General features: G+C 50.6%; 5 protein-coding genes and 1 non-coding gene across 14 annotated transcripts; 5 read left to right on the top strand and 1 right to left on the bottom strand.

Annotated features, from left to right (window-relative positions):
- The first annotated feature begins 6895 nt into the window (after positions 1-6895).
- Positions 6896-12428, top strand: LOC129208844 (uncharacterized). 2 transcript variants are annotated; one of them, XM_054832218.1, is made up of 8 exons: positions 6896-7023; positions 8241-8312; positions 8516-8587; positions 8679-8780; positions 9664-9771; positions 10332-10394; positions 11088-11232; positions 12193-12425. In XM_054832218.1, exons 1-8 carry the CDS (start codon positions 6915-6917, stop codon positions 12212-12214), a joined length of 693 nt encoding a protein of 230 aa, XP_054688193.1. In that variant the 5' UTR covers positions 6896-6914; the 3' UTR covers positions 12215-12425. The 2 variants fall into 2 exon arrangements, with proteins under 2 accessions (XP_054688193.1, XP_054688195.1); XM_054832220.1 differs by lacking the exon at positions 11088-11232 and having other exon boundaries at positions 12193-12428.
- Positions 12429-33362: 20934 nt separating this feature from the next.
- On the top strand, positions 33363-50303 carry CWF19L1 (CWF19 like cell cycle control factor 1). Of its 3 annotated transcripts, XM_054832194.1 has the most exons (14): positions 33363-33452; positions 33617-33701; positions 34202-34280; positions 36443-36544; positions 37351-37565; positions 39199-39317; positions 39891-39975; positions 40857-40997; positions 45080-45191; positions 46829-46908; positions 47823-48032; positions 48797-48916; positions 49855-49952; positions 50067-50303. In XM_054832194.1, exons 1-14 carry the CDS (start codon positions 33430-33432, stop codon positions 50209-50211), a joined length of 1614 nt encoding a protein of 537 aa, XP_054688169.1. In that variant the 5' UTR covers positions 33363-33429; the 3' UTR covers positions 50212-50303. The 3 variants fall into 3 exon arrangements, with proteins under 3 accessions (XP_054688169.1, XP_054688170.1, XP_054688171.1); XM_054832195.1 differs by lacking the exon at positions 36443-36544; XM_054832196.1 differs by lacking the exon at positions 33363-33452 and having other exon boundaries at positions 33643-33775.
- LOC129209079 (small nucleolar RNA SNORA12) lies at positions 48484-48625 on the top strand. The gene has a single exon (XR_008577977.1). It is a non-coding gene; the product is annotated as a small nucleolar RNA SNORA12 (small nucleolar RNA).
- CHUK (component of inhibitor of nuclear factor kappa B kinase complex) lies at positions 50248-82396 on the top strand. Of its 4 annotated transcripts, none has more exons than XM_054832190.1 (21): positions 50248-50478; positions 50563-50657; positions 52189-52303; positions 55212-55281; positions 59432-59520; positions 60215-60304; positions 60914-61038; positions 62594-62701; positions 64257-64392; positions 65434-65628; positions 65854-65956; positions 68267-68390; positions 69641-69792; positions 70827-70888; positions 73433-73542; positions 75650-75699; positions 76439-76535; positions 77400-77547; positions 78392-78528; positions 80035-80131; positions 81911-82396. In XM_054832190.1, exons 1-21 carry the CDS (start codon positions 50320-50322, stop codon positions 81935-81937), a joined length of 2289 nt encoding a protein of 762 aa, XP_054688165.1. In that variant the 5' UTR covers positions 50248-50319; the 3' UTR covers positions 81938-82396. The 4 variants fall into 4 exon arrangements, with proteins under 4 accessions (XP_054688165.1, XP_054688166.1, XP_054688168.1 ...); XM_054832191.1 differs by having other exon boundaries at positions 50321-50452; XM_054832193.1 differs by lacking the exons at positions 50248-50478; positions 50563-50657 and adding an exon at positions 50698-50716.
- Positions 82397-82516: 120 nt separating this feature from the next.
- On the top strand, positions 82517-104903 carry ERLIN1 (ER lipid raft associated 1). 3 transcript variants are annotated; one of them, XM_054832197.1, is made up of 12 exons: positions 82517-82618; positions 83365-83488; positions 84703-84784; positions 85304-85350; positions 91118-91179; positions 92095-92220; positions 93298-93371; positions 98859-98917; positions 99960-100051; positions 100470-100559; positions 100877-100956; positions 101154-104903. In XM_054832197.1, exons 2-12 carry the CDS (start codon positions 83376-83378, stop codon positions 101370-101372), a joined length of 1044 nt encoding a protein of 347 aa, XP_054688172.1. In that variant the 5' UTR covers positions 82517-82618; positions 83365-83375; the 3' UTR covers positions 101373-104903. The 3 variants fall into 3 exon arrangements, with proteins under 3 accessions (XP_054688172.1, XP_054688173.1, XP_054688174.1); XM_054832199.1 differs by lacking the exon at positions 82517-82618 and adding an exon at positions 82739-83108; XM_054832198.1 differs by lacking the exon at positions 92095-92220.
- A 708-nt stretch (positions 104904-105611) lies between these two features.
- Positions 105612-121421, bottom strand: ADAM8 (ADAM metallopeptidase domain 8). The gene is made up of 21 exons (XM_054832189.1): positions 121287-121421; positions 119927-120036; positions 116077-116153; positions 115715-115793; positions 115544-115620; positions 113232-113418; positions 112683-112748; positions 112511-112579; positions 111707-111876; positions 111538-111619; positions 110700-110848; positions 110270-110447; positions 109419-109508; positions 108462-108657; positions 108141-108240; positions 107823-108006; positions 107643-107720; positions 107453-107537; positions 107163-107277; positions 106881-107058; positions 105612-106496 (listed from the first exon to the last, which is right to left on the bottom strand). Exons 1-21 carry the CDS (start codon positions 121342-121344, stop codon positions 106323-106325), a joined length of 2502 nt encoding a protein of 833 aa, XP_054688164.1. The 5' UTR covers positions 121345-121421; the 3' UTR covers positions 105612-106322.
- Between the last annotated feature and the right edge of the window lie 3211 nt (positions 121422-124632).

Raw genomic sequence — 124632 nt, 5'->3', positions numbered from 1 at the left:
CCTACTAACCCTGGAGCTGCACGCTCCTTAAGGCATCCAAAAACTCCAACATGCGTCTTAGCTGCTCTCTAGCCATTTTCGAGATTCAAGCCTCGAAACTGCAAACGTCCGGGCCCTGGTCCCAGGCGAAACCTCCCAGCCCCGAATGCTCTGTCTTTCCTGAAACCTCTACCATGGCCCCATTCACAGCCCTACTAACCCTGGAGCTGCACGCTCCTTTAGGTATCCAAAAACTGCGACGTGCGTCTTAGCTGCTCTCTAGCCATTTTTCGAGATTCAAGCCTCAAAACTGCAAACGTCCGGGCCCAGCTCCCAGGCGAAACCTGCCAGCCCCAAATACTCTGTCTTTCCTGAAACCTCTCCCATGGCCCCATTCACAGCCCTACTAACCCTGGAGCTGCAGCCTCCTTTAGGCATCCAAAAACTGGGACGTGCGACGGAGCGGCTCTCTGTCCGTCACCCGCCTTCGGCCATCAAAATTGAAAACTTCCAAGCTCTGCACCCAAGCAAAACCTGTCAGCCCCGAATGCTGTGTCTTTCCTGAAACCTCTACCATGGCCCCATTCACAGCCCTACCAACCCTGGAGCTGCACGCTCCTTTAGGCATCCAAAAACTCCGACACGAGTCTTAGCAGCTCTCTAGCCATTTTCGAGATTCAAGCCTCAAAACTGCAAATGTCCGGGCCCTGCTGCCAGGCAAAACCTGCCAGCCCCGAATGCTCTGTCTTTCCTAAAACCTCTACCATGGCCCCATTCACAGCCCTACTAACCCTCGAGCTGCAGGCTCCTTTAGGGATCCATAAACTGCGACATGCGACGGAGCGGTTCGCTGTCGGTCACCCGCCTTCGCCCGTCAAAATTGAAAACGTCCCGGACCTGCGCCCAGGCGAAACCTGCCAGCCCTGAATGGTTATTCTTTCCTGAAACCTCTACCATGGCCCCATTCACAGCCCTACTATCCCTGGAGCTGCAGGCTCCTTTATGTATCCATAAACTGCGACATGAGACTGAGAGGCTCGTTGTCCGTCACCCATCTCTGGGCGTCAAAATTGAAAAAGTCCCGGCCCTGCGCCCAGGCGAAACCTCCCAGCTCCAAATGCTGTGTCTTTCCTGAAATCTCTACCATGGCCCCATTCACAGCCCTACTAACCCTGGAGCTGCATGCTCCTTTAGGCATCCAAAATCTCCACCATGCGACTTAGTAGCTCTCTAGCCATTTTCGAGATTCAAGCCTCAAAACTGCAGATGTCCGGGCCCTGCTCCCAGGCGAAACCTGCCAGCCCCGAATGCTGTGTCTTTCCTGGAACCTCTACCATGGCCCCATTCACAGCCCTACTAACCCTGGAGCTGCAGGCTCCTTTAGGCATCTAAAAACTCCGACATGCGACTCAGCATCCCCTTTCACCACGCCCGGCTTTGGCCATCAATATTGAAAACGTCTGGGCCCTGCTCTCAGGCCAAAGGTCCCACCTTCCCCTATGGCCCCAATGTCCCCAGCTTGACCACATCCCTCAACAAGCTCCCCCACCTCTTGGACTATAGGGCAGAGGGCAGCTGCAACAAGGAGCAAGTGGCGATGCTGGTGGACAGCGAAAACATCCTCGTCGATGGCCCCGACAGCCTTGCCAGCGCTGCCTCCTTCAACGATGTCCCCAACTTCTTGCAGGACGGGGAGGACGGCGACTGCACCGTGGACCATCTGGCGGTGCCGATGCTGGGGGACGCCAACCCCTTCTGGGGGGTGACGGCCTCTCCCTTGCAGGACCCCAAGGGGAAGGAGAGTGGGCTGACAACTGACCTCCCCGCCTGGCTGCCGCTGAGTCCCTTGGAGACTTCTGAGGAGGGGTCTCCGGAGAGTTCAGAGGAGACATCAGAGGACAGCCCTCTGCAGAGTCCCCGCAAGGATTCCCTCAAGGGTCCCCAGGAGAGTCCCCTACTGAGCCCCCTGCGCATTGCGCTCCTGAGTCCCCTGCCCAGCCCCCTGGCCCCCCCCCCAGCGCATGCCCAAGTGGTGGAGGAGGCTCTGCGGAGGCAGCCCCGGGTCCGTTTGACCTGCTTGCCGCTGCCGCCAGGCGTCGTCTCGGGCCGTGTGGTGCCCAGATCGGGAGAGGCAGGTGGCAAGAAGGCCAAGCGCCCCGCACCAGCCGGCACCCCCACGACGCAGGAGACCTCCCCGCAGGACAACATGCCACCCAGGAAGAGCAAGAAGATGGTGGCACACCGGGTGGCCAAACATCCGTAAACCCTGTGCGAGGCGTAGCTGGACGTCAACGGATGGAAGCGGACAGCACGCAGGAAGCAGCAAGCCGAGAGCATCCAACAGCAGCAATGGGCCTGCCGAGCACCTAGAACCCAGGGGGACGCCAGCAGGCAAGGGTCCCTCGCACAGCCGGAGGGAACAGGTTTCACACGGCCGCTCAACCCAAACCCCGCAGAACACAGGCCTGCAACCGCTGGCCCGGCAGTTAAACTCCCCGGCCTAGGACCCTCACCCACTCCGCCCACCTGGCCCCCCACACTTCAAGCTACGGCTCCCCGCTGCCCGGGGGCTGCGATATGGTCAAGGGAACAGGCGCCACCGCGCTGCCAGCCGCCGCCGCCACCGCTGCCAGGGCCCGGCCTGGCCCCACGGCTCCCGGCGCCACTGGGCCACGTGCCACTGCAAGCGCCCGCAAGGTCCCGGCTCTGGGAGGAAGCTGCACAGCAGTGGGCACAGGGGCGAGGCAGGGCAGACGCACTCACCGCTCTGCTACGAGGGAGCCCTCTCTGCCCTCCATCACGCACCCGCACCCGCCCCCTGCCACCTCCGCTGCTGCAGCCTGTGCCCCCGACGGCCCCGCCCCCGGAGAACAGGCCACGCCCCCTGCCGCGCAGAGGCTGCAGCCACGGCGCCACCTGGTGGTTACTACTCAAAGGAACAACCGCCCCGCAACCAGCATCCCCACCCCGGCCTGGCACCAACACCCCCGCTTACCGCCACCTCTACCCCAGCCTGCTACTGACAGCCCCGCCACCGCCATCCCCACCTCCGCCTGGAACCGGCGGCCCCAGCAACAGCAGCAGGCAGAGGCCTGCACCCACCCGCTCCAGCCCCGGCCCTCTCCCACATCCCTTTTCCTTGCTTCACTCATTAAAAGACTTGGGTCTTCGCTTTGCAGTCCCTCTCTGCCTGTGGTCATTTGCGCAGTGGGGGCTTAACGCAGGGGTTGGCTGAGCTGGGCTGGGGATGGCCACCAAGAGCGTGGGAAGACAGGGCATTGCGCTGGGTGGCAGGCACCCATGGGAGAAACCACGCTCATTAGCATCAACGCCAGGAGGATGGAGGCCACTGTCACTGCCCCAGCACCACCACCACCGCTGGTGAGCTGGATCCTGCGCTGGGAAGGAGCCGCAGCCGCCCTGGAGGCCAGAGCTGAGCACAGAAAACAGCTCGCATCTGGCTGGGGCTCGCAGGCATCGCTGGCCGGGGCTCGCATGCTGACATCCGGGAGCTGGCGCTGCACCGGCTGCCCAACTTGCTCTACCCCCTCTGTGGCCTTTGTCTGGCACTGCCTGGGCCTCATCTGGCAACCCCCCCCCCCCACGCCCACAGCTGAGCCCTGAGTCCATGTCACAAAAACTTCGCAACCGGCCCGTGCCGACCGAGGCAGGAGGCTAGGTTGCAAAGTATAGAACTACAGGGCAAATATTTTTCCCTGCACATGCCATCTCCCAGCCCAACTGGAGCACCCTGAATGTGCCGTCACACAGGGCTCTGATAGCCTTCAATCCAACGACTGAAGGTACACGCCAACAGGAACAGCACCATCTTCTCCCACACCTCTCTCCATGCTCGGGAGGAGCTGTTTGCACACCCCGGCAGCCGGCCTTGCTGCCTGAAAATCCTTGTAGGGATGAGAAGTACCCAGTAGTTCAGCTCCCTTGCATTTTTGAAGACAAGGCTTTTGGCTAGAACACAGCCAAATACATTTTCAACCAGAACTAACCTACACGCCCTCCTCTTTCTCTCTCAGTTCTTTGCATTTCTTTAGCTCCTGGGGAGTACTGATCAAGGTTTTCCTGTTGAAAGAAACAAGAGAAGCAGTCACAAAAATGCCGAGAACCTGCCAGTCACATACACGGTGCCCACGCAGTAGCATTATCAAGGCCCCACACAGACACCACAGATTCAGTTAATGCACCAGTGAGGAGAGAGCAGGAACAGCGCTCTGGCACCCACCACTGGGAACAAGGAGGGCCCCAGGAAGGGGCCTGCATGATTGAGGAGAGCTGCTGTTCTTTTGCTTCCTGTTTTTCCTCCTCCTGTTCTTCCTCCCCCCAATCTTCCTTTTCCTCCTCCTCCTCCTCCCCCTTCCCTCTTTTCCAGTTTATTCTTCTCCTGTTCTTCCTCATCATCTTTTTTCTCATCCTCCTCCTCTTCTTCCTTTCCCTCCTCCTCATCCCCCACTAAATCTAGTTTAAAGCTCTCCGTATAAGTCTGGCCAGCCTGTAGCCTAAGTAGCATTTACATACAAGAAGTAATCTGGATTTTTTTTTCCCCCTCCCCTCAGCCCAGAGGATCCCACATTGTTGTCCTCAGATTCAAAGGCAGACAGAAATCCACAGAAAAGCGGTGGCCAAACAGTGAGCGCAGAGGCAGCGCAGCCAAAAGCATCTGAGCCCAAGGGGGGCAGGGAGTGTGCTGATGTGCAGACAGGTAGGATGCTGAAGGGGTTTTCAGTTCATCTAAACCCAAAAACTCATGGATCCAGCCGCACCTACTACACTCTATTCCTGATGCAGTTGGGAACACCACCTCGGGTTAAGGTTCTCGAATCCTTGCCATTAGAACACCCTTGAATTTGCTGCTTTTAACACTAACAAATTAGGCTAAGGAGGGTGACCTTTTTCCAGAGGGTCAGTGACCTTTCCTCAGGTTTCAGCGCACACTCTGGGAAACAAGCCAGGGCTGCTTTCTTTACTCTTGCCAGAGGCTCGTCAGACGTGGCCTGAGGTTTGTGAACATTCCCACAGCTCGGGCCCCGCTGAGCCTGCTGCACTGCTGCCCAGCCACGCAGAGGCTTTTCTCCGCTGAGATACCATTTGACCTGGTCTGGTGGGGAAGTTTTGGTCTCGTGCCCTTCCCACTGACGAGTGTAGATCATCTGGTGTACTGAAGAGCCCTTATTTTATGATTCTCTGATTTTCTAAGGAAGGTTTCTTAGCTCTGCTGTAGGAGACGGGTACAATTCCCATCAAGTAGACACGTTTCAGGTGTGCTGTTTCCTCAAGGGCTTTTCTGGCAGGGGTAGGAAGAGAACATGCTTGTCCTGACCCAGTCGATTGTGTTTTCCCTTTTCTGCCTTTTCCTCTCAGGAAGATCAGGTGATGAAGAGATAAACATGTTTTCAACATAGACGGTTAGCAGATGGGCTGTCAGTGTCCTTCTATTGCATTTGCCTTGCCACTACTCAACTACAGACTCAACCAAGAACCATTTGTTCTTCTTCATGGTGGTCTGACTTCTTCTGTGCCACAAGGTGTTTTAGGAATCCTTCTCAAGGAGGGCTCAGGGGCTGCAGAGCACACGGCATCAGAGAGCTGACGGAGATCTAGTTTGCCCTACTGAGTCATGAGGTGTAGATGTGACTTTTAAAGCTCAGCTGACCCCAATGCACCTCATTCCTCATGCTTTTGCTTTCCAGAGCTGCACTCAGAAGAGCCTGCTGACCATGGAATAGAGGTGGCTGTGGCATGCCAGACAGATGTGCCTCCTGAAAGACCCCTGCTTTGCTCGCCACCATGGCAGAGCCAGAAGCAGCCATGGCCAGCAAGCAGGAAGAGAGGTATGAGGCAAAGCCAGGCTCACAAACCCTGTTGCAAGGCCTCTCATAAGCAAAATCAGTTTTTTGACCTAATGGTCCCTTCTCTCTCTCACGCTCGCCAGAGCATACCTCCAAAATTCAAAACGTACAACATCTGTTCAGGACGGAATGAGCCAGGATGGAAAGCTCAATTTTCCCTTGAAACGCCCCACCAACACTGGGGATCTGTGCTATCCTAACCACCTGACGGTCCCAGCACTCTCTCTGACTCTAGCCAGACTCCAGCTCCAAAATGGAAAATATACAGCATCTGCTCCCACACAGAATGTGCTGGGACAGAAAGCTGTTGCTGGTCTGCACCTTCCCTAAAGCTGGGGTGGTTTTTTAAAACCTGCTGTCTTGTGACCCATTTGACAAAACAGTCCCACGCCTTGCAAAGAGATGCAGCAAAGACTCTTTCTCATGCGAGTGCTTTGGCCAGAATCCCCTCCAAGCCACAAAGCAGTGTTTTCCACTGAACTGCATCAGGATTAGCCTGGGTTGGTCAGTTTTGCTGCGCCGTGACTCAGCTGGCGGCACAGCTGCTCCTCACACCCTGCCCCTCAGTCCCCGGGGCAGCGTGCTGCCGCGGTGCTCCCACACAGGGCAGCTCCCAAGAGAAGCCCCACGGTGCAGGCCAGCCTGGGTGCAGCCCCTCAGCACCTGCCTGCACCAGGAAACACGGAACCGGCATTTGAGCGAGCTGCTCCTGGCCGTGCTGGCCACCCCAGTGCTGTGGAGAGCCGGCCGTGACGTGACGCCCGGGACAGGGCCACGAGGTGAGGGGCCTCCACTGCACAGGCCCCGGCCGGAGGGGGGGCAGGAAGGGGCAGGCTCAGTGTCCCTCTCCTCCAGGAGCCGGCCCTCCCGAGGTGAAATGTGGGGGTGGGGTGGGGAGGCCAAGCTGTGAGGTCATAGAGCCCTGCTGTGCCGTGCTGTGCCATGATATACAGTGCTGTGCCGTGGGCACACCCCAGCAGTGCTAGCAGTGCCAGCAGCGGCGGCAGCAGCAGCAGCGGCGGCATTGGCAGCAGCGGCATTGGCAGCAGCAGCAACAGCAGCAGCAGCAGTATGGTTCAGGCGCGGGGGGCCGTGGCCCCCGCCTGCCTCCTTATCCTCCTCCTGGTGGCCCTGCAAGCCCAGGGCGTCGGGGCTGCTCCGTGGCGAGCGCGGGAATTAGGTAGGCAGGCAGGTGAGGGCCAGCACCCAGCCCTGGCAGCATAGCGCGGCACCCACTGCCCCTTGGTTGGGCTGACAGCGGGGCTGTGGTCGTGGTGGGGCAGGGCTGGGAGAGCAGCGGGGCCGGGCTGGGCTGGGTGAGCCATGGCCAGCTCCACAGGTAAGAGGAGGCAGACGCCCTGTGGGGAGACGCAGGGGTCGCGGCTGCTGCGGGGGCATTTTCCAGGTGAAGGCTGGAGCCCGGAGCGGTGAGAAACCATCCCTAGAGCTGGCCCTGTGCCACCCTGCCCCGGGGCAGCCTTTCCCCCAGCCTGTGTGCCAGGGCCCGAGCAGCACCACAGGGGCCAGGCAATAGCCCGCGGGAGTGCTTCTCAAACCCCTGGGCTTGTCACAGCTGTGCCCAGGGCCGTGGCTCTGCTGCTCCCTGGCTGGGTCCCAGCTTTCAGCCTCAGAGACGTCTGTCCTCAGGAGACGTCTGCTGAGGAAAACAGCAGCATTCCAGCTCTAGCCCGGCAGCATTCTTCTTGGGCAAACCCAGGTCCCCATGGGACACCCAGCCCCAGCCCACAGCCCCAGGGAACAGATGGGACAGCGCTGGTGCAGCCTCTCCCTGGCCAGCGGGCTCTTCTCCATGAGACATGTGAACAATCATTTTTTTCCACCAGTGCTTTCATGTGGGCTTCTGTTGTGCACAGATGAGATCTCCCAGTAAGGGGCTGTATGTTTGTCCATCCGGCCCTTGAGGGGTGTTACACATGGCCTGGAAACACTCGCATGAGTGAGCACTTAGCTTTTAATATTCTGTTCATATGAAATTTAACTTAATATTTTCTTGGTGGATGCTCAAACATGCAGAAGAGCAGAGAGGGAATGGGTCAGGCTCAGTGATGCGCCCCAGGGAGCTCTGCCTTGCAAAGTGTTCTAGCGTTCTTTCCCAGCCTTTCCAGTGCCTGCTGCAAAGCCAGCGGGCTTGTTGGGGTTGAGTTTAGAGCTGGTGTGAGCTCCAGGGAGTCCTTTCTCCCAACAGCCCCGTGCACGGTTTGTTTCAGACCGGCATGGTCCAGGCACCCGGTAACTGTCTGCACAATGCTCCTGAGCGGAAGGGAGAGATGAGCGACATGAAGCAATCCTGCGTTTCAACTGCATTCACTGCTGTTCAGATCTGAAGAAGTACATTTAAAGATTTCACGAGAGCTTCTCTGTTTGGTTTGTTTACAGACATGGCTGGAGGTAATGGACATCCAGCTTCCCGGCTGGGTTCCAGGGCTGATGCACAGGGAGATCTCATGGGTACGTCACAGCTTTTTACTTCCTTTGAGATGTGCCAGCTCAAAGCCCCAAACGTGAGTGAGGCATCTCTTGCAGCAGGTGTGAGAATATAGACCTGCATCGTGTGTGCCCTGTTGCTACGTGATCCCTTTATATGTTGTGCTATTCAGTTATGACAGTATCACAGTGTATGATGGAAGCTTCTCGTGGGTGTTTGGTTGTAGATATGGGTAGAGGGAGAGCTCTTCCAGCTCCTCGGCTGGATCCTGCACTGGACCTCACCTGGCATCCCAGGGGTGAGTAGTCAGTCTTGACTGACTTCACAGACTAACCACTCCTTTTCAGTATTTTAGTCGTGAGAAATTTAACTTTACGCTTTCCATTAAGGTCCTCAAAGAGCAAAGTATAAAGCTGAAACAGGAAAGCGTTCCCAGCAATCATCAGAAGACCTAAAGGAAATCCTGAAGGAATTGGACAAAGCAGCACGTGGTAGGTATCTATCACTCTGAACCAGAAGATGTGGGCAGCTGAGGTTTTAGACGTATGTACGGACAAGCAGGATGCGCAGGCAGCTTGGGGTCGCTGAGACTGGCAGACTTTGCCTGGGCTGCAGGCATGCCCTGGCCAGGATTGGAGCAGCCCCAGCTTCACAGCCTGGTCCAGCCTCGTTGTTCCCCTCGAGGTCTGAGGTCTGTTGGTGACACCTCAGGGTCAGGGACAGGTGGAAGCTGGACACCCAGCTTGAGGCCGCACACCTAACTTGAAGGCAGCTAAAGCGAAGGGCTGTTCATTCAGTCTTGGGTGGGTTAGCTGTCTGTTTCTGGTTGTGTTTCAGATAACTTGGTTGTGGTTTTCCTTTTGTTTTGGGGGACTGTGGGCTCTTCACTGCCGCTTGTGAAAGTGCCCAGAATATGGTTGCAAGAGCTTGCAGTTCAGTCCACCACACGTGCCTGTCACCCTGACCATGTGATGGAGTTGGCATGATGGCAAGTGCTGCTCAGAAGGGCTCTTTCCCCAGCTGAACTGGCTACAGCGTCTTCCCGTCCTCTCTGAAGGAAGCAATTTACCATCCTTTTGCAGTTTGCCAAAAATGCACTAAGTGGAATGCAAACAAGACGATCACATGCAATCCCCTAGTCTCTCAGCAGGTCAGGATTTGCTGTCTACTGGTAAACTGGAAAGTGCCTAGCGCTTAATTTTTTCTCCATGAATGACTCGTCGTTTGAACCAGCGACTAGGTGCACCGCCAAATGCCCAGGCTTTCTTTCTAAGCGTTATTAATGTATTTGGAGAAGTATTGCCTCCTGAAGATACTCTGTTCCTGACAAGGAACGGTTGCATCTAATGAAACTGACCCACTTTCTTTCTAAAGAGCTGGACCGTGAGACTGTGGAGGAGGAGGCGCTTCAGGAAGGAGGCAGCCAGGCAGTGCCAGTCTCTGATGAAAAAAAGGGGGCAATTCAATCAACAGGCGTGCCAGGTAATTGCTGTCCTTCGGTCAGCCAGCGTCATAAATCAAAATCACCGTGTGCCTGCAGGCTCGTGCCCTGGTGCCCGCTACTGCACACCGTGTCAGCAGCCAAACTATTAGTCCAGAGCGAGTGTTCTGAAAGAAGCCGGGAGTGGCTCTCTGTGGATGACTGTCCTCTCTGGGGTGCGGAGGTTATTGCCATCAGGGTGCCAGAGAGAGACACTCGTAACCCTCTGTGGATGCAGCGAGATGCTCACCGCTCACCACACCCAGTTCACAGGAGTTTCAGAACTTTGCCATTTTGGGAACGAGACCACCTGAACCATGCTCAGCACATGATGGGAAATAGGACTCTTAATCGAAGGTGCCTCCCGCAATACCTGCATCCCAGAGCTTGCCGTGAGTTGTTGTAGGCACCACAGAGCCGGGGAGGCTTCCTCCTGTGAGCTGAGGTCCAAAGGGATGCGCTGACAGATCGGGCACGGCCTTAGAGGGGAACCTGCACCATCCTCCGGCATCCTCTGTGCCTGAGCCACGCTGAGGCTTTACCTTTCTCTGATTCTTGGCAGCGCTCTCCAACCCCGGGGAAGCCCACCACACCGGCATCTATGAATTTTTTCGAACGAATACAGGTACTGAGCAGTCTGGCAGGGGGCCATAAGTGGGAGCAAGTCCTGGAAACTGGGGGCATGCAGGCGGTGCCCATACTGGAGAAAAGGCAGAGGGAGAGCGCGGTTCAGGTGTCTTCCCCAGAGGGCCTGACTCCATTCCCTCAGGGGGTGGGTGCTGGGCTGGGGAGGGAGACCTGGGGGTGGCACTCCCTGACGCAGGGATGGTTTTGGTCTGTCTGTCTCAAAGGGGCAATTGGTCAAACAGCCGCGCTCCCCCGCGGGCTCTCCATCTGGCCTCATGAGTTCTGTTCAGTGGGACAACTTGTCCCAAAGGGTCAGAGAGAGCCTCCAGGCAGCAGCACTAGTGCGCCTCGGAGAGCGAAGGTGGGTGAGCGCAAAAGAAATTGTGTGCAAATGTGAAGGCTCACCAAGAAGGGGTAGCAAAGCCATGACACTGGGAAAACTGGATTATGCCACCCCAGAGCGTAAGCAAAGCTGAGAGGAGAAAGAGAGGCTCCAGAGTGCATTGATTTGCAATGGCTTTGGGAGTTTCCTTTGCTTCTACTGAAACCAAGGAAACGTTGCAGCCCCAGGATGTCCACTGCTTCAGGGATCCTAAGAAAGTGAGAAAGAACATTTCCTGGCAACATCGGGCCTCCTGTGAGATTACCGGGGGTGTGCAGGACACACTAACGTACAGAATGGTTCCTCCAGGTGTGGATGGCAAGAGAAATGCAAATGCTATGGATCCAAATGATTTCCAGAAGTACTGCATAGAAGGCGCCGCGGCAATCCTGGGCTCCATGCTGCTTGGGATGCTATTGTGTTGTGGCATCTATGTGTGGAGGAAGAGGAGACAGTGAGTTGTTGGGGGGAGAGGGGGGCTGCCAAACTTCTGTATTAGATGGCTGCTATTAGCCATGAAGCATTTGGAGGTAGGGTATTCTGGAGTGCCGCGTTAGTTACTGGCCAAACTCTACTGAGACTGCTGGTGTAAGATACTTGAACTGGCCTCTCAATACACACGCACTCTTTTCAGAAACCCCTTCTTACTGTTGCAAGTGTTAGTTAAAAGTGACCCTGCCTCAACAAGAGCAGGCCAGCGACAGACGTAGGCAGAGCAAGGTCAGGAAGAACAACAACAAGGGATGACATTGCCATAGAAAGTGAGAAGCGCAACAGTGATGTCTCCCTACCAGTGAACCTACCAGCAGCAATCCCCCTGTTAGGCGATGCCATAAATTCCAGATGTTTGCCTCGGCCAAGGTGTCCCAGCAGCTCAGACCATGGTCAAAAGCCTTCCCAGCTACTGGCCTTGCTTTGGAGAAAGAGAGGAGTCAGGCTGTCCCAGCTGCACCCCAACACTGCCAGCGTGCGTGTTCTCAGCACAGGCAGCGGTTTTTGTCTGCGCAGGCGTCTGTATCTCTTTGGATACGTATTCCAAAGAGAGGATGGAGAGCATCTCACTGGGCCAAGGCTGTCCCCTCATCTGGTCAGGGAAGCCGAGTGCTGCTCTCTGCCGGGCACGCTGAGAAAGGAGCTGTGCCCAGCTTTGGTCTGTTGGGGTCAGGTCTCCTTCCAGCACGTGCAGTGCAGGCAGGTCAGGACGGTCAGGGCTGAGAGGAGACGAGCCACAGGCAGGCGAGCAGAGCCCAGGCCGAGGGGTGCAGGGCGCCCCGTTTTCTGCACAGAGCTCTCTGTGCCCACAACTCCCACATGCAGCCAAGTGCCCGCACCCCACAGCATGCTCAGCGCTGCCCCACACCCTCGCGCCCGCCCAGCACCACAGCAGGGCCTCAGCAGCCTCCTGTCTCCGCAGGCGCCTCGCTGCAGCTTCGTGAGCCCGGCCCAACACCAGCAGCTACCCCTCACACCTAGACAGCCGGACCACCCCCCTCAGCAACCCTGAGAGCCAGACCCGACACCAGCAGCCATCGCCTGTGCCTGGAGAAGCGGCCCGCCAGCCACGGAGCATCGGGGGGGGGCGACCGGCCCCCACCAGCCCAGACACCCACCCGGTCTGCCCGCCTCCACCCCGGCCTCCGTAGCTGTCCAACTCAGCCAACCGGCTGTTGCAGGACCAGCCCAGCACCCTCCAGCCCCCGGAGGAACTCAAACCAACCCCTGCCCCCCCAAGCCCATTGCCCCAGCCCTCCTGCAAGGGCCTGAGGCGGCCCAACGGGGTACGGGTTTGGGGTGCGATGACAGACTCCCAGGCAACAGCTTCAGGGGTTGACCATTTATTTCTGAGCAATGGCATGACAATAAATACAGACCCGTAGCACAATTGTCTGGGTTGTATCGGCAGCAAACCCAGGAGTTCACCAGTTCTGGGCCAAACGGCATCTTGGGGCACGCAGGGACGTGGATGCCCACGGTGTCAGCAGTCACGGAGCTGGGCATGGGACCCGCCGACGGCCAGGGCGTGGGACCAGCCTGCTAAATTTTGAGCCACAGAGGCACTGGTGGGGCTCCTTAACAATTCATCACCCCCACCTCTGCTCCCTGTGCCAGCTCTGTCCCAGGGTGCACAGGACAGGGATATCATGGAGGGCAATACCAGCCCCAGCCCCTGCACTGTGTGCACACCAAATATACCACATAAGGCAAAGCCACAAATTAAACACACAAAGCTGCTGTCAGGCTATAATGGTGACATCGTCTGTTCTGGTTTTGGCTGGGCTGGAGTTAATTTTCTTCCTAGCAGCCCATATGTTGCCGAGTTTTGGATTTGTGACCAAACCAGCGTTGGCAGCACACCCAGGTTTTAGCTATTGCTCAACATTGCTTGCGTGGCACCAAGGCACGAGCAAGCTGCGGTTGTGCTGGTGGATGAAAAACTGGATGGGAGCTGCCAGCGTGCGCTGCAGCTCAGAAAGCCAACTGTACCCTGGGCTGCATTCAAAGAAGCGTGGCCAGCACGTTGAGGGAAGGGATTCTCCCCCTCTACTCCATTCTCCTGAGATCCCACCTGGAGCACTGCATCCAGCTCCGGGGTCCCCAGTGCAAGACACGGACCTGTTAGAGCGGGTCCAGAGGAGAATCCCAGGGCTGGAACACCTCTCCTGTGCAGAAACGCTGAGAGAGTTGGGGGTGTTCAGCCTGGAGAGCAGAAGGCTCCAGAAAGACCTTGCTGTGGCCTTTCGGTATATAAAGGGGGCTTACAAGAAAGGCGCGGAGAGACTTTTTACCAGTGACAGGAGAAGGGGCAAGGGTTTTAAACTGAAAGAGGGTAGGTTTAAATTGCACATAAGGAATAAACATTTTACGCTGAGAGCGGTGACACACTGGCACAGGTTGCCCAGAGAACTTGTGGATGCCCCATCACTGGAAGTGTTCAAGGCCAGGTTGGGGGGGGCTTTGAGCAACCTGATCTAGTGGAGGGTGTCCCTGCCCACAGCAGGGTGTTGGACTAGGTGATCTTTGAAGTTCCTTTCCAACCCAAACCATTCTATGCTTCTATCATTTTTGCTCCCTACTGAGGGAGGACAAATGGGGGAGACACTGCAGGAGATGCCTGGGAGGAGTCCCAGGAAGGTACTGGGCATTGACCTGCCTCCAACATACACAAAACTGCTCAGGTAGCTTCCTTGGAGGAGTTCGGGGCTGATGAGTTTTTTTCCCTCTTGCGGCAAACACAAGACAATAGGTTTATGTTCCCTGAGTTCCTCTGCGGACGTGGACTGCTGTCAGGACACCCTCCACGGGACAGCCAGCAGCTCTATGCGAGCACTACCCCTCAGCTCGGCCCTGGCCCCCCATTCAGTGAGGTCCCCAGCCCCATGCTCTCCCAGCACCATGTCACACAGCACTACTACTCTTAAGCAAGGAAAACCCCAACGCTTCTTTCCCATCTTATTTCCCCATAGCATTCAATTTTGAGTTCTCAAACAATTTCACATGTCGACAACAGTGAAGTCAGAACATTTCTGAACACTCCGTTTGTATCATGCAACAGATGTACTTCCTAATCATTTGCCAATCTAAGAGACCTTTTACTGAAGCTGATTTAAAAGAGCCAAAAAGCCCACACAGAGATGCGCTCTGAGGGCCGCACAGTGATGAACTCCAATAACAGCCAGGGAATGGAGCCCTCCAGAAGATCTAAATGTGAAGAGCTCCTCCAGGGCCACAGGGCATCGCAGCATTCCAGAAAATAGCAAAACTGCAAAGGGCGCCAAAAACAAAACAGTGAAGCGCTCCAAGCAGCCCCAGGGTGCAGAGCTCCCAAACAGACCCAGGGTAGAGTATTCCCCAAAACCCCAAGCGATGGAGGCCGCTGAAAAAGCCCTGGCATGGAGCACTCTTAAAAAGCACCAAAGTGCTCCAAAATACCCAAACAGTGAAGGGTTGCCAAAAATGTCCCGGGGCTGGCGAGCTCCAAAATATCCAAACCATGAAGTGCTCAAGAAAAAACCAAACCCCAAACCCCAAAACACCAAACCTCAGGACAGAGAGCTCAAAAACACCCAGGAGACGGAGGGCTCCAATAAAGGTCTGGGGTGGAGATCTGCCAAAAAAACCCCAAACAGACAAATGGTGACAACTCCAAAAAAACAACATGGTAAACAGCTCCCAAAGAAACCAAACAGGAAAAAGAAACACCAAAAATATCGAGTGTTGTAGTATTCCATACAAAAACTGTAAAGGCCTCCAAAACACCAATATGGTGAAGAGCTCCAACAAAGCCTCAGGCTGGAGACTTCCCTAAAAAAGCCAAGGATCGAGGGCTGACAAAAAGCTCCAGGGTGCAGAGCTCCCAAAAAGCCCTGTGATACAGAGCTTAAAAACACCCAGGAGATGGAGAGCTTCAAGAAAATACCCAGGGTGGCAAACAGCCAAAAATCCAAACAGTGACAACTCCCAAAAAGCAACACGGAGAACGGCACAAAACACCAAAGAGGAATGCACTCCTCCAGGGCAGCACAGCGGCGACACGCTCCTCCGGGGTCACAGTACACAGTTCCCAAAAAACCAAACGGTGCTACATTTCTCCAGGGCAGTGCTGCGATCCTTTTTCAAAAAAGCCAAGTGCTGTAGTATTCCATACTACAGTAAAACCATAAAGGGCTTACAAAAAACCAAGAGTGAAGCACTCCTCCAGGGCCGAGTGGCGATGCATTACAAAAGCACCAGGTGTTGTAGTGTTCCATAAAAAAGACACACTGTAAAGGCGCCAAAAAACCAGAATGCTGAAGAGCTCCATAAAAAGTTCCAGTATGGAGACCTCCGGGACAGCGGCAGGCGGAGACCTCAAACACACACAGGAGATGGAGGGCTCCTACAAAGACCCAGACTGGAGACCTGCCAAAAAAACCCAAATGCAGATGACTGCAAAAGAACAACACAGTGAACGGCACAAAAAAACCCAAGTGGTGATGCGGTAGTCTAAGCAGCTAGTGAAGCTATCAAAGACTGCTATAGACTTCCAGAAAATACAAAATCAATAAAGTGCAACAACAAAGCCCAGGGCCAGGCCACGCCTCGAGGGGGGCTCCCAAAAGAGCCCCGGGCCAGGCCGCGCCTCGGGGAAGATTGAGGACTCCAAAAAAAAAATCCCTGGTTGTTAAGCTAAAAAAAAAAAATAAAATAAAACAAAGAAAGCGAAAAATCAGGGATGACTCAAAAAAAAAAGTCTTCCAAAAACCAGAACAGTGATATACTCTTCCAGGGCCATTCGTTGAAGCATTCCTCCACTGCAGTGCTCCGTCTTCCTGGGCTGCGAGGTGATATACTCCTCCAGGACGCTGTTGTAAATAATTAAAAAAACTGCTGGGTGTTGTCCTGTTCCATAAAACACTACAACAATACAGGATGCCCAAAAACCAAAATGGTGAAACTCTCCCAAGTAACAGAGCAGCGCTCCCAAACAGTCCCCATGTATAGTGATCCCCAAAACCCCTGCGTTGGCTAGCTCCAAAACACTCAAGTGATGGAGGCCTCTGAAAAAGCCCCGGCATGGAGCACTCTTAAAATCACCAAGGCGAAGCACTCCAAAATATCTTGGTGGTGAAGAGCTCAAAAAAACCACCCCAGACTGGAGTGCTTTTAAAAAGCCCCAGGACAGAGCGCTGAAGAACACCCAGGAGATGGAGGGCACAAAAAACCAAGGGTGGAGGGCTCCTCTAGGGCTGCGTTGTGTAGCACTCCAAAAAATGCTGGGTAGTGACACACTCCAATAAGAACGGGGCATTTTAGCCATCCAAAAATAAAAGCCAATGAAAAACCTCCAGAAAAGCCAAGCGATGAAGTGCTCTAAAACAGCTGGGCAGTGAAGTGGTCCTCCAGGGCCAGACGGTGATGCACTTCAAAACTATTGCACGGGGATTAGTCAACTCTGCGCCAGCCCCTCTTCATGCTTCCCAGAGAGCTTTCATCCTCCACAGGTGGCCCTTGCGCAGGGGCACAACCCACTCCTCTGCCTTTCAGGAAACCTGCCACTCACAGAAGGCCCTTTCTGGCCAAGATACAAGGTGGCCCCCAAACATTCCCCTTAGCCCCTTCAAATGACCACCTGCAGAGCTCCCATTTCACCCGGGAGCCACTTCTCCGCTCCCCTGGTCATTCTCACTTCGCCCTTGCTGTTCGCCTGCTACCCAAGAGACACACAAGCAGCACAAAGCCCACATCTGCGTCAATGCACAAGACTCAGCTGAGCTCCCCAGGCTCAAGCTACAAGACACTCAGGCACCAGAGACTAGGTGGACGGACAAAAGGATTTGCACCGTGTCCCTGCTTTCCATCTATAGGCTGAAGAGAACTTGACGGTATGTTTACTGCCTACACTTGGAAGAGTCTGGCTGAGCTTGTAGCATCTGTGAACAGGGCATAAACAAGAGAGTATGTAGTTTACATGGAAACAAAAAAGCCTCACCTTGCCTAGCTGAGTCTTGCTTCATTTCAATTTACACTATCTGTAGGTTGTTATATTAGCTGTTCTACAGACAGAACAAGGCCTGCATTGCTTGAGTGAGGCAATTGCTGTTCGGATATAAAGCACGCGCAGCTAGCACACCGTCTAGATATCTTTATATGCACAGAATATATACAGAAAACATGCAACAAGCATAAACAGAATATCTATGGATAGATGGAGACACATGTCAACAGAAGTCTTTGGAGTATATAGATACACACCCCCCCACGCACGGTCTATACAGAACATCCACAGACACTATATACTCCATCGCCAGGAAGAGAAGCCTCAGCCGATCTCGTCTCCCTGAGGCTTTATTCCTCTCCCTATTCAGAAGCTACATTATCTACACATAGAAAAGTATACAGGAAGCACCACCACAGTCTTACCTCCATAGATGCACTCTCTACACAGAGCACAGACATAGAACATACCAAACAGACACACAATTTGTCAATTCCTACCCAAAAGAGGCAGCCAGGTGAGGGGAAGCTACACTTTATCTTGACTATGGATGTCGAAGTCTTTATGTTGAATAGATATTGTCTCTACATGGAAGATAGACACTTTCAAGGCCATGGGAGGAAGGGCATTTCTCTCTGCGCATGGAATGTATGCTGCCCTGACACGTGCACATGAATACGCATACTTTACATGCAGACATACACAGAGAGAGAGGGAGGCAAGGCATGGGGGTTTTCTTCCTGTCTGTAAAGAGCTCATATACTGCCAGTATACAGAATATGTACTATCTGTATGTACAGTAGATACAAAGAGATGAAGCAGAAGATAGCCTCTTTCCACGGAAGCCTACAGAAGGCCCTTACAGGCATGCTGTTCTGTCTGTACACACAAGAGATCCTGAAGAGAGGATTCGGTTTCTCTCTGTAAAATACATTTGATAGGAGAGGAAGGCTTTTCAGTCTTTTCTTTAGAATACAGCCTATGCAGAATATACGCAGGCACGGTGATGAGAGGCTTTTCTGTCTGCGTAGAGACTATACGGGCTAAATGTAAGACACGTACATTGAAAAGCAGTGCCTCACCTACCTCAACATCTAGTATCTACCACCTGTGTACACACGACACAGCAACAAGGGGAGGCTTTTCTGTCCCTCTGCAGACTACATACTGTCTTCCTCAAGACTACACACGGACAGGCCAAGCCAGGCTTGCTTTCTCAGTATGCAGCATATATCAGGATATACTCTGCCTGTCAAAAAAGGGACAGTGAGGCTTTTCTCTCTGGATACAGACTATATCTCGTCTGTAGATAGACTGTACGCAGGCAAAGCATGTCCCTTCCCTCTAGTCATAGACTAGATACCGCCAAGGCAGAGCTTTTTGGTCTGCTTATACAGTGTACACTGGCTGTACAGAGAACAGAAACCACCACCACACAGACTAGAAAATGGCTGTATGGAGAATACACGTGGAGAGCACTGCACACTACTTTCCTGTCAGGACGCAGAACGTATTCTGGTTACACAGCAGAGATGGGCCACGTGAGACACCCACCCACACGTGAAATCTGGGGACGCTAGGGAATGAAGAGGAGGGTCTCTCTGTACATCAGGCACACTCTGCCTACAGAAGCACACAAACGGGGGAGGTGAGGCTTTACAGGTAGTAAGTATGGGGCTCTTCTGCCTGTATGCGGAATATAGGCTGTCTATAGAGCAGAGAGATGTCGCTGTACTTAGAACATCTACTGCTCACCTGTACAACAGGCCCAGATAGGCTAACCCAGTGAGGAATGCCTGCAACCACGTACACCAGCACAGGCCTCTCAGACTCTGCAGGCAGGGTGGGTGTGTTGGGGGGGGGGGGGCAGCAGACTTCGAGCAACATCATCTCACACCCCACGTGTGAAAGCAGAATGACTGGGCACCCGTCTCTACCCTCCGCTGGACTCCTTGTCCACAGACAAGGAAAAAAAATGATCAAGGATGCAAAGGTCAAGGGCATGCTCGGCTGCAGCCACCATTCGGTTGTAGAATTTAAAAACCTGAGAGAAGTGAGCAAACAAGCAGAATCACAACACTAGACTTGAGCAGAGCAGACTGCCGCTTCCTGAAGAGCTTTGGACAAGGGGTAACAGACAATTTGCAGATTCTGACTCAAAACAAAGAAAGTCACTCACCACGAGGGTGCCCAAGCACTGGAACAAGTTGCCCAGGAATGACACCGAATCGCCATCCTTGGAGACAGCCTAAACGTGACCGGACACAGCCCAGAGCAACATGATCTGACTGGACCTGCTCTGAGCAGGAAATCAGACTAGATGGCATTGGGAGGACCCACCCGACCTACCCCACTCTACGAATCCCCACAGATTTCTCATTTCACTCCAGTACTCTCCTGTTTCATCACTGGCCACTGCTCATGTTGAGAGCTCTACGAAAGTGTTTGCGGAGCACAACACTTGTTCGTAGGACATCAAGCGAGTTGCTTGAGGCAGCAACACTTGTAAGGCCCTGATAACAAGTGAATGTCACAAACACCTGTCTTGACGTGGACAGGGATGGGCTGACGATGACGAGGGAGTGTTGACCAAGAACGGAGCCTGCGGAGGCAGGATAACGTCTTCTGAGACCACTCCTCTATTTCTGAAACAAAGACCACCTGTGCCCTGTGCGCCATATGCCTGTGACAGATCACCACTCACTTGGTCAGCCCTGGGGTGGGGGGGGGCAGTGAGACCCCCAGGACCCCCACAACCCACCAACTCATTTCTAGAACATTTCTGAACATTCCCAAGCACATACTGCGCCTGCTCAGTGTTGACAAACCCCCACCTATGGGGCGGGCACATCAGGTTATAAAAAGGGAAAACACAAGTTTTCGGCGCGCGCCCACCACCGGAAGACTACAACTATGAGCAGAGAACATCACTGGATCCAAGGGTGGTGATATCTTTTCTCTCTCTTTTCTTTCTTTTCCTCTCTATCACTCTCTTTGTCTCTAACTTCATTTTCAGCACATTAGGGTAATATCGTCACACGTTTTGCTAAATCCTTACCTTTCATAGTTCTGCTAAGTTTTGAGCCTTGTTATGACTTTTGCCAAGCCTCTATCTTTTGTAGTTCCACTGAGTTTTAAGTAAATTTGTGATTGGTTTGAACCTCTAAAGTAACTGTCGTTACTTCTGATTACCGCGCAGAGAATTAAACAGTTAACCTCACCCTAACCCCGAGTGGGATGGGACAACCCTTACCTTCCATCACTTCTACAGAGCTGAAGCATGGCAAGCCTAAGGCACACTAAAGCCATTTCAGACAGGTAACACAAATGAAGGCAGAGTTTAAAGGCTATGTCTTCCCATCAGAAGCCATCTCAGACCAGATGGGGGCAAGTAAAACAGTTCCTGAAAGCACAGGGCTGACAGGCACATGAGAAGACACACAACAGCTCCTCTCGGGGAAAGTGGGCCATGTGCAGCTCAAGGTCCTCCCCCCGCCTTTCTCTCCCCCAGGGGGAAGAAGGAACCGCAACCAGCTAAACTTGCTGTCACCCTCATTGAGGGCACTCAATGAACTGGTCAGACTGTTGGGTAGTATCTGATACAGAGACACCCCCCTTCTGGGCTAAAAAGAAAAGTCTTTTATATATATATATATGTTATTGAAATCTATATACTGACATCAATATTTACAGACTTCTAAAATACCAGTACTTTTATAGAAATATCATTCATAAAAATATTCCCATTTAAATATAAATGTGGGCAGGACTACAACTCAAGCGGAGCGTGCCACATACAGCAAAGGCAAAGCATGTTTAGCCAGGGCAGCTATCTCAGGGCGACTCGGGTGCAATTTTGCTCTGCAAGGGTCCACAACAACTGCAAACCTTGCTCCTGGCCTCCCCACCGGGAACAAATGGTCACTTTTCCCAAATGCAAGATGCTACCACAAGCACCAGATATGATACTGTCTTTACCAAGCAGAAAGGGGAATCCCTCCACCCTACCAAGTGAATTCACCTTGGGAAGGCAGAGAGGAAGGAACCAAGGAGATTGCCTTTCAGGAAGGCAATAAGCCTCGGACAGAACAGGCTGATCTAAGAGCAGAGATGAGTTTTTATGAAATGAGTCAAGTGGAAAGTATTTTGGCCTTGGTGACATCCCACTTTCTAGCAAGAAGTAATGCATTTCAAAGCAAAGGCTATTCTAGAATCGTCTGAGCTGCTGCTGCCGCTAAATCTCCCCATTTCCTGTGGCTGGGTGCAAACAGACCTGTCAGACAGACAGACAGACAGCAGGTGTCAGGTACCGGTACTTGGAGGGTATGCAGACAGGAAAAGCTCAGAAAAGGGAGAACAGGCTACACTTGGCTTTCAGTCGGTTCAAAGCATCCCGCACCATCACTGAGCGTGAGCACGAGCTACCGCTACGCTAGCTTGTGAAATCTGGACTTGGTGTCAGCTAAGAGAGGCATTCGTTTCTACCAAGTTTTGCTTCCATTCAACTTTTCACCTTCAGAATACTCTCTCTTCACAACTTAGTTTCTTACCAGCCAGCTTGAAAGCCATCTAAGAGCAGGTCCCCGCTGCGTATCACAGAGAAGCCAACTTGGTGACCAGTCTGCTCTAGTCTCCTCATCTGTCTCAAGCTCATCAGAATATGCTGCAAGAAAGAAGCAGCATTACTACACTGCAATATAGATGAAAAATAAAGCAGAGAGACTCATTTCTGGGCTGCCAAACAGCAGAATGCAGCACATTCTGCAAACAGCTACATAGCAGGGAAAGCAACGTGCAAGCCAGCGCACTCTAGACTAGACCCCACAGGACTTTCACAAGCATGAGAGCAGGGGGCCTCTCTGAAAGCCAGTCCCCTCCTCCCCCTGGGAGCAGCAGGGATGGAAGAGCAACAGGCACCCTCACCAGGAGGTGGGAGGCAGGAGGCAGGGGCAGGAGGGCTGTAATAATCTTTGGTGAGGTGGAAACCGGCAGCACCTGAGGTCCCCAGCCTCCACCTCCAGTGCTCAGCCTCTGAACCGCTGGCACCTCAGCCTTCGTGCCTGTCGCAGCGCCGGGTCCTCATGGCAGGGCCGGGCACAGGCTCCGGACCTCTAGGCAGGCTGCCCGCCGCCTGCTCCCCGGAGGAAAGCGGCCTTCTCCCCTCGCCAATACCTCGGGATCAGGTGCCCGCTCCCCCGGCCGTCCTCCCCGAAAACGACCCCGTCCTCCTCCTCCTCCTCCGGGCAGCGCCGCTCCGGCCCGCTGGCAGCTCCACGCGCAGCGCCCCGCTGCCTTCAGCGCGCCCCAACCCCCCCACCTCGCGCCGGCCGTTCCCGCCCGAGCCTTCCCGAAGCCGCGCGAGCACCCGCTGCCGGAGGGAGGCAGCGCCCGCCTGGCGGCAGCAGGAGAGGGGAGAGAAAGCGGTGCCCAAACCAGAGCCGGCCCTGCACAGTCCATAGCCACAGCAGGTCATTCACCTAGGTAGCAACAATGTAGTGAGGTCATTCAGGAATGACAATTTACTGACAGCATAGCTCAGACTTGGGGTTTTTGTTGGGGTTTTTTTTTTGCTTCCTCCCTTACAACCATTTCCCTGGTAATTAGCCTTAGGTGATTTCTCAGAACACAGAGCACATTCTCTACAGACAACTTGCAACCCTTCTGGTAGCAGTTAGAATAAAGATGTTAAACACTAAACATGTCAAGTGCCATGGAGATGGTACCCTTCCTTTCTTGGCTGGTGGAGTCTAAATACGCTTGCATGGAAATTAATCCTGCTGTGCTTAAGAGTGCAGTCGTGCCAAAGAGCATGAAATAAAAGTTAATGGAGCCCTGTCTGGCTGTGCAACCTCGCACGGCTCACTATGACTGCCTCAGATGTGAACTTGCTGAGCCCAACCCTCTACAAGCTTTGCCCTCAAGAGAACTAAGCGAGCCAGGCAAGAAGAGAGGGGGAAAAAAACCCCTAGGAAATATGAACAGCACTTCAATTAACAATTGCCCTTCTCTCCCCCGTGCACGGAACATCCATTGTTCCCTGCTCCTTACTTAGCAAGAGGAGTTGAATTTGACACGCTAAATTTCACTTCCACGTGGAAGTTTTACACGTTTACAAGAGAAGCACTTTGCCATCCGTAGTCACGCTTGGCTGACGACCTGCCCTGAGCCGTACACACAGGATCCACCGTTCGGGTAAGGAAGGCATTCTTGTGAAAGGCACGGCTACAATAGAAAGCCTGCAAGAGTTAGATTGCAAGTAAGAAGGGCTTTAGAGATGCACACAGCCCAGCTTGCTTCATTATCAAATCTTGATAATTTTAATTATAATCATTTAGTTATAATGTTTTTAATTTTAATAAATAAGACCTCAGATGCAGTTTTAACCGTGTTCCTTCCAAGCTTCAAGAGAACACGTGCAAAATATTTGTTCTCTCAGCAAGAAAATCACTGGTCCAAAGAAAAATTTATTAAAAAAGACAGCCACGCTTGCAATATTTGCTTTAGAGCATCCTAAGACTGTAAAATTGTATGTTACCTCAGGATTTCCTATCAAAAGAAAAATAAGAATAAAAATTAAGTATGAAATCTTGAGATCTAAATCTATACAGTTAAAACATGAATCATTTCTGTGCACACATTTTGCTATGGGGACAGGAGAAAAGTTATAGAAATAATTTACTGCAGTAGCCATTTGAGATGCTGAGAAACACTTTGGTAACACCTAATATATTCCCCGTTTTCATTGTAATACTCTAGCTCTGAATGGGGGAAGTAGAATACAGAGATCCAGTAATACCACACTAGACCATGTCTAATTCTCAATAAAACTCCCTAAACTCGGGAAAACATGCACTTGCCGTGCAGCATTTTTGTCAATATGTAAGATACAAGAGCATAAAACCACATCAGTTGTGTCTCACTTCAGCTGAAAACCATCTGACAAAGTGAGTGCAAGTTTGCACTGGCCCAGCAACCTTATCATGGACAAGGGCAAGACCTCCAGCTTAAGAAAAGCAAGAGCACAGTGTAATGCATAGCAAGCTGCAAATCCAGTGGTTTTCACTTACGGTAGCTGAAAGCATTTTAGTCCCTTCTTTTTATCCATCGATAGGTTGTGGTTGGCTTCCCCCCCGCCATTTTGAGCTATATTCACCAACTTGAGACAGAAACAGGGACAACTAACAGACCAAAACCAAGGTGAAGGGAACCCTGTATCCTCCCCTTGCCAGGCAGAAGGCAGTAGCCTCAAAGGGAGGAGTGAATGGAAGCAAGTCCCCACTCGGCGTGGCAGGCAAACCTTCTCCTCCTCGCCCACCTTGCCTTGCCACGTACCCCTGTACAACAGGTAGGAGGCTCTGGCTGTGGAAGGCCACTCAAGGGAGGATATGGATGGTAGTCGAGCTACACCAGAGGTAGCGCCTAGGCCAGAAAGGCCCGCACCTCGTGTTGTGACCACCCCCACGAAGAAGAAAAGGTGGCTTATAGTTGTAGGGGACTCCCTTCTGAGGGGTACAGCGGGCCCATTATGCAGGGCAGACCCTCCCCTCAGAGAAGCCTGCTGCCTCCCGGGGGCCCGCGTTAAGGACATTATGAGGAAACTCCCCAGCCTGGTACGGCCCTCTGACTATTACCCACTGCTGCTCCTCCATGTGGGTGGGGATGAAGCAGAGACATGTAATGCAAAAGTGATCAAAAGGGACTTCAGGCTCTTGGGATAGTCACTGAAGGATTTGGGACCGTAGGTAATATTCTCCTCCCTCCTTCCAGTTGAGGGCAGCAATGTTGGGAGGAACAGGCGGACACAGTCCATAAACACGTGGCTCTGTGGCTGGTGTCAATGCCACAACTTTGAGTTCTTTGACAATGGGACGGCCTATACGGCACCAGGCTTGATGAACTCTGATAGGATTCACCTCTCTCAAAGAGGGAAGAGGATCTTTGCCCAGGAACTAGCGAGGCTCATCGACAGAGCTTTAAACTAGGCTCGAAGGGGGAGGGGGATAACATCAGGCTTGCCTGCGACATGTTGTGGGACGACGTGTCCAACATGTTGGAGGGACAGGGTGCTGGTGAGGGCCCTCAGCGTATTGCTCAGAGACGTGCTGGACACACTGCAGCATGCTCGAAGCCTAGAGGAGATGAGCCAGGGGCTCCAGATGCAATGGGAACCAACAGGGAGACACTGGGAGAATACATCAAAAGAATTCCAGCCGCTCCAGCCAATAAGTCAGCCTCATCGGGAACAAAACTGAAATGCCTCTACGCGAATGCACGTAGCATGGGGAATAAACAAGAGGAGTTGGAGACGTGTGCGCGCCTGCAAGGCTATGACCTTATTGGCATTACAGAGACGTGGTGGGATGGCTCCTATGACTGGAGTGTTGGGATGGAAGGATACAGGCTCTTTAGGAAGGCCAGACAGGGCAGACAAGGAGGGGGTGTCACCCTCTACATCAATGACCAGCCGGATGGAGTGCATGGAGCTCCACCTGGGGATGGATGAGGAGCCAACCAAGAGCTTACGGGTCAGGATTAAAAGGAGTGCTGGGGCAGGGGACATCATAGCGGGGGTCTGCTACAGGCCACCTGACCAGGGAGACCGAGCAGATAAGGCCATCTATAGGCAGATAGGAGCAGCCTCACATTCACAAGCCCTGGTCCTTATGGTGGACTTCACCATAAAAATATAGCATCAAAGCAATGAAAGACAATGTAAAGTCAACGTCCTCTTGGATTTGCAATACATGTTCCCCTCATTCAGGCTGCAATCCAGATCTCGAACACACTGACTGATCCTCCTCCCACAGTTATCCAATGCTGCACCCAATGTTTTAACTTCGTCCAACTTTGCCACAGCCAACCGGGCAATGCAGCAGGGATATAGGGAACCAAAGAGCAGGATTGTGGGAACTGGCAGGGGAGTTATGTTCAACTAGTATCCTACCAAGAACCTCCTCTTGTAAGGAAATGCTGTGGCGACGGGCAAAGGCAGGTGCGTCCACCTGTATTGCTCGGTGGGTGTCCATCAGCTGCTGGTAAGCTTCATGCTGAAATGGCGATTCCGGAAAGAGAGACTCGCCTTGTTGAATGTGCAGCTCTTTGAGGAAAACTCTGTGGTGTGGCCAAAGAGGATTTTAGGTACTCTTGCGAAATTGTTCCATCCCCAGGCCCTCACATGAGCACGCAGCTGCTCTGCGTTGATGCCCAGCTGGGTGAAGGCTCCTTGGAAGTGAGGGATTTCTGCTGAGATCGCTGCGCAGCCCGACTGCCCTGGCAGCTGCTCTCCTGCTTGCTAAGGTAAGCGTGTTGCCTGGTGAGAGGCAGCTGTCAGTTTTCCACTCCTGCTTCTGGAGTGTTTCCTCTCGGGCCCACCCAAAGACTGGACTACACAGGACTCGTGGCATCAGTGTTCCTGATGTCACTCTGCCTCTGTCCCCTGTAAATAAGCAGGAAGGGGGGATGAGAACTGAGTCGTTTGGAGATAAAAGCTCCTGCGCACCCTGCGGCAGAGCTGGTCGCCCGTGGGGGGGAGCCGCTGGCTCCCAGCTGCCCTCCCGGCGCTTCCCCCTGGGCCGTGGGTGCTGAATCCCTCCCGGGGGGGCCTACAGGTTTTCCTCCCAGATGCTGCGGATGCAGACACCGCTTCTGCGCCACAGCCATCCTCCTCTCCCCACCAGCCCCGTCAGGAGCGGTGGCGCGGTCTTCTGCCGAAACAGGAGGAGCGAGAGCTGCGCGGCAGCGCTTCACCTCCCCGCCCGCACTGACGGTCCCTCAGGGCGTCCCCTCCCGTCACGGTGATAACCGCGCTCAGTGGTGAAGCGGTCCCGTGGGGGCAGGCGAAGATTTGCCCCGCGAGTGTACACACACGGTCCGGACCAGGTGCTGGGACATAAGGTGCTCTGGTGCCGAGGCAGGCGGCAGCGGGGGCCATCGCTCTGCCCCGCCGACCCGCTCCCAGGGCGGGCTCAGCGCGGGAGAGCCGCCCCCGCGGAGGGGCCCCGCCGAGGAGGGCCGGTCCCGCCAGGCCCCCCGGCCCGCGCTGAGGGCGGCGGGGCGAGCCGGGATGGCGCCGGGGGGCGGCGGGCTGGAGCCCTTCCTGGAGCGGGAGGTGCGGGCACGGCTCGGCGCCACGGAGGTGAGGGGGGAGCCGGCGCCGGTGTCCACCCGGGGCGGGGCGGGGCGGCGGGACCGGCGGCCTCGTTCGCTTCGCGCCCCGGAGCCGGGCGGCCGCGGCGTGGGCTGTGCCGCCGCCTGCGTGGGGCCCCACGGGTCTGGTCTTGGTGTGGGTCGGAAGGGACCTCGACAGGCCGCCTGGTCCAGCCCCTGCCGTGGGCAGGGATCTCTGAGATCTCAGACCGCGTCCCCTCGCCACTCCTGCCTGGTGAGCTGAGGTCTGCGCTGCCTCCTCCGTGCCAAGGGGCGACGGGTGTGAGGGGCTGCCGGGCTGCTGGAAGCGCTCACCCAAAATGCCTTCCCGGTTTGGGTTCTGTGTTTTCCCCTGGGGTGGACTGCGTCTCAGGAAAGGTCTTCTGCAGCACAGAGGCGGAGCCAGGCGAGCTGAGGAGATTCAGGGCTGGAGAGCGACGGGGTTTGCTGCTTGCGAAATCCCCCCATCGTTTGCCGTGCCTGGAAATAAAGGTATGGCACCGACTCCTTCCCTCGGGCCATCCCCTCCGGTTTGCTCACAGGGTGTGCGCTCAGGAACACGAAGCCCAGTTCAAGTCCTGTTCGTAAAGTTAAGACTTGACTTAGTTTATTTATTAACAGCTGTAGTTCTAATTGACAATAATTGAAAGCTTATCTTTCACTCAGATCTGTTTTCAGTGCTTTTTTTTTTTTTGTGCCGAAAATGGCTTTAAGAATGTTTTAAATAGCTATCTTACCAGCCTGTGTTCTGCCTGCACTGTACACACGTGTGTATGTGTACCATCACCCCCCCCACCTCAACAAAATTAATGAAAGTGAAGTCCTGTTCTGGACCCCTTGTATGCATTTTAAGGATGAGTCATTTTCCTTTAGGCGCAGTGGATCCAGACGTGTCTCTTGTGTCACTTACCTGTTCATTACACAGATCTCTTGTAAATCTCAGCTACTCGGGTCCCATTCTCTGTCAGTGTTGGGGTAAGAATTTCAAGTAAGATGGATATCTGTGTGCTGGTGGGATTTTATTTGGGACATCATAGATGGCCTTCAGCTTGGAGGATCAAATCTAGCCATGATTCTAAATGAGAACTAGAAATACCTTTTTTCCTCCCCCCCCCCCTTCCCCCCCGCACAGCTTCAAGGTTTTTAAGTGAATTGGCCTCTATATTTCTCATAATCCAAGGGATGCCTGGGTCTCTGCTGGTGTGGTATGCGGGTGTTGAGAGCTCAGCTGTGCCTGTGATTGCTGCTGCTGCTGTGCTTCCTGGGTTTACACATTGATGAAATCTGAACGCAGCCTCTGTTAACAACTGTTGTCAACCTGTAGGAAAATCAAATGCTGAGACTGAACTACTTGCCCTGAAACTGCTTTTTCTTCCAGGGAAAATGCTGCATGAGCTCAAAAGCCTTGTCATTGAGGAGCCAAAGTATTGGCTGGATGTCATCTCTATCTGGAGAAACTTTCATGGGCGTGAGGGGAAAAAAGGCGACGTCTCTCAAGAAAACCAATCGCCCCTGAAGAGAAAATCAGAAGAAGAGACGACTATTGCAACTAAAAGGCAGGAAACAGAACAAGTGAGAGATCGTGGCTGAGGAATGTCAGGTGGAAGCTGGAGAGAGGTGTGTGGTACCAGAGAGAAAGAGCAATCAGGATTGCCGGGTTGAAAGCAAGACTTCCTTAGAAGACCCATCCAGAAGCAGTGGAGAGAAACCTATTGCGAGTGAGCAGCTTAGCTTCAGTTTCAGAGTTTCTTGTCGTTGCAGTGGAGCGATTGCCAAAATACTTACTTCACGGGTATGCTGAAATATCTATGTTTTAAAAGAATTTTGGCAAAGGTGAAGGGAGCTGTGTAGTTTTATTTGTTGCTTCAGTTGTGTGTTGTATGTTTTAGAAAAACAAAGTGATCTAAGTTTTTTCTGCATTTTCTCAAAAAAGCCCTTAGCCTGCCTTTACCTTAAGCAAGTGGAAGTACAAGGGCTGTTGTTAATTTCTGGGCACTGTTACCTGAATACTTTTCAAATCAATGCCTTTTATTAAGGATAAGTCAAAGAGGTTGAGGTAGCTGGGCCTGTGAAGTCTCGTGGAGTCTGAGGAGCAACCTGTTGGTAGTTTACAGGTACCGAAAGGGGCGTTGCAAGGATGATGGAGCCAGCCTGCTCTCACTTGTGGCAGACAGTGTAGAAGAAGGGGCAAAAGCCAGAACTTGCAGTTTCAGTGGTCTCTGGTTGGGTATTGGGAAGAACTTGTTCCCCAGGAGGGTAGCGGCAGCCCTGGGATGTGTCCTGGAGGGGTTGGATCTTGGTCCTTGGACATTCTTCAAGAAGGAAATCTTAAAGGCACAGGAGCAGGTCATCCCCGTGTGCCGAAAGGCAAGCCGGTGGGGAAGAAGACCAGCCTGACTGAACAGAGAACTTTGGATGGAACTCAGGAAAAGAAAAAAAAAAAGAGTTTATGATCTTTGGAAGAAGGGGCAGGTAACTGAGGAGGACTACCAATATGTCGTTAGTCTGTGCAGGGAGAAAATTAAAAGGGCCAAAGCCTAACTAGAACTAAATCTGGCTAGTGCTGTAAAAGACAATAAAAAATATTTTATAAATACATTAACAACAAAAGGAGCACTAAGGAGAATCTCCGTCCTTTGTTGGATGCAGGGGGAAACATAGTGACAAAGGATGAGGAAAAGGCTGAGGTACTTAATGCATTCTTTGCGTCAGGCTATCAGTAAGACCATTTGTTCTCTGGGTAACCACCCCCCTGAACTGGAATATAGCAACAAGAGCAGAATGAAGCCCCCAAAATCCAAGGTGAAATGGTCAGCGACCTGCAACATCACTTAGCCATACACAAGTCTATAGGATGGGATCCACCCAAGGGTACTGAGCGAACTGGTGGCAGTGCTCACCAAGCCACTTTGAATCGTTTCTCAGCAGTCCTGTCTAATTAGGGAGGTCCCAGTTGATTCGAGGTTAGTAAATGTGACACCTATCCACAAGAAGGGCCAGAAGGAGGATCCAGGGAAGCATATCATATTGAGTGCCATCATGCCTGACTAACCTGATCTCCTTTTATGACAAGGTGACCCGCTTAGTGGATGAGGGAAAGGATGTTGTTTACCTGGACGTTAGTAAAGCCTTTGACACCATTTCCCACAGCATTCTCCTGGAGAAACTGGCTGCTTATGGCCTGGACAGGTATACACTTCACTGGATAAAAAACTGGCTAGATGGCTGAGCCCAAATTGTTGTGGTGAATGGAGTTAAATCGAGTTGGTGGCCAACCACAAGGGTTCCCCAGGGCTCAGTATTGGGCCCAGTTCTCTTTAATATCTTTATCAATGATCTGGACAAGGGGATTCAGTGCAGCCTCAGTAAATTTGCAGAGTACACCAAGTTTGGTGGAAGTGTTGATTTGCTTGAGGGTAGAAAGACTCTACAGAGGGTTCTGCACAGGCTGGATCGATGGGCTGACGCCAACTGTATGAGGTTCAACAAGGCTCCTGCACTTGGGTCACAAGAACCCCAAGCAATGCTACAGGCTTGGGAGGGGGAAGAGTGGCTGGAAAACTGCTTGGTGGAAAAGGACCTGGGGGTACTGGTCGATAGCCAGCAAAATATGAGCCAGCAGTGTGCCCAGGTGGCCAAGAAGGCCAGTAGCATCCTGGCTTGTATGAGCAATGGTGTGGCCAGCAGGACTATGGAAGTCGTTGTCCCCCTGCAGTCAGCACTGGTGAGGCAGCACCCCAAGTACTGTCTTCAGTTTTGGATCACTCGCTACAATAAAGATATTGAGGTGCTGGAGCACATACAAAGAACGGCAACAAAGCTGGTGAAAGGTCTAGAGCACAAGCCCTTTGAGGAGCAGCTGAGGGAACTCAGTTTTTTTCATCTGGAGAAAGGGAGGCTGAGGGGAGACCTTATTGCTCTCTACAGCTACCTGAAAGGAGGTTGTAATGAGGTGGATGTTGGTACTTCTCCCAAGTAACAAGCGATAGGACAAGAGGAAATGGCTTCAAGTTGTGCCAGGGGAAGTTTAGACTGGATATTAGGAAAAGTTTCTTCTCCAAATAGGTTGTAAAGCACTGGAACAGGATGCCCAGAGAAGTGGTTGAGTCACCATTCCTGGAAGTATTTAAAAGACGAGTAGACATGGCAGTTAGGGATATGGTTTAGTGGTGAACTAGGTAGTGTTAGGTTAATGGTTGGACTCAATGATCTTAAAGGTCTTTTCCAACCTAAATGTTTCTGTGATTCTATGATAATTTCAGAAGCATCGCTTCTACAGACCCACTTCAATGGTCTCCTTCCAATTTCCCTTTAAGCCTTCTCTTGACTCTGATGCCTACAGCACCATAATTTGTGTATTATTTGTAATACTGAAATTAAGACCCTCGGATAAGTTCTGAATGTTTTTAGTCGTGGAAAAATACCTTTTAAGTCTAAAGGAAAACAGAATTAGCAAAAAAGTTGTTGGGCAACAAAACAGGAAAACAGAAAAGGGGAAAAAGGGGGCTGGCTGAGTGTAAACAGGTTGCTAGTCAGTAGGCTTCTCTGATAAAGCTCTGCACTTGGTCGCTACCCTGTGTTCACGTTAGAGCCTACTTCCAACTACCTTTTTTGTTGGTGCCGTCTCTGCTCTTAGTGGGCATGTGTGAATGGCAATGAACGTGAAGCTGGAATCACCAGTGAGTAGGATACGAGGTGTGTGATCCAGCAGCTCGAGCAAGACTGCAAACTTCCTGGATGCCACTGTCGGGGTGGATGCAGTGGGGAGACCATGAGGATCTGGGTCCAGGTGCTGGAATAGAATGAGTGCCTGAGGCAAACCTGGGTCTTCTCCTGATGGTCTGGAGAAGGCTGATTGGTTTCCTCCTTCCTGCTGGCAGCACAAGACTCACAGGGTCCTGCTGACCATAGGGCTCAACGCTGCAGGAGCTGAGGAAGTCGTGAAGGAACAGCATGGTGCAACTTGCCAAAATGGGCTTTAACTCCTTGCTGGGCCTGGCTCTCCAGACTATACCTGCATAGATTGATCAGGATACGCTTCAGCTGCCACCAGCATTGGGTGAGCACCAGGGAGGACCCTCAGCTCCCTTCAGTTAGGGGAGCAGTTGCTGGAAGCAAGCCATGTTCTAGAAGGAAAAAGGTGGCCAAAGTGTCTGGGAGTCACTATCAAAATCCAAGTGTGAAAGGAAAAAATTCTCTTGTTTTTGATAGAAAGAAAAGTTCATCTGGAGCCAAAGTGTGAGTCAGTTCTTAACTAGAGCCAAGAATGTGAGGATGACTATCATGGAGGTTAGAAAATTTTTTTCAGGTGTACTGACTCAAAACAGATCACTCACAGAATCACACCCACCAGTAGCATTTGGGAAGGAATCTCTGAAGACTGTCTTGTCCCACCTGTCTGCTAAACTCCCCTTCAGTTAATGTGCCTGAAGTGTGGTAGGATCTACTGAGTGACGGCTGTTCATGGGCCCCTCACCCTGCCAGTGTGGCCTCACGTGGAAGGGGATCAACCCACAGCTGGGGCACATCTGGAGCAGGGCTCCAAGTGCAATCAGAAATTGACCCACGGAGACTCCCACCAGGAACGGATGCAACTTGCCATTTATAGGACTCTGCTTCTGAATAAACCATCCCCCTCAGTGATGGTTTCATCAGTCTTTTAGTTTTTCTTCAAGGAGTCGTTAGCCGGGCATGCATTGTGTACACAAAGTTACGGCTTACACCATAAAGCCAATGATCGATGGGCCTCCTTAGGAGAGCAGTGCAGCATAGTTAACCCTAAGTTAAACAGCGTCACTACAACCTCAGCATTAACCCCAGCACATGGTCCGGCTTAGCCTGCACGGGCAGACGCTCGCTCACGGGCCCACTCGCTCCCACCCAGCCTCTCTGGGCGGCGCACCCGGAAGTGGCGGCGGAGCGCTTTGGGCGGCGCACCCGGAAGTGGCGGCGGAGCGCTTTGGGCGGCGCACCCGGAAGCGTCGGGAGGTTCGTGTGCGGCGGCGCCTGTCCGGGTTGAGCACGTTTGCGATGTCGGCTGTGCCGCTGCGTGTGTGAGTGCGGCGGGACGGGACGGGGCGGCCGCGGGGGGGGGGGGAGGAGGGGGAGGAGGGGGAGGGGGAGGCGGCGGCGGAGGAGGAGGAGGCGGCGGCGGCCGCCGCTGCTGAGGCGCGGCGGGGCCGTGCCGTGTCGGCCGCTGAGGTGCCGTGTCCCGCAGGCTGGCGTGTGGCGACGTGGAGGGGCGGCTGGAGGCGCTTTTCGGGCGGGTCCGGGCCATCCAGGGCAAGAGCGGCCGCTTCGACGTAAGGCTCCGGGGGTCTGGGGGAGACCGGGCGCGGGGTGCCCCGCTCCGCTCCCTGCGGGGCACCGGGAGAGGGTGAGTGGGGCAGTTCCGCGCGGGGTTCCCGTACCGGGGACGCTGGGATGGCTGAGGTCAGGAGCCTGCCCGGGGTGACGCGAGAGGAGTTCCTGCGTGGAGGGGGTGTGCTGGGGGTCTTGGGGCAGGAGCTGAGCCTGTCCCCCTGGGGCCGTGACACTCCTCGCTCTGCTGCGGGCACGAAGGGGCTGGTGGAGGAGCTGTAACCTGTGGGCAGAGGGTGTGGGAGGGCGACTGTGTCTTTGCCAAGTTTAAACCCATTAACGTTGCTGTTAAGCGTTTAACGCTAGGTGCAGGTAAACATATAGGAAGCTCTATACCATACCAAACAAAACGCTGCTGCGTGTCACAGGACAATGTAGCGTGTCAGTGAAAAAGTTGTGTCTTTGGTCAAATGGCAACTCTCGCTTTATCTGATGTTTTTAGATGCTTTTGTGTGTTGGGAATTTTTTCGGCTCTACTTCAGAGACAGAATGGGCAGAGTATCGCACAGGAGCCAAGAAAGGTAAGGGGGTGTTGTCACTCTGGGCGCTGGTGATTGCACTATTTTGTGACCCATTTCTCTGTTTCATCACAGTATGCTTTTCATTTCAGAAGCTGCAGTTAAACAGCATAACATTAAAGCAGTTAAGTAGGAGAACTTCACACAGGAGGGAAAGATGGGTTTGTTTTAAAACAAAACTCATTTCTGCCATGCTCTCGGACTTGGGAGCACAAAGAGGCGTGTGTCCAAGTTGCCTGGCCATGATTTGGGCATCAAGGCCTGTGCCTGGGCCACCTGGCCAGCTCTGTTTGCAGTCATAGGAGAGACACAGGATGCTGCTAATTGGTGTCAGCATCTTGTGTGTGCTTGCCTGGGTGTCTTATGGCTCCACTTCTGTTCCTACCATAGCCTCCTTACAGTGTCAGGCTGTCAGCAGGGCAGTCCTTGTTTTCTCAACCTGGGTAAGCTGAGAACCTGTATGTAGATGTTTATGGGGCTTTGGTCAGCAGGCTGTGAGATCCCAGCACGCCTGCCAGTGTGTAGCCCTTCTGCCACTCCTGGTGTTTCCCTCACAGAAATTCCTGGTTGCTTCCCTGTTTGCACCTTCACACTTCCACCGCAGACCCCTCCACAGTGCGTAGCAATGCTGTTCTTACCCTCCCTGCATTCAGGCCTGAGGAGAAAGGGGAAAGCAGAGGTGCTGGCGGGCTAAGCATCTCTGTTCTTCAGCCATGGAGATCAGAAGGTTTTCCAAAGGAGCAGGGTTTGCCCATTCCTCCTTGATCCCCGCAGCCCTTGTGCTGAAGAAATTTTCCCAGCCATGGATATGAAAAGTCCTATGTGGACTTCTTTGCCTCTTTTCACACCCCTCTTGTAAGGGAAATGCTACCTTACGAGCATTTGTAGTGGTCCTCTTTCCTCTTCAGTGCTACTCTGGCTCTCGCCCCTGGTATGAAGCAAGCTGGAAAGGAGCTGGGACTCTTCCCTTCCGGTTCCTGTCTGCTGCTGCGTCACTCCCCAGTTATCCTCCACTTGTTTGTGCGTCTGTGTGAGCTGTCTGAACAGAGACTGTCCCATTTGCTACTTGTGTCTGAAGACTTGCTCTGGTGAGGCATGCTGCCTTCTGTTCCTGTTGCTATGAGAAAACAAGGAGAATCATTACTGGTTTGAACTTCACTCCCGGAGGAAGCTGTCCTGCATGCGCAAGGAGAAGAGTGGGTGTTAACGGCAAAGTCTTCCCTGGACTGATGCATTTTTGCTCGTCCTCACTTGAATTGTCTTTACTCTTTGAACTATTGAAAAAATCCATAGCTTATAACCTCACCTATACACAAATAGGTACAAACAAGATTCATGTCACTTCATTTTTGTTTTAAGCTGTTCATAAGGTTTTCAAATTCTGCTCTGCAATTGAAAGCAATCTCCTGTATCTTCTGACTGGGGGAGCTGGAACTTCAAGCAACAGTCTACCAACAGCTGTAGCAGAGCTGCTGTATTGCTGCTGCTTTCCCTTCTTAAATAGGAAACTAGTGCTCATTTTTATTCAGTGAAGAACGTAGGACCTGCTGATGAGGTGAACTGTTGACCAGCTTACTGGTGTTTGGAGAAAGCAATTTTTATTGATCACCTAGCCATAGAGAAATTAAAACTGATGCTTCCCATTGCTTTTTTTTTTTATTATATCCACTACTTCTAGGTGAAGTCATGCAGCAAGTTCTTCTACCACGTGAATTAAAGAGCAGATGAATGTGAGCTTTTCCCCTAAAACTTCAATGGTTTGCAGTTTTTTGATAGCCATACAAATTTAGGTCAGCTTAAGCTGTATCACCAGGTGTCCCTGTGCTCTGGTATCTAGTGAGCACTGCTCTAGGGAAGACCTGTGTTTTTAGGGCTATGGATCATTTCAGAGCTGATCTTCTTATATAGGCAGTGGAGCGAGTTGTAGTTAAAGCAGAGGTTATTCTCTGCTGGTGCTATATGTGTCTGTAGAAACAGCAGACTTGGGGACTTTGAAGGAAGGTTTCTTGTTCTGGGCTTATTGCTCCTCAGCACACTGCAAAGGAGTGGTGTTGGGGTCTGTAGGAATGGATGGGACCTGCTGCAATTCCTAGTAAATGTGGACTGAACTTGTGCTGATGTACTTGAATTGAAGCAGACTGAGTGCATGTAGTTTTCTTCCTCAGCTCCAATTCCAACCTACGTGCTTGGTGCTAACAACCAAGAGACTGTGAACTATTTTCCAGACGTCAGTGGCTGTGAGTTGGCTGAGAACATCACTTATTTAGGTAAGGCTGCTGGTGATTTGTGATCAGGGATGTGTATTAACCTGGTGGTGCTTTCATGAACGTTTTCTGATCTTCCCACTTCAAAGCGCTTCCTTTTTTTCTGGAAGTTTTAAGGTGGCATTTCTTGCCATGGGGTTCAGACTGGTGTTGAACTCTATCTTGAAGGGCTAGTACAATCTGCTATGTAAAGTGTGAAAGAGAACCCTGCTTGTTGTTGTTGTTGTCTAACACTGAACTTGCTAACCAAAAGGAAAAGCAGTTGAAAAAAGCTGTTCTTTGAGAATATCTTATTCCCATAGCGTGGCTGTCTTTGTATAGGGAAGGTTTCCTACTTGAAGTGTGATTTTGCTTTGCTCTGAGGCTGTACTGGAGTAGCAGAGGTAAGAAGTGTCTACATTAAAGGTAATGAAGCTGTAGCAAAGCTAAAAGGAAAAACTACTTTCTTTCTAGAATGCCACCTGACAAAAAACCATAACAAGTAAGGGCACTTGCAGTTACCTTTTTTTTACTCGGCCTTCGTACTGAGCTTTTGATATGGATTGATTTTTTGGGAAGCAAGATAGCAGTGAGGAAAGAAGACTGAGGGTTGTATGAACAGCTGCTTCACTGTAGGCAGGGTTGGGTGTGAGCCGCTCTGCTAAAACATGTCTTGACCGCAGCTGATGGGCACGGAAAATGAGCTGTCTGTAAGAATAGTTTCAGTGCAAGTAATGCAGGACCACTGAATTTGGTCATCTGTCTGTGATGCGACTAAGAGATTACTTGCAATGTCTACATCTTGAGTGCATGCCTGTGTTTCGATGCAGGCCGTCGAGGTCTTTACAGTGGTACTTCTGGACTGCAGATTGCATACCTGAGTGGTACTGAGTCCCAGGATGAGCCAGCTCCTGCCTACAGTTTTAGCGCAAAGGATGTGACAGAATTAAAAACATCTTTGTTATCAACCCCAAACTTCAAAGGTGTGGATATATTGCTGACGTCCCCCTGGCCCAGAGATGTGGGGACTTTTGCCAACAGTGCGGTAAGTGTTCTGTTTTCTGGTGGAATGGGTTTCCAGATGGATTTAATGAAGGATTGCCTTTCTGCTTGCTGTAGCAATTTGGGCTATTGGGCTATCTCCAAGTGCTTGAGAAAGCTGAGAGTAAAAAACCAGACAGCGGATGTTCTGGTTCTTCAGAGAAGAAGGACCAATGGGGAGGGGGATTTGTGAAACTTCAGGGGGTTTTATCTGTCCCTGCCTGAAAAATTAAGAGTCAGTACCTTTCATCTGATCACAAATGTTGCTCTGAATTCAGTTGGTTGCAGTAGCTGTAGACTGATGCTGCTAGTCTGTCATGTGGAATGCTGTGCTCCAAGCATCTTCTGTACCACTTAACATTAAGTCATTCTTTCTCCCCCCTTCAAAACTTTTTAAGCATTTTGTTGTTTATTTCCTTAAGTATCAGTCAGCTGTACTAAATGGTCTGGTTCTTCCTCTCTCTGGAGTTTGAGGATGTTGTTTCATTTGTGTCAAATTTTCTGTTGTTAATGTTCCTCAGCAGAGGTGACTTCCCAGTCCTAAGTTCAGGTGAGCTGAAATCTTTCTGGAGAGCAAGGCCACATACCATGGCAAAAGTATGCTTTTTGCTTCCTCTCAGTATCTTCCAACATCCAAAAAGAGGTATTATTCTCAGTCTAAAAGCATTAAGAACCCTTCCTTATCTTCCACACAAACACCCCCCCCCAAATAAACCAACCTCTCTAGCCTTGGGAGTTGGAGAGAAACAAGTTGTAGGGGTGTTCTGGCTTAAAAAGAAAACTCAGGTCTCAAATTCCCATGGGGATTCTCTGTAGTAGTTCAGTGTATCATTCCACACTTAGCTTCCCTTGGCATGAATTTTCTGAGCATGTTCTGACTTGAATTAACAGAGGAGTGTATTAATAGTGATTATATTCAAATACGCATCTTGTTGGAGTGTGTACTTTATCACCTGAGGATTTCAGTAATAAGTCTTGGAGATTCCCTTGTGCACTCAGACACTGAAATATTGACACTCCAAGCGGGAAGTTTGAGGAATGAACAATTAGATCTCTTGCTCTTTGTCACGTGAAGTTTCTCCTTCAGCAAAACCAGTGTGCGTTGCTAAATTGCATGGATGAGAATTGACTCCCTGGAGGAGACTGTGGGTTTCCTTTTCCTGAGAGGCTTCATAGCTCTGGCCATTTTCTAGAAGCAGCCAGCCCTCAGTGCAGACACCTGTGGGCTCCCCTCTGCCATGCCTGCTGCAAGCTATTTGCTTGACTCATGCACTAAAACTTTGGCACTATGGGCATGTGATCAAAACTTGTCTTAATGATTTTTGACATGTATTGGTGTTTGCGAAACTCGCTCTGTGCTGCCCTGGCTTCACAAGACCGAGAGAAGGAAAATATGACAAACTTGGATTGATGAAACAACTGGATGCAAACCCTGAGTACACAGAACGGAATAATTGAGTCGGCTCTGGTTGATGATAAGGGATTGAGCCCTTTTGACTTTTTTTTTTCCACTTCCAGCGAATGGTGACCACTAAAGTCAGTCTCTACATCTCCAGCATGCAGTTCTGTATAAAAGTGTTTCTTTTCACTGTAACCTGACAGGGTTTTTTAAATAAAACTTGGTTTGTATTTTGTAGGGAGAAATAGATACCAAGAAATGTGGCTCCAAGTTAGTATCTGATCTAGCTGCAAGTCTCAAACCAAGGTACCACTTTGCTGCCCTGGAGAAGGCCTATTACGAAAGACTTCCTTACAGGTTAGTAAGACCATGTGACATCTCATTTATTTTCTAGTAAGAGTTCAATTTTTAAAGAACACATGAGGACAACTTTAAAAATAATTTTATGAAGTCATCCAGCCCCAACACAGGGTCAAGATTGTTTCTCAGATGCATCTTATTACCATAATTCCTGCTGCCTTGTGTGGTGAAGAGACTGGTGTCTTCAGTCATAACTTTGTGTATAAAATGTGACTAGTGACATAAGGTAGATGTCAGAACAACCTACAAATAAAACTAAGGTTGTCGTGTTAATGTTGGGTAAGATTATTGTCCTTGCCACAGGAAACACTTTAAAGGTGTAGCTGTTTTCACACTAATGAATTGTCCTCTCATCTCTGTATTTGGACTGCAGTGAGATGCCATTTTGGTCTGTGCAGCTGTTTGCTGTTAGATTTCATGACTGAGTCTGTCCTCAAGCTTCCTTGTTCTTGGCCAAAAACTGTATGTGGCTGACATGCTGTCTGAGTAGCTTCGTGGACGACACGTCATTTTCCCACTGTCGTTTTCTATGTTGTTATGGCAGTACAATCATGTTTTGCCTCCTTACAGAAATCACACAGTGCTACAGGAGACCCCACAGCATGTGAGCAGGTTTATTGCACTTGCTGATGTTGGCAATACAAGCAAAAAAAAGGTACTGACACTCTTGAATCTTTCTTCTTTTCTCAAATACGAGTAATAGGCCGGTAAGCCCAGCTTTGGCTAGCTAGAGGACAGCATCGATCACTTAAAAGCTTGACTGAAGTGGAGTTATCTGTCTCAATTGAGTAACAGATATCCTTCTGACATAATGGGCAAATGGTGAGGGCTGCAAGATGGGTTCTGAGGCACCGTCGTTCTTCTCTGCCTGGTCAAATGGCATGTAACTGTGAAGACAGCTGCAGAGGAAAGTGGTTAGAAAACTGCTCTTCCTTCTTCATCCCCAGCTGCTTTATGTATTTTCTGTTTGCATGGCATGCTTTAGGAAGGAAGCAAAATTCCGAAGGAGCCCTTACAAATGACTGAAAATAACTAACTTCTGGGGTGGGAAGGGGCTGTTTTCTTGGGTTTTTGGGTTTTTTTTAAAAAACTTGTTTCTCTCCTCCCCTTAAGAAAGTTACAGAATATTGGTATAGAAGGACAGGTTACTAGTGGTTAAGAAGGTATAGGAACCAGACCTGGTAACAAAAAAAGGTCCAGGAGTTCTGGACAGATAGAAGGCATGGAAACAGGCAAGGATCAAGGTCATTCCTTTTTCAAGTAGGATACACTGCTGCTTTTCAAAAAGATCCTTCCTTAATGTGAAAGGAGTGAGCCACTTGGAAGCATTGCATAAACTCTTGGTTGCACTGGGTGGGAGACTGGCACAGGGAGTGTTTTTCATGTCCTGCCTTAGCTTAAACACTGATTTGCTGAGTTCTTGCAGTGCTAAGTTGTGTGTTAATCGTTTCAGGGTGGCTTAGTTCACAGCTGACCTCTTCAGAGTTCAGTCATGGCAAAAGCTGCTTACATTTGAGCTGTTTGTTTTCATTCTAGTATCTCTATGCCTTCAGCATTGTGCCGATGAGCTTGATGGACCCTGCAGAGCTGGTGAAACAGCCACAGGACGTCACCGAAAACCCATACCAAAAATTACGGAAAGAGGCACAGAAGACCAAAGCACCCGTGTGTGCAGAGGTACTGCTGCATTCTCCTTCATGTGTGCGTTCTGGTTTTGCTCTCTGTGTTCAGGGAGCTTAGAACAGTGTTTACCTTTAACGTTGGAATGTTCCTGTCCAAAACACTTCAGGGTTCTGTGTAAACTATTTGCATCAACCAAACTGTATAGATGCAATGCATGGGAGTTTGTTACAGTTTGCCCCTTCTTAAGCCAACCGTGTCCTGGGCTGCATCCCCAGCAGCGTGACCAGCAGGTCGAGGGAGGGGATTCTGCCCCTCTACTCCGCTCTGGTGAGACCCCCCTGCAGTGCTGCATCCAGCTTGGGGGTCCCCAGGACAAGAAGGTCATGGAGCTGTTGGAGCGAGTCCAGAGGAGGCCACAGAGATGGTGCAAGGGCTGGAGCACCTCTGCTATGGAGACAGGCTGAGAGAGTTGGGGTTGTTCAGCCCGGAGAAGAGGAGGCTCCGGGGAGACCTTACTGTGGCCTTTCAATACTTAAAGGGCGCTGTCATGGTTTAGCCCCAGCTGGCAGCTGAGCACCACGTGGCTGCTTGCTTACCCCTCCCCACTTAGTGGGATGGGGAAGAGAATCTGAAGACAAAGGTAAAACTCGTGGGTTCGGATAAGGACAGTTTACTGGGATGGCAAAGGAAGAGAAGAATAACAACAACAGTAGTTAGAACAGAATATACAGGAGGGCTGATACACAATGCAGTTTTCTCACCCAAGACCGATCGTGCATTCAGACCATCCTGGAGCCATGACACCCATCCCTACCTATCCTCCTTTTATGCTGAGTGTGACATCATATAGTATGGAATATCCCTTTGGCTAGTTTGAGTCACCTGTCCTGGCTGTGTCCCCTCCCAGCTTCTTGTGAAAATTAACTCTACCCTAGCCAAAACCAGGACATTATCCACCCCTAATTCTATACCATCGACATCATGCCCAGATCCTACACTTCCCAATTAATCACCACCGCTTTCCCTGTCTTTGGTGTGTATATATATACACGCACATATATCATTCCCTTAGTCTGTAGGCCATCCCTCTGTGATGTCCGTTGAGTTCATTTAATCCGTGACTTGGGGCTCCATCTGTCATAACAGTCTCTCTGGGCAGGAGCGATGGTGTGTGCTGTTGGATTGTTACGGCTGTATCCAGTTTGCGGCTGGTGTATCTGGCAGGGCCCGTGCCCGCAGTCTGCGGGTTGAAGATGTCGAGTTCAAGGAAGTTGCTGGGCGCCAGTTGCTGCCAGGCCTCCCCATATTGATATTTCAGCCATCGTCCTCCACACCAGACAGGCTTTACCCGCTTGGCTTGCTTGACTGCAGCGCATGTTTCACATTCATGGATAACCTGTGAGATGGTGTCCATGGTCAAGTCCACCCCTCGATCACGAGCCCATCTATATGTTGCATCTCTTTCTTGATGGCCTGAGGTGTCATGGGCCCAGCGAGCTATAAATAATTCACCCTTATGTTGCCAGTCCAAATCCACCTGAGCCACTTCAATCTTGGCAGCCTGATCCCCTGCTGGTTGTCGTGATGTTCCTCAGTGGCCCGACTCTTGAGTATGGGGGCATCTACGTGACGTACTTTTACAACCAGCTTCTCTAGCTGGGCAGCAATATCTTGCCACGATGGGGCAGCCCAGATGGGTTTGCCTCTGCGCTGCCAGCTGCTCTGCTTCCATTGCTGTAACCACCCCCACAGGGCATTGGCCACCATCCATGAGTCAGTAGAGAGGCAGAGCATTGGCCACTGTTCTTGTTCAGCAGCAGTTCTCTAGAGCCAGCTGGATGGCTTCATCTCTGCAAACTGGCTTGATTCTCCTTCTCTTTCAGCAGCTTCTGCAACTCGTCGTGTAGGACTCCATACAGCAGCCTTCCGCCTCTAATGCTTTCCCACAATGCAACAGGACCCATCAGTGAACAGGGTGTATGGCTTCCCATCTTCTGTTGGTTTATTATATGCTGGGTCTTCTTCAGCGCATGTCACCTCCTCCTCTGGTGACATTCGGAAGTCTTTGCCTTCTGGCCAGTCTGTGATCACTTCCAGGGTTCCTGGGCAATTGGGGTTTCCTGCTCGATCCCACTGTGTGATCGGTGTGACCCACTTACTCCACATAGCATCAGTTGCATGGTGTGTAGAGGGGACCCTCTCTTTGAACATCCAGCCCAGCACCGGCAGTCGGGGTGCCAGAAGAAGCTGTGCTTTGGTACCAACCACCTCTGAAGCAGCTCCGACCCCTTCATATGCTGCCAATATCTCTTTTTCAGTTGGAGTGTAGTGGGCCTCGGATCCTCTGTATGCCCGACTCCAAAACCCCAGGGGTCAGCCTCGAGTCTCCCCTGGTGCTTTCTGCCAGAGATTCCAGGTAGGGCCGTTCTCCCTGGCTGCGGTGTAGAGACCGTCCTGGAGCTGTGCTGCCCCTCCCTGACTAGCACCCTTTTATGCTGAGCATGACGTCATATGGTATAGAATACCTCTTCGGCTAGTTTGGGTCACCTGTCCTGGCTGTGTCCCGTCCCAGCTTCTGGTGAAAATTAACTCTCTCTTAGCCAAAACCAGGACAGGGTCTTACAAGAAAGATGGGGACAGACTTTTTAGTAGGGCCTGTAGCAATAGGACAAGGGGTAATGGTTTTAAACTAAAAGAGGGTAGTTTGGGACTGGATATAAGAAAAAAATTTTACGCTGAGGGTGGTGAAACACTGGCACAGGTTCCAGAGAGGTGGTAGATGCCTCCTCCCTGGAAACATTCAAGGTGAGGTTGGACGGGGCTCTGAGCAACCTGCTCATTGCAGGGGGTTGGACTAGACAAGCTTAAACAGTCCCTTCCAACCCAAACCCTTCTGTGATTCTCCCTGTAGGTCTGCATGGTGATGCTGTAGTTAGATCTGCTTGCTTGTCAGGACTGTCCCCTATGGGCACCTCTGCATGCAGTCTTGTTCTTTCTGAGCTTGTCAACTTTGCAGTTGGCCCCCAATTTTCTCCCTTAGACTGCTGGCTACTCAGGTGCTATCTTTTTTTGATACTGCATTTCCACTGTATCCTTCGATGCTGGTGAGCTAGGTGTTGGGTACTGTGTGGTTTTGGTTTTTTTTTGTGGTGCGTCCTAAGTTACAACCTTCATGCTCCTTTAAATATTGATTGCTTGCCACCTGAGGGCAGAGGGGTTCCTTCCTGAGGCCTGAACACCGAGCTGTTGGTGTCAGAAGCTTTGAAATCCCCAACTTCATAATCTGATCATCAGACAAGTGGCTTATGTTCATTGCGCAGAGCATGTTTTGTCCTCTAAGCATTGTGGGATAACTCTGCTAATGCGGACGTGTGAATAGTTATGCCTGTATGTCTTAACATAATGTAGAGAAACCAAATTGGGAAATCATTGGCTGAGATTTGCTGTTGTGTTCAGCTCCTGGCAGTAAGCCTTTAAATAGACCAAACAGTCAATAACTTGATGGAAGCAAAAATTATTGTATCTTTGAGCTTCAATATCCAACTGGAGACAGGCACAAAAGCTTGTGAAGTTTCTGCTGTACGTGCCAGTTGGGTTGGATTTTACACTGCAGTTGTGCTTCCCTGTGGGAGCCAAGCCAAGCGGGCATGAGCAGCCCTGCTCTTTGCGTTCCTCTTCCCAAGTGCTTTCCTCTGCAGCATTGAAGCCTCCTAATGGCATTTTGCCATACGTGACAGCTTAGTCAAATGGTTTCAGCCTTTGTGTGAGTCTGTTGAGAGACATCTCTAAGATATAAAGACATTCTTTTGGTACTGGCTGTCAAGTCAAAAAGAGATTTGAATAATCCATAAAATCAAGCAATTCTGAGTGTTCAGCATGAGGCTAAATAGGAGAATGTGGCGATTTGGGGCAGCTTCACGTAATTTTTTCCCTGGCTGAGGCTGTGTATCCAGGCAGGCAAAGTCTGCTGCGTTACTGAGAGAGCTCAGTTCATTCTCTTACAGGATATCGATGCTTTTGCTGTTGAAGCTTTTCAAAGGTGGTTACACACCTCTTCAGGAAAAAGCAAATTCTTGTATATACTGTGACTCTCTGTGATGCAGTTATAAAGGGGTTTGGTTTTCATTTTCTAACAGGAAGAACCAGCTTGTCAGTTTTTCTTTGATTTGAGCAAGCACCAGGGAAAGAAACGTCCCTCAAGTGGGAAAGAGAGCGGGAACTCCCAACCCAAACAAGCCAAAAAACCCCGTAAGTATGTGGATGCTTTTTTCCTGGGCTCTTCCCTTTGAGGCATTGGACCATCTCCCTCTTCATTTTTCTCAAGCTGTTGAGCTGTATATGTCAGCTTGCCGATGTGCTCTGTCACTGTACTGGTTGCTGTGGGAATACAGAGGAATGAAAGGTCCCTTTTCTCCTACAAACCTGATAATCAATAGGTGAAAGAAAAGCCAAAAGTATAGTTTAAAAGCTAGTTGGATCTGTAGTGGTTGAGGTTGGGCCGATGCCATTTACCCTCTGAACATGACAAAAGGCAGTTTCACAAAGCAGGATGTTTCCATTCAGAGGGACTGCAAGAGACTGGATCATGGTGCTGATGAGCTCTTGAAACACCACTTTAGTTTTCTGTCCTGTGAGTTCATGAAGTATTAATGAATGTATTTCTGTGCTGTAAATCTCATTAGGGTTTGTCTGACTTGAAGAAATTGAAATGAAATCTCTAAGGATTGTGACTCCTCAATGACAGTGTTATTGCAAGCATGTGTTTTTAGAAATGTTGGTCTCAATTATAAAGAAATTTGGGCTTAAAATGCAAATGTAGGTGTCGGCCTCCCCTTTTGTTTCTGTGAAAACTATTCCCACTGCCAGTGGGTAAGAAGGCATTCTTCAAAAATGCCTCTGGTAGATCAGTCTGGTTGCCTTTGTTACGTGAGACTAAGTTGTTCAGTTTTTATTTATTAGATTTCCAAACCCTTTGCGTAGTCCTTGCACATAACAGTTCTACAGGCTAAATTACTTTATGCTGAAACAAGTGCAGTGTCATTGCTCTGTATGTGCCTGCAGAGGCACAACTGGCTGTAATGGCAATCAGATTTGATGAAACAATGCATGCGGGTTTTCTTGTTTTCCCATATCATTTCTGTAGGACATACTGTGCCATTGTGCATATTCATACAAGTTCCAAGGTCTTCTGGAGTTTGATGTTATGAGAAGAGAGCCTTGTTACACTGTTCTGCTCAGAAACAAACCTCAGAATTGGACGTTTGGTTTCCTGCAGTTCTTGGGAGAGCCCCGTCATGTTTACTGCATCTGCAAAGCTTCTTATCTATTCTTGTACACAACCTGCAGAGGATGTGAATATAGTGTTTGACCCTAAGGAGAGTCCTAGCTTAACAATGCCATCAACTTATATTAAAGGTCAGCTCAGGTATTGCAGTTTGGGTGTGAATCCAAGTGTTTTGAGTGTTATGAATAGGCCAGATCTGACAAGTCTGTTTGACAGTGTCTGTTCTCGTCTGTACCTAGGCAGTAATTTTACCTCTTTTTGATTTTTTTGTTTAAATTCGCTGGTGCTTTCTTATTAGTGAGCTGTAACCATTAAATTCCTGGAATTAGTGCTCTTCCATTAAATTAGAGCCTTCAATTAGAATGGCAGTCAGCAAGGGTGTGACTGCTGCCACCTCCTCTCTTGCTGGAATTTCCCAGAGGCACCAGTTCTCTGACCAGATCTGCTTCCAGGAGCCGTGTTCTTCTGACAACTTCAGCACTTTATCAACTGGGAACGGTGGCTGGAAAAATAACAGCTCTTCCAGATCTTGTTCCGTTCCTTGTTCTGACAAATAAGCCTTGTGCTAACACTTGTTTCTCTTTTTCCTCTCCCGATAAAGCACAGCCCACAGGGCCCTGCTGGTTCTGCCTCGCCAGCCCAGAAGTTGAGAAGCACTTGGTTGTTAGTATCGGCACGCATGTAAGTACCTGTAGCACGTTCTTTGCTACACGACGGCAGAATCTTGCTAAGACATGGTAATTTAAGATATCAAGCTCCAATTTTAAATCTTAAAAAAAGAAACAAACTTTATTTGAAGCTGACTCTTGATTTTGTTTTCAGTTTCCCTGCATATCCCCTACAAAAGACTTAAGTAGATAAAGTCTTTTAAAAAATGAAGCATGAAATTTTGCTCCAGCAGCAGGGCTGGATTATCGTGCCAGAACACTTTCTGCTGTGCCAGCCCTCATGGTTTGCTTTTGTTACCATCTGGCAGAACTTTTCCAGCATGAACTCAGTGTTAACTGGGACCTGCTGTGGCAGCAGGATGCACTGGAGTTATGCCAGATCTCCCTGGGATGATTGGTTTCAGTTTTGTTATGTATAGATTAAACAAAAGGTAAGATAGCTTTAAAGTTGACATCTGGAAGTACATCTTGGAAATTAATTCAGTCATTAGTATATTCACTTTGCTTAAAGTTATTGCTCCTGCATAGCATAATCCACAAATTCCTACAGGAACAGGTTTGTCCACGGGCTTATTTTAAAAGCTGTTAACAATTTTCAAGTGGATTTTCTCGTCATAGTAAGAAATTCTAGCCTCAGTGGTGAAGCTCACTCAGCTGCTTTCCTGCAGACAAGGCATTCTATGGCACTCAAAAAAAAATTTTTTTTTTTGATCCTTAAGCAGTTCCCCTCTCTTTCTCATTCCTCTAGTAATTAATAAATTGGTAATAAACAATCCCTAATAAGTGGCATAGAGAACACTTTCCAGTTCCCGAGGCAGAATTGCCAGGCTGGGGGATACTCACAATGCAGTCAGAGAGTAAATTTCCACAGCATGGTAAGTGAGCGTTGCTTGCAGTGAGTAACCAGTGTGCATTGTTTCACTCTAGTGCTATCTTGCCCTGGCCAAAGGTGGCTTATTACCTGATCACGTCTTGATTTTGCCGATCGGGCACTATCAGTCAGTGGTTGACTTGTCCTCGGAGGTGGTGGAAGAAGTGACCAAGTACAAGTCTGCCCTAAAGGAATTTTTCAGAAGCAAGGGAAAGAGATATGTCCTATTTGAAAGAAACTATAGGAGTCAGCATCTGCAGCTACAGGTATGGTTTCAGTGTCACCCTGGGAGAATATAAACTTGCACTTACCTGCAAATGAATCGAAGAAGAAAGCTCACCTTCAAATTTCCCTCTTTATTTTGTGACTTCCCAGAGTATGGAGAGAAGTCATCCTACCCACAGATAGTGCCAGAGCAAAAATAAAACCGGTGTGCTGCTTCAGCCACAGTCATTTAATTCTTCCTGTTACAGCAGCACAGCATTGGTTGTGTTGAGTGGGTGAGGAAAACTCAGAACTGGTTAAAAAGTCCGCACGGTTTTCAGATAGGTTGCAAGACTTTGCTCTGATTGTATCACACTGGCACACGAACTGTGGTGCTTGCATTTGTAGCTGAAGTAGGCTGAAAATCCAGATACGTGCAGAACTTTGGTCACTGTCTACCAGCCCTTTGATTTGATTTTTTTTTTGTCCTTGTGTGTCAATCACTTCGGGGTTTATTGTGGTGGTTTCTGTATGTGGCAGATCTGTAACTATATCAGAGCGGCCTTAAACTACCACAGAGATCAGAATGGAGCAGGCTGTGCTGAGAACTTTTTCAAGCTTTTAGTTTTCAGCTTTTTGTTCAGCTCCTACAGAAAAAAAAATCTCGTAAGTTTAAGCCTGTACAGATAGGTGCTCACCTGTCTTGTTTGATGATGCTGAGCAGTACTGAGGAGCGTAGCAGCTCCAGTGATGGATTGATTGTTTTCTGTAAGTAGTTTGTTTTGCCTTTTCTTCCTTTTATGGAAACATTGTCCTCCCTCTCCAGGTGATTCCTGTCCCATTGGACCACTGTACTACCGAAGACATCAAAGAGTCCTTTATTTCACAGGCACAGGAACAACAGATTGAATTATTAGAAATCCCAGAGCACTCAGATATCACGCAAGTATGAGACAAGATTTCACCTGTTACTTACTTTCCCTCTGTCCTGTCTAGGCTGCCGTTTCCCCGAGGTCACTTTGCATGGTAGGGTTAAACTGTTGGAGGCAGATCATTGTAGACTTGATTTGGAGATGTGCCAGATGTATTTTGCAGTTCCCATGAACAGATGCATTGTTTATCTGACAATTGTTCTAGCTGCGTGTAGGGCTTGCTGAATTCATTCCTTCTGACACCAAACCCCAACCCCCTTTCTATGCTGCTGCACATCAGGTAGCTTTAGGTTCCCTTGCATAAGAATTTGAAATAAATCTTCCTGTTATATCAGAGAAATGAGCCAGTAGTGATGTAGGGTTTTTTTTAATTTGTGCTCAGTGGTGACAGGGAGACCTGATCTGCAGCAGCCGCAGGAAATAGCCTTTGTGTGTGCTTGTCTCTTTCCAAGCCGTTGCAGCTATTGATGCCCACGGTGGCAAGCTCAGAGGCTGATTTTTTAGCCAAGAAATGCGAACGTAGTCTCTTCACGTGCTTTTCTTCCTCTAAAAATGAGCTGTATTAGTACAGGATGACTTAGCTCGGAATGATCAGGACTGCCTGGCTCTCTCCTTCAGTGACTCTGTAGTGGTAGCTAGCTGCAGAACTAAACCACAAAAAAAATATTACAGTTGCGCCCTGTGCGCATCCTCTACTGATGAGCCTAGCAGAAAGCGCTCCATCGCTTCGTCACCCCCTGGAAGTTAGTTTGATGTCAGCCACTGATGCGGTTTGGTGTCTCTGGGTTGGCTGGTTTGTTTTGCCGAGTTTCCTCTCTGAAGGAAATCCTCTCTGGTTAGAAGACACCTGCCCTTTTCCGAAACCCGTGCTCTTCGCTGGTGGGAGGCCGCGGCGCTGCCGGGGGTGCGGGGCTGCCCGGCGGACCCCCCCTCCCGGTCTCTCTCCCCGCAGGTGGCGCAGCCGGGGACGCCGTACTTCTACGTGGAGCTGGACACGGGGGAGAAGCTCTTCCACCGCATCCGCGGCCGCTTCCCGCTGCACTTCGGCAGGTCGGTGCCTCCCCTCCTCCCCTCTGCCTTCCTGCCCTCCCCGGCCTCGCGGGGCGCGGCGCTGACGGCACGCCCGGCGCGTGACGTCGGCGGTGACGCCGGCTGTGCTTGCAGGGAGGTGCTGGCGAGCGAGGCGCTGCTGGCGCTGCCGCAGCGGGCCGACTGGCGGCGGTGCGAGGCGGAGCGGGCGGAGGAGGCGGCGCAGGCCCGCGCCTTCCGCCGCGACTTCCAGCCCTTCGACTTCGCCCTCCGGGCCTGACGGCGGCGCTGACGGCGGCGGCGGACGCGCGCGGCTATTGGCGGGCGGGCGGGCGCGCGCGGTGACGCGGCAATAAAGGCGGAGTGCCGGTGGCGCCGAGTGGCTGCGATGGAGCGGGGCGCCCCCCCCGGGCCCGGCGGCGGCGCGGAGCGGGCCCCCGGCGGGGCGGCGCTGCGGGGGCAGCCGGCGGGCGGCTGCGGGCCCTGGGAGATGCGCGACCGCCTGGGCACCGGCGGCTTCGGTAACGTCTGCCTCTACCAGCACCAGGTGGGGCGGCGCGGGGCCGGGCCGGGCCGGGCAGGGCGGCGGGCAGGGCAGGGCCGGGGCGGCTGACGGCGCTGTGTCCCGCAGGACTCGGGCGCCCGGGTGGCCATCAAGTCCTGTCGGCTGGAGCTCAGCGTCAAGAATAAGGACCGCTGGTGCCACGAGATCGACATCATGAAGAAGTGAGTGCGGACGGGGAGCCGCGGCACGGACGGGGCCCGGCGGGCCCGAGCCAGCCGGGGTGAGGGACCGGGCTGTGGGCACAGCCAGCCCCTGAGCCAGCCGGGGTGAGGGCACAGCCAGCCCCCAGGCCCCGAACCGACCGGGCGAGGGTCTGCCTGTCGCCTAGTGTCTCTGGGTCGGTTTATCTGTCATCCCAGGACGTCCAGGCGCTTCTGCTCTGGTGTAACTAGATGCCTCAGCTTGGGACCTAGCGACATCCAAACTCTGCACTCCCGTGCTGCTTGGGCTATTTGTCCGTTCCCTGGCGATACCTAAGTTCCTCCAAACTCGTACCATGCGGTGTGTTGAGTTTTAATGTGGTGACATGAGAACACCTGCATGTTCCCATACCGTGCAGTGTGTTCATCTTTGATTTAGCAACCGGGAAGCTAGGAATTGCTTTTTTTTCTGTTACGCTCCTACGCGTACAGAGTAACATCTCCTAATGCTTTTTCATGAGAAACTGTGTACTCTGCTGCCCACCATCTCTCTCTCCAGCATGTCACTCTGATGTACCTGTGAACCAGAGCTGGCCAGGTTTGTCCTCCTGGATGTGTGAGCAGTAGCTCTGGGTGCCAGCGTCTCATACAGTTGTTCCCTCATCCTGAGAATTTGTCTTCCCTTTTGAGAGACAACCCAGAGCATGAAATGCTTTGTCCCACTGGTGGGAGCAGGGACGCTGCTCAGTTTTGTGCTGAGTTGTCCTCACCAAGGCCTGCAGTGGCCCTGCTACGTGGAGCTTTACTGAGCTCCTAATTGCCACCTTGTAACCCTCGCCTGCTCACTGTGCACGCTGACAGTGGAGGAAACCACTTGCAGGCAGCATGAGTTTGTAAGTCAGGGCTTGATCATCACTCTTTAGTGTTTTCGCTATATTTGTTTCCTGAGTACAAGTACTGAGCCACACAGCTACAGCTGCTCTTGTGGTGGCTTCCAGGGGCTTTGGAAGGTGTACACAAAAGTAATTTGTATTCACTTCCTTTTGGATGTGTCTTTTATTCCCAAGAGTAATGTATATTGGAGGCAGTCGAGAAGCAGCTGTTTGAATTGAGTTGCAGAAGTGAATCCTTCCCCATGTACGTAGATTTACACCTGCCTGGTTCTACCTCCCTGGTACAGTCACATGTGTTAACAGATTCCTGTGAGACCGTTGGGCCAGGGGGAGACTATCCCCACATGCAGAAACAGAGGCACGTATGTAATGACTTTGCCAGGAACGTGCAGGAATCCAGAATGTGAGCCTGGATCCCAATCAACAAAGTCCTGTACTTTGACTTAGAGCCGTTGGTTCTGCTCATCCTTGGTTTGTGTATTCCCAAGGTCTGGATTTTACGCATTTGGATATTGGTAGGTACCAGCTGAAGAGTTCCGTTTGGGGAACACAAATTGTACCCAAAACATAAAACATGAAAACATGGTTGGTTGACAGTCTGTCATCTTGTTCTTCCAAAAGAAGAGTCACAGTTTTCATCCAGCTTTCCACGTGCTTAGGTTGAACCATCCCAACGTAGTAAGAGCCTGTGAAGTTCCCGAGGAGATGAACTTTCTGGTTAACGACGTTCCTCTTCTGGCTATGGAATATTGTTCAGGGGGTGACCTCCGGAAGGTAATGTCTGCTTTGCTTTGCAATACGTAGCAAAATAAGTGGAGTTAATGCTGTTTCTGTAACTGTGGTTGTCTGTGAAACCATGTATGTTTTATGGCACTCTTCTTTTTAGGTACAGGTGTGGGGAAATAAATGTAAAGTGAAAAAAAAAAATACGCACGGGAAATGAGGCTTGTGTTTCTGAAACCAGAGGACAGAGAGCAATCCAAGGGCAGATACTCTTTTCTCCTGAAGCAATGTGTCCTTTCATGGAACTGCTTTAGTGTTAATACAACTTCCCAAGCCTACTCGTGCCCAGCGCGTTTGGCTTTGCTGCTGGGTGTCTCTCTCTGTTTGGAGCCTGACCTGGTTTTGATTCACATGTAGCTGGTGTTGGGTTGCTCTCAGCATGGGGAAGGATCCTTTTCCTACTGGATTGGGGCCTCCAGGGCTTCAGAGACTTTCCTGTTTCCTGCTGAACGGGGAACTGGCCTTCTGTAAAGTAGCAACACCTGAGAGTAAAGGAACCTTTCAGTAGTTCCCCAGGCAGTGGCTGCATGACCTGATAGAGTTTATGCTCCCTTTCCACTGCAGCTGGAAGCAGCTTTTTGTGTAGAGGTGAAGAAGCAAATCCCTGTTGATTAAGGTTTGCCTTGAAATTGCCTCATCTAAGTGATCGGAAAGCTCGTTTTTCTGTTGTTTTTGTTACTGGTGTTAAATAGCATTGGAGGAACACAAGCGGATGTTGAATGCAATAGCTGCCTATCAGTGATAGCAGCTAGTGTGTCGGTAATGTCCTGAGCCTCATGTTATGTTTTTGAGCTGTTTAAAACAGGAGGGACAATTTTAAGGTTGGCAATGAAAGGCAGTGGGTATATATGAAAATATATAAAAATATGAAAATAGCATTTGGATGTTGCAAACACGTGTAGCTGACCGTGTTCTCAGCCATGTTTGGGTGTTGTATTTTTGCAGTAAAAGTTTTGAGACTACTTAAAGGTAAATTTGAGTCCCTGGCCAAGAAATTTGGGACTACGTTAGCTCCACTTGCAATGCAGTATTTAATCATTTAATTTCTAATGAATCCTTAGATGTTGCATAGGTGCTGGGACAATTTAGGAAGTAACATGCTTCATTTAATTTGATTGCATGTAATGCTTTGTTGCTTAAAGGAAAAAAAAAAGCATGGTTTTTTTTTAATTTCTGATTCTGATCTTTAAATCATTTTCTTAAATTCGCTTGGCATCATTTGAGTTTTGCACTGCTATTAATTTCTCATTGCATGTCTGCAATCTTCCATAAAGCCTGAAAAACCATCTGCTTCTGTCTATGGGCCATGCACATTTTTACGCTTGTGCTTTTTCAGGGTGGCATTCTGGGCTCTGAGCTTGATTTCTGACTTTGCCCCCCTCCTCCTTTCTTCAGCATATCTACACAGAACTTAAGGAGAGCAATGTTGAAGTTTGGTTTCTCTCCCATAGAGATTTGGCTACTGGTTGTGCCTGAAGCACAGGAGGCAGGCAAAAACATGAGGTTACATCGTGAGAAGGGTGGTTGCGGTGCAGAGGTGTACCTCAGTCATCTATAAAAGCCTTCAGTGTAGTGATTAAAAAGTCAGATCACATGCGGATTGACTTGGGACATATGCAGGAAACTGCTGAAATTACTTGCTGACGGATCACAAAGACAGTGATTAGGAGGGGGTTTCCTATGGTGCTTCTACCATACCTTTTGCTAGAGGAGAAAAATTCAGGGCAAGGGAGAGGAGAGACAAAGAAGCGCTTTTGAGTGGAGGCAGGGTTGAGAGTTCAGGTCATGGTCCATGCTATGAATGCTCCAGTGATCCACAGGCCAATGATGTGCTTTTTAGCTCAGGATTAACTAGGTGGGTGACCTAGGAGCCAGCGTGCTGAAGTGTTGAGCAGCTGCTTCTGGTTGTGGGAGGGCAGTCAGGAAGAAGACTGTGTCCCAAGGCAGAGCTAGCCAGCAATCGAGCACTCCGAGCTGAGGAAGGTGACTTGTGCGGAGTGGGGCAGCCTGCAGCAATAGCACCGTTACCGGACAACGTGCCCTTTGTTGGTTTTAACGTTCCTGACCGCGAGGTGGGTGGCTGGTACTGTGCCTCGGACCCTGCAGGGTGCAGGCAGCGTCACGGGAGTGGGGACTGACTGCAGAGGTGGCCGCACAGTGTTTGGCAGCCTCTTGCAGTGGGGGCTGATACCTGGGTGGCTTTTCCATAGCACAGGGTATCACTTGGGTACAGCTCACGGAGAAAAACAGGCTCTGTAGAGTCCATGGCCAGCTTGTGCAGATTAAAGAAGCAGTTGCTTTGAGCGAGCTGGGCTATTGGGGAGCTGTAAATGCTGTGATCTTCTCTTCTGTGGCCTACACTGAAGTTAGGAGTTAACCTGTTGGTTTCCCTTCTCATCCGTTTATCAGTGACCCGTGTTTGAATGCCAAGGGCTTAGATGTCTATCCGTTTCTTTTGCTTTTTGTCACTTTGTTTTCCTTACTGGAGAGTTGTTCTTCCAAGCAGCAGTTCTGCTTCAGGTATTTGGGGTGTTCTCAAATTCCATCAAGCCGAACTTCAGCAGATTCCAGGAGCCTCAGGATCCCCGTTGCCTGCAGCTGTATGGCCCTGCCTGCATCTCTTGCCTGTTTGCTTTCTGACGGCTTTCATGCTTTTGTGGTATTATTCTGTCAGTCCAAATCTTCTTTTCAACCCCATCTCTGTGCAATGATTTTTCATTTTGTCTGAGTTGTTTTCTTTTTCCCCATGCTTTTATATCACAAAGCCAACTGCCTCATTCAACTAGAGTTATACTTGAGCTGCGCTGTTTTCTGTGTCATGTCAGCAGGGGATGGAGAATGTTGTTCTGGACTGTTAACTGTTGCACTGTGGGTCTAAACATCTTTTTCTTTACTGTAGTTGCTAAACAAACCAGAAAACTGCTGCGGACTTAAGGAAAGTCAAATACTTTCTCTGCTTAGCGACATTGGTACGTAGTCTAATGCCTTTTTTGTGTTTTTTGCGGGGTTTTTTATTAGGTGTAAGGGCATTTTGCTTTTTCAGCTGACCCTGAAAAGGGGACTAACGAGAACAGGGTGTTAAAACAACTCAGATGTCTATTTCAGAGGAAGGCCTCGGTATCCCTGTTGATCACAGAGACAAGAAGCTCACGCTAATGATGTGTCTTTAGAATGAGATTGGAAAAGCTGTGTAGTGGTCAGTTGTAGGTAACTATGATCTTAATGTTTTGCTTTCTTAAGGTCATGGTTTTCTGTTCAAATTCCATTTCTGTTCATGGCTCTGGAGAGGCCAAACTGCATGTCACTTGAAGGAATGTAACTTTTACAAGCCAAAAAGCAAGAACCAACGTGAGAAGTGCCGTAGTTGCCCTGTGGCTTCTCTGTGTAGGTTTTGCTTAGTAGGAGGGAAATTTTGTTTGTTCAGGGTGACAGTACAGAGGAGACGATAAACTGGAGTGGAGCTTTAGAGCAAGGTAGGTAAGAGCATAGCAGAAGAGGAAGCCAACCATGCCATGGCTAGTCCAACAGTCTTCTGTCTGATGCTCTCAACTGAGGGTTAATTAGGTAGGTGATCCCAAAATAAGTGCACTTAAATGTTGAGAAGCTTCTCATTTTGGAAGAGCAGTTCTGCTGGTCTGCATTAGAGTTGTGGCTAGCACAGTGATGGAGATCTTTGTCTCCTTTACTCAGCACTGGGGAGGCTACATCTGGCCCCAAGTTGTACACATTTGGCAAAGCCCTGCAAAGGCTACCCAGGGCCTGTAGCATCTGACCCAGCAGGAGGTGGGCTTGTTGGGTCTGGCCACAGGAAGGCTGAGGAGGGTCTGAGAGCAGCCTGTGGCTACAGAAAGGGCGTTTGCAAAGGTGATGGATAGGACCAAACTGTATTTGGTGAGCAGCGTAACGAGGGGCACCAGCCCTGTGTTGCGCCACAGGAGGTTGAAGTGTGAGGTTGGAGAAGAAACCTTTCCCACCAACACTGCTGCTGTGCTGTGGACAGCCCTAGAGAGGGTCCCAGGGCAGCCTACAGGGAGGCAGGGTGATGACAAAATGAGAATTAGCCAGACATCAACTTGATCTGTATTACAGGAGGTGTCTGGTATCATGTGGATTTCAGACTATGCAGTTTGGAAAGGGAGCAGGCAGCAAATCCATACAGGATGGGAGTAGCCCAAGGTGACAGCACTGCTCATAGGGAACAATTTAATTTGTTACCTTTGGGTGCCTGCTGTAAAGCCATTTCCCAGGCTGTAGTAATTCCTGGAAATCATTCTGTGACACAAACTTGATAATCTCCAGAAGTGTTCCATCAAATAGTCATTTTTAAAACTGTTGAGCTTTAGCTTGCTTGATGCCAAATTCTTGACCACTGAGAATACTTTAAGAAAATAGAAGATGTGAGACTTGGGGAGTACAAGTCATCTGACTGAGGGTGATGCCTACAGAATGTTTCTCTAGCAAGTGGGCTTTCCAGGAGAGCTCCTCAGTAGAGCTCCCTGGCTTTTTAGTTTTCTTGCAGATAACCCGTCTCTGTAGGAATGGAGCTGGTTTTGGCATGAGAAAGCATTTTGGATGTAGTGGCCTGGGCTTCTGTCCTTTCAGTGTTCAAACAGCTTGCAGCTGAGGTCCTGAAATCAAGCACAACTCAGTGTTCCTTCATCCTTGTTCCCCATCCACCTGCAGAATGGAGTCTGTTTTCATAATAAGTTGAATGTCTTTGGCAAAGATTAGAAAATGCAGTGGAGAAGAAATGCAAGTGAGAAGCTGTCAAATGTATAAATGATTGGTAAATCAGTGAAGGTTGGGGACTTTTCTCCCTGATGGGAGCAAGTGTTTGAACTGTGGGCAAGGCGTGTTGGTTGAGTGTTTCTCTTAAAATAATCCTGTAAAGAATTTACAGTCACAGCTGGTTAGAAGTAGGCTTTACACAATGTACAGTCAGAATATCATTTGCATAGGAAAATTTAAAATACTACATGATGGAGATGAGAAAATATAATACCTGCCTTGAGCTTTTCATGGGACCTTTTATTTCCACTTGCACATCTCCAAGATTTAAAAATCATGACTTAAAAAAAAACAAAACCAAAAACCCTCAAATTTTGAAAATTGTCTTTTGCTGTTTTGTCTGTGGCTGTGTCCTGTGGCAAACGCTTGCTTGATTATCTTTTACTTAGCAGTAGTGTTGTTATTTGGGTGGACCAGTAGTGAAATTTCCACTTCCTGCAGGCAGGATTTCTTTTGTTTCTTTTTTGTTAGTGGCTCCACAGTCCTCTCAAGGCAGTTCAAGTGTGGACTGTTGCCACAAGGCAAAGCCCTCTTCTTTGCCTTTTGTGCTGAAATTTGGATAATGGGGGGTGTTGGGGGACGAGAAGCTCAACACAACCCAGCAATGTGCGCTTGCAGCCCAGAAAGCCAGCCGTGTCCTGGGCTGCATCCCCAGCAGCGTGGTCAAGGGAGGGGATTCTGCCCCTCTGCTCCGCTCTGGTGAGACCCCCCTGCAGTACTGCGTCCAGCTCGGGGGTCCCCAGGACAAGAAGGACATGGAGCTGTTGGAGAGAGTCCAGAGGAGGCCACGGAGATGATGCGAGGGCTGGAGCACCTCTGCTATGGAGACAGGCTGAGAGAGTTGGGGTGGTTCAGCCTGGAGAAGAGAAGGCTCTGGGGAGACCTTAGAGCCCCTTCCAGTCCCTACAGGGGCTCCAGGAAAGCTGGAGAGGGGCTGGTGACAAGGGCAGGGAGTGACAGGCCAAGGGGAATGGCCTGAAGCTGCAGGAGGGGAGATGGAGATGAGATGTGAGGCAGAAATTCTTCCCTGTGAGGGTGCTGAGGCCCTGGCACAGGTTGCCCAGAGAAGCTGTGGCTGCCCCTGGCTCCCTGGCAGAGTTCAAGGCCAGGTTGGATGGGGCTTTGGGCAACCTGGGCTAGTGGAGGGTGTCCCTGCCCATGGCAGGGGGTGGAACTGGATGGGCTGTGAGGTCCCTTTCCACCCAAACCAGCCTGTGATTCTATGATTTTTGTAGGCGCGTGCTCCCATTCCCTCCCCTGTTGCAGCCACTCCTGTACCCAGGTGAGGAGCAGGTTCTGGAAACCAGTCTGGCTAAAACCTGATTATTTTTTTTCTTAGTAGTTTCCAACTGGATCCGTCCCAGGGTCAAGCTGATCACATCATGCCACAAATAGTTGTGACACTATGGAAATTGCATCTGGGAAAGTAGAGTTCAGGAGCCTGTTTTCCTTCTGGGGACAGTCCCCATGTAGATTAGCTTAAAGCAATCATGGAATTTCATTTTTAGCGGTGGGAGTGACAGAAGTGGTGCTACTTTGAGCACAGCAGTCCGCCACCAGCGGAGGGGAAGCCTTGAGCCCCTAAGTTCAGTGTTGCTAATGCTGACCGGGGCATTGCTGGCGGCACCTTGGTTAGCTGTTCCATGCAGCGTTAACCAGAGGCTGCCCGGGAATCAGTTTTTGGCTCCAGCCATGCTTCTGCTTCAGTTGCAGCTGGATGGTCCCTTTCCTGGTGGCGTGGTTTGTGTTGTGGTGCTTTGGCACTGGTGGCAGTTCACTAGAAGCTTGATAAGCCACTATTTGGCAGTCGTTTTAAGTCGAAGGGAAACTCGACTTGTTTCATTTGCTTAATTCATTTTGGTGCTTTCTTTCATCAGCATCTTGCATAACGTGCTCATATATAAATAGGTCTTTTTGTTGTCTTGTGTTAATTTACCAAGATCTTAGGCTAGAGGACGTGCAGAGCTGTTTCAAGCTGCCTGCGCATTTTGGAGACGTGTTTTGCTTGTCTGTGTGTTGTGGTTCATTTTGTAACTCTATAGTTTGAGAAGAATTCAACTGCCTTCTCTCTTGCCTTACAGGCAGGAGATGTGACCTGTGGTTATGCCACGAGGTCTGAACTCTGTAGCAACCTCCGTTTCTGCAGAGGAACAGAGCTAGTTCAGTCCTAGCGTAAATCTGATGAATCTTTTAAGTCAGTAGTTCTTAACGGTACTTTAAAATGGAAATTTATTGATGCTGACCCCAAAGTCAGGGATATTAGATTTTTATCAGATGTATCTTTAATCACTGCGAGTTTATTTTCTATTAAATCAAATGCGTGCCTTTCAGGGTCTGGTATCCAGTATTTGCACGAAAACAGAATTATACACAGAGATTTAAAGCCTGAAAATATTGTTCTTCAGGATGAAGGTGGGAAGGTAAGTCAGGTGGCCTCTGTCAGCGGTGTTCCCACTGTCATTTCTGGAAGTTGTCAGCACCTTTGTCTTTCCTGAGAGAAATAAAAGACACCAGGTAGTTTTGTGGCATTGAACTGGGCTGAAACGTGCACCGTGAATTTACTAAGCGTTTACATCTTCTTGAAGCCACAAATCCTATTTTGCTTGTCCTTAAATCCTTGTCATTGAAAACAAACAACTTCTGCTTCCATTCAAGAACCCTGCCAAGAATTCTGCAACAGATTATCAATGGTACCAGATGGTTGCAGATCCCTGTGTTTGGGGCTTTGAGGACTGTGTGTAATATCAAGCTGGTTCAGAGAGTCAGCCTAATCGATTTCATAGTGAAAATTCTTTTTTCTGTTGTTACTGTTTAAACAAAAAACTTTCAGTTCCCAGATAAAAAGCTAGATACTCTGTTCGACCAAGCTGCTTTAAATAAAGTCGAGTCTAAGTTGAGATAGGTGGACAGCACCAGCTTATGTGGTGAAACAGCAAGCCTTAACCCTGTCGAACACATGTTGAAGCTTTGCCATGGACTTTCTCCAGAATTTCCATTCTGACTTTCCTCTTCTTTAGCGTATGCTGTGGATGTCAGTGCACAGGTTTTGGGTTGCTTGGTGGTTTTTCTTCCCCTGAATTTGCTCTTCTGATGAACTATTTAAACTGTCTACAGATTGTTCACAAAATAATAGACTTGGGATATGCAAAGGATCTGGATCAAGGAAGTTTATGTACTTCGTTTGTTGGAACTTTACAATATTTGGTAAGACTTTTTTTTTTTTTTCATGTATATGAGTGATGTGGTTTTGCCACATTTTACAGAATGACAGAAGTGTGTGTCAGAAGGAACCTACAGAGGTCCCTTGTCCAACCTCCTGCTTGCAGCAGGACTGTCCCCAGCACTAGGTCAGGGCAGCCGTGGTTTGGCCCAGCCAAGCCGTGAAACCTCCAAAAATGGAGGTTCTGCACCTTCCTGGGGACCTGTCCCAAGGGTGTTCCCTCTCCAGGGAAGAAGTGTTTCCTCATGTCCAACCTGAACCTCCCAGATGGCGACTGGGGGCCGTTGCCCCTCATCGTGTCACCTTCCAAGATGCATTTGGCCCCGTCCATTCCTTCCTGTGCCACAGTCAGGGGCTGCTCTCAGCCTACCCCCCCTCCAGTCTCCCCATGGCCAGACCCAACAAGCCCAGCTCCCTCCCATCTCCTTCAGGCCCTGACCCACCGGACAGCCTAAGCAAAGCCGCGTCAGGGTTCCTGTGTCACTCTGCAACTGGGGGCCACGGCTAGATGCAGCTTTGTCTCTGTAGAAATGTAGAGAAAATAAATGACCTGAAATACCACTTTCAAAGTGTATTTTTATGATCCTTTTTAGGCTCCAGAACTCTTTGAGAATAAATCCTACTCAGTTACTGTTGATTACTGGAGCTTTGGAACGATGGTGTTTGAATGCATTGCAGGATTTAGACCTTTCTTACATAACCTACAGCCGTTTACCTGGTAAGACATTTATTCTGCAAGGGGTGATGCCGGGCAGTGGGAACGACAGCCGTTGTGTGTGGTGAGGTGACAGTGTGAACCAGAATGATAAATTTATTGTTAGTTAGGTGCTGAGGCTGGTGGTCTGCTAAGCTGTGCAGGAGCCATTGATAATTTGATGACAGTTTGATTGGCTATTTATACATATTATAGTACGTGCTTCGTGTGGTAGCCTCTGGTCACCATAATTCCTTCACGGGTGAAATTTGAATCAAAAAATGTAATTATAAACCAGTCTGGGTATCAGTGTCAGAAAAATGGAATGGGAAGGAGTGATACAATCTTTTGTTCACCTAGGCTGTGAGGTTGCTTATTTCTAGCAATAAATAACACACAGCAAGTCAGAGCATGTTTTGTGTAGTAAACGCGGTTACGCGTTTGTAAGTAACTTTACAGAAGTGGTCACTGAAAGATTTTAACCTGGATATGGAGGTATCTGCTTGCTCTTTGAGGGCTAGAGGAAGGGGCAGAAATATGTATTCTTGTATTTCCACTTCTTACCTTGCAATACCAGGAGTGTATATAAGCTTGGTTTTTAAAGGGGTGGTTCTGCAACAGAAAAAATACAAAACTTACTTTTCTGTTAGCTTTGAAATAATAGGAGAAAAGGTAAATTTGAGTTATGCAAATGTTACCTTAAAAAATTATGTGTTAACAAAAAATAATTTTAACCAATATGCTGCAATAGTTTCCCTTTTAACTGCTAATTCTTGGAATTTTATTATTTTAATAGTTCAATATTTGTTGCATTTTTTTTCCAACGTGGAACACTTGATTTCCTAATGTAAGTAGTAGAAAACTAATGAACGAGTGGGATGAGAAAGAACTCTTCCCTATCCATAAAAGAGGGAAGAGAACAGCGCAGGCCACAGACATGTAGCTTCATTCCAGTTGGGCCTGGCTGGGAAAGAGCAGGCTGGCAGCCTCCAGGAGCAAGAAGCGTTCAGCTGCCTCCCAGCTGGCTGTCGACTTGCCCTGGGAAATCCTGCTGCTCCCGGAGCAGCTGAGCTCTAGGCGAGGTTCGCACCAGCGCTGAAGTGAGCCAAGGTGGGGAAACTGAGGCAGAGTTGCTGGCGATGCTTTTCCCTGGCACCAGATCCAGTAGCATGCTGTGTTTCTAACACTTACTGGATGCTTCGCTTGGACCAAGGTAAGGGCAGTGGTTTTGCCAGATGACTCTTGCAAATCTTATTTGTCTGGTTAATGTGTGGAAGCTGATTTTGTTGCGCAGGCTTGCTCTGCGGTCAATGAATTGTTACCTGTTGATCCTCGTTTGATGCTGTCCAGACCTCCTTGCAAGCTGGCACAAAAATGTTTCCAGAGATAATTGCAAGGACTCCCTTATTCCACTTGGAGATGTTATGGGTGGATTGTTTGGAAATGTCGTCTTTGTCCTGAAAGAAGAGTTTGTTTTCTAAAGCCACCAGACTGTGGTGCTTTTTGCTGCTGCCGTAGTCAGTTGACCCTTTACAAAAGTAACGCCGTCAGTACATCCACAAAGGATTTTATTTTCTAGGCATGAAAAAATCAAGAAGAAGGATCCAAAGCACATCTTTGCTTCTGAAGAGATGAATGGAGAGGTTCGCTTTAGTACCCATTTGCCGCAGCCTCACAGCCTCTGTGGGTAAGTGTGTCCTTGTGGCTACATGTGATAATTTTTGGCTTGTCTTTTAAACTGAGGGCTCCTCCTCCTTTATTCCATGCACTGAGAGGTCCTCCTTCTTTCTGCTAAGGAATGTTTCGAGCTCCTGGCAAGCTACCATTTGCTGTTAAAGAATAGCCTGTAACCACATGACTCTTTTTTGATGCTTTGGGCTCTCCAGTGGGAGTTCACCCTGAAGTTTGTGGGATGATGGCAGCTCACCTTGCAGTGTGAACTCTTGTGACTGCTTTCCACCCATTATCACAGAGCCACTGAGTAACATCTACCCGATAACTTGATGGTATTGAATCTCATAAACCGTGTTACTTGGGTTAGCCGCTCCACAAAAGCAGAAGCTTCTAGTACTTGTGTTGGGAAAATTGCAGCAAGTCCAGCAGACGCCACAAAGATGATCAGAGCCTGCTGAACAGAGCATACAAGGAGAGGCCCATGAAGCAGGGCTTCTTCAGTCTGGCGAAGAGAAGGTAAAGGGAGATCTAGTTTTCTCGTCTGCTATCTTTTAGGACGTTACAGAGACAATGGATCTAGGCCCTTCTCAGAGGGGCAAAGCGAAAGGACAAAAGGCAACAGCACAAGTTACAACAAGGCAAATGAAATTTGGGCGCAGGAAAAAGGTTTCCCCATGCTAGTGACATGTCCCTGGGACAGGGCCCCAAGCAGTGGGGGATCTCCATCTGTGGGGACTCCCCAGATTTGTTTGGGCACAGTCCTGAGCAGCCTGCTGTAGCTGTGACGCTGGCCCTGCTCCGGGCTAGGGCTCAGACCGAAGACCTCCAGGAGGGCCTTCAACCTGAATGAATCGGTCTGTACCAAGCCAGGAGTCAGACTCTGATCATTTGGCACTTAGCACTCGTGTCTTTAGATGTGCCCAGCACTGCAGCGCAACTCATTGGCACTGGCAGATTTCTAGGAAAAGTACTGAGTTGAGAATGAAATAAAATGGCTTTGTGCCAGTGCTTTGGGCTTTTTGCAGTGTGTACTGTCTGAAAAGATTTTCTTTAACAATAAACTTATGTGCTTCTTATGTGGATAAACATGGAGGAGAACCTTCCAGGCAGCTCTGCAGCACAGGGATGATTATTCTGCAGACGTGGCTTTGGAAACTATATGATTTTATGTGCATCACAGATGGGTTTTGGCAGAAAAAACCCTAAAAAACCCAATTCTCACCCTTATCCATTTTGACACCTCACTGATGTGTCAAGATACTTTTGACTCAATGAATAGGAGTCAGAAGCAGCGTAATGCGAGGTACCTTGGATGGGCGAGTGCTTCTGCTGAGGTCAGTGAAGACGGTTACAGTGGGAATTCTCACTGTGTGTGCTTTTCTCCCCTTGCAGGCTTTCCCTGCTGTTGGGATGAGCGACTGCAGCAAAATTTAGTGGGTGTTGCACGCATATGGTCTCTAACCAAAGAGTTGTCACTTTATTGCTGTTGTGAGACCCTAGCTTCCTAAGCGCACTGAGTGTTGTAGAGTATCCGCCTTCTCTTTCTTACAGCCCTTCTTCTGTTTTAGTTTAATTGTAGAACCAATGGAAAATTGGTTGCAACTGATGCTGAACTGGGATCCACAACAGAGAGGTGGAGGGTTAGATCCTGAGACCAGTTGTCCAAAGTGCTTCCTAATAATGGATCACATACTGAATTTGAAGGTGAGTGAGGGTTGCTACTGGTTTTGAAGGCCTACTGAAAGCACCTCAGAGGGCAGAAAGTGTGTTCAGTGGAGCAAAGCTATAATCCTGGCGTTGTCCAGCTGTGCAGGATCCTGAGGAATGTTTTTGGTGGTATCAGGAAGTGGATATACAGCCCGTCCAGGACATATCTGAAGGCAAAATATCACCAGCAATATTAATCTCTAGCTTTAAACTTGGAGTAGAAGAATGAACCTATATTACTGTCTGTCATCTCAGAAAGGACTTGCCAAGATCAAATAACAGTTTAATATTTGCTAGTAACGGTTTTCCTGAGCTCCACTACTGATGCCGTGAGCTCCAGGTCCATGTACTATACTAGTGCCTGTAGTAGAACAGAGATTACATTCACCTGACTCTTCTCCTTCAAGTAATTGTTGGAGCATTGGTGGAGTAAGACTAGCTGAGGCAAGCATGTGTAGAAGCCAGAGGATAATTTTGTCTGATCTGGAAGTATTCCAAAGGAATTAAAGCCTGAAACACAAAATATTGTGCCCATAATTGGGACTTGTCAAAATCTGTATATCGTGGTATGGTTTGGGTCCTACAGTCTCTGCCTGGATATAGTAAAACTATAGAGAGGGCCGTGAGAGCGGTGAGAAGACAAGCACTGGCAAGTCACAGCTTTTTTTGTATGGAGGGATTAAAGGAGCTGGGACTCCCTTTCTCGGGAGCAGTACTGGCCGGCATCAGAGACAAGGCTCGAGATGGCCTTCACGCTGGCCTGTCACCATTCTTTTGAAGTAATTAAACTGCAGCATGGTTTGTGCAGGCATTTTTTGTTTGATTGTCATTTTCTCTGGCATTAAGTTGAAAGTTACAGGCCCAGGCTTTGAGTTTTATTATGTGGGGCTTTGCTGCTCAACTGGATTATTGTAGTCATTAAAACTCAAAGTACACTCTCAGTCTAACATGTTAATTGCTACATACTTCCTCCCAGGCTTTGGTGCCCTTTGTCTTTGATAGCCAGTGACTTGTAATCAACTTGCACTCTTTTTACAGATAGTACACATCCTAAATATGACCTCTGCCAAGATTGTTTCATTTCTTTTGCATCCTGAGGAAAGCCTTCATTCCCTTCAGAATCGCATTGAGTTTGAAACTGGAATAAGTACTGGAAATCAGGAACTGCTGTTGGAGACAGGGATTTGTCTGGACCCTCGGAAACCCGCTTCCCAGTGTGTTATTGATGGCGTAGTAAGAACAATTTTGTTTGTTTAATGCCTTTCACATTCTCAGGGAATTTAAAATCTTAGGGAAGCTAAATTGTCTTAATCTTTTCCCACTGGAGACAGTTTGCTTTGTAAGTGTAGCAACTGGTAAGGTCTAAGCATTATTTCCTTTATGATGTAACCAGGACTCTCTGGGTTAGTAGGAGCTATGTTTGGGATTTCTCTTGCTTATGTTCTCTTTTCTCACCAGAGAGGCTGGGATAGCTACATGGTCTATCTGTTTGATAAAAGCAAAACTGTCTATGATGGACCCTTTGCTTCTCGGAGTCTGTCTGACTGTGTAAATTACATTGGTAAGTATGCTGGAGGACGGCTGGGAACTGAAAGCGCTGCTTCTCATGTAATGCGAAAGTAGATTTGCCTTACAAATCTCTGTGTGTTATCTTGAAGGGCAGTCTAATTCAAAGAGGACCACTTAAAAACCTGGATCAGCCTAACAAAGTTCCATCTACAGTGCTGTATCTCCACATTTTGTAGATCTAACAGTTCAGAGAATTCATTGCCCACCCTTTGGGAACTCTCCTGTAGAGCAACTTAAGAATTAATTTAAGGTTTTTGCCCTTGTATTAAATTCTGTGCACTGAACAGCATCTACCACACCTAACCCTAAGCATTGCCCCACTTGAACAGAACCACGATGTGAATGAAGGCTTGGAAGGGAATACATGCAACTGAATCTTGTAGAATAGAGAGGGAAACTTTTGCTCTGTGTCTGCACACTACATCCTGGAAAGAAGATTCTGACTTGGGGGCTGTGATTTCGTTTGCACAGCCTTCTGCTCTGCTAAAGGGCCTTGTCCCTAGCATGCCTATCATGCTAGGAGATGTTTGCAGAACTTGAGCGATAGCCAACATAGACGTCCTTTGGTGGTACCAGGGACCTTCTTACCTTAGGGTTTAGCATCTGTAGAAGTTGTGCATGTATCCCTCCTCCTTCTCCTCTCCTCCTCCCTGTGCACAGGTACAACCAGGCTTCAGCTCCTTGTAGTCCTGTCTCCTGAGATTGGGTGCTTTTGGATCTTCATGAGCAGTTGCCCTCCTAGAGCTCTCCTAGATTTATGCTTCTGAATCCTATATCAGCATCCTTTTTGCATCAGATTACCTTTTTGCCCTGTACTGCCCCAACTGTGATAGCTGCATTTCAGCTGTGATCCATCCATCTCTCATGTCTCGCTTAAGTGAAGGAACAGGTCCCTCATTCTACGCTTCTGATCATTTGAGCCCTGTATGAGGAAATCCACCTTGCTTTGATCACAGAGCCAAGCCAGTGTGTTTGGCCATGTTCCACCAGTTGCAGAACTGCTGTCGTTCCCCTGTGGAGGTTATGAGTTAGGGCTGGTCTTCAGAGACACTTGGCAGAGGTTCAAAACCTGCGCTCTTATCCTGGCTTCCTGACAGTTTTCAGCTCTAGTGATAATGTGTTCATAACTCCATAGCACTGATCCTGCTTCTGGTCTCACCACGTGTCTGAGAAAGTCCGGGCCCCTCCTTCCTCCTGAGTTTGTAGGAGCAGAGCCTGGCTGTTGTTGCACAGATACTGGTGAGATCTGTTCCAGCTGGTCCTTAGTTCTGCTGCTGCTGCCTGGCCCCGGCATCATCAGTATACTTGTAGACTGTGCGTGAAAGCTGCTTCTCGGCTTACAGCTTTGCTTATGTGTCTCCTGAAATGACAGCAGTCGTCTGCAGGACCTAATATACCTCTATGAAGGTGTATATGTATACCAAATATACCTGTGTGACGAGCTTGTATACCTCTATGAAAGAAAAAATAGTGTCAAAGGACAGGAGACGTCTGTTGGGATACTGCACATAAAGGAAACGCCCTGTGACATATAGTTACTGTTAAATAGCTTTATTTTGCTTGGTGTGGCTCTGCAGAAGTTGTGCTGGTTTTCCCTGTCTCCTTTTACTGTCACTCAGGTTTATTCTGATTTTTTTTTTTCTGTGTTCTGGGCTGTTTTTTCTGGCAAAGCTCATTGTGTGGCATCATTGTACTGAATCTCTTGGAGCTAAGGCTTTTTACAACAATTTTATTGATATCCCAATGTACTGACAGTCTTTAACGGGAAAAGTCGCAGGGCTTATGTGTGTTCCCCTGTAAACATCTACATCAGGAATATGGGAGGAAGTGTACAAAAGATTCGAAAACATTTTCAGATGAAACACACATCAGGACAGCAACCAATATTATTTGCTTAAATGGAGCGATTAAATTTGCTTTGCTAGCTTGAGCAAGTGCTTTAGATAGAGTTTTTGAATAAAACCACCCATGGGTCCTGCCTTGCGTCACGTTTCACACAGCGCGCCCCACGTCTGCTAGGACCAGTAGGCCAAAGCGCTCAAAGAAATCAGTGCTCTTGTAGCTGTGAGATCAAATGTGAGGTGTTGCCTGGCCGGTAGCAGGTTGTCAAATACCTGGGGAGCTGTAACATGAAAAGCTTATACCAGCTTAGACAGCATCGCATAAAAATTGAGCAGATCTTACATGGCTTGATCCCTTAGCTTAGGCACCTGAAGTGGGAATTAGGAATGTTGTAAGCAGTGAAGCTCTTTTCTAGAGTTGTCCTCTCGTTTGTGTACAATTGTGTTTTTCTTGCATTCAGTACAGGATAGCAAAATCCAACTGCCAATTCCTCAGCTGCGCAAGGTTTGGGCAGAAGCAGTTCACTACGTGATTGGGCTAAAAGAAGATTATAGCAGGCTTTTCCAGGGCCAGAGAGCTGCCATGTAAGTTGTTACTCCTCATTCAGAAGATTCAGTATTAGGCAAATACAGAGACTGTTTGCATGGAAATGTACATCTTGGGGAGTTTTGTTTGGTTACCCAAATGTTACAGCCCTCTGCTGTACTATACTTATACATTATAAAACATAGTTGTGCCAGGAGCTTATTCCACTCCAGGAGTTTTACTGCATAGTGCCTGACATTGATAATAGCTGAAAAAACTTGAACCTTGAATATAGTCACCGACTCACAGACTGGCTGAGGGTGGCAGGGACCTCTGGAGGTCATCCAGTCTTATCCCCGTGCTCAAGCAGGGTCACCTAGAGTTGGTTGCCCAGGACCGTGTCCAGATGGCTTTTAAATATCTCCAAGGATGGAGACTCCAGGACCTCTCTGGGTGACCTGCGCCCCTGCTCAGTCACCCTCACAGTAAAAAAGTGTTTCCTGATGTTCAGAGGGACCCTCCTGTGTTCCAGTTTGTGCCCACGGCCTCTGGTCCTATCAGTGGGCACCAGTGAAAAAAGCCTGGCTCTGTCCTCTCTGCACCCTCTCTTTGGGTGTTTGTGTGTTTTGATCCCCACTCAGCCTTCTTTTCTCCAGGCTGAACTGTCCCAGCTCTCTCAGCCTTTCCTCACAGGAGAGATGCTCCAGTCCCTCGATAATATTTGTAGCCCTTCAGTGGCCTCTCTCCAGTATGTCCATGGCTACGGTGTACTGGGGAGCCCAGAACTGAGTCAGATGTGCCCCCGCCCACACTGAATAAAGGGGGAGGATTACCTCCCTTGACCTGCTGGCAACATTCCTGCTAATGCAGCCCAGGATAGTTGTTCCACAAGTGGCAGAACGAGTGCAGTTGGTTGTTATATTTGTAGGGTTTTGTCCTGTGACTGAATCACAGAATGGGCAGTGTTATGTATCTCAAGTGATAACAAAGGTGCCAGCATTCACGAGGGGCTACGTGCACTACAGGATGCTGGAAATGCTAAGAAATACTCTACACTGCAAAGACGGTTTAACTGAGCGTGACAAAAAAGCTGGGAAAGGAGGAAGGACTTTCTGTTTTGCTTGCTGAGGACCTGCAGCTTCTGAAGATGTGGGATGGAGTCTGACCCCACTGAGGCTCCCTGTTCCAAGGATCTTGCAAAAATTTTTTGCTAGCTATGTCTTTCCTTCAGGTAACGTGACAGCACTGGCCATGTAAGTCTGGATATGCTTTTCAACTAACACATGCTCGTTCTTGTTTCATTTGTTAGGCTCAGTCTTCTTCGGTATAATGCCAACCTAATCAAAATGAAAAACAATATGGTGTCAGCATCTCAGCAACTGAAAGCAAAACTGGAATTCTTTCATCAAAGCATTCGTCTTGACCTGGAGAGATACAGTGACCAGATGGCTTATGGCATATGTATGTATTGTGTAATACTTGCCTGGGTGTCTTGTCTGATCCTATAAAGGATCAGATTGACTATGAAGGACTGTGGGTAAGAACTAGCTTAAAAGAAAATGAATGCAGGAGCTGCCATTGTGTTCTTCAGCATCTTTATGGGTATGTTTTAGCTGGGACAGGTGCAGGAGAAGAGTTAGACAGAAGCAAAGGCAGGAGGATAAAAAATAAAATGTTTTTGAAGACCTTTGGTGACAGTGAAACAGGTGGTCAGCTGTTCCCTACCGAGAACACTAAGCTAAGAAAATTAGAGTATTAATAGTACTGGTGATGTAAATGTTTGCTATTTATTCATTCAGAGTCTGATTCATTTGGAGTTGTCACTGAGCATAGAGCAGAGGGCAGAGCTGCTGCACTTGCCGTACAGTGGAAGGGCCACTAACCATCCATGGCAGAACAAATGGGCACGGTGACTGTAGAAACACTGCTTGGAACAGCGTGAAGGGAGTCATCTTGCTGTGCTTGATATCAGGAGGTAGCATGAGTCAGGATGGGAGATGAAGTGAAAAAGCACCAGCTACATTTTAATGTCACAGAAACGTCTGGATCTTACAAACACTATTCAGGGGAGATTAGGAGATTAGTAAGACTAATGCATAGTTTGGATATACTAAAAACTGAAACTTGAGTCAAAAATTATGACTGGGCTGAGGGATGATGATGGAAAATGGAAAGACTCGACTTGGTGAGCTCCTTTTGGACAGTTTGTGTTTAATCAAAAGCAGCAGTTGTTGAGCTTAATGGTGGAGTTTAAAACTCAAACTCATTTTAGGCCGGTGATAGCAAACAGTGAAATCCTACCAAAGGGTTTGTATGTGAGTTAAGATTGAGCGTGGAGTTGTTAAGTTGCAACTTTGCTGTCTCTCTGTGATCTGTGGGCCACGACTCCCGCTTGGAGATCCAGCGTCATGCTCTTTGTGTTCAAATTCAACTGATGCATGTAAAGTTCAGGTCATGCTTTATTTTTGTGTCTATACCTACTCTTTTCTCTTAAGCTTCAGAAAAGATGCTCAAAGCCTGGAAGGAGATGGAAGAGAAGGCTTCTCAGTGTGCACAGGTAGGGGATATTAAGGCATCTCTGTGAAGGAGACCAGGACAGGAACTTACTGTCGTATGTGCTACTGTTCTGTCCCCTCAGTGTGTTTCATATCCTGCCTGCTGTGGGAATGAGAATATCATTGCAGGTGCATGAAAAAAGAAACAGTCCCCAGTTACCAGGTTGTTTGAATCTAGTGATTTGAACAAAACCAACACAAATGTTGCTAGACTCAGTTGTCTATATAGGAAAGTAGACTATAGAGACACGTTATTTGCTGTCCAAAATAATTGGTGTTGCTACAGACGAGGGTCTTCCTGGTTGGATTTATTGCACACAAAAATTTCCATTGCTAAAGCTGAAAATAATACCAATCACTTACTATGCAGTGATTTCAAAATTGCAGTACTTCATTTAGGAGTACAGGCATTAATTTGCATATTTACTTGCAGAATACCAGAAATTTGTTTTTAATAAGAGTCATCCTTAAGAAATTTAGAGCGGAACTAGAGCCGGTTCTTACTCTGAGTAGTCCTAATAGTTAACAGATGTTTTCACTTGTGGTTTATGGATAGTTGAGCTGATACAATGGCTTTCTGCTTCTCGGAGAGTTAGTTGTGCGAGAAAGGCTAGTTGAAATTTATTGACTACTTATAATTCTGATCTCTGTCTTCTGTGAATAAGTGTTTTAATTTTACCTCCGCTGAAAACGATGAGGAGACAGAGGCCTTTTTCACAGAGAATAATTCTGTGCACAGGTCTGTCTAGACCTTTACAGGGAAGGAATAAGCTTTTAGCTGTGAAAACTAGGGACAGTGAGTGCTAGGATGATTGTAGTTTATTGTCAAAAACTGTTTCTTTTTCTACTGGATGTACTAAATAAAGCTTGGGAGAGGGGAGGCATTCAGAAGAAATGCAAGGAAAAATCAGCACAATTGTAATGTATTTGTCAGAGTAGAGGTCTTTATCTCAAAAAGTACTCTGGTTTTTTGTGTTCCGTGATAGTAGCCAGTTGCAGGAGTGCCAAGAACATCACATGTTCTGCTGACCAGGACTGTTATGTGGTTTGCTGGGCTGATGTCTTGCATTTCTGCTCTCCCCTGCAGGGATTTTTTGTATTGGCTCTCATACAGAGCATGGTGATTAATACATAAAAATCCCAGACACCATTAGAAACAGAAACAAGAAATTACTTTGCATTTCCCCCCCCCCCCCAAAGGAATATGCTGGGTAGTTCAGGTTCTGGGATCCATTACCTGTCTTCATCTAAGTCAAAAGCTTCTTGGAGCCTTGATTCTGCTTGCTCATATGATGGAGATAGGGCAATTTGGATTCCCAGCTGAATTCACCTCTTTTTAGCTCTTTAAATTTTGGGATCTTGTTGATCCCTGTTAGGAAGCAAGAAAGATAGAAGGGAGGCTGCTTCTAGCAGAATAACTCAAAGCTGTCACTGGCTGTTTCTAGAAAACCAGGAACTTCAACAAATACTTACTTTGCAAACCATCAGAATTATGTTCTGTCTCCAAGCTGTGCAGTCCACAGGTATAGTCACACCGTGTCCATTTATCAGGAGTGGAAGATGTTTTACCCTGTAATACAGTGTTATCTCAGTCTGTCTAGCAGACAGTTTAACTTCTGTGAATTCAAGAGACAGTTATGCTGTGTGGTGAGTCACGGTGCTCCAGATGAAGACATTTCTTTTGATAACAGGGTTTACTTCACATTTTTCTCACAATCTAATTCTCCTTTGATTATGTGGCTTCTTGCTGCTGCTCCTGCTTTGTTTATTCTTTACCTGCAAGACCCACAGGCATCCCTTTCCGGTCAAAGGGTCACATCCCATTTATATAGCCAGTACTTCTGCAGCTTCGGCAATGGGTATGTTCTGGAAGATTTTCTATTTTAAGGTCCTACAGCCCCAGGTCAGAAAGGCAAAGCTGAAATATCTCAAAATACTTTCTCAGGAAGGCAGATCAGTGCCCACAGTCCATAGTGCTAAGAGCTACCAGTGCTTTCTTAACTGTGGCGGGGATCTCCAGTGCATGTCTGGCACCACAAACCTACTCCGCACGCTTGGGAATTTTGTTGTTGGCTGTCTCGCCTAACTTACTGTGAGGGCTTGGCATAAGATTGGTATCTTTTATATTGCTTTGAGGAAGATGTGAAATACTGGAGAAACGTCAGACCAAAATGCATATGGGAGGGTAAAATGTGAGAGCACCCTCTGTCCATACTGTAAGAGTAGGAGAAAAAAATCTTTGCTGCTGGAATGTATTGTAGAGCCAGAGAGTGTGTGTGCGGTGTGCATCTCAGAGATAGGATTTATGAAGAAGCTGATTTTTCTCACCGAGTGTGGTTGTCAGAGACTTGGATCTAGGCGATACCATGTACTGAGAAGATAATAAAAGTAAACTCGATTATGGAGGCAGCAGTCATGTCAAAGAGGTTTTTTCTCCTAAACTCGGCATGGAGTCAGCCCATTATCCAAACAGGTATTCTGGGGATCTTTATCTACTTTCTTGCTTTCCTCCTTCCATTTGATTTGTACCTACATTTCCCCATTAGGCTGAAGATATTGGATATCTGGATGAGCAGATCATGGCTCTGCACACAGAAATTGTAGAGCTTCAGAAGAGTCCATACGCAAGGCGTCAAGGAGAGGTCATGGAGAGCTTGTAAGTCCTTGGCATATTATTTTTGTTGCACATAAATGGATTTTGTGTATTTCAGTATCAGGGTGTTGTTTTTTTTAAAATCTGTTGGTGGTTCCATCAGCTCTTCTGAAATGCAGTCATTGCTTCTTGTAAACTGCGAGTACAGAGCAGTTTGCAATCAGTTTAAGATCATTTTGCTGTTAAAAGGGAAGATCCCGCCACTTGTGGCTGTACGTTCCTCATTCCTCTTGAAGTTCTAACGATCACTTGGCAGCATTATAAGGCAGAACAGGACAACGCTCTATCCGAAAGCTAGCTGTGCAAGAAACATTAACATCCAGTCGCAGGAGTAAACTCATCTAACTTACCCTGCAGCTGCACAATGACCAGACCTGAGGAAACATGGAAAACACAGCTAGGGAGGACAGGACGCTTCTGGGTCACTGACTATGAAACTGCATCTTAGAAAAGGATGGGCCTAAGATATATCTTGTTCTCAACTGAAAAACACAGAGGATTTCTTTTTGCATTGGAGAAGAGTGAATTTTATAGTGTTGAGTGAGAAAATGATAAGATCGTTGTAAAACCGTGTTAAATATCTTCAATGTGTTTTCAAAGCAAGGATAATTAACAACTGGCGAATATTTGAACATTTGGAAACTTGAATGTTTATTTTTTAAAAAGTATTAAAATATGAAAGAGCTAAGTGATATTACTGATCTTGAGAAGACATAGGAAGCAATTATTGTTGTTTGGGCTGTAGCTGAGGCCACAAGTGACAATTATAAAAGAGTGGGATCAAACAGCCACCAAGATTAAATAGCCAGTAAATCTGTTGTTAATAAGAGCTCTTCTGAATGAGTCGTGAGTATTCTGGGAGGAAACGTGCCTGTTCCTGCATGTTCTCCCCTCCCTCTTTGCAGAGCCAGATCAGCGAAGTCGCTTCTCATCCATGTGTAGTTGCAGGAGCAGCAGAACTGCTGCACGAGGGAGGAAGTTGTGGAAGGGAGAAACCACCTCTTGCAGCAGTAGTCCACGTTTAGGGCAGCATAAACTAATCATGAACCTGCCTCTTAAAACATTGTTTCTAAACACTTTCACCACTGCAAACCCAAGGCTGCATCAGCTATTTGCAAGGTGCTTAAAGTGTGCCCTAAGCTGTTGATTAGTCTAAAGCTACTCCTTTTAACGAGTGGAGAACAGATTGAGTCTCCTCCTTGGGGCTGTAGCAAAGAATACTGCAGAGCACTAGCTTAAGGTTTTTGATATACGCAGCCGCGACACACATGGATCCTGGGTGATGTCTCATATTTACCTGACGCTGCTGAATGCTGATGTGTTATTTTTCCCAGCGCAGCAGGAGGAAAGAGCACCTCTTCCTCTATCCTTGGCTGATGCAGGAGTTTCAAGATGGATAGCTATCCAGCACGCTAGAAATGCCGACTTGCAGAAGCAGCTTGCATGATCTTTTGAAACAGTATTGGGATGATCTAAGGGCAGCTGAGGGGAAGAGGAGGCCTGGTAAGGGCCCAAAAGCAGAGTTAGAACTGGCTAAACTGTTACTTGTTTCTGACAGACATTCGATTTGGAAGTCAAGACTTGTTCAAGGGTAGAAGCTTCGGTGTTTGGCTACTTTTGAAATATTTGAAAGAAGTAACATTTTTTTAATGGAAAGAAGAGAAACAATGTCCTCTTGTTTGTGATGCAGCTGTCTCCATTTGCAGAGTATCACTAAAATTCAGGCAAAAAAATACAGAACAGAAACAAGAATTTCTCAGGCAGTTGTGCGGAAGTACCTATAGTTACAAAGATGAAGTTTCGTAATTAAGGATACCACGGAAAGAAAACACAGCTGAGCCATGTGAAAATTTGAAACCGAAAATAACCTTCCTGACAAGAAAATGCATAATCAGAGGAAAAGAGACACAGCTTTTAGGGTAGAGTTGGTTTCCATCACAGAAAGACCATCCCTGTGTTCCAAACTTCATATTTGTATGCTAGCTGTAGAAGAAGGTGGCAGCTCCAATGTATGAGGTTCAGCAAGGCACAACTTAATTGCAATGCTTTTTTTCTTGAGTGACCTGCTTGTTGATATGTGTATTAATCTTTTTTTTCTTCTTTTTTAAAGGGAACAGAAAGCCATAGACCTGTACAAGCAATTAAAAACAAGACCTCCAGGTACGGAAGGAGATGGTTCAAAGACCGTTTCACACTCATACCCCATGACTAATTTTTCTGAACTCAGACTCAGAAAATAGTGTTTAGGAGAAGGCAAATGATTGTTTTAGTTAAACAGACTCAAGGGCATACCTTAAGGCAATTTCTTCTTTTTGCTGAGCCTAGAGCTCGCCCAAATTCTGTAGTCCTGTTCCTCAGCCATGGGTTTGTCTTTTGGTTTTCAGTCTTGGAGCATCTGCCCTGAACACGTGTCTGCCTTCTGGCATTCTCTACCTTTTTTTTCCTGCCTCCAGTACTACTGTTTTACTCCCGCCAGACATGGGAAGATCTACTGTTCCTCTGTCATCACTCCGACCCAAGGGCAGTCTCTTTTCTCCCTCTCCTCGTCTCTCTCAATTATACTGGATGGAGCCTCGTGTTTGGGGATTGTTATGTTCTGAACATAGTAACTGGCAAGTAGAAAGATTTAGTTGTGCGTTTGGCAACTACCTGCGGTCTTTGCTGAAGCCAGTATCTAGACAGCAAGAGTAGCTGGAATTGTATACGTTACTGTGGAGAGAAGAGACATTAAGGAAAAGCTGTGCCCAATGACAGATTGTGATGGGGTTTAAAGATGTTTCATTCTGTTTCAGTTTGTTTGGCTGCACTAAGTCAAATCTTTCCTTGACTCTGAGCATTGTGTCCAGAGTAGCTCCTTGCTGAAGAGCGTTTTACTAATTGTGATTGATGGCCCTTCCAGATCATGCCTACAGTGACAGCACGGACATGGTGAAGATCATTGTGCAGACAGTACAGAGCCAAGACCGAGTTCTCAAGGAGCTCTTTGGCCATCTCAGGTACTTTATGCAGAAAAAAACCCCAAACACAAATGCAACTTGCAGCATTTGTAGCTTTGTAGCAGGAAAAGACAGGGAAAACCATGGAGATCGGAGCCCAAAAGCTCCATCCACAGGTATACGTTTCTCATAGCAATATTAATTCTGCTCCTTTGTGTCCCTGTTCAATTTCCAATTACTTTTCTGAAACTTATAGCTAATGTGTATAGCTAATAGGGAAGGGGAGGAGAATGCAGTGGCTTGTACTGTTAGCATCCAAGAGCTCACTTTAAAATGAGACAAATTCTGCCAGTGTTTGGGTTGGGATTAAAATCTTCAGGGGGAAAGAAAAAAAAGAAATAGTGTAACAGTTGAGAAGATACCACAGTTCATTAATTCATTAAATCTTCAAGTAGCTCAGAAGAAATGTTGTTATGCAGATCTCAGTAGTCAGCAAAGCATGATTTAGTTTTATTTTCATGTGTGGCTTATGCTTAGTAGATCCCATAAAAAAACCTCTTAGCTATGGTATGGTCAGCTCGCAGAGACCAGCACAGGCCAGAGAAGATTAATAAAATGCCATGGTTGAGTTGCTGTGCTGTCTGTTGTCATCAGGATCAATTTTTGCATTTCAAATAAGAAGAGCTTATGTTGTGAGTATTAATAGTAGTATTGTCTGCCTGCCTTTTTGAGTCTTAACTGGACTTGGAAAAGTCCAGGGGTCCCTCCAGTCTTGCAGGTTTTGTACCTGCAGCTGTCACAGTGCTGTGCTGAGAGGAAGGGGCATTCTCACAGAATATTTCTTGAATCGCAAGGTGAGGCTTTTGGTTTTGCTAGAACATTATTGCCACACAGGCTGGAAAGTAACTTTGTTTTTTATTATAGCAAGCTCTTGGGCTGTAAGCAGAAGATCATTGACTTGCTTCCAAAGATTGAAGTGGCTCTAAATAACATCAAGGAAGCTGACAACTCAGTGATGCAGATGCAGGGCAAAAGACAAAGGGAGATATGGCATTTGCTGAAAATTGCTTGTGTAAGTAGTTTTTGGACTATTTGTTCGCTCTTCCTTTCAATGCAGGAGCCAGGGGACATCAAATGAAACTCTGAAGGGACCAGAAAGGGATAACTTCCGCACAACAGTTGGACTGTAGAGAAGGGAAGTTTGAGATGCTTAAAAGCTGACACAGGTTTAGAAAGAGGGTAGACAGATTAATGGAAGAGAAGCCCAGTAGAGGAGTCCTTGGTCCCAGTAAGTTATCAAACTGCAAACTGCTGGTAGCTGGAGTTACAGTAGACATGCCATGCCATGCGCCTTGTTTTTGCGTTCCCTGAATCTCTTGTGTTTTCTGCTGTTGGAGGGTGTACGCTGGGATAGGTGAACTTCAGCCTGAGGTATTAAACCTATCATTATTTTAGTCCTGCAAAAGCAAAATAGGTGCTTTCCTGGTTAGTTTAAGTTGTGTTAAGACTACACTGCTTTTTCTGCATCAGTTATTGTGACTATACAGCTGAAGCGATCTCCTGATTTCCACGTGCCTGCATTCAGGATCAGCCCAGGAAACATCTATGTCTTTCCTCTGTCAGGAGAGTTGCTGCCGTGCATGACTCACAGTTTAGGACACGGCACTGCCTCCTAATTCACTGTATAAGACGTGCCACGTACAACGTGCGGAGGCATTCGGTACCAGCTCTTTGCAGAGCTGTGGAGGGTTGTATCAGCTGAATTCCAAGGTGCAGGCATGGCCTAGATTGTGTATGTATATTACAAACAGCACTTATGTTTAATGGCAAGTCTTGTGTACAAAATAAATAAGCCTTGACTAAATTCTTCCTTTGTCTGTTGCAGCAGATGAATTTTTTTTTTTTTTTTTTTCTAGACTCAGAGCTCTTCTCGATCGCTGGTAAGCTCCAGCCTGGAAGGGACAGCCTCAACTGCGGCAGCCACATGGCTCCCACAGAGCCCCTCAGGGAACGTACCTCACCCTCTGTCATCTATGCCAGCCCCTGAAGATGGGTAAGGGCTGTTGGGAAAGGAGGCCGCTGCAGAGAAGTCAGTGTGTAGCCATTTTTTTTATGCATACGCTCAAATGCTGTCCTCGGCCACTGGAGTCTCCAGTGCTGAGGGGGCCTGAGGGGCACATCTTCACCATGTCCCAGGTGGTGGGTTTTGGATGTGCTGGGCACAGAGAGTTTTGGCATACTAGACTGCCTCTGAAGGCAATGTTGTTCAACTCCCAAGTAACTTACCTCTGGTAGGAACTTTTAGTAACTCTGGCCATAGCGCTGCAAAATGCGGCAATGAGATTTTAAACCAAAATGCAGTTTCTTTTCATGCCGAATTTCTGGTTGTGAGTCCCACGTAAATCAGGCCATATTTAATGCTTCTTACAGCTTCAGTGATTTTAAAAAGTCTTAATTCAAATGGAGGTCTGAAGTCAGAGTCAGTACTAAGCAACCCATCTGGTTCAGTATCTGGGGTTTTTTTATCTTTCCAAAAAATATTTCAGTAGTTCGTATGTTCCTAATGCTCTAAAAAATCAGGAATTAGGTTGAACTCTTTATTCAGAAACCTCCTCTATCTGGTCCTGAGCAAGTTCCACGTACCGCTCTCCGCTAAAGCACCGTGCTAATTCATTTATTGCACGTCATGTTATTCCATCTTGGGGTTGGATTTGGTCATTAAGGCGGCTGTCTCTCAGCCAGTCCCTAGCTGAGTAAGAGCTGTCAGGAGCTGAGGGGTTTTTCTCTTCGCTTCATTAGCAATTTTACTTCTAGTCAGCATAACAGAAGGGAAGGCGCCCCTCAAAGACTGCTCAGCCCTCCATCTGCAGCCGTGCCGGTTTTGTGTGGGCTGGGGCGGGGGTTGTGAACATCGGCATCAAACCATTTGGCCATCTCTTCTTGGGCGGTCCAGGAAATACATAGGTTCTGAAGGTACACATCTTCTAAGCAGGCTTTCGCTACAAGTCAGTTGATTTTTCTGAAACCCTGAGCAACCTTTTCCACTTCTTCTTTTCTGCCTGCTGCTGCGGGGCAGTTTTTGCCTCAGAGTAATGTGGGGTGATCACCCTTTAATAGGTGCTTTCTTGAGCAAGGTGCCTTGGGATCGCCTTGGAGCTCGTCTTTGAACCATGACCTCGCTGTATGAGGCACTGTACAAAGAGTTAAGAGACGTAAACCTTTTTACGGGGAGCAGGCAGTGATTTCATGCCCCTTGTGCTCAGCTCGCTTCCTAGGTTTTGTAAAGGTGGAATTTCAGTGTGGTTTGCACAGTTCCTTTGTAGGGAAGGAGAGCAAATCCACACTTCCAGGGTGGGGATCTGCAGGATGCCACCTCAAGGCATGTTTTTGTGCCCTACAAGGTATCTCCTACAATTGAAAGAACTCCTATAAATCGGGTTTGGGGGTTGTTTGGGGGTTCTTTGATTGTTGTTGGGCTTTTTTATTCCCCAGTGCAGAGCCTTTTGACATTAGTGGTACTTTGTGTTTTAAATCTATCATCTTACTCCTTCCCCTGCAGGGAAAATTTTGTCCATGTGATAGAAGAGAATCTGAATTACCTCAAACTCTTTAGCAGCATTTTGCAGGAGGCGAGACAGGAGCAGAACAGCATGATGGTAAGTCTGTTGATGTCTCTCTGACCTGATTTTTAAGAGCCACAGCAGGGTCCTCTGGCATGTGTGGAGAACTCCTTAAACAGGGTCTTTTGTGACAATGTGAATTGCTGTGGCTGGCATGTGATGTCTGTCATCCCTCTTGGACACCACTAACGTGCTGGTCGTTAAGGAAGGCAGCACTTGGTGCTAGTGTCAGCCGAGTGGGCTGTTCTGTGGGAGTCCCTGGCTGGTAGAGCTCAGACTCCTAAGAAGGCTCTTTGTGCAAATTGGTATTTGAAATAGCAAGGAATGACAAAAATAGGTAACAATCACCCAGACATTTTGAAGCAATCTGAAACTCTGTTCCGGAACTACTAATTGAGGCCAGTCAGTTACTGCTCAAGAGAGTCCTGTTACCAGAAGAATGTAGAGCACCACAGAACACTGATCTTCTAAAAGAGGCTCTCAGCTGATGTTAGAGGCTGTATCATAGAAATATAATAAGAAAAGGACAATTAGGCATGTAGGTTGACCTGCTTATAGTGGAGAAGAGTCAATACAGCTTCTGTTAGCGTGAGATTCTCACAAATTTATTGCAGTCCTGTAAAGAAGTCAAAGATCTACTGATATGCTGTAACTCAGATTTTCAAAAGGTTCTTAAAGGTCTCCTTACGGATAGCTCCCATTCTCATGGGATAAAAGAAGTTGAAGCTTTACCAATTGTAACTGCTGAAATAACAAGTAACAGAGGGTTGGGGAAACGACCGTGGTTGATGAAATAGAGGTCTTAAAATTCATAAACATTTTACTGTTCTTATGTTTATGAATAATAGTAAAGAGTGAACTGAGAGTTTACTGGAGTTGCAAAGTTATTTGGGATGGTGAAATTAAAACTTATCAGTGGGAGTTGCAGATGACACTTGGAATAGCAAAGGATTAAGCAATATGAATGGAGAAATGAAATTAGCTACTGATTAAGGCAAAGTAATTAGTGGTGAAAACAGCCTTAATTATGCATACCCTGGTCTTCATCCATTGGTTGATGAGCGCTTTGTTTGTTGTCGCTCAGTTCTGACAGGGTTGGTATTGGGTTTTTTGAATCGTTGTTGTGTAGTACAATCTTCTCTCCTGAGTTGTCTCCTTGCTGTGGCTGGACCTGAGCGAGAAGCCGTATGACTGGCGGCTGACCTGTTAATCGCCCATGTCTCTGCCACCTCCCATATCTTATTCCAAGCTGCAGCATCTGTCTCTGGCATGTTTTAGCCCAGAAATATTCATTGTTGTGGGATCACACTCTGCAGATCAGCACCTGGGTTTTTGTGTTTGGTTTCTTTACCCTTTTCCTTGCAATCAGGGGACAGAAGTTAGGCATCAGAAAATAGGATTTGTCCAATTCACTTGGGAAAAGAGAAAGGGGAAAAAAATGAATAATTATAAGAACATTTCCTCTCTTCTTGCATCCTTTTGACTTGGAACCTTTCTTTTTCATTTGTTGTCTTGCACTACCAGTACGTCCGATGGTGCACTAGGATAGGTGGTGGGTTTTGTGCAGGCCCAAAATGTAATTTCCAAAGCGAGTACAGACTGTGACACGCCTGAGCACCGCAATAAGTATGGGGGATTTTGTAATGGGCAAACTGGGTTGTGAAGTTGTGAGATTACTTTTCACCTCTGAGATCAACACGCTTCTTTGACAAGAGAGAGATACTGGATACTGAGCATTCTTTGGTCACCACATTGGAAACGTACATTCGGTAGCCGTATCCAGCACTTCAGTTGTTTCCTTGCTTCTTCTTTCAGAGTTTTGATTGGAGCTGGCTGAAATAGCCACAGGAGCCGACGTGCTGCTACCTGCTAAGTGCCTGCATGCAGAGAGGTGGCTTGGCAGCCTTTGATGTGACGTGCTGGAGGGGACCGATCGATCACCTTGCGTTTTGTAACCCTTGGCGGAGTTGGTTACAGAGGTGGTGCTCAGCAGGAGATGCACCATTGGCAGTAACAAATGGCGTTTTACAGTCCACCGCCTAGGCGGGCTTTCAACTAAACAAGTGACCCGCAGCACCCGCTGCCTTCGCTGGCGTTGGGCGCCCGTGGGCACAGCCAGCCGCAGGTAGCGCTGGTGGCCATGGCCCCACGGAACCTTTCCTTGGGCTGCCCTCAGGGCCGGGGCCCTGCTGCCCCCCGGCCCTCCCGCCGCTCGTCACAACTGCTCACGTGTGTAATATGAATGTATAGATTATATATATTTTAAATAGAATTAACCGCAATAAATGCTGTGGAAGAGGCGCTGGGTGCTCTTGTCGCTGCGGGCCTTCAGTCCTCGCGCCGTTGCCGGGCAACGGAGCTCCGGCCGCGCGCGCCGTGACGCCATCTCTAGGCGCCGGTCGGCGCCTGCTCTTACTCTGCCCCTTCCCCCCCCCCCCCCGCCCCGCGCAGTTGGGGGCGGTGCGCGTGCGCGGCGGGAGCGGGGCCTCGGCCGCACGTGGGGGCGCGCGGCGGCGGCGGCAGGTACCGGGGAGGGGGGAGGCCCGGGATGTCCGGTGCCGGCACGGCTGGGGGGCGGGAGGGGAGATCCCCGCCGGGGGCCGTCACCGCCCACGAAGCGGCCTGAGGGAGGAGGGGCGGCCGGGGGCCGCCGGTGGGCCCACCCGGGCCGAGAAGCAGCCGCCTCGCGGTCACCGGTCATCGCGGGGCGGCTGCCGGCCTCGGGGCCGCGGGTGTGCCCGCGCCCTTCCTCCGGCGCCGGGGGTCTAGTCAGCCGAAGCTCCCGTGCGTCTTCGGCGGCGGCTTCTCTCCCGCTGCAATGGGCGTGAGGGGGTAACGGCACCCCCGGGCGCTCTGAGGACGTTTTTGGCTTTTCGGGCCGAGGGCCGAGGCGCGGGTATTGCTGGAAAAGGGGCGGAGGCTCCGTCAGAGAGGAGAGAGAGAGCGAGGACCGTGGTGCAGAAGGAGCGCGGGTAAACGGTGCCCATCGCCCGGGCGGTGTGCTGCCCCACGGGTGACGCTCTGTGTGTGTGTGTGCTGCCCCACGGGTGACGCTCTGTGTGTGTGTGTGCTGCCCCACGGGTGACGCTCTGTGGGTGTGTGTGTGCCCCATGGGTGACGCTCTGTGTGTGTGCCCCACGGGTGACGCTCTGTGTGTGCGTGTGCGTGCCCCACGGGTGACGCTCTGTGTGTGCGTGCCCCACGGGTGATGCTCTGTGGGTGTGTGTGCGTGCCCCACGGGTGACGCTCTGTGTGTGCGTGCCCCACAGGTGACGCGAGGATGACCATGGCCCAGGCTGGAGCCGCAGTTGCAGCTGCCGCGGGACTCCTCATCTTCCTCCTGTACTCCTCTATCCACAAGGTTGAGGAGGGGCACCTGGCTGTGTATTACAGGTACTGTGCGCTGCCGACACCTCAACGGCCTCTGTGGCCTTCCCTGAGTTTCTCTCTCTCAGCTGGGATGTATCCCTGGCCCCCAGTCACCCCCAGAGGTGTTCGCTGTCTCTCCTGTGTTTCCCTCCCAGTTTTGCCCTGAGGTGGGCAGGCCGTGTTGTTTCTGCTCTCTCACACCAGAAATGATGTGGGCTGGGGTAGCCTGGTTCTGTGTAGAACCGAATTGAGTTTTGGTCTTTCTGAATCCTCCGCTTTTCTGAGTCACAGTTTGGGTTTCAAAGCTTAGAGGACCAAAGCTTTTGGTCCATCTATTCTTTTCAAGTCCGTCTATCTCCTCCTTACGTGGAGGAGTACCTGCTCTGTTGTTGCTCTGAAGTGGGTCTTCTCCCTGGCTCTGGGCTGAGTTTCAGCTGGGGCTCGTAGCTGCCCTGAATAGCACCTGTAGAGCAACTCACTGTCAGCTCATAACAGTGGGTGGTCGCAGTCACTAAATGCTGCTTCTTGACGAGCTTTTGCTTCAATGTTGAGCAAAGGAACAGAGAAATTCAGCAGCAGCCTTTCTGAATTTTCATGCGGTTTCTGCTGTATTTCTTTCCCATCCTTTCTACCCTTCACACTCACCACCACGGGCCGGTTTCCTTTGCGCTGCTCTTTAATTACAAGTGTTTTGAACAGCGTGGGCCATTGTGGGCCGCTGCAGGAGACCTCACTGCGCTATGAGGATCGATGGCTTAGAGCTCTCCTCTGTCTCCTGTCTTTTAACCACCTGTCAGTCCCCACAAGAGACTGCAGGTTTTCTTTGTGCTTTGTGTAAGGGACCGCTGAATGCTATGTGGAAATCCAAACTGGCGGTATCACGTCAACCGCTGGATTTTTCCATGGTTACCAGTGAACTATCTAGAGAGGAAAATCTGCATTCTTGAAGCTCTCTGCAATGTTGCAGTGGTGGAAGAGTTTAGCAATATCTGCCTTCTTTAAAAGTTAATTGCTCACAGGACTGAAGCAAATGATTGTCAAGTTGCAGCAGGCAAGTATCACATTATCAGCCCTTTTGTGGGGGAATTGGTGGTAAATTTGGTGCGGGTGAGTAACGTAATTTGCACTACCACAGCTGTGACCCCTGGCAGTTTGCATATATTTACTCCCTGTCAAAGCCAGTGCTTATTATTTTCCAGTTGCTTGAGCCCTTTCCCCATTTTTGTCTCTCTCTGTAGGGGTGGTGCATTGTTAACTAGTCCGAGTGGACCAGGCTACCACATCATGCTCCCGTTCATCACCACGTTCAAATCCGTGCAGGTTAGTGTCTCCTTACTTTGGAAGAGGGTAAGTGGGAGTAGAGGTCGGTAGGGGTGTTGCTGGATGGGGGCGACCTGGGTGTTTACAGAGGGGCTCGGTAATACGGTAGTCAGAGCAGCAGCTCCTCGGAAGCCCTTGGTTCCTTCTGCCTTAGGTGCCAGAGGAGTTGTCCTTTTGGTGGAATCTCCATGACATGCACCTGTGTTGCTTGGGACAGGAGATGTCTTGCTCTGGGAGGACAGTCTGTGTTTGTGGCCCTAATTGTTTCCAAGGAGAGCTGCAGGCCTTCACGCTGCAGGAGCTGAAAGCAGGGAAATGGTTACAGCTGCCCTTCTGTCTCCCAAAAGGCAGTTGAAAAAAGAAGTCTGTCTTCTGCCCACACCTGCAAATGTCAGGAGGGAGGCAGAGGGCACGTGTTTTGTTCCATGTTCCAGCATAATGGTTGTGAGAGTCTGGGCACAACATGATCTTCCTGGAGAACGGAGAGTTTTTGTGAGCACTGGTGTCTTTTTATTTCAGACCACGTTGCAGACTGACGAAGTGAAAAATGTGCCTTGTGGGACAAGGTATGTTTTTCCTTTGTATTTCTTCTGGTGATGTACAGATGCGCTCTTTCGTGTAGTTTGCAGCTAAGTCGTTTACAGTGCTGTGACACAGAGGCTGAAAAGTAAAGGTGTGTACCCTAAAATTGGTCCCAAACATACACACATACATCACGCTTGGAAATAATAGAGCAGGAGGTATGGGAGGGTGTGCTCTTGCTTTCACTAGAGTTGATGTTCATAGGGTATTTGCATTTATAGTGATATTCTCTTGATTTTTCTTGGTTTCTTCCCTTGATTATTCTTGATAGCCCGTTGCCTGTGCATTGGTGTGCTCTCCGTTTTGCGGTATTTCTAGTCGGAACCTTGTGGCTAATACAAGTGCTGACGCCGGCAGTGGGCAAAAGTAAATGGTGAATGGGAATCCTGCTGATGGGAGATGGTTCGTTTCAAAACTAGCTCAAGGAAATGAGTCTCCTGGAATTTAGGCATTTTTGGAATTGACATTTCACCTGGTGTAAAGAGAGAGTGAGAAAGAATAAAGAATCCTGTGCATGGGTGGCACCTGCCTGCCTCATAATTGTGAGCACAGGTCTGTATAGTTTTAACGAGCAGTAATGAGAGCTAGCTGAGCTGGGTTGCAGGTCCTGTTGTGTTAGTTCGTTCACAAGAAAAAGTGATGACTGAGTATGTTTCTTCAGAATAAAAACAAAACTGGTGAATCTTGTCTTTTAGCTTCAGGGTACTCAACAATATTTCTGTTTAAAAAAAAAAGTCAGTATGACTTGAATGATGACACGTAACAACCATGTTGAAATTAAAAGTTGCACGTTAGTGGCAACATTAATGAGGCAGAGTTAGTTTTGATCTGGTTTAGGCCTTACTGAAATGAGTTCTTGGAATTATTCCTATAGCAACTCATCAGACATCACTTGGGCTTAAATATTAACATAAAGTTCTCATGAGCCCTAGCTGATTTTAGTTTTAGATCTCAAACCTCTTTCATGAGTGTCTGTGAATAATGCTAGTGTTCAGTGCTGCAGCCAGGGCTTTGTGATCAGGCGAAGAGTCTTCAGGTCAAACGAAAAGTAATTGCAGGAAGGAGGAGTAAGACTCATTATGCTCTATATCTGTATCTTTTAAATTGCACAGTTAAAAATAAGTCAGCAGAGTTTTAACCATATGTTTAATGGCAACTTTTAGCTTATAAATACAAGTAATATTTCACCTGCTGACTGTTGTAAAACAGCATCGCATCTCTGGGCCAGGGATGGTGTCCTGCTGTCGTGCAGGCCTTCTCAGCAGACTGAGCAAAGCTTAACCACGTTAGACGTGCTAACGCAGTCAAAATTAAACTCTGCTGCTTTGACCCTGCTTGAGGAGGGAGGTTGGAGAAGATGTCCTCCAGAGGTCCCTGCCAGCCTCAACCATTCTGTGCATCTGTGATTTAGGAGCTAAATATTCTGTTTAATTCTGTAGAGTTAGTTCATTAAGTTCCTGTTAGGTTTCAGCATTGTGGGATTCAGTTGTGCAATAAGGTGGTTGTGAAGTTACGAGTAATAAACACGCTTTAAAACATCAAATAGCTGGTGAAGCACTTCTTAGTTAATAATTGAATACAATTCAGACCAAAGGTCCCAGTAGCCCTGTCCATATTTAAAGTGCTATTGCAGGAGCCTTTAAATTTACTGTATTTGGAATCTAAAGTCTGCAGCTGCTCCGTGCTAAAGCTTTGAATCCACATTTCTATAATAAAAAGTTAGCTTATAAATAACAAATGGATCCAGTCTGAAAGGTCACTGACCCAGTTCAGAGTTCATTACAAGAATAGATTCTAAACCATTTAAATTTCTGTAATATATTAAATCATGAGATTTTAAAGGCTGGGTTTCTCTTCCACCATATTCATATTTGTGTTCTCTGTATTCTCATCTACATTAGGAAGCTTCTGAATGGCAGTGTGGGTGTCCCATCCCCAATTTCTGCCTTACCTGTCCCATTCATGCTTGACAGCATTAAGTGAATACATTAATTACAGATTTTAAAATACTTTGGTACCTGATTACTGTTTTTTGTAAAACAGCTGTCATCTCAGAGACGAAAACCATTTCATTGCAGCAGGTAGAATATTCATCTACTCTAAGCTGTGAATTGCCTTTGGTGTCTGAGATTTCTGGCTTTCCCCAACAAGAAAATGTGTGCACGGTTCCTTGGAAAGTTCAGCAGTTTCCTCACAGCAAGTCTGCTGATCTCCAAAATCTGATGGAAAATCAGTTCAGTAAACTAGTTTTAGAAGAGCAAAGTATTCCAGAGGCCTGACTTGAAGGATTAATTGAGACTGAATGTACTCGTCAGTATATTAATTGTTGAATACAATAAATGGGTTGAAAATTGTGTCGTGCAAATATTGCATGAGAGAATTAGGTAAGTAGCATTTTTCTTGTAAACTTAACTAAAGAATCATGCTAAATACTGTACAGGATTTTACAATGCCAAGTAAAAGTAAATAGCCAGGACACTAAGCAGTAATATTGCTGAAGCGTTAGGTTTTTGTTTGTGAAGGTGCGAGAGTCGTCTTGCGCTCATGCTATGCGTAGTTGGCAGGAACGCAAATGGAGCACTGGAGGAATGCTCTTTCTGGGACACATCCCTGTTTGTCAGCCAGTCACGTGGAAAAACATGTCATGAATATTGCAAGTGGATGTATTGCATTAATCCCTCTATCGCTACACAGACCAGATCTGACCTTTAAGCCCAATTTTTATGTGCTCTGATTGCCTAATCTGGTCTGGTCTTGTTTGTGGTCAGCCCTAGGAGTAAGCATTAAACCTTGGACTATTTTACAGCCCCTTTTTTATGGCAACATGCTTCAGTTTTTCCATTGTCTTCTGGCCTGGCATACACCAAAATCCCAAAACATATGAGGCTTTCTAAGGTCTACTGAAATGCCTGCTAGTGTATGTTAGTCTCCTGTACGCTTTCACCTTGTCCTGTAAAATTAGGCAGTATTGCTGCCTAATTACGCTTAAACTTCTCCCAGGTGCACATAGTCTATGTGTTGATCGTCCTTTCAGACTTCCTATGGATTTCTTGTTCCTCTCTCCCCGACCAAAGAGCCTGTTCAAGTCAGCGCTGCTCTGCCTTGAGGGGTGTGAGGAGCCCTTACAGAGGCTGCAAATGCTGGTCTTAGGCTGTGAGAAACTGCAGTGGAGAGTTGCATGCGCTGGAAATCTCCCCGTGGGAGTCACCCTGCCTCGCATTTGGCAAGAAGCAGGCTTCAGCAAATGAGGATGTTTTGAGAATGGAAGAGGCTGGTCAAAATGGAAAGAGCACTGTCTGAGCCAGTGTTTAAGCCATAAAAAAAAAAAAAAAAAAAAACAAACAAAATAAAACAGCTGTGGATGATGAGAGGATTTGTACAGTTCCAGATCAAGGTGTGTGAATCACCTAGACCATGATGCTCTGCCAGAGCAACTGTCTCTAAGCTGCCCAGGACAGCGTCACCTCCACCTCGGGAGCTGACTGACATCTTCTGAACCAGGTTGGTTGAGAGGAGGTCTTGTCTGAGATGCTTACTCTAAGATGAGAGCGTTACAGTTCAGTTTGGCTCCTGGGTTTAAGTAGCACAGTCTGGAGGACCTTCCCCACCGCACAATGTAAAAGGATGATGGCTCCAGCAGCCGGGTGGATGGATGGAAAAGGCAGTGTAAGTGCTTTGCAGGCTTCATTTAACTTTAAGCCCTCAGTGAGGAAATAAGCGCCTGATGTGTCTGGGCTCTGAGTGGCACCTGTTTCCTCGAAGCCATTGCCTGACCAACAGGACTGATGTAATTCACTCGTGGCCCACCCTGTTGACCCACGCTGGTTGAGATCCTTGGCAGGGTTGCTGTGGGTAGTGTTGGTTGGGTCAGACGGGCAGCAGGCAGTCCTCTCTGGTCTGAGGTGCCAGCTTTTCTCACATGTGGGGTGATGAGGGGCTGTGGACGAGTCCTGCGTAGGAGGCAGATTGTCTCAGGTGCTCTCCTTCCTTCTAACATCCCCATATAATTGAAATACCAAAAGGACGCCAACATGAGGATGTGCAGTGGAGGAGATTCTTGTGGAAGAAGCCCACACGCTCTGCTTTGGTTCCTCACCAGGATATCTAGAAGATGCCCCAAGATGGTAGCTGTGTTTCCCTGTCCTGGTGGAGATGTCATAAGGTGACTGGAACAAATCAGGAGGATGAAAAGCAGGTTCAGAAGATGATCAGGAATGCTATTGGATATCACTTGCAATGATAAATAGTCATTTTGTGGGATGTGGTGGGACAGTTAGAGTGCCGAACAGATGAGATAGAGGAAAAACACATGCCATGCCATTATAACTGCTTGTGCAGCCTGACAAATCTATACAAATCTATAAAGGGTCCATAAGTCTATTTTATTTAAAAATAATAGTAATGGTTCTTAAGAGAGAGCCAGTAAGAATGACCTCAAGAGAAATCTTGAGTGAAAAAGAAATGAATACTCTTAATAGTAGTATCTCACTGGGAAATAAGTCTCTCTTTAGCCACAAATATCTCTTCTGCTGTCTTGTCCCATCCATCAGGCAAGTTCAGTCCATCACCCATGTTTTTAGCTCGTAGCTTGTCAGGAAGCAGGCAGGTTTACAGAGCGAACATGGGCTGCGCCTGGGAGACCTTTCCTAAAAGAGCACAGACACGGGCAAATTCAGGTGATTTTTCTGCAGACTTAGCTTTCAACTGCCAGAGATTAAGATCTGCAAAATAAGAAACTGAGTTTGTCATGGGGGGATACATTTGAGTTAAAACACCACAGAAACTGAGTTTGGAAATGTGTGAGGTCTGCTTCTGGGGATCAGCTGTCTCTAAACAGTTTCTGCTAAAGCTTCTCATTTGTCATTTACCTTTGCCCTGAGGCAAGAGTGCTTTAAATACCCTCTCCAGAGACTTACCAGCTGTTGAAAGTGAAGGGGTTTTTCTGCACTGTAGAGTTTGTGCTTTTCCCCGGTGCCACAGGTACCCAGGGGCGGGCATGGCCTGCTGAAAGTCACGTAGGTACGAGCAGAGGCTGGGATTAAGACCTGCTTCTGATTCCCTCTTTCCTCTGCCAGTCCGGCAGCACATGATCCCTTGGGGAGAGGACTGCCTGCAGGCTTCTTCCATCGAGGTGCCTGGAGCTTCTTGACAGTGCACGTGCACTTGCAGCGTTACTGAAGAGCTGTTTGCGACGTGACATCGATACAGGGAACGTCGGTTAAAGTCTGTTACGTGCTTTGTTTCTTCCTTTCTAACAGGGGCCTTGTCAGGTTGCTGCTGGAGTTAGTAAATGTGTGAACTTAAACTAAAAGTTTTTCTATTTAAAGTGCATTTGCTGCCTAGAAGAGCTGTGGTGCGTCTGCAGCTTGTGTCTGCTTTGCTGCTTGCAGGTGTCATCTGCTGTCCTTATCGCGTTCCCTTCGTTGTGCTGGACTCCCCCTTTCTGACTGTTGCAGCTGCGTTCCTGTTCAAATAAGTTTTCCTTTTGCTGGCTAAGTAGGAGATAACAAAGTGAAGCAAAAGTGCTTTGCAGACTTGCTGGAGCACGCTTTTGATTTATGCAGAGAGGGACTGGTTTGTACAAAGCTGGGGTTCGCTGCCATCTAATTGGAAAACACTCAAGAAGTCAGAACTGTTCTGCGTAAGTTTAGTAGAATTTAGTAAAAAAGGGGCAAAGACGACTTTGCTTTAAATATGGACCACTGTTAACAGTTGCAGTAATAATTCATGAATTCTCTTTTTCACTTGCAGTGGCGGTGTTATGATCTACATTGACCGAATAGAAGTTGTGAATAAATTGGCACCGTATGCAGGTATTCCCCGTCCTGTTTCAACAAGCAGCGCTGTGACTGTCTGCGCTCATCCTGTAGCTGCTCTGTCTTGGTTTGCAAGACTTCCATGTTCTGTGTCTTGTTATTCTTATGGTTCTCAGTACTACCGTAGCACTTAGTTTCCTGCATGTGTCTGCAAGCTTTCTGAAGAGCCGCAGATTTGCAAAGATGAAAATAAACTATAGGATTGCTTCTCCCCCGTACATTTAGAAATGTGACGGGTGCTCAAGGAGTTCTATTTCTGGCAGCAGAAGGGGAGGCCACCTGTGAAACTCAATACACAGGACAAAGCCCCAAGTGCTTTTCAGCTCAGCTCCTGGGGAAAATTCCAAAGGCAAAGCCTGCGTAGGACCCTCTTACCTTCTTATTTCACCCACTGCCGAACCAAAGACCCACACGGCTTTTTTTTCCGGCAGCGTAGCTTAATGCAAAACGCTAGCATTATTGAGGCATTGAAGGGTGAATTCATGTTATAATTGTGGGAGTGATACTTGTTTTCACTTTATAGTAGTATCTGTTCCTATGCATGCAGATCCTGGACAGGCTTTACTGTTTTGTTTATGCAGATCATAAAACAGGACCATGCGGTGTATCTTGCTGTAATTACTTGGCTCTTTGAAGTCATATAACCCCAGCAGCAGTGGTGGAGGGCACCTCCGCAGGTTCCTCCTCTGACCTCCCTCCTGCTGGCAGCGGGGTTCCCACTAACAGCTGGGCAGGACAGCTGTGGCTTTGTCCAGCCAGGTCCTGAAAACTCCCAAAGATGGCGATCCCGCGCTCGCCTGGCCCAGTGCTGCGCTGTTTTCCTAATACCCTGAGCTGTCGTTTTGTGGTTGTGGCGTTGCAGAAAGCAATACGTGTCAGCAGTGACCTGTGAAAATTCTCTTACTTCCTCAGTGTACAATATTGTGAGAAACTACACTGCAGACTACGATAAGACCTTGATCTTCAATAAAATTCATCATGAGCTGAATCAGTTCTGCAGTGCCCATACCCTGCAGGAGGTATACATTGAGCTGTTTGGTAAGTGGATGGCAGCTGGAGGCACCCACCAAGGGCTGTGTCATCCCCCTCTTCTGCTGTGCAATATGTTACAGCAGGCTCCTGCGAGCAAACAGCCTCAGTGCTGGAGTTGCAGTCTAGAATCCAGCTCCTTCTATAGCCATATGTCACTTCCTGTGTAACTTTACTCTTTAATGATCCAGATTCCTTTGTCTTTCCGCATCTGCATGTGGGAGTTTGATTTCACTCCTTTTCCACTTGGGACTAAATTCTGGACGTGCAAAGTAGCCACTCTGCTCTTGTGCGTGCGGTCGTGCCCATTGCCTGTGATGATGGTTTTCTGTTGTCTATTTCTACTTTTAAGCCCCTGTTCTGTTCCTGAATTTACTTTTTTTACTTTAAAAGCTTCTTTCTGGCTGTTTTTAGCAAGTGAGAGCCAGAAGGGACACGCTCTCAGTTCATTGTAATGCTCTTTTTTTTTTTCACAAGGGGGTAGCAGTGGTTCAGGAATTAGCAAGTTTAATGTTCTAATATAACAACATCGCGTTCCTTCTTGAGTGGTAGAGCAGGGGAAAATGGGTTTGTGGAAGATATTTGTAGTCAGAGAGGAGTTTCCTGGTAGTACCTGCAGCTCAATCCTTTCATAACTGGCCATTTCTGTGGAACTGGAGCTTGGAAGTGACAAAATGCATTTTTTCAGTAGCGAAATGCTGGATCCTGCAGGTCCGTGGAGACCTAAAGCAGAGCTTGCTGCTGGCAGTGGGGTTGGTCTGCCTCCAGCTAGGAAGGGATAGACTTCTACCGCAGGCTCTGGGTGCTTTTTCTTGCTGCGACGCTGAAAGCCATTTGCCCTCAGCTCAGATACCATGAGTTCATTGATAGCTGAACCTTTCTAGAGAACTAGTGTGTGGCTCACCTCTTGGGAACGTTTTCCAGGGGGTATAGGAAGGGAAACAATGTGCTGAATGATCTCCAAAAGCATCTTTGTCTCACACTATAGAGGTACCTGCTCTTTAAGGCCAGCTGACTCTCTGCCACACAATCTGTAGGAGAAATGATGATAAGCTAAGTGATCTCTCTCTTGTCCTCCAAACGCAGATCAGATAGATGAGAATCTGAAGTTGGCCCTGCAGAAAGATCTCAATGTCATGGCACCAGGTCTCACTATTCAGGTAGGTTCATTTCCTAACAGAGATTATTCTTTTTTCCACCTCTAATTTGCTCACCTTTCACTAGATTGATGAGGTTTCTTGCTTTGGTTTTCCACATAACGTGAAATAGTTGAGCCTTGACTTGAGATTTGTCTGTTGAAGACTGTCCATATGACAGTGACCACTTCTAAAAGCTAGTTTTATTTTAGGGGAAGACCTGCAGGATAGAGAAAAGGACCTTTTAGGCCACAGACCTGCAGGTATTGGGATTTAATTTGCAAAGAGCAAGGAAATGGTTTTCTTTAAACTACCTTTGGCACCCCTGCTCCAGTGTGTCAGTACAGTTCCTACAGGTAATTGCAAAAGAAAAGAGATCTTCATCTTTTCTGCGCTTGTACCAGAGAGAGGGAAAGATGTTATATTTAAGTGATTTTCAGCTTACGCTTAATGTTAGGAAATCATGTTTAATCATAGAATCATAGAATGGTTTGGGTTGGAAGGGACCTCAAAGATCATCTAGTTCCAACCCCCCCGCCATGGGCAGGGACACCCTGCACTAGACCACGTTGCCCAAAGCCTCATCCAACCTGGCCTTGAACACTGCCAGGGATGGGGCCTCCACAACCTCTCTGGGCAACCTGTTCCAGTGCCTCACCACTCTAACAGTAAAGAATTTCTTTCTAACATCTAATCTAAATCGACCCTCCTTCAGCTTAAACCCATGACCCCTTGTCCTGTCGCTACACTCCCTGATAACCAGTCCCTCACCAGCTTTCCTGTAGGCCCCTTCAGGTACTGGTAAGCTGCAGTCAGATCTCCCCGGAGCCGCCTTTTCTCCAGGCTGAACAATCCCAACTCTCTCAGCCTGTCCTCATAGCAGAGGTGCTCCAGCCCTCTGATCATCTTTGTGGCCCTCCTCTGGACTCGCTCCAACAGCTCCATGTCTCTCCTGTACTGGGGCCCCCAGAGCTGGACGCAGTACTCCAGGTGGGGTCTCACCAGAGCGGAGTAGAGGGGCAGGATCACCTCCCTCAACCTGCTGGTCACGCATCTTTTGATGCAGCCCAGGACACGGTTGGCTTTCTGGGCTGGAAGCGCACACTGCCGGCTCATGTTGAGCTTCTCATCAATCAACACCCCCAAGTCCTTCTCCTCGGGGCTGCTTTTAATCCATTCCTCACCCAGCCTGTAGCTGTGCTTGGGATTGCGCCGACCCACCTGCAGGACCTTGCACTTGGCCTTGTTGAACTTCATGCGGTTCACACAGGCCCACCTCTCCAGCCTGTCCAGGTCCCTCTGGATGGCATCCCTTCCCTCCAGTGTGTTGACCACACCACACAGCTTGGTGTCGTTGGCAAACTTGCTGAGGGTGCACTCGATCCCGCTGTCCATGTCACCGACAAAGATGTGCCGGTCCCAGTACCGACCCCTGAGGAACACCACTCGTCACCGTTCTCCACTTGGACATTGAGCCGTTGACCACAACTCTTTGAGCGCGACCATCCAGCCAATTCCTTATCCACCGAGTGGTCCATCCATCGAATCCATGTCTCTCCAATTTAGAGACAAGGATGTCGTGCAGGACAGTGTCAAATGCCTTGCACAAGTCCAGGTAGATGATGTCAGTTGCTCTTCCCTTATCCACCAATGCTGTAACCCCATCATGGAAGGCCACCAAATTTGTCAGGCACGATTTGCCCCTAGTGAAGCTGTGTTGGCTGTCACCAATCACCTCCATGTTTTCCATGTGCCTGAGCACAGTCTCCAGGAGGATGTGCTCCATAATCTTGCCAGGCACAGAGGTGAGACTGACCAGACTGTAGTTCCCTGGGTCTTCCTTTTTACCCTTCTTAAAAATGGGGGTTATGTTTCCCCTTACGTTTAATCCTAGCTGGGCTATGGGACATACTGGCTTTTTGGCACATTGACGTTCAACACAACCAACTGGGAAGTATACACCTTAGGCTCGCAAGGGCTAAGATGGAAATCCCTGGAGGTTCCCGCTGTAGGGAAGAGTGAGACCAAGTCTGTTTTGCCATTCTTGTTGCTACGTTTAGCTAGCCTGGCTGCGTGCAGGGAGGGAAAGCCTCCTGTTGACAGCACGTGAAATGCTATGATAAATACTGTGCTGTTTTGTGGCTCATTTGTGCATAGGCTTGCTCTGTTTTGATGAGGATGGTCAGTGTCTTATCACAAAGAAGTGATAAGACCGCTCTTCTAAATATCCAAGTTAACTCAGACTGTACATCGCAGAGAGATTTCCTGCAAAAGTTCATCATCAAAGTTATTGTTGTCATGTAAAGGCCCTTTTTGATCTCAGGGTATGGAAGGGCATAAGCAAAGCTCACAGCTGTTTGCTGGGAGATGTTAACTACAGAGCTAAATCTGAGTTTCAATATATGCTGCAAACCACCCAGTTAGTAAGATGAAGTAGGTAAAGCTGCCTGTAGAACAGAGGAAGCTTCATGATCACAGACCCTAGTACCGTGGGGGGTCTCTGACCACCTCAGTGTCTGCTGGAAGGGCAGTAGGGCTGGGTGCAAGCCATGCTGGATGTTTCTGAAGGGTGTTGAACACAGGTTTTGACAGTGGTGAGCAAAGCTGACTGGGGGAGATGCTCTGCTGGACCTTTTAGAAACAAGGAAGAACTAGTTGAGAGGTAAAGTCTGGCAGCAGTGTGAGCTGTAGCCTTGGTGGCGAGTTCAAGGTCCTTGGAAGAGCGAGGTGAACAGAGGAATTACGGGCCTAGGCTTAAGCAGAAGAGAACTCAGTTTGTGCGAGATGTGCTTAGCAGGGTCTTGTGGGAGACCGCCATGGTCAGCAAAGGAGGCCAGGAGGCCCTATGTCATTGCCAAGGACACTCCAAAGTGTGGAAAGTCAAGCAGGTGAGATGGGCCGGCATGGATGAACGAGGAGCTCCTGACTGAGCTGAAAAGCAGAAAGGAAACTCTCAAAAGGTGGAGTAGGGATAGACAAGCTGGGAGGAGTAAAGCTAGTTGAACTGAGAGTGCTGGGACAGAGTTAGGAAGACCAAAGCTCAGCTAGACTTGGAGCTGATGATGGCTGCGTAGGGCAACACAGAGGGCTTCTGAGGCACTTCCACAGCAAAAGGAAGGCCAAGGAAGCTGTGGAACAGGGGACATAGTGACCAAGGACATGGAAAAGGCTGAAGTACTCAACACCTTCTTTGACTTCTTTGTGGCAAGGTCTGCCCTTGAGCCTCCCTGTTCCTCACCCTAGCAGCAGAGCCTGCAGAGGTGAAGCATTACCCACAGTAGAGGACAACTGAGCAGATGGACACACACAAGTCTGTGGAACCAGGTGGGATGCATCCCAGGGTACTGAGTTTCTGGCCTGCACCATCATGAATCCACTGTCTTTGAAAGATGGCAGTGGTCAAGGGAGGTCCCTAATAACTGGAAATAGGTGAACGTCACACCCATGTCTAAGGAGGGGGATCAACAGGAGAGGAGAAGTGCCGTATCATCAGCCTGTTCCCGTTGTCTGCAACATTTACGTTGCTATCTCACATGGCTTTCAACTGCACTCTGCAGTTTGTTGGTATCTCTTATACTGCGTTCCTCGCACTGGAATAAAAATTGCCTTCGACCTGCTGTTGAGCTTTTGCTGGTGCAGCTCAGGATGTGGCTGGACTTCATGGCCACAGGGAAAAGATGCTGTGAAATAGTCAGCTTGTCTTCTGATTCCTTCATGCTCTTTTTTGTTGCTCAGCCATTTAGTCCCAGCATCTCCCAATGCTTTAACATTTGATTATTAACAATATTGACGGTGCACCGTGGCGTTTCCATCTAGTAGATTTAAGTAGTTTTCACTGTTAAATAGATTGAGCCATTGGCTTGAAAAAACAGCAGCTAGTGAAGATTTTGAAAGACCTGGTGACTTTCCTGGTTACCAACGAGTCTTTGCACGTGTTGGAAAAGCCATGCTTCTGGAAATCAATCTTTGTTTTGGTACAGGGGGTATTACGGAGGTAGAGAGAATATCCCCTTGCATACCCTGCAGTGGTTGGCGAGGTGAGCTTTCTGCATGTGGTACCTTTATAGGGACTTGGTAGGAGCTTAGAAAAATCCTTTCAGTGAAGGATGTTCTGGTCTGATGTCCCATAAATCTGCTTTCTTTGCTTGCTCAGAGAAGCAGCAGAGTTGGGGTTGTCCAGCCTGGAGAAGAGAAGGTCCCAGGGAGACCTTATCACAGCCTTTTGGTGTTTAAAGAGGGCTTTTTACCAAGGCTGTAGTGACAGAACAAGGGACAATGGTTTTAAACTGAAAGGGGGGTAGGTTTAGACTGGACACAGGAAAGAAATGTTTGACGCTGAGGGTGGTGAGGCACTGGCACAGGTTGCCCAGAGTGGTTGTGGATACCCCATCATTGGAAGTGTTCAAGGTCAGGTTGGACGGGGCTTTGAGGTGCCTGCCTGTGACGCGAGGGGTTTGGACTGGATGATCTTCAAGGTCCCTTCCAACCCAAAGCATTCCGTGATTCCTGAGTGACAGGCTTTGGTGACAGGCTGGCCCCTTCTCCCCAGGCAGGCTGTTTGCTGGGGACAGGGTGCCTGTCACCTGGAAACGGTTCCCTTTTCACATGGCATATGAAGACTCCCCTGGACGTGTCTATATCCCGTTCCCCTCTGTGGAAGCCCCTCGGTTCTTTGCAGACTTACTGACCCCAGAGAGAAGCAGCAGGTTCAGCACTAGATATACAATAGAGATGGAGCAGGAGGGCTGTGAAGCAATTGTACAGCCATGGACTGTCAATACACATCTCGCAAAGCTTGGTAATGAGCCACAGAACATGCAGCTGAGCTGGTCCTACCTCTGGAGGTGTTTCCCTCATATTTCAGAGAGAGTCCTTCGCAGAGCAGCTTAGTGGCTGTCTCTGGCATGTACCTGAGCTATGGTGTCAGCATCACTGTGCACGTCACTCTTGATGATCTGCAGTTGCAGACAGCACCAGTTCCCAGCTGCCACCCGTGCACTGCTGCTCTCGCCTGTCTTCACCGCTGTGTCTCTCATTATGTAGTCACTTTTGCAAGCTTTTCTCCTGGGAAACACGTTCCTGAGCTTGTAGCCCTGCCTCTGTTTTGCAAGTGTCGCTCCTGCAGTTTAATTTTATTGGGTTTGTGAGCCCCTTTCTTGAGCGGTACCGTGGGAAGTGTTATCTGGTGAGGTTTGAAGAGTCTTTGGGGTGGAGAACTAAGCTGCTTCTAACAAAAGTGGTGGGCCTCTTCAGCAGTTTCTTCCACAGGCCTTACTTGATCGCTTAGGCACCATAAAAGGTGTAGGAAGGCAATACAAATGTAAGACACCTCTATGAGAGTGGCTGTGCTCCATTGTGTTGTACAAGGGGATTGGGAACCGTTATGTGTGGTCTTGGATCAATTTGGAGATGTCCAGAGCACTACAGCTGGTTTGCAAAGATATTTGTTAGTTATGCAGCTCACATCAAAATGTTTAATGTAAAATGCACTCACTTTTTTGTCCCCCGTAGGCTGTGCGTGTTACAAAACCCAAAATCCCAGAAGCCATCCGAAGAAATTTTGAGCTAATGTGAGTAGCTATACATAAAACTGTATGAATTGGCTTTGAGGGTCCAGCACAGACTTTCTAGCTCTTACCTGGTGCTCAGAACGTGAAAGGTGGGCTGTAGTCAGTGTGCGCTGGGCTAGGTGCGCTTGTGCATTCTGTTTCTCCGTTTCTATAGCTCTTTCACCTTGAAGCCTTTCAGCCCTTCACAAAGATGGTTGCTTGCGTGTACAGAGGCCATGTCAAGGCTATGTCCCTACTCCTTTAGGTAGAGGGGACACTGATGTGTTATAGAGAACCTGTAGAAGACTTGTAAACTGAATTCAGAGCTCAGGGGTCTTGAGGTCTCACCTGTAAGCTCCCCTCCAGCAAACTCACAGAATTGCAGACAGAGTTTAGATATGTACGTGGAGATATCCTGTCCAAGCCCTTTCCCAAAGCAGCGCCAACGCCACAGCTGCAGCAGGTCACTGGGGGCTGTGTCTGGGCGAGCCAGGGCATCCCCGGGGATGGGGATCCCCCACCACTCGGGGCTCCTTCCCAGGGGTGCCCCGCTGGCGCAGGGCTGGGCTGCTTCCTTGGCGCCGGCCGGGGTTTCCCGTGCTGCAGCCCGTGCCGGTGCCTCTGGGGCTCTGGCTGTGCCCCCCCCAAGCAGAGCCCAGCCCTGGTGCTTCCAGGAGCCCTCTGGGCAGGGGGAGATGCCGTTGGGTCCCCCTTTGCCTCCTCAACTCTGTCTAAGCAAGCCCGGCTCCCACAAGCCTCGCCTCATCTGCCCTGGCCCCCACCCCACATCTGCAGTAGCCCTGCACTGGACTCAGTCCTCATCCCGAGGGCCTCAAACTGCGTATAGCCTCACCAGTGCCAGATAGAGAGGGGGAATAATCCCTTCCTTTGACCTGCTGACTACACATTTGCTTGTACAGCCGAAGACAGAGCTAGTCCTCGTGGCTGTGAGGACATGATGCTGGCAACTGGTCGGCTTCTTGTCCCCCTGGCCTCTCGTGCCCTGGTTTGCAGAGCTGCTCCCCAGCTCCGTATCCCTGTAATAACGTTTCTCACCCTGCAGGGAGGCTGAGAAGACCAAACTGCTGATTGCAGCCCAGAAGCAGAAGGTAGTAGAGAAGGAGGCAGAGACAGACCGGAAGAAAGCGCTCATTGGTATGTCACCAGCTGGGAGTACTAGCCAACGGGGGCCAGACTGAATTTCCATTCCTGCATCCTCCAGTAAGCCTCCCCATAGCAGCAGAGCAAGCAAACACCTCTGTCCTACGGTGGGGCTCCTGCTACAGCAGGCCAAGAGGCAACAGCTCTGCCAGAAAAACTGCTTAGGCTTGAAGCTAAATGTCCCTGTGCCAGGAAGACTCACACTTGTGTAAGTGGATGTCTGGCAGCATAACTCTAGAAGCATCAGCACTGTGTTTTCTTTCTGTAACTATATTGTTTGGAGTACAAACTAGCACTGTAGGATCCAGCAGAGAGCAAACTACTTTTGCGGCAGATTCTGTTGCTGGGGTCGGGGTGCTGATGCTGAAGCCCTGAGAAGCAAATATCTGAGCTGAGCCTGTTGTGATTGCAGAGGCAGAGAAGGCTGCTCAGGTGGCCAGGATTCACTATCAACAGAAGATTATGGAGAAAGAAACAGAGAAGCGAATTTCTGAGATTGAAGGTAACGGTGCTGCTGTGGTCATCTTCCAGCTAAGGGTGGTGGCAGGTAGAGGAACCTCAGAACTGGCCTCATAGGCAATTGCCATCCTGCAAAAATAATAAAGGGTGCAGGAGCACAAGGTTATGCACTGGGGTCGTTCCCCTTTGCTGGTGCCTCTCTAAAGAAGCCAGCAGTGCAGGTACACCACCAGCCAGGCTATGTCATGGGCACACCTGAGCCAGGTGGTCCCCATGGGACAAAAGCTCAGGTGCTGGATGTGATGGGGCCCTTCATTTGCTAACACTTCTTTTCCTGTCTGTCCTCTGTTGCTGTGTTAGATGCTGCGTTCCTAGCAAGAGAGAAAGCAAAAGCTGATGCGGAGTACTACACTGCTCAGAAGCTGGCTGATTCCAACAAGGTGAGCACTTGAAAGCTGGTCAGAGGATGACTTGCTTACTCTTTTCCTCTGCGCAGGAGATTAGGTTCAGGTGGGCAGCACTGGAAAAACATCTGATTTAACAGCCCACATCCCAGGAAGCAGCTGCCTGAGATGAAATCTAATGATGCAGGGCCCAGAAGGTTGTCTCTTACAGTCTCTGGTTTCTCCTTTTGTAGCTGAAACTTACCCCCGAGTATCTGGAACTAATGAAATACCAAGCAATAGCTGCCAACAGCAAGCTGTATTTTGGTGACCGCATCCCCAACGTGTTCCTGGATTCCTGTGCCTTCCAGCAAGCTAGTCTGAGGACTGCCCAAGAAACCAGCCTTCCTTCACAGGAGGCCCCAGAGAACTCTGGAGAAAGCCACCTCAGAGCAAAGGAGAGTACTGGCTGACAGAGGTAGAAGAATACCCGGTGTAGCTCAACAGCTAGTCCAGCTGTCGATGGGGATGTTGCCCTGTGCTGGTGGGGCGGATGCAGCGCATGCGTGGACATCTTGTGTATAGGTGGCAGTTGGGTTGATTTTCTTCTAGCAACACATTGCAAGTGCTCTGCCTCTTCCGTTTCTTCCCCTATTAAATTGGTGCTTCCAAATGAGGGATAATCCTGTACTAACATACCTATACTGGAATATTAAAAGACAGACACCAGGAAAGCCTTCCGCAGTAGATGCAATTATTTAGCAAGCATTACTCTGGAGGTAGGAGATGTGGCTTTGAGTACTATGTTGCTGCACACTGGTCGTTCCCCAGTGCTCCTCGCTGAGGCCAAGCAAAGAGGGTTCCTTTGTCCTGCTGATGAAGCTTCGCTTTGTGGACTCCAGGGCAGATTTCTGCTGGCGCTATCTAACTCTCCTTAAGGACTCCAGTGGAGTGGGCTCTCCTTGGCCCACGGCGACTGCGTGTTCCTGCTCAGGGCAAGGCCTGCTGAGAAGTGGTTTGGTGTGGAATAGGTGATTTGAATAGGATCTGCATAGCCATAATCTTCTTTCCTGTAGGCAGAGGCGCTAGATAACAACTCAGAGCAAGCAATCTCTAACGGGCTTCTGTAACTCCCCCTCTCCAAGGAAGAGCCTCACGCTGGCCACCTGTGACTGACTGTAGAACGTTTCAGCTGGGTGGCTGGGTCTCGCCTTGCACCCTAAATCACATTTCAGAGTGCGGGGAGCACCTCCGAGCAGTTGGTTGGGAAAAGAGCTGGGAAATCTTTGCTCAGACCTCCAGCCTCCCTGTAGGTCTTTTCAACGGGAAAAGGGAGCTGAATTTCCACTGCGCTGCCTCGCTGGCAAAGTGAAGGGGAAGAGAAGAGTGAAGGGACCCCGCCCTGCGGCAGATCAGATGTTTGACACCTCAGCTGCAAAGCAGGTGAAGCATCACTGCTCCAAGAAGTGGGACCTGCCCTTGAACAGCCACGGCGGGGAATCTGTCGCTGTTCCTCTCATCACTGGCCGGGCTTTGCTGCATTGCAGGGCTTGCGACCTAACAAGCGGTGCTGGCAGGATGATCTTTTTTCCTGGTGTGCATTATAATATATCCAACCCCTGCTCCCCATGTACTGCTGCGGGGTGAGAGAGAGAGAGATGTGCCTGGGGGGAAGAAATCCGCTGATATGATCTGCTTTCCTCTTTTCCTCTGTCCTCCCTGTGAGGACCTGTGAGGACGTGCTTGTTTCTAGGACCTATTTCTTGTAGTGTTCTTCAACAATCCTAGAAGACGGTGGCTGGGGAAGCAACCGGCAAGAACTTGAGCTGGAACACTGTTCCCCAGCTGGTAGCACTGCAGCATTGCCTGCCTTTGAACCCGCTACGTGTTCAGAGACCGTCTCTCCTCTGCCGGGGGGGAGATCTCCACATCCGTTCTGCTTTCCTCTCTCCTCGGGTGCAGCCACACGCAGCACTCGGCCCTGGTGCAGCTCACCAGATGGGCTGGTTGGTGGTGACACTCCAGGCACTCGGATGGTTGGTGCTGGAGTTGAAATCTTCTGTCCCTGGCACCCTCTGCAGCCTTGTGGCAAGGGGAGGAACACACTTAGCTTTTGCCTTGGTGAAACATTCAACCCAAAACAAAGGGCCTGAGCTTCAGCTCTGGTAATGATTTCTCCAAATGAGTTGTGTGGGTTTCAGGCTTTCCCGTTCTGCTCTCCCATCCTGTGTCGCTTGACTCGGAAGACAGCAGTGTCTCTCCTGAAGTTTGATAACACACGGTGCCTTACGCTGTTGCAGCTCCTGCCCTGGCTGCCTCTCCATTTCTGGGACAAAACAAGGATGCATTGATCCTGCCTCTCCTGCTGCTGCTGGCCATCTTTGGTAATACGTGAGCGTGGGACTTTGCAGCAATTTCAGGTGATCTTTCTTTCCTCCATCTGTCTGCAAACTCCCAAGGTCTGGTTGGTGCTCTGCTCCAGGACACCCGCTCCTCTTCAGCCCTAGCCGTGGCAGATCCCTGCTCCAGTGAGAGGCCAGCTGAAGGTGCTGAGCACCAATCCTGGCTTCCAGGGAAGTTGTGGGTGAGCACGCTTCCTCGTGCTCCGAGGATGAGAGGACGTGCGCTGCTGTTGCCAGGAGGAGAGGTTTTTTCAGTTTTCGCTGTAAGCACCTGGTACACAGGGGGTTGTGGCACAGCCACGTGCCTTGCAGATCCCAGCCTGGGGAGCGCTAAGCTGAGCTTTTGCATGCCAGGCTTGTGTCTTTACCTGCCCAAGGCTTGAGCAAACAGTGCCCTCCTGGCGAAGAGCAGCCTTTGAAGGACACTGGTGGGCAGAGGAGCAGGAGGGATGTCTGCGTGTTGCGCCGGAAGGCAGCTCAGCCAGCCGGCAGGGCAGAGCTGAAACCCATGGAAGGAGAGGAGCGGGCAGACGCAGTATTTGCCCCATTAGATCCTGCAGTGCCCTCCCCAGGGGAAGGGTACCGGGGCAGAGAGGGGATGGCAGCATATTTCATAGCTGTGGTGTTTGAATTGTCTCCTGGCAGTACTGTTTGACTTGCGAAGTCCCATTTCTCCTGTGGGAAGGGCTTTGAAGAGCCAGTGGAGTCAGGTCTCTTTGACCCTCCACCTCCTTGGTGTTGCTGGCTTACAGCAGCTACTTCGGTTGAATTTTGAGATGAAGGCAGGCTTTTTAGAACACAAGCACTCCTGGAGGAGATGTATGCTTGTCTCCATGTGGTACTTGTTGGGGTTGGGCACTACCCAGTGCTGGCAACAAATGCTGGGCATCAGGCTGGGTAGACAGGGTAGGTTCTGCCAGCCTGGAGATGACAAGAAGCGAGGGCATGGGGGGAACCCCTGGAAGCAATAACCAGGCAGCTCACACTCTGCTGCAGTGGTCAGAGCGAGATCCCCGTGCAGGGAGCAGAGCGGGAAAGCCTTCCAGGCTCCTGCAGGAAGGGCTGGTTCCCATTGGATCCGAGCCTTGCCGGGCCTCCCTGCAGGCATCCAGGCGGATGCGTGGCTTTGCCATTGGTGGCTGCCACTCGGGCTAAACGTCGTCCTGCTCTGGTTGGGTATGCATTGGCCACCTCCTACCCGCGTGGCCTTAGGGACGCCTGGGGATGCTCCTGAGGTGGGAAGTCCTGCAGCAACGTGTGCATGATGCTCAGTGCCTTCTGCAAAAGCCTCCTCCATCACTCTCTGCTTCCTCAGGCACCGAGTAGGTGTGCAGGAAGAGGGAATCCACAGCTTTAGCACTCCAGACTGGGCTTTGCTTCTCTCTGAGCTGGGAGCTCTGGAGCAGGAATGCGGGTGCAACCAGGAACATGGGATTGAACTGTTTTTTCCCTCTGTTCACAAGGCCTCTGTGCTCCTGTGACTAAAGGGATCTGCCACTGGATCCACACCGTCTTTAAGGAAACATGATACGTATGGTCACGTTTACATGCACAGTGTTAACGTTCTTTTGATAAAGCAGAATAAAATTATTTTGTTACCATTTCCTCAGTGGCTTTATGTGTCCTGGGGCCGGTGTCACTGTAGGCACATGGAGGGGGACAGCTGCGCCTCTCACTGCAGTAACGCTGCATGTCCCCAGCTGCAGTGACTGCTACCTGAGGAGCCCCACGACCTGCCTGGGCTCAAAGCAAGCCACGGGATGGTGGACCAACCTTACAGTTCTGTATTTCTGCTATCCTCCAAAGCTCCTGGTGGAAGCTGAGACCCTTGGGCCTCCGCCTGAGCTGCCCTGTTGCTCGCACGTGGCCAGTGCAGGAGCATTTTGCAAGCAGGCGTGGCTGCTGTGCGGGAGCGGTGTCCTTGGGGATCGCGGGCTGGTCCTTGACCACTGATGTTGCCTGCAAGCATGAATGCTCGTCTTGGACCGGGAACTGAGCTGGTGGTGGGAGTCACGTTAACCAGCCTTTGGTCACAGCAAGCCCAGGGCCTGTTTTGGCAGCTGGGGGCCAGCAGTGCTGCGTGCCAGGGGGTCACAGGGGCTCGCTGTGGCATCCTGCAGCCCCTGTGACAGCCTCGCTCTGTGCGGCTGGCGGGAGCGCTGCTGTTTGGCCCGTGTGGTTCTGGCACAGGATTTGGGAGCTCAGTTCAAGCCCTTCTGCCTGGCTCTACCCATGCCACGTCCACCCTGAGCCCCAGGCAGCTGCCTGCCTGCTGCCAGCCTTCTGCCCAGACACACTCCATGACACCGCTACCTTCAGTCTTTATTGGTATAAAAGCCTTCAACCTAAATTGTATCAAAAATGAGGAGGCCTGGTTTCACGACAGGTGGCTCAAAATGGTCACATAAGGGTCATAAGTTAATGGCTGCAGTAAAAAGACTCACAGGAAATTCCATTTGAGGAGAACAGTGACTCAAGTGGTAACTTCAGAGATAAAAGCCCTGTGGGGAAGCTAAGCCTGGCTTGGACCTGCCAAAGCCCCTGGCAAGACCCCCTGTGTGACTGTCCCCAGCCAGAGCAGTGGCCCCAGGGCATGGTCCTCCTGCCCCAGTGAGCCCAGCAGCCAGTGCCAGGAGCTCCTCGCGATGGCCCCAGCAGGGAAGGGGCGAGAGGAGCAGGACACATTCAGGATGTCGGGAGAGAAGGCAGCAGCTCCCAGGGTGCAGGAGAGCCTGGACCAACTCGGGGCTGGCCTCAAAATTGGAGCTGGCATCATCCCCACTCCCGGTCTCCTCACAAAGCCCCAACTGACGGGAGATGGAGATGTCCTCGGGCCAGCCGTGAGGCTACAAGTCTGTTAAGGCACATTTCAAATATCTGTAAACACTGCTGCCCTGCCGGGGGAGGGTCCGGCGAGTGATTCAAGTAAGGGTGTAAGCGAGAGGGCAGCTCCCCAGCTGTGCCACCCAAGCGCCAGAGCTGGCAACTCCTCAGCTGCGATGGTGGATGGAGCATCCTTGGTCACCTCCTGGCTGGGGGTGGCTTCAGGGCCACCTTCGGGGGGATGCCCCCCTGGAAGACTGAGGAAGGTGTCGTCGGGGGGCGAGGGAGGGCCGGTCCTGGTGGCCCCTTGCCAGAGCACAGCGCCTTGCTCTTCAGTGCTGGGAGAGGCTTGCTGGGCGGCTTTGGCTTCACCTGGTGGGAGGAGAGGAGGGACCTGAGTCCCTCACCTGGGCACCAAGGAGGAACCCAGGGAGGGGCGGAAGAGGAAGGGCTCCCCCCCAGTCATCAGCTGCCTGGGCTGTCCCACAGATGCGCCCCACATGTCTGGGGCTGGTCAGGCCAGGGGAGGCTGGGGGGCACGCCTGAGAGCAGCCCCCGGCCGCAGGAAGGACAGGCCACCCTGCTGTGAGACTGTGGTGGCTTTCGGATGGGCAGTTACCTGCAGGGCCCATCCTGGAGGGGCTGGAGATGTTACCTGGGGGACATGCCAGGGTCAGCCAAAAACTGGGGGGAGAGGCTGCCCTCCCACCCACGCCGCGAAGGCTGCCCTGCACCAGGGTTGTGCAACTCCCCTACCTGCGGGGCCGGGCAGCAGGGCTTGAGGGGCCGGGCATCCCGAGGGGCTGCTGTGCTGCTGAGCAGGTTGGGGTGGCCGATGTCATGGTGGGACAGCTGGCGGCGGGGGGGTCGTGTCCGGCCACCCTCCTGGAAGAGTGGGTTGGCGAGGCCGGCGGCAGGCCCGCTGGAGGTCCTCCTGTGGGGCACAGGGACAATGTGGGGCTTCTCCAGGCACCTCTCGAGCTTGGCCTGTGCAGCCGTGGCTCAGCCCCACCGTGGGGCATGTGGGAGAGGAATTACCCTTTCTGGAAGTGCCTGGTCCCCCTGCCTCTGAGGAGTACAATGCCACCGCCGAGCAGGGCGCCAGAGAACACCAGCACAGCCAGCACAGACGCCAAGACCACGCTGCCACTCCCTGCGGAGACCCGGTCGGTGTCAGGATGGGCACCCCTGGGCCAGGGCCACCCGATGGGGACGGAGCAGTGCCCACGGGCACCACGGCAGGGCACCAACCCCGTCCCCAGGCTCCCTCCCTGGCATGTGCATCAGGCTGTGGGAGCCGGTGCCAGCCACAGACAGGGGTGCCGTACCTGCCGCCATCCCTGAAATCTTCTGCTCGCAGTAGGGCGCTGCCCAGCCCGGCTCGCAGTGACACTCCCGCTTGTGGTTGCACACCTGAGAGGAGGGAGGAAAGTGTCAGGGTGGTGGACACACCACAGAGGCCAGGACCGCTGCCCGGGCCCCACAGCTGCTCTGGGAGAGGATGACCCTGCAGCGTACCCCGTGGTTGTTGCACTTGGCTGAGCAGTTCTTGTTGCCGTAGACCAAGAGGTTCTGGCAGCGCCCGGCGTAGCAGACCTGGGGGCAGATGGGGGGGGGGGCTCTGAGGCTGCCCCAGGTCCCCATGGCCGGCGGTCACTCCCCCCCCCGCCACCCCAGCGCAGCAGCCAGCACGCTCACCATCTCCTCTCCGCACTTGGCTCCGGTGGGCACCAGCCTGAGCTTGGCCACCACATCGTTGGCGTCATTGCTGGCGATGACCGCCTTGCACTTGAAGCGGCCAAAGAAGAGAGAGTAGGAGCCACCACCAAGGACAGGGCTGGCGTTGTCGCTCAGGCACAGCAGTGTGCCGCACTTCACATCCCTGCAGGAGAAGCGGCCGTGAGCACCGGCGGCGGGGGCGGCACGGGGATGGGGATGGGGAGCTTCGCTTGGCCCCGCGGTGCTGTGACCAGACATGGACGCCACCACCCCCACGCCGCCTCCCCAGCTCCTTACTTCGGGCTGCAGGGCCGCTTCCCGTACTCAGTGAGGCAGTGGAGGTGAAGGTGTTGCTCGCTGTTGTGCTTAAAGCAGACATCAGGAGCCACCTGGGCCTCTGTGGGACACAGAAAGGGTCATGCGGAGCCAGAGCCCAGAGCAAGCCAGTGACACTGGCACCAGTGGCCATGCTTTAGGGTCAGCAGCCACAGCACCCCAGTGAGGGAAGCAGGAGGGGCCCCCAGCTGAGCGATGCCCTGGCCCGAGGAGCCGAGGAGCACGTCAGGCACATCACCCAGCACGTGGGGTAAGGGGTGGGCAGGGAGGGGGAGCCGCTACCTGCACCCCAGAGCGCGCGGCACTGCTCGCCATGTGAGGGGCAGGCCCCGTTGTAGCAGTAGCCATCGCCATTCTGGCAGGGGATGCCGTTCTCCTGGAAGACGTCCTCCGGGCACTCGGCGCTGAGGCCAGTGCAGTGCTCGGGCAGGTCGCAGTCATTCTTGCTGGCCCGGCAGAGCACACCGGCAGCCTTCACCTGCACAGAAAAGGGGATGCTGGCACTGCCTCGACGTTCTTGCATCCTCAGATCCACACAGGCACCACAGCCTGGCAGCACCCTGGTCTTCGAAACATCTCCCAGCACCCCATAGAGCCAGACACGACAGCTTGTGGCGCTCTGGCACAAAGACATTTGCCATTGACTGAGCAACTGCACAGGACAGAGACACCATCAGGCCTCAGACTGGGGCTTCCCACAGCTAAGTCTCTCCCTGCAGGCAACACCTAGTGCTTTGCTTTTAGTCTGGACTTGTCCTAGGGTCCTCTTCCAGCCCCATCTCTTCACATCAAGGCATTTCTTACGCCTGTGTGCAGGAACCAATGCATGTAACTCTCAACTTTCTCTTGGATTAATGGAGCAGGTTGGTTTCCTAGACCAGAAATGGACCACGGTCATCTCTTCTGACCATTGCCCAGTTCTTCAACACCTTTCATCCTGCACCTAACAGAGCCAGGGGATCTTGGCTCCAGGACGCCAGAAACAGAGGCTGCTTCGCCTTCCCAACCACGATGCTGACTGTCCATGTAGTGAGAGCATCAAACAGAAAGCATGATTCACAACCAAACCGTTGGGTGCGTTGGGCTCTGGGCAGGCTGCTGCAGAGGTCCTTCAGGCTCTCCAGCAGGCTACGGACACACCTTGCCTCTATCGGGAAGCTCCGGAGGAGCCCAGGGCAGGACTGCGCACCTGCCAGCTCCCTTCCCTGGCAAGCTGGTCACCCCCGCCGGCAGCAATACCTTGCAGTCCTGGCAGCAGTCCCCCCGGGCACACTCGGCTCCCTCTCTCAGCTGGCAAGTGGTGGCATTGCAGCAGCGGTCGGAGCACTCCTGTGAGACAGGCAGGGACTGAAATCCTCCCAAAAATCCCCGGAAAGACCCTTTCCTTCTGCTACTGGGTGTTAATGGCAGCGTAGGCACCACAGGCTGAGCCATTAGGCAAAAACCACAGCATCATCCCTGGCGAGAACCATTCCTGCCGCCTGTTCACCCCCATTACCAACACGAAACCAAAGGACAAGAAAAGATTTTTTTTGTTTGTTTTCCAGAACATGGGGCCTGACTTGGGCCCCTGCTCCCTGGTTAGCACCCTTTGCACATCTCCAGGAAGGAAAAACCAGGGGGATCTCTGTGCTCTCTGCACCGAGGGATCATCCCTTCAGGTCTCAGAGAAGCACTGTGACCCAAGGGTTTATCCCAGAGACATTGCCTGGCCGTTGGTCTCGTCTCCCCCCTGCGATGCAGTGATGGGATGCTAGGGATGAGGAAAAGCTGAAAGGAAAACATGCCGTGATGTCCCCCTCCTTGGATCACCCCTTTGGAGGATATGCTGGGGAGATGTCCATCTTTCCTAGGCACGCTCCTGCTAAAATCACAGCCAGCTACATGAAGCAGGAGGAGCACATGTCCAAGTTAACAAATATCCTCCACAAGTTATGTTTTGGTACAAGCATCGGGAACACAAGGAAGATGAGTCTTGCAAAGCATGATGTCCAGGGAAGAAGCTTGCACAATCTTTTCCGAGTCTGAATGACAGGCCTCAGGTCCCTGACACCCACCCTCCTACCTGGGCTCTCAGAGACCGCGCCTACCTCCGGCGTGCCGCAGTCGCACTGCTCCCCCCGCTCCACAAACTGGTTCCCGCACACTGGCCCTCCGTACAGCTCATCCGCCCTGGGGACGTTCAGCAGACAGCTGGTCCTGGGGTCCCCAAGGAACTGCCACATGTCCTGCTCACTGCAGTGGCTGAAGAGCTTGGGGTAAACCAAGCTGAAGGGGCACAAAGATAGACAGTCATGAGCAGAGGGGAGAGTCCAAGGGCCCTCACGCCCACCAGCCCACGGTGAAGCTGGAGGGCCACCAAACAGACTCAAAGGCACCAACAGACCTTTGAAGTGCAGCTTTAAGTGAAGTGTCCACCCAGACCTGACCATCTCACAGGCTTCACCCCATCAGGACAGTGCTGGAGGACACCTTGAAATATTTGCTGCCCAGGGATAGTCCCCTTTCTCCTTCACTCACCCAACACTCGCCGCCATGACACATCCTCCATCAGCTTTGGGGACAGGACAGTGGCAGCCAGCAACATCTTCATCATGAGACATCCCCAGGTTGTGCCCCATCTCGTGAGCCATGGTGGATGCAGCGCCGATAGGATTTGTGCTGTGGTCCTGTGGGACAAGAAGTGCAGCATGGTTCAAATGCTCTCCACGGCATCTCCACGGGGCCCACCGGGCTCTTCAACCACTCAGTGACAGGTCTGGCTGCAATTCATTCCCTAATGCTGCCATGCTGAGGCAAAGGAAGACAAAAGCTGGACTTGGTCCCATGGCTCCTGAAGACCCCCCCCCAGACTGAGGTCTCAGGGGTGTAAGTGAGCTTAGGTATGGTGGCTACTCTGAAACGATGTTTTGTGGTGGTTCTGGACAGCTGCAAGTCCCATGGCTGACGGCTCCCCCTCCAGCAAAGGATGCCCTTCCTGGGGAGGGACGAGGAGCACAGCCAGGATGGCCAAGGAGCAATTGCAAACCAAGTCCCAGCCACCTGACAGGTGGTGGGAGAAGCCCCGTGTCCACAGAGCTGCTCTGGGAGTCTCTTCAGGGCTCAGGTATATCAGAGCCCTCTGCAGGCACCCAGCTGCGTTTCCACAGCTACCCCTCCCCTGAAGCCCTGGCACTTCCCTCGTGGTCAGTCACTCAGGGGACAGAGATGCCAGGGACTGGCTCCAGCCCTAAGGCTGTAGAGGCGAAAAGCTGGAGACCAGTGAAAAAGATACTTGCTCTGGAAAACACAATGCAGGGAGCGCAGACCGTTGGACCGCTGCTGCTCTCCTGACACATGCCCGGGCAGTGGAACCCACCTGGTTGACACCGCCTGAGTCCCTGGTGCACATCACAAGCTTCTTGGCGAGCCCTACGGTTGTGCCGTGGAAGTCTATGCCCCTGTGGGATTGAGATGCCACTGTGACCATATGGCCCAGGCAGCAGCAGGGCTGCAAGGATGGTGAGGTGGTGGCCCCTTGTCCTTACGTGATCAGCTGGGCATTGTCATGCGGCTTCCTCCGCAGCAGCTCTGCCTCTCGCCAGTGGAGGAAGTTGTCCAGTGTCACCTCTGGGTTGGGACTGACGACGATTTTGTCCTTGTGGCTCCACACCTCCAAGCCGATCAAGGCCACTCGCAGACGAAGAGGCTGATAAAGCTGGGGTAGGAGACAGCCCGGAGAGAGCACTTGGAATTGAGCTGCATAAGCAGAGGGAAGGTCCCACCTCCCCTGGGGAACCACCACCAAGCCCAGGACCCCACCTCACTGTCCAATATCAGCTCCTTCATCCCCTCAATAAATAACACAAGCTGGGGTGATCCCATAGACCCGGGGACCTCTGGGCTCTCTCTGGGCTGGTGAAGGCTGGGCTGCTGCTCCCACACCACCCACCAAAGAGTGAGGCTGAAGCAAAGCAAGCAGAACCCCCTCACTTGGTGCATGGCGTCCGTCACCCCCCTTCATTAGCAAACGCTCCAGCTTGAGAGCAGCCATGGGACATGCTCCTGGGGTTTACAAGACGAAATTTCTCACCCCTTCCCTTATGAGAGACCTGGGAGGCAGCTGTCCTGCACTCCTGAGGACCCAGGGCTGAGCTGCTCGCCATGTCCACCTTGCATACCCCGTTGGCCAAGGGACTTGGCTACCCTGTGGCAGCCCACCTATGGGCTTAAGATCAGCTCCAGCTCCATCACCCTACCCATGCCAGTCTCTCCTCCACTGCATTCACGCCCGTGCTGGCACTGCAGGGCATGTGGAAGCAGAGAGGACAGATCCAGACCCCTGGGCTCACCTTGTCAACGTGGTTCACGATTTCCTTCATGCGGTTCTGCACTGTGCGCAAGTCCTTGTGTTTCCTGAACTACAGGAAGGACAGAGAGAGATTTCCAGGCTGGCTTCGACCTCCTCGCTGCAGTGGATGACAGCAAAAATGCAGGGACCAGCTCACCCCACCCCACACTTACCTCCTCGTTGTCCACAACCAGGACCAGCTCCACGTATCGGGGACCTTTGTGTAACGGAGCTGATTTCTGGAAGGGAAGAGGAAAGTGAGCACAAAGAGGGGCTCAGCTCTGCAGTTTCCCGAGCCCTGTGGTTGACCCTTCTGTGTGATGTGTTGGATCCTGGGGCATCTTCCAATCTTATTCAAGGCTAGCAGGTCTTCTAGCTCTGCTTTCTGATGTTACTCTGCTGGGCATTTCAGACGTCTTCCAACACACAAGGAAAAACCCAAGTCTGCTACTGGGATAAGGCATGAGAGAAGCTCTGCGGGCAACATGGAACTCATGGGGTAGGAGGATGGATGCTCCTGCTAATGGTACGGGATCTGAAGACTTGTTCCCACCAGCAGTTAGGCCACTGGGAGCAACCCGTGTTTGGATACCCAACTAACAATGCGTGGGAGAGGAGCATCTCCAAGAGATGTGGTATGGCCCCACTCCTCTCCTGGACTTCACAGGACCTAGGCTTTTGCAAACTCAACTACAGGAAAGAGAAGCAATGTAATCCTTAACCCAGCGGTAGAGCTTCATGGCTGCAGGAATTTTCGGTTCGCGGTCATATTCCAGGGTGGCACTGGAGTCTCGGCACGTGCCACGCTTTCCCCGCAGGTGAGCTGCTCTGTACACTGCGTGCCGGCCAGCCACATCCTCCTCCAGGGGCTCCAGCAGGAACGTGGTCTCATTCACCTGGAAGAACCCACTGCCAAGAGAGAGCATGGGTGTCAGGTTGGGGAGATGTTCTGCAGGACATGGACAGACCCTACACGCACCCCTGCAAGTGCATGTGAGATAAAATATAGCTGCCAAATCCCAACTAGGAAACCACCCCACCCCTTCATGATTTCCACAGGCAGCTCAGATGAGATGCAGGCCACTAGCGGGCTGGGACAGTCAAGTCCTTCTGGCCACGTGGATGAAACCACACTCAGTGCAAAGCCCCAAGCAGCCCTGCTGTGCAAAGGCACAGGGTGCAGGAGCCCACAGCAACGCAAGGGTCTGGATGCCTCTTCGCTGCAACCTCGCTGAGCCCGAGAGCACATCAAGGAGGTGCGGCAGGACAGAGCTGACCTGACCTGGGGCATGCGGGGCAATGGGAAACATCTCCATTTGCTGTCAGAGGCTGCAGAAGCACCGGCTGAACAAAAGGACTATCAGGGAGGCTGGAAACCAGCTGCTGGGCTGGGAGGGAGCAAACCGAATGTCCTGATTTTGGCAGGGACAGAGTTAATTTCCTTCCTGGCAGCTGGTTAGTGCTGTGTTTTGGATTTAGGATGAGAATAATGTTGAAAACACACTGATGTTATAGTTGTTGCCAAGAAGTCAAGGGCTTTTCAGCATCTGATACTGCCCTGCCAACGAGAAGGCGGGGGATGTCCAAGATGCCAGGAGGGAGCACGGCCAGGACAGATGATCCAAACTGCCCAAAGGGATATTCCATACCATATGACATCATGTTCTGTATATAACTGGGGGGTGAGCCAGGAGGTGGGTCAGCTTGGAAACTTGCTAGGCATCGGCTTTGAGTGGTGAGCAATTGCGTTGGCTATCACTTGTTTTGTATATTATTTTATCTCATTTTCAATTCTCTCCCTGGTCCTCAGGGGGCTGGGGGGAAGGGGCGGAAGGAGGTAAGAAAACTGCTGTGTGGTTGTTTTAGCTGTCGGCCGGGCTTAACCACAACACCGTGGCACAGCATCCGTGTCTGGTAGCAAGGTGAGTATCCTGTACTCTGGGCAGCAGAAACGTCCCAGGGCTCAGCAAGGAGAACTGCCCGGCACTGCCAGGCCAGGTTTAACGCAGCATTTCTGCTGAGCAGCGCTGGCCTTCAAGATGCTTTCTGTAAGGTCTCGCATCTGCCCCGTCTGTACTGTTCTTGTCTCCTGTCCTGCCCTTGCACATCTCGTCCTCCTGAGATACAAGGAGATCAAGCGTCCCACACACGCACAAGCTGCATGAGCCAAGGTCGCCGCAAACACAAGCCCTGCTCTCAAAGCGAGGAGATGGCTGCCACGCAGCTCCAGCGGGTGTACGAGTCCCTGGGTACTCCAGGAACACCCGTCCTCCTCACACGTCCCCCTGCAAGGGACCCCCTCCTCTCTGGCTTGCTCTCTCGCAGTGTCTGGCTGCCAGCAGAGTACGAATCTTCCATGGGAAACTGAGCAACCTTGCGTGGACCTGGTGGCTTGGGCTTCCGCTGATAAATGCAGGTGGACCCCACGCAGCTTTTGAGGAATGAGCACCAGCACAGGAGACACAGCTGGCCTGACGCACCGCGTGCGTTCCTTTTCTTTTGGAAACGCGCTCCAAGAGCTTGGCACGGCTCAGAGGAGATGCGCCGGCGTGGCCTGTGCATCGCCATGAGCACACCTTTGTGTCACCAGCTGCAGCACTCAGGGAGAGTTTGGTCCAGCCTGCCTGGGGAAGAGAGGACCAATCCGGGACAAGCTGTGCCTCGCTGTCCAGGGAGGGCACTCCTGCCCACACCTCCCGCTGTGCCTCGGTTTCCAGTCTCATCCTGTGCCATTGGCCGACCCCCTCCAGAACAGTAGGCTGAGCGGCAAAATGCCGCGTGCTTTTCCTGCTAGGCGCTGAGCCAGAGAGGTCAGCACTCCCACCGCCAGCAGGAAAAGGGACGTCGTCCTCTCTTCCTCCGGGGAAAGCTGAGCAATCCCTCCATCAGCACAGGCTGGCCAGGGCTTGGTCACACCAGCTCACCGTTACACGGCACCGTGTCTGCCAGGAGCAACGCCACTGCGTGCACTGAGGCCAGGCTCGATGCTGTCCTCTGGCCAGCCACGCTGCCCCAGGGCAGTCGGAGGTCCTACCTGAGCCCACCGCAGGTGCTGATGCTCGCTGCTGAGTCAGCGTATCCTCGCACGTGGCCCTGGTAAAAGCAGTGGTCCTGCCGCCGAGAGAGAGGAGAGGTGTAAAGCAGGTCTGCACAGCAGGACCCCACAGGAGTGGTGAAACTGCTCTCCCCAGAGCCAGACCCATACCTGAACATCTGGCTTCTCCGTGATCTCCGTGCCATCAGCCGAGTAGTGCGTCTCAGTGTAGTGTTGCCCCAGCAGCTCCCTGCAGGATGGGCAAGGGGCATCAGCAGTGACCCCAGTTTTGGGGGGAGGATGGAAGGCTTTGGGGACGAGGTTGGTCAGGTTGGGTATGGTGGGCCCATGACCTCCCCGGATGGATTTGGCAAGGAAGGGGGAAAAAAAAAAAAAAATTTTGCTAGTGAGGATCTGGGCTGAGGGCTTAAATTGCTGGTGTGGTGATGCTGCACCTTGGAGAAGTGATGTTCACAGCAAGGGTGGGAATCAAACCTCCCTCCGGCCATCCCGCTGTGCCCACCCACACTCACTTGTTCTTCTCCAGCTGCAGGAGGTAGTCCCTGCCTTCAGCACGGACGCTGTAGAGGATGCGGTCTGGGTAGATGCTCTGCATGAAAGATGACAGCACAGACCCACAGTCACCAGGAGCAAGAGCTACAGAAGAGAGGACCTGCCCAGAAAGGGGATGGGGGTCTGCATCTGCCCTGCTGGAAGGCGGCTGCAGGACGGGGAGCCTGGTTGCTCACCCTGGAGGCATCCAGCAAAGACACAGGAAATCAGAAGAGAAGCAAGCAAGCATGTGGGCAATAACGCAAATCCTCAGCACATCCTGCGATAAAGAACAGGTCACCAGCAACGAAACAGAGTCAGCAAAGCCTGGTTTCCCGTGTCAGACACACGGCTGCAAATGGCTGTGCCAGAAACAGAGGTTTCCTACTCATCAACCGCAAAGCTCCTTTTTTGGGGACTGAATTCAGCACTTACTCAGTGGTTGAACCACAAAAAATCCCAGAGCCCAACAGCTCTCATCAGCAGAGACTTCCTTATCTCTGACAGATATGACATGCAACATCACAGTTAGAGAATAACCTTCTTTTGGCTCTCGTCTGCTACTGAGAGTAGATTTTAGTATCACCATGTGCCAGATCCCCTGAGCATCACCCTAGTGCTGGTGGAAGGGACCTCAAAGCATCTCAAGTCCAACCTCCAGTCACTATGGCTGGGTCAGGGTGGCCATGGCTCAGCCCAGCCGAGCCCTGAACCCCCAGGATGGAGATATCCCTCCAGAAGAAGTGTTTCCCTCTGGGATGTCTTGTGATCTCCATCTGCAGAGATCGGGCCACAGACCTCCGGAGGTCCTGTCCCACTGAGAATGAACAACCCCTTGCATGGTGCTCCATATCAGGCTGCACCCTTGGCCCCAGGGACCTCCTCAGTCACCGCTGCAGCACAGAGACCTCTCCTGAGGGCACATCCTCAGCTCTTACGAGATCCCCAGGGTGGAGATGTGAGCAAAAGGCAGAGCAAGTGACTCCCACAGGGCCAGCATTCCTCCAGGATGAGGTGTGCGGCCTCTCCCTGGGGAGGATGACAGCACCTGCTCTCATCAGACAGCTCAGCACCGCCGGGGGTGATCCGCAGCCTGGCAGGAGCTGGGGCTGAGCGGGAAGTCCTGCTGACTCAGCGCCAACGGGGCCAGGTAAGAGGGTTTGCCCGTCACTCAGTCACCCCCAATTCTACCCGGTTTGCATTTCCAGTCTGCGGTGATGGGCTGCCAGCTGCAAAACATCCTCTCTGCACACCGAGCAGGTAGCAACGAGCCTGCCGGGCAGCCCCGGCTGCACTGCTGGCATGCGGGTGTGCTCACAGGTCCTCAGAAAATTCTTCTCTTATGAACAGCGTCTCCCGCCTGACGTGGCCATCCTGTCCTGTGTCTGCTGACAAAGTGATGCTTTGTTATTGTTGGCAGCGCCGGAGCCAGAAGAGGTCTTAAAAAAATGGCAGGAAAGCACTTGGAAGGGGGTGGTGGGTCAGGGACCGTCTCTTGGAGACAACCACAGGGCAAGTTGAGGGGGAAAAAAAAAAAAAGTCTGGATAAAGCTTCTCTGAATCACCCCCTTTCTTATTAGCATGGGGATTTGCCAGGGCTCCAGATGGGAAGGCTGCGAAAGCGCAGGCAGCTCAGCCCTGCTAACCCTGTGACCACGCTGAGCAAGCAAAGCAGAGCCGTGGCCACAGCACACCAAGGGGAGGGATGTCTTCCAGCTGGTCTTACTGAAAGACTCAGAGAGCTCACAGAGGATCAGGACGTGATGCCACCATCCCACCCCAGCACACGGTATTTCTTCCCTGGTGGGAAGAGGTGACGGGTCTCATTAGGACAGTGAGGACGGGGCTCATTGTGCCATGCCATGTATCACAGGAGCTGCGGCACAAGAGAGGAGGAAAACAAGGCAGGTCACTGGGCCACCACCATCCCTTGCCCCTGCTCCATCCAGCCCCACCGCTCACTCTGCAATGTCCTGCTGCTTCCTGCAGAGCCCCAGGCTGGGCCAGCAGGAGCTGGGCTGTCTCCATAGGAGATCAACAGGAAGGTGGGGGGGAGATCAACAGCTGAGGGAGAAGCCAGCAGCTTGCAACACTGGATCAATACAGCTCTTTGAAGCACTGGAGCATGGGGATGAGAGACATGTCACCTCTACAATCAAGAGCATCTAACTACAAATCTTTTTGAAGGCCCTTCTTGCTCTTTTTTCAGGTCCCTTTCCATGAAGAACTCAGGTTTGCCACACACCCTGTTGTGGCCCTGTGAAGGATGGGCAGGAGAAGACCATGGTCGGTGGGAAGGCTGGCATCCCAGGAGATCCTATGCTGCAGGACCCAGGTCTCCATCCCTTCTGCAGTGCTGAACATTTAAGCAAAGCCACAGGGGTGCTGGTCTGCTTCAACCCTCACCTGGCACGTGCTCTGCTGGACCAACCCCATGTGTCCCAACTGCTTTGATCCCTTTGCATCAGGAGCCAGCTCTTGGCCCATGCCAGCCAGAGACTGCTAATGCAAAGCCACAGGAGGAGCTGGCTCAGAAAACGCCCTTCCAGCTACCTGTCTCCACTTCAAAGAGGGGCTTGGTGGTGGTCAAGTCTTGCTGAGAACCTCTTCCCCACCAAGGTCGCTGGGAGAGCAAACCCAATGTTTGTGGAAGAGAAGGAAAATGGCTTGAAAGGCAGGAGACTTCATACCCTCAGCACAGCAGGTTTGGGAGGTCCAAGGACCACCCAAGCCAAGACCAAATCCAGGTGCAACGCATGGTTGTCCCAAAGTACACAGCTCAAGGCAGATGTCTTCTCCTGTGCTGTGGAAAGCAGAGGAACCCCAAGATGGGTGAGCTCCCCTTTCCGGGGGGGATTGGTGCAGAGCCGCCCGGCGCGCCCAGCACAGATGGTGTCTCTAAATAGCCTGGGGAATGTTTATCTCATGGACAAGTTTAGGTTTCTAGAGCAGAGAAAACAGATGCTTTCGGGGAGTGTTTTTGAAGCTAGTTTATCAGGAAGGGTTTGAATCACAGATGAACGTGCTGTACGAAGAGTTTACTGGGAAATAAACGTCCCCAGCCCCTCCATCTCATCAGGTGCTAAAGTCAGTGTTTTTCGGTCCTAGAAAATTAATCCATGTATTTTGCTGAATTTCACTTTAAGGCAATGAGGAAAGCATCTTTGAGGTCAAGGCCATCATCCTATGGATGTCAACTCCGAGCGCTCAAAACTACTGAGTCAAACCCCATTCCTTCCTCCAAATTACAAGGTTTCCCAAGAAAAATAACACTGGCTTGCTTTCATGTGGGTTTCTGCAACTTTCTGATTCTTATTTGCCTGTCCCAAAGGACGGAAAAAAAAAAAAAAATCAACTTCAGCAATAAAAGTGCTTACAGCTCAGCGAGGCTTTGCAAATCCCTCCTTAAGCAAAGACCAGATGTCACAAGATTACTGAAAGGCTGCAAGAGGTTGCACCGCTGGGTAATGTCTCCAAAGAAAGCACTAGAGAAAGCAGCCTATCCAAGAGTCCACCCTGCTATCTAAAGTTCCTGTTTTGACCCAAAACAGTGCAGGAAAGCTGATCTGATCAACTACTTCAAGATGGAAGCAATGCACGAAAACATGCACCAGGTCATTCTTCTGACACAGGGCAAAGAGGGTCCAGCTCCGAGCCCAGTGGTGGACCAGTGGGGTCCAGCTCCAAGCCAAGTGCTGGGCCAAAAGGGTCCAGCACCAAGCCCAGTAGTGGGCCAAAGGTCTCAGCTGATTGCAACACCCTCCCCGGACCCCCCGCAAGGCAGCGAGGGCAGCTGCACCAAGCTAGTACTGGGGAGGCCACACTACTCACCCGTGGCATAGAGAGGTCCCTCTTCCCCCGAGGTGCCAGCACCTTGCGTGGTGTCACCGTGTTGTACTTCTCGACATGGGCGAGCTTCTCCTCCAGCCTGGCAGCGGCACCTGGCAAAAGTCAAAGAGCTTTGAGCCAGGATCCCCAGAAACAACCAAGCCCAGGGCCAATGGAAGCAGCCAACGTGAAGGCGCGGGGAAGAGCCGAGATACGTGCAGGGAATGCAACTCCCTGAGGGACTCCAGGGATGCTCCAGCTCCCCCATCCCCAGTGCCCACAGGGTGCTCAGCGTGACCCATGGGGGAGCAGGTCCCTTCAAAGGCTGGAAAACCCTGCTGAGACCCTGGTGCACAAACAGAGATGGAGGTTTTTCAGCTCCCTGTCTTGATGCCACAGTTTGTGGCTTGGAGCCTGGCAGCTGCCGGGGGTTTTGTTTTGGAGAACAGCTCGCATCTGGGCTGGCTCAGCCCTCCTCCCATCCTCTTTTTTTGATGCCAGAAGGGAGGCATTTTTGCCATAAACCCTTCACCTTCCCTGGAAGCCCCGAACCGGGAGCTTTCGCTGCAGCCATGCTCGTGCTCCCGGGGTTAGACGGGGCCAGCGGAGCCCACGGCGAGGCGGCAGCAGAGCAGGGTGCTCCGTCTGCGGGTGCCTGGCGGCCTTCGCCCACGGCACCCGAGCGGGAGCCAGGAGCCTCATCACCACCCCCTCGGCCGGCTGAGTCACCGGTCCCCCCCGCCAGCACGCCGCAGGCTGGCGCTGACAAATTTCCCCTGGCTCGCAGGAGCCTCCTCGCCGAGGTGCCTTTACATAATGGCGGGCGCCCCATCTGCGCGGGTGGCGGTGGGGCCACGGCGGGCCAGGGCGGAGGTCACCGCCAGCATCCCTCCGCCATGGGGCTGCCTGCCAGCGGAACTGGCCGAGGGCGGCGAGCCCGGTCCTCAAAGCCCCTTTCTCCAGCCTTCGCCCTCGGGAGAGCTGGGGGACGCGATGCCAGCGGTGCCCGCTTAATCCCCCGGTGACCCCAGGGCTCAGCCTGGCAGACGAAGCAGCCCCAACCTTGCCGAGCTGTCACCCCGTCCCAAAAAGCCACCCCGCACCCAGCTCCCGCCCTGCGCATCCCCTCCCGTGCCGCTTCCCGGCGTCCCCGTAATTCTCGCAGGGAAAAGCATTCCCCCCCCCGCCCTTCCCCGGCTCCCCCCGCCACCCCGGCCGGTACCTCCAACCCTGCCCCAGGGCAGAAGACCCCCGGGGAGCCGGGCTTTTGCCCCGAGCCCCCAAAACTTCACGCCTGTCCCGTCGGCTGCCTGCGGGCTGCCTGCCCTGCCGGGGACCCCACGCCCGCCCGCCCCACGCTCACCGTGGACCAGCAGCAGCAGCAGCAGGAGCCGGCGGAGCGGGAGGAGCGCCGGGGCCATGGCTCGGAGGTGCCCGCCGTGCCCGGCCACCAGCGCCGCCGCGCCGGCAGCCCCCGCTCGCCGTCACTCACCGCCGCTCGCGGGACGGGACGGGGCGGGACGGGGCGGGGATGGGCGGGGGGCTCCGTGCGGAGCGAGGGGGAGGGGAGGCGGGGGGGGGACGGATCCGTGGGGTACCGGGGGGGGGGTGTCCGTGAGGTGGGGTTTTTTTTGGGGGGCGGGTGTCTGTGGGGTATGGGGGATGGTCCATAGAGCACTGGGGACTGTCCACGAGGCATCGGGGAGGGTCCGTGGGGCGTTGAGGGGTGTCCGTGGGACATCGGGAAGGGTTTGTGGGGTATCGGGGGGTGCGCGTGTGGCATCGGGGCGGCGGGCGTCCGACTCTCTGCTCGGCTTTGGGGAGAGTCCAGGAGGCGTCAGGGAGGGTGCACCGCCTCGAGAGGCATGTCCATGTCCTGGGCACTGCAGGGGTCCGCAGGGCATCGGGGGGGGGGGTGACAGTAGGGCATCGGGGGGGCTCCGAGGTGGTGGAGGGCTCTGGGGCGGCGGGGCTGCCACAGGCAGCAGAGGGGCTGGGAGAGTCCCATGGGGCACTGGGGACTGTCTGCGGGGTATGGAGGGGGTGTCCGTGGGGCACTGGAGGTTCCTGCCTGGCTGTAAGGTGACAGAGGGGCTGGACGGGCTGGGGGCATTGAGCAGCGTCCATTGGACGTGAAGGGGGTGTCTGTGGGGCACTGGGGTGTGTCTGAGGTGATGCAGGAGCTGAGGGTGGCTGGACTACCAGAGCGCAGCGGTGGGACTGGGGAGGTGTTGGTGGGGTGCTGGTGGGGCATTGAGATGATGGAGCACTGAGATGATGGAGGGGCTGGGGTCACCATGGGGGCTGAGCTGTTAGAGGGCCTGGGGAGACCATGGGTCATCAGGGCACATCAGTGGGGCGCTTGGGACCCTCCCTTATCCCAAAGGATCAGAGGGGCTGGGACCACCATGTGGAGCTGAGCTGGGAGACGCACTGCACCCTGAGCTCTCCGCTCTGCCACGGAGCTGACTGCTGTCGCCCCCTTGTCCACAGAATATCCCAGGTAGGAAGGGACCTCTGAAGATCATCTGGTCCAACCTGTTGCGGGGAAGGGAGCCTGGATGAGGTTATCTCACACCCTGCCCAGTTGCATCTTGAAACTCTGTACCTGGACTCCTCTGTGTACCTGGGGAGGTTGTTCCAGTGAGTGATTGTTGTCACTGTAACGTCATTTCTTAGGTTGAGATGAAACCTCTCTCAGTGCAACCCATTGCCCCTTTTCTCCATGTGGTGACTTGTGCAGAGAGAACCCCTTCCTGCAAACTGGTATTTTTTGTATTTCTTAGTGTTTCAGACCAGCACCAGCCAGGAAATGCCACATCTAACAAAAGAGGGGATCAAACGCCAAATTTGTCCGTTGCAGGGCTCTGTCACCAGGGACAAGCTTCCTCCAAAATGGCACAGAAGCCACCATAGCCAAGCACTGCTTCAGTGTCTTCCCTTTCTCCCTGTAGCTTTTCTGTAATTCCCTCCCAGATAGACAAGTTTATAAAAAAAAAAAACCACCAAAAAAAACCCCCAATAAATATTAAAGCTCTGTGCTTTCATGCTCCACACTCCTAGTCCTGTTCACAGCTATCTAAATGTCTCCAGCAGAGCTGTCCCCACCACCATGGTAACCCTTGCAAGGTGTGCAGAGCTGAGCTGGCCTTGAAGGAGCTACTGACCCACCCACGGTCTACGAAGCACAGCAGATAACCTGCTCACCAGGGAGACACAGAGCAGCCAAATTCCAGCTCTGGGCAAGGAGGTACCCGACTGCCACGCCATGGGACATGGAGCTGTCAGACACAGAACCTCTTCTTGCCCTTCTCCTGGCACCTCCTGACTTCTGGTGAGGGGAGAAGACACATGTCCACCTCCTGCTCGGGGCTGGCGGTAGGGTGCCTGGCCCGGACCAAGGTCTGCTCTCGGAGGGGTGCAGGTAGATCTATGTGGAGACCCGTCCAAGCACCCCCAAGCCTTCCAAGTAACTGCTCAGCCAACCGGGCATCCGCACGCGAGCCGTAATTTTTGGGTAACTGAAGTTCGTTCTCGTGCAAAAGCAGGAGCCAAAGGCTGGCATGACGCTGCCCCACTGGCATGCCCACCTCTGCCTGGGGTGGGCACAGCGAGGTGGCCACGTCCCGCTAGTGGGTTGCGGGCACAGGGTGCAACAGGCAGGGGACACCCAGCCCAGGGGTAGGTGACCTCCCGGGGGCTTTCTGGCTCAGGTGTGGACCTGCGGGTTGCAGGGAGCAGCACGGGAGATCCCGCAGAGGTGGAGCACCCACGTCTCCCACAGAAGGGGTGTGCGAGGAGAGGAGCCGCCCTCCCAGGAGAGGGGTGTCTTCCCTCCCCCCCAAAACCTGCAAGAGGGGTGCACATAACCATCTGCATGGATGTGCATGTGGGGCTGAGCGGGACTTCCTGGGATTACTCAGAGGGTGCTTACAGATTTGCTGTTGATTTCAAATATTAACATTTCAGAAATATCTATTACTTCTGCTGAGACTCAGTGCTTGCTGGTTAATTGTGTGTTATTGATCTATAAACAGCTTCAATCTTGATTTAATTTAAATTGCACAAACGGAGTTTTTCCCTGCAACAGCCGCCGCGCTGCTCACTGGTGTAAAAAACACGCATGACCAACGGTGGCAGAGTGAGGTGCCGGGGGAGTCGCTCAAGCCTGAGATGTTGGGTACTGCGAGGTGAGCAGGTTCCCCCAGGGACCTGGGCCCCTCTACCTCTCCACCCTGAGCTTGAGGGACAGGCTGAGAAGTCTGTAGATCCACAGATGCTTAATGGAAATGGCAGGATGACTTCTCCAACTTTTTCTTCCAGACTTGAGAGGCCACCTTGGTGCAGGGCAGAGGAAATTTTCCCTTCTCTGAAGAGCCAGAAGACACTGGCTGAGGGCTCAGTCCTCAAACTCAACATTCAGGTGAAGCAATTCAGTCCTCCAGATCCAGGACTGGTGGTTTCCATCCTCTCCTTGGGTCTCCCTCCCTCTGCCAAGCTGGAGGACCAGCTTTAGGCCACCAGAGCAAAGAGAACCTGGCTCTTCCCTCCAACACGCTCTAGAAGGTCGTTGCCAGGAGGTGAGGGAGAGGAAGGGCAGATCATTGACAGGAGCGCTCAGCCCTGTGTCCACAGCCCTCGCATGTCTCCCCAGGTACACACTCGCCGCTGAGGTGTCTGGGTCTCTGGTGCGTGTCTTGGTTACCACT

The sequence above is a fragment of the Grus americana genome, chromosome 7 (genome assembly GCF_028858705.1).
Source record: "Grus americana isolate bGruAme1 chromosome 7, bGruAme1.mat, whole genome shotgun sequence".
Lineage (NCBI taxonomy): Eukaryota > Metazoa > Chordata > Aves > Gruiformes > Gruidae > Grus > Grus americana.
The sequence above is the reverse complement of the archived record's forward strand: the minus strand, read 5'-3'. Positions and strand labels throughout refer to the sequence as shown.

What these genes read in the sequence shown, in the direction of transcription:
- LOC129208844 (XM_054832218.1), top strand. Translation starts at nt 6,915, where the DNA reads ATGGTTCAGGCGCGGGGGGCCGTGGCCCCCGCCTGCCTCCTTATCCTC. An exon ending in CCTCACCTGGCATCCCAGGG is followed by an intron (nt 8,588 to 8,678) that starts GTGAGTAGTCAG and finishes CTTTCCATTAAG; the next exon opens with GTCCTCAAAGAGCAAAGTAT. An exon ending in GTGTGGAGGAAGAGGAGACA is followed by an intron (nt 11,233 to 12,192) that starts GTGAGTTGTTGG and finishes CTGTCTCCGCAG; the next exon opens with GCGCCTCGCTGCAGCTTCGT.
- CWF19L1 (XM_054832194.1), top strand. Translation starts at nt 33,430, where the DNA reads ATGTCGGCTGTGCCGCTGCGTGT. An exon ending in TACGAAAGACTTCCTTACAG is followed by an intron (nt 39,318 to 39,890) that starts GTTAGTAAGACC and finishes GCCTCCTTACAG; the next exon opens with AAATCACACAGTGCTACAGG. An exon ending in AAGCACCCGTGTGTGCAGAG is followed by an intron (nt 40,998 to 45,079) that starts GTACTGCTGCAT and finishes ATTTTCTAACAG; the next exon opens with GAAGAACCAGCTTGTCAGTT.
- CHUK (XM_054832190.1), top strand. Translation starts at nt 50,320, where the DNA reads ATGGAGCGGGGCGCCCCCCCCGGGCCCGGCGGCGGCGCGGAGCGGGCC. An exon ending in TTGGAACTTTACAATATTTG is followed by an intron (nt 60,305 to 60,913) that starts GTAAGACTTTTT and finishes GATCCTTTTTAG; the next exon opens with GCTCCAGAACTCTTTGAGAA. An exon ending in GAGCTCTTTGGCCATCTCAG is followed by an intron (nt 76,536 to 77,399) that starts GTACTTTATGCA and finishes TTTTTATTATAG; the next exon opens with CAAGCTCTTGGGCTGTAAGC.
- ERLIN1 (XM_054832197.1), top strand. Translation starts at nt 83,376, where the DNA reads ATGACCATGGCCCAGGCTGGAGCCGCAGTTGCAGCTGCCGCGGGACTC. An exon ending in CACCAGGTCTCACTATTCAG is followed by an intron (nt 93,372 to 98,858) that starts GTAGGTTCATTT and finishes TGTCCCCCGTAG; the next exon opens with GCTGTGCGTGTTACAAAACC. An exon ending in CGAAGAAATTTTGAGCTAAT is followed by an intron (nt 98,918 to 99,959) that starts GTGAGTAGCTAT and finishes CTCACCCTGCAG; the next exon opens with GGAGGCTGAGAAGACCAAAC.
- ADAM8 (XM_054832189.1), bottom strand. Translation starts at nt 121,344, where the DNA reads ATGGCCCCGGCGCTCCTCCCGCTCCGCCGGCTCCTGCTGCTGCTGCTG. An exon ending in ACTGCTGCCAGGACTGCAAG is followed by an intron (nt 108,658 to 109,418) that starts GTATTGCTGCCG and finishes TTTTCTGTGCAG; the next exon opens with GTGAAGGCTGCCGGTGTGCT. An exon ending in ACCAGGCACTTCCAGAAAGG is followed by an intron (nt 107,059 to 107,162) that starts GTAATTCCTCTC and finishes TGTGCCCCACAG; the next exon opens with GAGGACCTCCAGCGGGCCTG.